The following is a 144,179-nucleotide window of genomic DNA, read 5'->3' on the forward strand; positions in this document are numbered from 1 at the left end:
CTCCCATTTCCGAACCGATGTAGTTGATGAGGTCGCAGGTTTGCGCCCCGAGGGGGATCAATTGTGCAGGAAGACCTCCGTCACATAAGCACACCCACAACACCAGTGAAGGTCACTCCATCACACTGGTTTTCCTTTTGGGAAGTGGACCGACCGTATGCTGCATACGCTCAGGATTTCCACCTACTTTCCACAATACTCCTCCTATCCAGGATGCCCCACAATCCTCTAGCCTGGCGACTCCACCCAAAGATTTTGACTCCGCACATAGTCTGGCGAAACCCTCCTAGCTCGGTTCGCTCACGGTTCTGCCAATCAGCAAACAGTTGAGAGTGATGATGCAGAACTCACCCGCGGAGTCTGTTACTGATTGGTTAAGGCAACACTATTCACACGTTTGTCTTGTTAATTGTATGCTTTTGCGACACTATATCGTAATAGTCATGGTAATAAAGCACAATATGAGTTTTAATTTGAATTCGGAACTCCAATGAATTTAAACTTGCAGAGTAAGATCAGACCATCTCCCACCCTCCATGGAGACTGATTCCTCTTAGCTTTTGCCAGACTGTTTGACGGAGTCAACAGTCTGCTTTCAACGTCATCCATCTCTGGGGTCCCTTAATCCAGGGTCACCTTGTATGGCTCACACAGCTGGGTGTCACGCCGATGGCCTCACAACAAGCCATCCCACTTCTGACACCATATGTAAGGAGGGGGAGTAGAGGCGCCAACTGGTGCCTTGACAGTCCGTCACACCAAAGAGGCAGACTCGTTGGAGTGGCACTCAGAGTGCGCCCACCACAACTCCAGGTAAGGTCACGTCACTCCATCACAGATAGGCCTACACTTAATTTATAAAAATGTCCACCGTGAAATTTCTCAGGCTTTGATTAATTCACCTTAATTCTGGCATATAACATATAGGTCCACACATGTGACCATCTCATCTCCTGTAGTAGGCCAGGCAACTGTACCCAAGTTTCTGGTAGGCTGGGAGATGTAAAATATTGCAACAGTGTCTTCAAATTAATAGGGCACGAAAACCTGTGTTTGTCTAACTTCAGAAAGTGGTAAGATTAAAATTAAAATGCACTTTTTTAATTAAATAAGACTCAGTAACGTTTCATTGGCTCAGATAGTATTGTCTAACGAAGAGATGTACAAATGCTCCAGTAGGCCTTATGTCTCATGCATACAATACTCTTGCAAAAATTGTGGACATGCATCGTCAACAACAAGTTGATAATGATAATACAGTTGTGGAATGTGCTACGTGAGCCTACTTGCACTACAGGTCAGTGACTTGTACTCTGGCATAACATTTCCTTACTATGGACAGAGGGGGCGTTGTGAAGGATCGATCAGGAACTGGAATTTCAGTTAGTGAACGAGACAGACACAAACCTGTGTGTTTCAGCTCAACTGCATAGTATAATGTTAACAAGACCACCGATTGAGCGTAGTCTTCATCAAGCTTCAGAGTGTTCCATTTTTAGGTCGGAATGACAGGCAGAATGGAATTCTTTCGAGTGAACAGACGACAGAGATACCGTGTTGATTTCCACACAACGTTGTGACTGGTACCATAAGCTAACAAAGTTGTCAGAGTTAGCTCACACGGCAGAAACAATCGGAAATCGGCTTCAGGCATGTATGGGTTGTAGCAAAACCACTGTATTTTGCTCAACCCTCACTGACAGCTGTGGGCGAGGGAAGGACTCGTTGAGCATCGGAAAAGGTAATGTCATCTGTTTAGATTGCTAACGTGTGCTAGCAAGCTGCGGCGCCAATGCTGTGTGTTTTAATCTAGTTTGTTTTTGAGCTAGCTACCAGCTAGTGTAACAGTTGCTATGTGAATACTAGTCAATGTCCGTGCTTTGAATGAAGTTGTTACAATCATAGATTCTACACGTCCAAGGGCTATGCATTTCCTTTAGCAGACACATAAACCTCATTTTAACTGTTGCATCAACCCGTGTTGATGGTCCAAGAAAGAATGACAAGTTTCGTTAGCCAGGATATGATGTGACGGCTTGCTTTGAAGTTGTAACCACTGGAAATGGGCAGAAAATGGATTCTGGGGCTGAGAGAGCTTTCCTTGTATTATTGGTGGCAGTTCTAAGCTACAAGCCATGGAAGTAATAATGTATTTCACGCCTAGAAGCTATCCTGATGGTACAAACAAACACACGTTTATGTTTCCCGTTAAAACAGCTGTCAATGTTGCATGGGGTCCTTGCATTTGACAGCCCCGCAATTGGAGCAAAGCTGTTGGGTGTATTTATGTATGATTTTTTCTGATGTTTCAGATGAAATCGAGTCATTCTTTTTTTTTTTAAATCATTTGTAGCACTGATGTCAGAGCTTGTGGCAGATACCACTCTTTAGTCTTTAGTGCTCTCTGCTCCCCTCCTTTCGCTTGAAATCTGCTCTGTTCGTTTTCTACTGTTTCCAGCCCGCATGACGTTGCTGCCTGTATGATCGGCTCTCGGAAAGGGTAGTGATGCTCTCACCGCCAAGAAAGGATCTTGTATCTCTAAACCTTATCGAGCAGGGTGGAGGTTACACTAATGCAAAGCAGTGGAGACGACAATCATGCTGGAGAGTGAGTTGCTTTGTCTTACTGTGCTGGGAATGATTGGGTTGTCAGGAAAACTCAATATCTTATACAGATGTTTGTTTACCTTGCTTGATATAGTGACTGATAAATGCTCCAAAAGTTTTCTTGTATTCCTTGCTGCTCAAGTGTATGTGTATACATTTATGGAAAGGGTGTAGGTTTAGCTTGGAAAGCGGTGGAGACATAAATATGGCAAATTGTCTGGTCTATCTCAAAAGTTGTATGGACTGACATCCACACCATCCAAATTGCACTTATGCATGGAGAGGGTATTTGTCATCGTCTCTGAGGCAGTGACACATTTTTTCACACGTGTGGCACATTGATTTGTTCCACCTAGAAATGGAAGCAGTTGTCACGTCTACAGCGAAGCCTGGTTCTCTTCATCGTGGTGCTGCTGTGGATCTGTGGTGTGGCCACCTACCCCTCCCTCATAGACCACCTAAGAGGTACGTATTTGCACCTGCTTTTTCCAGTACTTACTTTCCAATCTGAAAATGCATACAAAACTGTCACTGGCAATCTATATACAGTATGTATTTAAGGCACAATGTACCATGTAGAGTACTTTTATTAATCCTGAGGGAAATTAAGGTGTCTGACAGCTTACATAGATACGAGACATACTGTACGTACTGTATGCTACTGATAATAATAAGTTATATTATATGAACTAATGTCTGGTCCTCTGCTTGTCTCTGCATCGCTCCAGGAGTCTCGAGCAGAGCGCAGCTGGAGGACGAAGGTGATGTCGAGAAAGACGGCGGCGTAAAACCCTTCGCCCCAGAACTGCCAAAGCCGCCCAGGCTCGTCCTGCCAGAGCCGCCCTCCGAGGTCAGTTGGAGCCCACAGACACACAGCTTATGAATGTTGCAGGAGACACTGAGGAAGCCTACATATCGCACTGGCCTTCTTTACCTCCCTCCCATGCACACAGGCACGCACGCACGCACGCACACTCTCACGCGCCCTCACTTCCTCAGGAGGGAGCTGAGACGAGGTCTCTGTGTTACTAATGTAGGCACATCCGTCTCCATCTACCACCACCACCCCGCTCCGGTCCAACTTCTGTCACCTCTGTTTGACTTTCAGAGAAAGGCCCCACACAAGCGCGGCCCGCCGTTGCTCCAGAATCGTCAGCAGAAGAAGGGGAACGCGTCCGCCGTCCTGCAGCCGGCTGGAGAGGGGAAGCCAGAGCCAAAGAATGTAGAGGAGGACGGGAAACCTGTTGTAAGGTGAGAGCGCAGTGAAACAGTGTCTGTCTGTCTGTCTGTCTGTCTGTCTGTCTGTCTGTCTGTCTGTCTGTCTGTTTGGGCTCTGATTAGATTCCGTTGAGTTGGAGAGGTTTCTTACGTATGTCTTTGAGGCTGGATCCGTCTGCTGCCAGAGACGTGTTCCACTGGGAGACATTGAGTTACTTGACACAGATGCGAGATCAGTTCACCGTGAATTTAAACTGTCTTTTGTTGTTGTTGTTGTTGTTGTTGTTTTGAAGGATGCTCAGCTTCCTTGTCGTCAGCTTAAGTTCAGCAATACCCAAATGGCATGAACTGGACAATTCTCAGAAATTGTTGAGCAAAACCCTCTTTTAAAAAAAAAAAAAAAACAGGCCCTGCCGTGGCCAAACGGTAGAGTACTCGTCTGCCATGCGTCTGACCTGGGTTTGATTCCCAGCCCGGGTCCTTTGCCGGCCCTTCCCCGTCTCTCTCTCCCCACTCGCTTCCTGTCACCACCTTCACTGTCCTATTATAAATGAAGTGAAAAAGACCACTGAAAAATGAATAATAAAAAAGAAAAAGAAAAAAAAAGAAAAGAAAAAAATACTAAAGTTTCCTGTTTATGTAGCAGTCCATTGCGAATTGCATTAACAGTTTTTTGCTGTATATGCATCTTATTAGTGATTTAGCCTGCCACGTGGACATTTTTTTCCCATGCTTTGAGTTTGATTTGCCTGCAGAGGAGTAACGTGAAAATGGAAGACTGCACAGCACACTCGAGCAGGTCCATTATGTGCAGCTAAATGTCCTCATCTCCACTGAGCTCCAGTGTCATGGTATGATGTATTGCCCCTTGTCTGGTGGCCTGCGCTCGCTCCCCGAGGCTGTAGACCGCCGCTACTGCTGCTGAGCACAACTGGGTCACAAGTCTTCTTTTTTTCACTCCTCATCAGCGTCATCACACAGCGTCAACCACCAGCCCCAGATATTTAACCCACTTGAGCTGGACAGCCCTCTTGGCTTAGTGTCTTAGATTTGGTCGTTTGTGCCTTTTATTAGATTGGACAGTTGAGAGAGGGCATGGGAATGGTTGTGGAGAGGAGAGATATGGGGTAAGATTGTGAAATGAGCTAGGCTGAATTTGAACCTGGGTCCCCATGGGCAATGTGCTTGTGCGCATATGACTGTGCCATCGTACCCCCATTGGCGCGTGTGTCTTTAAGAGTACAGCTCTGGCCCTACTAAAAGGTAGGGCACTCATCTACTACGCGGCTGACCCGGGTTCGATTCAGGCTCGGGTCCTTTGCTTGCCCTTCCCTGTCCCTCTCTCTCTCCTTCCAGACGTTTTGTAGAGAAAGTGCGCTCAACTCCGAAAAGTTTCTTCCAAGGTCTTTGGGTGCGAGCAAACAGCAAAGTTCATGTGTAGTAAAAAAGCTGCACTCCCGGATCAGTTTCTTGCATGGTAGACAGACAGACGTTTCGGTCTCTCTCTCCCCACTCATTTCCTGTCATTGCCTCACTGTCTTATCGAAAAATATATATGTTAAAAAAAAACAGGGTAGCCCCAAGGTCTAAAAAGTCTAAAAAAAAGTCTTAATTTTTTTATCCCCTTTTTTAGGCCTAAAAAAGGTCTAAAATATCTGTCCCAGGTCTAAAATTTTTAACCAAGGTCTAAAATTTCTTTAGTCTTTTTTCCCCCAACCGGTCTGCTGCGAAATGCAATGTACGAAACGTGACCTTCAAACATGAACATTCCTTTTGGAAAATGTGAACGAGCGTCAAAAGCGCAAGCGACGCTCGTGCATTTCGGTTCTGTTAGCGCGTGAGGCAGCTGGTCAGGGGAGGATTGTTTGTAGGCTATCTAAGAGTGGTTGTTGAGGATATTTGGGTCATCGTGCAAAATTGGACATTTAAACCACGTTGTGCCAAATGCATTGCGTCCTCCCGGAAGACCGAATTGTGTAGATTGATATAGGCCTACCTCTCCACTTCGACTGACAGCCAGCAACAGAAACCGTGCCAAGCGATAAAGTTTGGTGGAGCTCCGTCACTTCTGGCAGAGGTGTTCTCTGCGTCTTACAAACATCACGGACCACCACTATAACTGCCATTATGTTATTTTAACAATGCGCAAATGTCTCGCCAAAACAATGAAACACGTGGCGAAACTAATCATATTAGCTGTAAACAGCGCATCTATCTGTAGTCAACTTGGAAGATTTTTTTTATGAATCATAGAAACATGCTTACAGTTTGAATAAGGGCTCAACGGTGGGCTGAGAGAGGTGCCTGCGCCGTGCGCGCATGCAGGGCTGTGACTTTCTCCATCGACGGGGAGAGTGATTGTCAAACTTTTTTCTTTTTTTTTAAACGTCTAGAAATGCTAATCTCCGCTTAGCGTAACTGCTAACAAGTTATGAACCTGTTAACTTTATGAGGGAGTGCAACATATCTATGTATAAAGTCATCATTGGACTTAATCATAACTTGCCCTGTTCATGTTAGGGGAGAGATGGGAGACTTGGCGACTGTGAGTGCCTGTTCACTGCTCATTTGTTGTACAACAACCTCACCTGAAGTTTGTAGGACTTTATAGCATACAGTAACTCTCAGTAACAGTAACATAATGTTTTAATGTGCAAGGCTTCTGTATTGTCAAAGTAATTTACAATTTGCCTACACATCTTATTTACAGATGTTTTGGCAAGTGTAGACTTGCATGGATGGAAGAAATATCTTCTTTTCAAATGGCACATTTCTTTAGATAGGCTACTATGAAAATATGTCTCATTGTAAGGCTAGGTACTGGTACAGTACCAATGAAATAATTTTATCTATAGCATACCTTCATGGCATATTGGGGCCTACTATGGGTTGACAGTATTTTCAGGTTGGATGTGTTGCCAAATATGCCCCCTAGCTCTGTCTTGTAAAAAATATGCTGCCCCCCCCAGACCAATTTCACTCCAGAATTGCTGGAATATAAGACAATTATGACTTTTTCTTAAATACTTGCCACTATTATTATTTTTGCCATTATAATTATTGTTATCCTTTCGTGACACTAGTGCGGCAACTGGGAATGGGAGCGATGCTGGTCTAAATTTTCATTTTTGTGGTCTAAAATAGGTCTAAAATAGGTCTAAAATTTCATGTGGTCAAACCTGGGGACACCCTGAAAAAAGAACAGCTCACACTTAGTAGTTAGCAGCACCAGTCTGCTTTTGCTATTGTTCTGGGCCCAATGAAAAATTGAGCTTCAAATGTTGTTGTGTTGACAAGGCCTTAGAGTGCCGTATGGTATGAGGGTATAATAAAGTATCGATAAAATGTGTAGTTGTCGGGTTGTGTGGTGGTGGTGGTCTAATTTTTGTTTTTTATTCTGTTCCCATCTGGCAGTTGGCGTGGTGCCATGATTGAAGCGGAGCATGCAACGGAACCTGCTGCGAAGGAGAAGGAGGACAAGGACAAAGCCGAGGGGGAGGCGGTGGAGAACACTAGCCTCCTGGAACCAGGTCAGCCTTGCTTACACTTCACACCTCAACCACACAGGACAACAGGACATGGCAGAACTTGGCAAAAAAAATGTCATGAATGAGCTAGAGGCAGGAGACTGTCGTGTTTTGAGATCATTCTCAGAATTGGAATGGAACATTTAAATATCAACATGGGGACTGAGCTTTTTAGAGAGGAATATTAGAAAGAATCAAGTGTGAAAAAAATTGAATGTTCGGCTCAGTCACCAAAGTGTTAAATATTAATGTAAAATGAAGTATTGAATTTGTGGCTTTGGTATAGTGGTGAGTAATATCGTATTTTGAGGTCGATAGAAATCGGTATGTTCTCTAAGCAGAGCTTGAGTTCCTCAAGGTGTTACTCACCAGACCAAAGTGCTGCATAGAGGTGGCGAGGGGGCAAGGAGTCCTGTCCTTTCATTGATTGGATTTAATTGCGCTATAGATCTGCTCCACACCCCGGGGGCTTGTGTCCTAAGGGATGCTGCATCACTGCTCGCAAGGGTGCTCTACTCTAACCGTGTCAGGCACTTGAAGGATGCGTTGGCCACAGGGCCTCTACTCACAGCAGAATGGTGATTAGCTACTTTGCTTACTGCTTCGGGTAGTAGGATACCAGACCTCTTGAGCTTTATTGTAAGATTTTATTTAATGTATTACCCAATAACACGTTTTATGCTATCCTACAGTAAATCATAATGTCATCCTTCCCACATCTGCTGACTCCAAACATGTAAAATGTTCTCAGTCAGTAGATCTAGTGTACATTTCTGTTCATGGCATGTACAGTAAATGGAATGGTAGGCTCTCTCTTTTTTGGAAGATGAAAGTAAATTATGGCTGAACTTGGCCTGAGCCCTACTTTCAGCCAAAATGGATTCCTATTGTTGGCTGCATGTGCTGTCTGCTTCGCCTGCTGTCTGAAAGTGAAGCTCTTTGGAGGAAACAAAAACATTCCTTAGTTTGCCCTTTTCCCTTCCCTAAAGCAAACGCTGCTACAGTCACACTGTCACGGGATATCACGTCATTGTCCAGCCTGCCAGCTCGTGTGACCTGGGACCTCTTTGTCGTTTTCCCTCGAAATGGCCCACATAACATTAACCCTTGCTTTATTCTTACAAGGAAAGTCAAGTTAACTGTACTTTATTGTCAAACTCTTTTATATAACTGAGGGTTTGTAATTGCGTTACACCAGACTCTATGTGTGCAGTTTAAACTAAACAAATACCTGCACTGTATGTCCTCCGCTTTGGTGTACAGTGCTGCTGTTTTGGTAAGAGAGAGATGTGACGGTGTGATAGAAGCAGGACATTGCATAACATCAGAAGTTCAGACCTTTGGTGGGTTTTAATTGAAGTGCTGTTGAATTAATCAATCCTTTGAACCTGTTGACAACTGTAAAATTAGAACGAGTTTGATTAGAGAGAATCCTGTTGTGCTCATGTAATGGCCTTACGTAAGGGATTACAGCAGCGGAGGTGTGCATTCCACCAAATTAATAAACACTTGGAATTCATTAATTTCCTGATGCGACGTGGAAATCAATGCATGTCTTGCCACCCACATTGAAAGCAGCATTCGATCTGCAGCAGTGTTTCCCGCAGTACATTTTTAAGTCAAGCTGGAGAGGCGGTTTAGCTGTTATATAGACATGTTACTGCTGGTTTGGTTGACTTTATTGTATATTTGTTTGTGAAATATGACATGAAAACAAATTTCATTTGTGAAACGTCTTTAGGGATCACAATTACAATACAAAGCTCTTAAGATCTGCGTCCATCATGTCATTAATATTGCTGTGTTCGCCATTATTATTGAATGCCCTATGTTAACGCATATTATGCATTGCTTTGTTTCAAGCTGTCTTTTGTAGGCCAGTAGAGTGGCTTGTGGTCAAACAACAGGGTTTTCCAGTCCTTCTCATGCGGGTTTGTGTGTTTGCGTGTGTGTGTGTGTGTGTGTGTGTGTGTGCGTGTGTGCGTGTGCGCGTGTGTGCCTGTTTTTCAGAGGCGGTGCGTCTGGAGGCGGTGCGGGAGGCCTTCAGGCATGCCTGGAAGGGCTACAAGGAGTTCGCCTGGGGCCACGACGAGCTGAAGCCGCTGGCCAAGGCCTACGGAGAGTGGTTTGGCCTGGGCCTTACCCTCATCGACGCCCTGGACACCATGTGGATCCTGGAGCTCAAAGAAGGTGAGAAAAAATAAAGTCTGGAACGACACATTCGACACCCTGTAATGAAACACACTGGGTCCTTAAATTTGTCAATGTAAGGTGCTGTTTCCATGTAGCAGGATAATTTTTTTTTAAAAACACATCGGTTTTGGCCTGCCGTTTCCACATAGTTTTAAAATGCAATTATCAAAAATCCGGCTTTAAAATGATCAGATTTAGGGCGTTAACAACTAAACAGGAGAAAAAAGTATCCCACATTTAAAAATACAGTATATCACGAAAGTGAATACACCCCTCACAGTTTTGCAGATGTTTGAGTATATCTTTTCATAGGAAAGCATTACAGAAATGTAACTTTGACACAATGATTAGTGACCTTTTAACAACATATTTAACCGCTTAAATTTCTTGTTCACTCAGAAAAAAACAAAATACAGCCATTAATGTTTGAACATGTACTCACAAAAGTGAGTACACCCCAGATTAAAATCCGGTAGAGAAGGGGCTATGTTGGCTTGAATCGTCTCGAAATGAAACGAAATGAAAAGGGATGACAAGGGAGGTCATCAGTGTGGGTTTCAACCTTTCTTTGCATTGAACTTTTAAATTTTGAGTCTGCATCTGGCTTAAATAGATTGGTGTGAGATTTGAATGCAATCCTATGGAGAATATCATGATCTGCTTCAGTAGTCACAGTGCATGTTGACATGCATGTTTCTTTTAGGTGTATTTCAGATTGCCAATGTTGACAGCATTCATGCATGTTTGTTACTTGTTTACCACCACACATGCTTGACACCATCTAAAGCAAATTTGTTTATCTTGGTCTCAAGAGAGATGAACAGACCAAGGATATGGATCACTGGAACCATGTTGTGTGATCTGAAGAGACCAAGATAAACAAATTTGCTTTAGATGGTGTCAAGCATGTGTGGTGGTAAACAAGTGAGTTGTACAAAAAGGTGTATCCTCTCATAAGCCAAGCATGGTAGTGGGACTGACATGGTTTGGGGATGCATGAATGCTGTCAACATTGGCAATCTGAAATACACCTAAAAGAAACATGCATGTCAACATGCACTGTGACTACTGAAGCAGATCATGATATTCTCCATAGGATTGCATTCAAATCTCACACCAATCTATTTAAGCCAGATGCAGACTCAAAATTTAAAAGTTCAATGCAAAGAAAGGTTGAAACCCACACTGATGACCTCCCTTGTCATCCCTTTTCATTTCGTTTCATTTCAAGACGATTCGAGCCAACATAGCCCCTTCTCTACCGGATTTTAATCTGGGGTGTACTCACTTTTGTGAGTACATGTTCAAACATTAATGGCTGTATTTTGTTTTTTTCTGAGTGAACAAGAAATTTAAGCGGTTAAATATGTTGTTAAAAGGTCACTAATCATTGTGTCAAAGTTACATTTCTGTGATGCTTTCCTATGAAAAGATATACTCAAAAATCTGCAAAACTGTGAGGGGTGTATTCACTTTCGTGATATACTGTATCTGGCTTTGTGGCTTTGAAGTAGTAAAAGATTTGTCTTTAATTGATTTTCTTGAATCCCCTATTAATTTTTTTAAATGCCTCACAAAGGGCTAACACCGTTTTTGTCAGTGTGAGATGTTGGAGATGTTAAGTGCTTCTTCATTTATTATTTCCTCAAGACCTGAAAGAAAGTAACAGAAGATGTTTCCTGTTTTTGAATGAATGGCCAACCTAACGTACCGTAGAAATAGAAAACCCAGAGACAAATGATGGTGCTCGTTTGTGGTGAGGTGAAAGGAGGTTATTTTTTCCCCCACATAAAACCAGCTGTTTCTATTTTCTGCCCTTGGCTGCGGCTCAAACGACTAAGGCACCATACTGTTGTGTTGCCGGGGACCCGGGTTCGATTCATTACCCAACCCTACGCCATCTCTCTCTCTCTCTCTCCCAACCTCTTCCTGGGTGTCTCTTCAGCTGTCCTGTCATAATAAAGGCAAAATGCCCCCCCAAAAAAGCATTTAAAAAGTTGTCCATCTTCTTTTTTTAACTTTTCGTACCCTTATTTGTGTGCAGAGTTTGAAGAGGCGAAGCAGTGGGTAGCGACGGAGCTGTCCTTCAACAAGAAAGTGGACGTGAATCTGTTTGAGAGCACCATCCGCATATTGGGAGGCCTGCTCAGCACCTACCATCTGACAGGGGACCGGCTGTTCCTCGACAAAGCTGTGAGTGAGGAAACTGAGAACACACTTGCTGTCTTTCTCTCTCTCTCTCTCTCTCTCTCGCTCTCACTCACACACCCTCTCTCTCAGACTGTTTCTCAACAAAACTGAGCTCTCGCTCTCTCCCTCTCCCTCTCGCTCTCGCTCTCTCCCTCTCGCTCTCGCTCTCTCTCTCTCTCTCTCTCTCTCTCTCTCTCTCTCTCTCTCTCTCTCTCTCTCTCTGTTTCTCAACAAAGCCTTGACTCAGGAGACTGCTGCCTGCTGTGGGCCATTAATGTTCATCAATACACACACACACACACACACACACACACACACACACACACACACACACACACACACACACACACACACACACACACACACACACACTTCTTTCACTCTCTCACTGTCTCTCTCCCTCTCATACGCACAGTCGCGCACACATACACACACGTACCTACACATCCAGCCATCATCCAAAGCTCTCTCTCACTCTTTCGCGCTCTCACACACACACTCACAGACAGACAAATTTCAGTCACACACACACACACACACACACTTTCTCCTTTCTTTCGTGCACAGACACACATTCACACAAACTCTGCCCATTTCACTCTTTTGCACACACGCATACATCCACACACACACACACACACACACACACACACACACACACACACACACACACACACACACACACACACACACACACACACACACACACACACACACACACACTCTTTCTCACAGTCACAGAGTCACATGTGGTGCGGAGTGAGCTGGGTTTAAATGTTTCATAACAGGCCAAGTGTGGCAGGAGTCAGAGGGAAGATAAGGGCTTAGAGAGCTTACTTGCAGAGCAGCGCGCCGCTCAGGGATCCCGACTCGAGGCCTGCCTTCCTGCCTCAAATCAGGCGTGGAGACAGTACAGTAGGCTACATTGAACATCAGGAGATGGGATGCTGCCTGCCTGGGAGATAGTTACAGTGCCGTTAAAATGTTTTGATTTGAAGCGTAGAGTCGGGACCCGCTCTCTGCAGCCTAGAACTTGGGAGTGTGTGCCATGCGAGTTAGTTTCCAGCCTGTCAACCATCTTTTTCAGAGCTTGCCACTGATGGCTATGACGAGGAAAATGTGCAAAGGAAGCGTGCGTGCGTGCTGTGACGACCCTATACTCATGAACGGCCATCCGGGTACTTTGCTTGTAAATGTGCGTTACGCCCCTTTATGGGTGAACACAAACCGAATGTCTCATTAACTTTCATGCCACATCGGCTTGTCTAAATGAACACATTCCATGCTTCAGCCACGGCTGTTTGGCTCTATTATTTGAACAGCCGGCAACACAACACGTTTTCGGCATGTTGCGCGTGAACAACGCTAGTCTACAGGTCCGTATCTTTCGTTTATTAAAGCCCAACATCACCAATTGACTTGCATGGGTTGTTTTCCCCCACAAATGGGCGTAACGCACATGGAAAACGTCACGCCGTTCATGAGTTTAGGCCCCCTCCTGGTGCTAGCTAGCCAGTGCACGGGCAAGGCTGGTGCCAGGTGTGTTAACTGCAATTATTGGGTGTACCTGGGCGGTGCCTTGCTTAAAAGGTGGAGCTCTGCTCTGGCTCAGTAGGCACTCCTAGGCCGTGTGTGCAAACACGCGACCGGTCTCTCTCCTTACTCCTACTCTCTGTTCTGTCTGTCTCCCCCTTTTATTCCATGTGCCTCCACTCTCCACTCACTGACATGCACTGCATCCATTTAGTCAGTCCATGCCATGCTGCACCACACACTTTTGTGATCATACCCTAGACATTTACGACTTGTAAATAAAAAATTTCTATTTGACCTGTAAATCTGTGAAACCGGTGTTGTCTCAATTTTTATGTTGCGGCTTTTGTCACGAGCCAGGTCGTAACAGTGCGTGTGTGCGTGCGTGTTGGCTAGCAAGTGGATGAATTCTCACACACTGCCCTCATTGCTCAAATTCAGTGGTGTTTGTTAAGGTCTAATTGTCTGTTTAAATTGTGAGGAATAGTGTTTTGGATAGGTATTGCATTACGTTACTCTTTGCTTTTGCTTTGGTACTCAACAAAATTTTGGTGGCAGTAAATTCAACTTAAAATGTATGTCTGAACTCGATGGTTAGAGTGAAAGTAATGCAAACAGAAATAAATAGTATGTTTCAAGAGAATGTGCTGATAAGGAAATTAATGCAGTCTTTCATTCAGCACTTTGGTGAGCTCCTGTTGTGTGTAAAGTTGTCTATATGTAAACAAATGGTCATTGTCAACAATTGTCCTTTTCCTTTCTGCCTCTGTGACACCCGCTCTAGATTGACATTGGAACGAGACTGCTGCCTGCGTTCAACACCCCGTCCAAGATCCCGTACTCGGACGTCAACATCGGGGCTGGAACGGCGCATCCTCCCCGCTGGACGTCCGACAGCACCGTGGCCGAGGTCACCAGCATCCAGCTGGAGTTCAGGGAACTCAGCCATGTCACCAACGACCCGCGATATCAGGTGTGTGTGTGTGTGTGTGTGAGTGTGTGTGTGTGTGTGTGTGTGCGTGTGTGTGTGTGAGTGTGTGCGTGTGTGTGTGTGAGTGTGTGAGTGTGAGTGTGTGTGTGTGTGTGAGTGTGAGTGCAGAGTGTATGTCTTGGTGTTTAACTAGACGTTAAAAAAGGTTAGAATAGAATAGAATGCCTGTAGTTGCAACTGTACACCCATAAACAGTGGAATAATCATGACTATGGGGCTCTGATATCCTGTATAATATATCAGTCAATCAGTATTAACATGGAGCATCGTCATTTAATGTGCTTGAAAAAAAAGAAGAAATAATGGTGATTGGCACATTAGTGCTTCTCTAGTACTTCTCTAATTACTTCTCATACATACACATGAAACATGCATTTGCATACAAAAAAACATAAAGAGAATTGTAGGAGTTTATTTGAAATCACTATTGTATGTTGGCAATGGATATCTGGGACCTTAAATTCATGATCCAGTCAGCATCATACGGAGACAAAATCCACTCAGCCACAGATATTGAGCATATATTCAAGCAAGTGATGTTATTGAATAATGTATGCAATGTACACAATGCAATGTAATGTATTGTGATATGTTGGTAATGCTTGTGTCCAGCTGGTGGCCAATGAGGTGATGAGGCGTGTCCACAAGCTGGAGGGCAAGCAGGACGGCCTGGTGCCCATGTTCATCAACACCAACAACGGGCAGTTCACCCACCTGGGCGTCTTCACGCTGGGGGCCCGCGCAGACAGCTACTACGAGTACCTCCTCAAGCAGTGGATACAGGGCGGCAAGCAGGAGACCGAGTGAGTATAACGGTCTCAAATCACACATATTAGGGCCCGCCCGAGCATTAAAGGTTCGCAGCGTAGGACCCTATTGTGGGTTTTTTGTTTTGCTTTTGTTTGTGTTGCTTTTTCCTTGCTCTTGTTCATGCTTGCTTGGTACATTTTGTGGTGTTTGCCATGTTTCAATTACAGAATAATGTTCTCCTGATACTTGATAATAATGCTGTGTTTATGAAAATTCTTATCCATCCAGATTATATTACCGTTAGTTGAAAAAACGGCGATTGGATTTCCTATATATATATATATATATATATATATACACACACATTTCGTCTGCTTCTTTGTCAGATTTCCTCATTTCTACATCTCAGTCTGCATCAGAATAAGAACTGAGGGATTCTGACACCTGTTAAGACGACAGACAATATGTCTTCAACATACGCAGTTCTGATGTTCTCATGAATGTCTTACTGCGGTGGTCTCCAAATGGCGACCGGTGGGCCAAATCCGGCCCGGGCATGGCAAGCAATTCTGTGAAGGGTAGTGTAACGACCTATTGTCTAGGTTGAATGCTAAGTGTGTGATTAATTGCCAATATGTTCTCGCGTTATGTGTTTTCTCTTCACCTGGTCCTCTGTCTCCAGTGTTGCTTGTATTGTATTGTTCTGTTACTCTGGGATTCTGCATTCTGAGGGGTGGGGGTTAAGGGTTAGAATGTTGCGTGTTCGGATGTTCGGCGCGTCAAGAGTTACCGGTGTAATGTTTGGCTGCGCTGTTTTATGCTCCCGCTGTTGTGGAAGATAAGTGAGAACATAGACGCGTGCTATCTTCGGCCATACAGTCGGGCGATTTGTTTGGCCCTCAGCCTCATTTGTGCCACATTATTTGGCCCTTGGGGAAAATAATTGGAGACCACTGTCTTACTGCATCTCTTCGTACTGTTGGCAAGGCACCCAAAAACAATGAGCACACTGGAACGAGTTGTTTGGACAGAGTGGCAGCTGAGGTAGACAGGTGATTCTTGTATAGATTTCAGTGCTTAAGTCTTTAATCAGACAGTAAGTAAGTTACCTTAAAAGCCAGACAAATACCCAGATCTTGGGGCCTCAGACAACCGTGCCACAGTGCTCAAACGGTAGCAATACTTTTCATTTCCTACATTGCAACATCTCTCCCATTGTCAGTTTACCTCGTCTACCAGCCCAAGACGATGTCACTTCCTTATGCAAAGAAGCGTCTTTCGCAAGCCGCCTCTGTAGCCCTTTTCACATTAATATATACAGCCACACCCTGCTGAGTGGTGTATTTACATCACAAGATCAGCAGAGGGAAGAGTGACAGTTGTGATTACCTCTTAGGTGCACGCTACTTGCCACCTGTCTGTTCTGCTGAGATGCATGTGCTTTGCATAACGGAGCAGGATATAGATTATATACATTACAGGTGCATGTGTCTCTACATTAGGGACATGCACACATCAACTTAGGAGGCTGAATAGTTTAATTTTTATTGAACATCTGGACTTCTGACAGGCGTGTGTGTGTGTGTGTGAGTGTGTGTGTGTGTGTGTGTGTGTGTGTGTGTGTGTGTGTGTGTGTGTGTGTGTGTGTGTGTGTGTGTGTGTGTGTGTGTGTGTGTGTGTGTGTGTGTGTGCGCGTGTGTGTGTGTGTCCTGTGAGAGTGCTGTACAGCGTGTTTATCAGACTGTCTGTCATATTCCTCTCCTGCTTCATCAGTCTGAGTCCTGTAGTGTTTGTCTATTTATAGAAACAGTCCAGTGTATAGCAGCTGCCACCTGCCTCCCTTCTCCTTTGATATGAAAGCTGAAACGGAAACGGCTAGCTGTCAAAATTTGAAAGGCGTGATGATTTATACTTCTTGTTTTGTTGAAGGCATAAATACTTGGGCTATGAACCTACTTCATTTAAGTTTGTTTGTTTTATGTGCATCCAATTTCCTTAGACTTTTTTGCTTTTAGACATGTAATTTATCTAGATACCATCATTACCAAAATGCGAAAAAATTCTCCATTTCCGTAATGATTTCTTGAAGCATAGTGATGACCAAAGAAGCGGTGTCTTATTTTTATGGCCTACCCGTCAAAGCGGCAAAGCACAACTTGGCTAGAATTAGGGTTAGGGCGTGTGTTAACAGGCTACTGGCAGCTCAGTTTGACAGGAAACGGAACAAAATCAATCCGTGAATGATGGTTGGCAGCACCTGTACTTGTTCTTCAGTTGGCAGAAGTGCGTCCGCAATGGGCCTACTTCATGTGACGTCAGACACCTTAGTTCGATTCAATGCTTTAGAAGCAAGTATAATTTTCATTGAGTGGCAAACTGTTTTCTGCCTGAAACCAGTAGTAGTCGTTTCCTTCACTTCAAAACGGAACCTGTGGGAGCACTGCGGTTCAGTGGGTTAGGGCGGCGTGCCATTACCCGAAATGACCCGGGTTCGGTTCCAACTCGAGGTGATTTCCTGACCGACCGACTCAAAAATCAGATTTATTCCATTATGTAAACAGCATGGTGGCGGGTTAGTGTGCACAGTGCCCTTTGTTTAGGGTGCCCTTTGTTCGTTAGCAGGGCATTTTCAGTGCACTGAATATTTCCATGTGAGCACCCTACGCACTGAAACGCAGTGCCCGAAGTGCACAAGTGCGCCATCTCTTTCACCATCTTATGCAAATAGAAGCATTTTTTTTAAATGTCACCTGGAGAGAGACTGATGTGATGAGCTGTTGTGTTGTGTTTTGTTGTGTGGGTAGGCTACTGGAGGACTATCTGCAGGCTATCGAGGGGGTTAAGAAGCACCTGCTGAAGCGCTCCTCACCCTCCGGACTCCTGTTTGTCGGGGAGCTGTCTCACGGACACTTCAGCCCTAAAATGGTTTGTGTGGACTTCACTTCACTACACGCAGCAGTTATGCAGTGTGTTTTTTTTTTTACTGCTAAAATGATGCATAATGTTGGCTTACACTATTTCCTTCCTCCTTGCCTTCCTTCCCTCTTTTCTCTCTCTGTCTCTTTCTTTTTCTTTCTCTGTTTCTCTCTCTCTCTTTATCTCTCTCTCTCTCTGCCTCTGTGTCGGTCTGTCACTCAACTTCCCTGCCCCCCACCCCCTTCTCTCTCTCTCTCTCTCTCTTTCTGCCTCTCTCGACCTCCATGTCCACCACCCGCTTCACTCTCTCTCTCCCTCCTTGGTGTCTCCCTCTTTCCCTTCATATTTCTCTCTCTCTCTCTCTGCCTCTCTGTCTGTCTGTCTCTCTCGACCTCCCTGCCCCCTAACCCCTTCTCTCTCTCCCCCATCCCCCTTTTCTTTCTCTCTCCTCCCCTCCTTGGTCTCTCTCTCTTTCCCTCCATCTTTCTCTCTCTATTACTCTGTCTCTCTCTCTCTTTCTCTCTCTCCCTCTCTCTCTCCATCTCTCTCTCTCTCTCTCTCTCTCCCTCTCTCCCTCCATCTCCCTCCTCCGTCTCTCAGGACCATCTGGTGTGCTTCCTGCCGGGCACGCTGGCGCTGGGCCATCACCACGGGCTGCCGGCGGAGCACCTGGAGCTGGCCAAGCAGCTGATGGAGGGCTGCTACCAGATGTACGCCCAGATGGAGACCGGCCTCAGCCCCGAGATCGTCCACTTCAACATGCACTCAGGCAGCACTCAGGACGTGGAAGTCAAGGCACGGCTAAGTCCCCACACCTACTGTTGCAACTACTGACTGACCTACCTCCTGCATATAGGTTGGCTTGGGTTTAGCTGGCTAGAAATCAAGGCATGGCTTACCCAACCTAACCTACCACACACACTTAGACTTTGGTTTAACTGCTTGAAGTCAAGGCATGGCAAGTCCTCAGAGGTGCTTTGACTACTGACCTACTGCATACGAATTTACTTCTGGTTTAACTAGTACCCGCCGGTAAACTGGTTTTGCAGTTTAAGAGAGAGGTGGGCGTCCTTAGATACATATGAGCTACATGATACATGCAAGAGAAAATCTAAAACGCATACACACAAATACAGTGCCCTCCATAATTATTGGCACCCCTGGTTGAGATGTGTTTTTTAGCTTCCAATTATTTTATTTTTTTTTCTAAATAATATGGGACCTTAATGGAAAAAAAGAGAAAAATCCAACCTTCAATACAAGTGCATTTATTCAGTGGGGAAAAAATCCCACATAAAGAAATAATTATTTGACATCAAATAATGTGTGTCACAATTATTAGCACCCCTGGTGTTAATATTTTGTACAACCCCCTTTTGCCAACAAAACAGCACCTAATCTTCTCCTATAATGTTTCACAAGATGGGAAAAGACAGAAAGAGGGATCTTCAGCCATTCCTCTTTGCAGAATCTCTCTAAATCATCCAGAGACCTGAGTCCTCTCCTCTGTACTCTCCTCTTCAGCTCACCCCACAGGTTCTCAATGGGGTTGAGGTCAGGGGACTGAGATGGCCATGGGAGGAGCTTGATTTTGTGTCTGGTGAACCATTTCTGTGTAGATTTGGCCATATGTTTAGGGTCATTGTCTTGCTGAAAGACCCAGTGACGACCCAGCTTCAGCTTTCGGGCAGAGGGCAACAGATTTTGATTTAAAATGTCCTGGTATTTCAAAGCATTCATGATGCCATGCACCCTAACAAGGTTCCCAGGGCCTTTGGAAGCGAAACAGCCCCACAGCATCACTGACCCACCCCCATACTTCACAGTGGGTATGAGGTGCTTTTCAGCATGCGCATCTTTCGTGGTACGCCAGACCCACTTAGAGTGTTTGTTGCCAAAAAGCTCAATCTTGGTCTCATCTGACCAAAGCACACGGTCCCAGTTGAAGCCCCAATACCGCTTGGCGAACTCCAGACGCTTGCGTTTATGATTGTGAGTGAGGAAAGGTTTTCTCCATGCATGCCTCCCAAACATCTTGTTGGCGTGTAGACAGCGCCTGATGGTTGATTTTGAGACTTTGTGACCCCAGGATGCTACCATTTGGTGTAATTCTGTAACAGTGAGCTTTGGAGATCTTTTGATTTCTCTTACCATCCTCCTCACTGTGCGTGGTGGCAAAATAAACTTGGGTCCTCGTCCAGGCTTGTTTACCACTGTTCCAGTTGTTTTGAACTTCTTAATTATTCCTCTCACAGTGGATATGGGCAGCTGCAGTTGAGTGGCAATCTTCTTGTAGCCTCTGCCTGACCTGTGAAGGTCGACGCACATCTGCCTCACTTGTATGCTGTGTTCCTTTGTCTTTCCCATGTTTAAGAGTGGATAAGAGAAATGGCCTCGGTGTCACGTCATATTTATACCCCAGGGAAACAGGAAGTGATGAATTACTAATTAAATGTTCCTACATACTCTGGTAAACTTTGTAAACTACTGTAGAAATGACAGAAATGCTTCAATTATATTTATTTCCTGGGAATTGTTAAGGGTGCCAATAATTGTGGAACAGGTGATTTAATGAAAAATAATTATTTTTTAGTCAGGGATTTTTTTATTTTCTTACAATTCATTTGAGTTGAAGGCTACATTTTCCTACAATTTTCAGTGTGACAGTATTCTTCTGCAATAAACACTGAATTTATTTTAAGGGGTGCCAGGGGTGCCAATAATTATGGAGGGCACTGTATATAGTACAGGGACAGTGCTGACATACAACAAGCACATACACACACAGTATATACAACTGAACTAAGAGACACAGATTGCCTTGGGGTCTAAACTGTAAACTGTTTAAGCGTTTCCTTTCTTGGACTTGACGTTTGTTCAGACCAAACAACTCGTATTGTTAACATTTTTGCCTCCAAAGCAATATTCCATTAGCAGCCAACTGGCTAGCTAGCACATCCAGTGGTGAGGAAACTCCTGTGCACGGCTGCTGTATATGGAAACCTGAACCCTTGAGGTGTAGGTGTTTCCCTCCAGGGGAATGTGTTTTGGTGTTGCTCAGTCTCATCTTCAGTGCAGGGATGTATTGTGCAGTCAACCTGGTTTTGCCTGTCCAATTCCACTTGGCTACATGGCTGTTTTAAAGCGATACTGTTCCATTTCTGGAAATAAGCTAGTTTTACACCTCCCTTTCAGTTAAATGATGAGTTTTTCTGAGTCTGGCACGGCAAATTCTACCTCCAAGTTAGCAATGATAATTGAATCTTACGGGTCCAGCCAGCAGCTTGCTGGTCCAATAATATTCAATGCTAGTTGCTAGCTTGGAACTAGAAGTAACATCACCAGAATGGATCAACAGGAGAAACGTAAAGACTCAATTATTTAACTCCTGTGGAGGTATATGAGGAGCTTATTTCCAAAAAGGGTACGGTGTCGCTTTAAGAGTTAGACTTAGACTTAGACTTAGACTTATGTTTATTGATCCCACAAGGGGAAACTTAGTGTAACGGCTGTCACCATCTGCGGCGCCCCAAAAACAGCACAATACAGTACATTACATTACATTACAATAAATGTAACAATAAAGTACAGTAACGTACCTAAGAGTTAAATAATTCAATCTCCTGATTGGACTGGACAGGAAAGACTAGGTCATTTGAAATACGTGGCACTTCTGAATCCCGGTTGCCCATCACTGGCCATTGCATGCAGTCATGGCCCTCTATGAATTTGGCCGTTTCAGAGTTCCAGTGTCTGAGTCACTCTGGAAAACTTTTGCACTTTTTTTTGTTTGTTTGTTAGGTTTTTTTTTTTACATTTTCAAATCAGTTGATGGCACGTGACTACAGTAGGTGACTGCTTTGTAATGCTTTAGTTTAGGAGGTATACAGCCGTGGAAAAAATTGAGAGCCCACTTTGAAATGTTCGTTTTTTCTGATTTTACTATGGATAGGTACGTGTTTGGGTAAAATAAACTTTATTATTTCATTCTATAAACTACCAACTACATTTCCTCTGAATTTTGAATGAAACAACAATGTTCAAGTTATTGAAACACATGCCTATACGGTAAGTAGTAAAACCAGAAAAACTGGTCATTTTGAGGTGGTCGTACTGTTGTCTGTTTCTCGCCTCCTCCATGTTATTGGGGTCCGTTTCTCAATTCTTGTCGTTGCTAACCGTCTTAAGACAGTGTTACCGTTCCCTTGGATTTAGTGGTGAGCGTTGCTGTCAAGAGAGAGTTGAGTCGCTCTTACGAAGGACTTTGCTAACGATGATAGATTTGCTAAAGACGCTTTCGAGAAACGGACCCCTGAATAGTGTTGTGCTGTTGTGCTCTCTCCTCAGCTGGCCGACAGACATAACCTCCTGCGTCCGGAGACGGTGGAGAGCCTCTTCTACCTGTACCGCTTCACCAAGGACCGCAAGTACCAGAAGATGGGCTGGGAGATCCTCCAGAGCTTCAACAAGTACACCAGAGTAGGTGTACATAAAGTCCATATGTTTAATACCAGTAATGCTGCTGCTTGTGTTCTGCATGCAGTCTTTTCAGTCAGGGCCCTGGACGAATTTGGTCTTTACCGAGTTCTAGTTTTTTATCTGATTGAATGAAATGGAATGGAAATTGTATTTTCTTCCTGGTCTGCTTCATTTGACTTATTCATTTTTGTCATTTCCCAGCATGTTCATGTCATACAAGTGGATCACTGCTTAGTTTCGCTTCGTAATAGTAATTTTAGAGTTGGTGAGTTAGCTTTAGTTGGTCTGTTTATTAAGCGGGCTTGCAGAGCAAGGCCCGATTCTAGTAATCTCTAAGTCCTGTTTATTTCTTGGTTCTCTTGTGCAGGGCAGTAAAAATAGAAAATGGATCTCCTCCTAGGCCTTTCGAGATAGAGACACCGTTCAAACACTAAAACGACCGGCTCGGCTTGGAGATCATTTCTAGTGATATAGCGTGTCTGTGTCTCTTGTCGTTTTCCCGTTTTTGGCGATTTTGTGCAAGTTTGGGTCCCCATTGAAAACAATGGTAGAACCTTCATGAACCAAGGTTCCGCCACTCTAGAGATTAGAGTGTAGGAGGCTTTTTCGGTCATAAAACATCAACACTTTCACCTCAAGTCAAGTCAAGTAGGTTTTATTGTCAATTTCTTTACATGCACTGGTCATACAAAGAATTTGAAATTACATTTCTTGCTTTCCCATACAGACATAGACTAATCTAGGTAAGGACATAGACAGTATAGACATAGACAGTACTTATACATGGACTTAAGACAGTATGGACATAGACAGTGCTCATACAGACATTTAAAGTGCAAACCTAGAAGTTTAGTTGACGCGTTGTTGGCGAGCTCTATGGGATGTCTACAAATTGTCAAAGTTTCATCTCCCAACTCCCATTACTTTTTAAATGGCAGGTGTGTAAAAACGACAGGGATTTCACATGGGCTTTTCCCATTGCGGCTTGAAGTGCCTTTTTCAAGAGGTCAGCGCATGTCCCACAAGAGGTCCATTTGTGACTGAACCGTTTAACCTATAAACTTCATTCAAGGACTGTTAGAGAGATCAAACATATGACTCCGATCTGTGAGCAGGACATGTGCCAATTCTTTTGAGTTTTTTTACAACGATCATCTAAAGCCCTAGAAACTGTTTTGGATTCTGCCCTCTGCCTTTGGTGCTGTTCATACATACCCGGGTATTTTGATATATGAAGACCTTCCCCTTCGGTTATGCATTTTGTTCACAAACAAACAAAGGTTTTCCTTCTATAAACGAAGCTAAAAAAAACTCAGTGAAAAGTTGAGATTTTTTAAAATCTCCGGTTAGCGTTTTGTATATAAACAGAAAAACAGTCGAGAATCCCAAGAAAGCCGACCTAAAACCTCGGGAAAGTGGGCGTGAAGATTTGGTGACGCAATGTCAGATCGATAATTATCGAGGTTGATCTCTGGCGGAAGTATAGAACAACGAGTTCCCGAGCTTGTGTTTTGTATGACGACACACGCATCATCAGCATGGCGCCCATGCATGGAACTAGCATGTAAACAGTATCATAAATGCTGAAATATCATCTTGTAATCACTATTAACAACACCAGTTGATGTCATTCAATTGCAGATGTACATATGTCAGTAATGCTGGTCTCTGACTGTTTGATTTAGCCTACTTAAGCTAAAATTATATGTCGTGGGTGTGGAGGCTCAGGGTGAGGTGAAAAAAAAGAAAAGAGAACCAAAACAAAACACGCATGAATCCCGATTGTTCCGGGATCCGTGGCGTTCATGTGCCAAACTCCAGAACTCGATTGTCATGTGAGCAGTGTCGTCAGCTGTCTTGAGAGGTCCCGAGTAGAGGATGACATTTTTCGGGAATTCCCGTGGGACACGTGATTCCTGCGGGATACACGTGAAACAGGAGTCAAACATTTATCCATCTCGTGATTGGGACAGGACAGGAATAATATTCCACGGGAGTGGGCAGAAGCGGGAAGGGTTAAATATGATGATTATCGTTCTGAATGTCGGCTATTTCAAACCTTTCATTCACATTTTCGCTCCTTGAGTGCATCATGATTGCGAGAGCTGCGCATTTTCCCTGACTCCTGCGGGAGGTCCTCGCATAGCCTACACTGCCTGTCCGACAATGTCAATGCGTGAATGGGAATGCGCTATAAAAACGGTCCTCAATGTTATTTGAATGTTGAATTCCATGTTGGCAATAATTGAGGAACTTCTGTCCCCGTGGCAAACAGACCAGAGAAAGAACAATAGACTCGCATGGCATCAGTCAAAGCGTGCACGATTGATTTAATCTCATCCTTCTTTGTCGGAGTTGATTTTTGTGTGCTGTGCTAAAACTTCTACAGCTTTTCAAAAAAGGACGCCTGGTTAAAACGTTCAAATAAGGCAGGCAGGAGTTTGCATTGTTGACATGAAACCTCTTGAATCTGATAGTGAAATAGCCACTTGTAGAACTACTGGGTTTGCATGCTCGTAAGACGTTGCCGTTATGGCATTTCCCAATCAACTCCGCAATAACAGGGAATTTAACTGAGGCTAATTTAGCACAGAATGCAATCGTAATCAAAGTAGTCAAGATGTAGTTCTAGTATGAGGAGGATTCAGAAGTAGTGTTCAGTGCGCGTCTGCTGTGAGTGTCAAAAAGCGCAGCCAACAAAGTTTGGGAAGTTCTCTGCTCCGCCTCCCTGCTCTAACTGCACGCCGTTTCACCCCATGTGTTTTAAGTCAAACGCTGTCATGAAACCGTTGGATTAGCTTATAGTATGTTTAGATTTAGTCAGGCTACTAGTTCAGTAGCCTAACCAGTGACCAACATCATGAAGTTGACCTAGGTAAACTCATGCTTACTGAACTAGTAGCATGACTAGTCTTAACTAATCCAACTGGTTTCATTACAATAGCCTACTATTAATTGTAGCATCTGATTTCCTCCCTTTTTTTGTTGCACAGAGAAATGGCATATAGGCTTACTAGGCTATTGATTAGTGCATGAAGATGTAGGTGCCTCCCCTCCTGTAGTAGGCCTATAATAATAATAATAATAATAATAATAATAATAATAATAATAATAATAATAATAATAATAATAATAATAATAATAATAATAATAATAGGGCCTAATAATAAACATGGGGAAAATTTTTTTTTTTTCTATTAGGCTACCCAGGGTTTCTCCAGACCCCCATTAGCTTGTGTATAATTGTATTGGCTATTATTATGGCTACAACTGCTTACTAGGAGGCAAATATGCATACAGGTAACAACATACAAAAAAAAATACAGGAGTGGGACAGGAGTGGGAGTACTTTTGAGCAGGAGCGGGCAGGATTGGGAGTCGTTCCACACAGGACAGGACAGGACAGGATTTATTTTTTTTACTCTGGACCAGGATTGGGCAGGATAGGATTTTTTTTTCTGGGAGCGGGACAGGACAGGAGTGAAAATCCACTCCTGTGTCATGCTCTAGTCCCGAGCTGGTGAAGGCAACAAGAGACTTGAATGGCAGTCTACTTATGCCGCACAGGCTTAACGTATTCATGACAGCATATTTATGCGTTTGCCTTTTGATGGGAACGAAAATATTTTCCCTTAGCGTAGAGAATTTTCGTTTATCAAAATACCCTGGTATGTATAAACAGCACCTTAGAGAACCATATTAACTGCCATACAGTCAATCAGAACAGGTGCATCCAATAAAGGGTTCCATCTCAACGGTCACTTTCTCTCAACATTCTATTCTTAACGAGCACCTGCAACTACCATTCTAGAAGTCTATTGTTCAGCTCTTCAATGCAATGTGATATTGTCTAGCTGGAATGTTTAAGACAGCCAGCTGCTTGGCTCAATGGGAATGCTGCTGGATTAGAGATATGGAGGTTGGGAGTTTGAATCCCACTCGAAGTCATGTTGATTTTCAAAATTATATCATATGCAGTGTTCCTTAGCCAACTTAAAATGCCATGTATGTCATTTAGTATCAATGGCAAATGTGCTGGATTAGAGATATGGAGGTTGGGAGTTCGAATCCTTCTCGGACACATGTTGATTTTCAAAATTATATCATATGCAGTGTTCCTTAACCAAATGAATATACCATGTATGTAATTTAGTATCAATGGCAAAGGTGCTTGATTACAGATATGGATGTTGTGAGTTCGAATCCCACTCTCAGACCCATGTTGATTTTCAAAATTATATCATATGCAGTGTTCCTTAGCCAAGTTAATATACCATGTAAGTAATTTAGTATATCCTCAAAACGCAGATGAATTGTTTGGCCCATAACTTCTGACTGGGTGGATGGATTTTTTTCCAACATTTCTTTTAGCTGTGTTTTCTCAATAGTACTTTGTTTCATCTCTGCCCCAAAAGGCAAGCCCGCTTCCAGCATTTTCTGTGAGAATGCAATCTAGTTTGTTCCATCACTGATAATACACATTTTACACACATTACACATTACATTACTTTTCATTTAGTGGACACTTTTATTCAAAGCGACTTACACTAACAAGGTATAACATTAGTCATTTACAAGGTATTGGTTACAGTCCCTGGCGCAATATGGGGGGATAGGTGCCTTTCTCAAGGGCAACCTATCCATAAAGTGCGATAGGGAGTGGAGGGTGAATCTTTTTTAAGTATTTTTTTTAAGGGGGCTTTTTGGCCTCTGTTATCGGGAAGGGTCGGGAAATGACCCCGGTGGGCAATGTAAGCCCAAATGTGGGGGGCTTAGCGTGCTGCGCCCCCAGAGGGTGGATCTCAACAGTTGTTTTGTGTTGCCTGTGTGTGTAGGTTTCCACGGGGGGCTACACGTCCATCAACAACGTGCGGGACCCCGAGTACCCGAGCCCGCGGGACAAGATGGAGAGCTTCTTCCTGGGAGAGACGCTCAAGTACCTCTACCTGCTCTTCTCCGACGACCCCGAGCTCATCAGCCTGGACAAGTACGTCTTCAACACCGAGGCCCACCCCCTGCCCATATGGACCCAGGCCTCCGAAGGTGCAGCACCCCCTGCTGCGTGATCCATCAAGCCATCCAAAAAGCCAGGAGAAAAATAAAGACCCACAAGGTCTACTTCAATATCTAACCTCATGTTCTCCCCTTGTGCTTGTGGCTTTGTGCTTCATTGACGCCCCGCCTCCGTGGAGAAAACAAGGTTTCCCCGCTGTCAACCTAGGCAGAGCAACTTTTGGGGGGGTTCCCCATTCAATAACCCGATTGCAAATGAGAAACTGACCTTTGAATTGTGCGTTAACGAGATATTGAATAAAATGTAGATTGTCAGTGACGTCTTGCCTCGTATGACGAGGCCACAAGCAAAAGGAGATGACGGGAGGTTAGATATCGAGTGTGTCCCACTTTACTTGTGCACACATCCTCAGACCTCCGATCTCAGGGCTAAGGCTGCTCCGCTGTTTTTTTGCCTGTTTTCTTGCTTTTCGTAGCCTTCCTTGTTTGTTTATTTTTCTTTCTTTCTTTCTTTCTTTCTTTCTTTATTATCTGTATATGTGTGTGTGTGTGGTTTTATTTGTTTGGGTCTTGGACCAATGCCTGTCATGGAGGAAGAGATTCTATCTCAGCTGGGGAGTAACCGCACAAATACACCTAAAGCAACGCGAATGAAGCGACAGAGCGATACGCGCGATTGAAGCGACTACAGTATGTCCGTTACAAGCAGAAGGCAAAGCATTCAAACATTCCCATTGGCTGTGGTCACTGACCTCTATACAGTCATTGGCTGTCGCGGCTGGTCGCCGAACCGCGTCATAGAAAGTTGAAAGGATTTCAACTTCAAACTGTCGCTCTCGTCGCGCAAATCGCCTCTTGTCTCCACAATCGCTTTTGTCGCGCGACTCAATACAAAGTCAATTCCTTCCGTCGCTCGCCTCACTCTTGTCGTGGTAGGTGTATTTGTGCGGTAATTGATTCACTTGCGAAAGTTTACCATACTGTGGTTGCGTGTTTTTTCTGTTGTGTTTTTTCCCCCCCTCCCCATCTTGTCATATCGACAGGTTGTCACAACACATTTTGCGTTTTCTTTTGTAAGAAAAGTAAGGCAGGTTGCATCAGGTTACCTGCTGAGTAAGCGTAACTCCCACACCCACACTCGTATGCCGATCAGAAAATTCAGCCCCATCACGTATTCCAGTTGTGCATTACAGCATTTGAAAACAACCGCGGAAAGCCAAAAGCTATTTTTTGTTGTTGTTGCTGTTGTTGTTTAGGAAAAGAAAGAAAAACTGTGAATCTGAACTTTTTATTATGTACCTGTGAGCACATTTGGGTGTTGTGTGGTGTGCGAGGGAACTGCTGCTATCTCATTTGTGTGGACCTACTTGTGCTCTTCAGTTATTGCCTGGCCATGTTTTTTTTTACCTTATTTTATTTGATCTGTGGTGTAGCAGCCATGTATAGTTTGTTTTTTTTCTTCCCCCAGTACTCACACATTCCTTAATGCAGTCAATTTGATTGTAACAGACCTATTTATTTCTGTAATTATTTACTGGTGAAATGAGGAGTCTTTCGTTTCACGACCTTTACTGCCAATTCTGTGATTGCTTCAAACTCATTGTATGGAGAGAGACTTTTTCTAGAGTCTCTTGTGTGGATCAACTAGTAGTTTTTACTGGTGCCGTTAAGTTGTGTAGACGTATTTCGAACCCATTGTATGTTTTTTTTTTAGATACCATATCCAACCAAGGACTTCCTTATTCTATCATTCGCTCATACCGTTTGTGTTTTCTCAGTACAAAGTACAGGGGATATGTGATTTTGTTCCTTTCAGCGTGTTGAGTTGAAGAATTGGATTTTGTAAACGGGGGGAGGAGGGGTAGCCTAAGTGTACCTCTATGCTAGACATTTAAATTCCAGTATCAAAATTTCTAACTGAAAACTGGAAGGTAATTTCTGGTGTTGAGATGTTTTGCCTAAAGTCCGTTTTTGATTGTTGTTTTTTTTACATGCATACTATTTTGAAGTGGCTTTCTGAAAGGATGTTTAGAAAAAGCAAATCAGGTTTACACATATCGAAACACACATGGGTACTTTGGCAGCCCCAGAGAATGATTCTAAAGATGTTTAATTTATTTTAGATAGTTGTACGGGCTAATGCTACTTAAGTCAGCTTTCACAATTGCCCACGACTGAACTCACAGAGAAACCTGTTACTCTGGTGCCTTTCAAACAGTTTCTAAGCCACAGTGGAATCATACTGTAAATTGCAGATGGGAACCGTTGTTACCTTTTGAGTTGTATGTATATTATGACTGTGTTTAAGATATTGTGATTTACTTGTAGGGTATGTGGAAAGACTAATTTATGCGTAGTTTTTGGTGTAGACATTTTGTGTAGAGGAGTGTGATTCTGAGAGAGAGCGAGAGAGAGTGTACACAAAACCAGGGAGCCCCAAGGCAGCACTGTTATCTGAGAGTGCTACAGTATACTAGTTTGAAACGACCAAGATGAGTAGTCCACATATCACCTCTGTAAATCTTATGGGAGGTTTATGATTCTGTTCATGATTCAAAAACAAAGATCTCCTATTGGATATTATATTTTTGAATGTTGGGAATCACTGTGCTTTTTTTAATAGTCGCTACATCAAGGGAAACAAAAAAAGAAAACGGCACCACCTCAGATACATATCTAAGGGCTTCTTGTCTGACTCCTGAGTTTCTGAATTCAAGATGAGTGAATGTGAGTAACCCGACTCTAGCCAGGTGTATGTTGGTCTGCTCTGCTTCACCGGGGCGCATAGGCGCAAGTGTGGAGCATAGTAGAAATATGGGCCGTCCTAAGAAATGGATACACAGTTAAAAAATTATGTAAAGTAGGCAATTGTTCAAATTTATTTGAAAGTGTAATTGAATTTACAGACATCACTTTAAAGTTAATGTTTTGTTACCACTCAAACAGACAAATGTCTTTTATGGTGAGACCTGAGACAGTCACCGAAAGTGAATGCAACCAGACAGTGGAACATCGTCAGCCGTGTCTTTACCAGAATGGACGTCAGTTTAAGAACAGCTGATGATAAAGCAAACAAAAAAAAGTCTTTTAAAATCTATTACACCTTGAAAATTACACTAATTTTAAAAAAGTTTACAATCTATATTGTGTACCTTTTTGGGACGCCCTGTATAGTCATCAAATGAGAGTCTGATTAGAATGTGAGGCCACCAAGAACAGAATTATCAGTAGTCAGAAACCAAATGTGCCCGAAATGTTTTTTTTTTCCCCTTTCCAAATGATTGCCAGAAAATCCACACGCTAAAAGGACCTAAAGGATGAAACATTTTTGCCTCTGACTGTGACTGACCCACAATGTGATGTCTTGTCAGAGAAATTGTTTCCCCTCGTTATGAATTCATTAATTTGATAACTAATTAACTTTATAACGAGGTTGTCTTAACACCTCTGGGGGAAGATTAAGACGCTGGGTTTTGGTGTCTTGTATTTTTATGTCATGAGCTTTGTATGAAGTTATGTACATACATATCAAATGATTTATGTCAAGAAATGAATAAAAGGTAACTCTTATGAACGTGCTGTCTCTGTGGTACTTGACACCAAGGCTATTCGCTCGTGCTCTTTGGACAAAGTGTGACTACATGCTTCAGGTTTTGCCATTTGGCAGATCTGTGATGACAACTCTTCACTCTACAGACCTCTACTGTCTAACGAGATCACCTGGATCAATTAGTTACAAATGACAGTGAGACAAGAAGATGTACATTACACAGTTGTAAGGTACACACTCATACATAGAGAGAGCGAGAATGTTCTTGATCTTCTACACCTTTACTGCCCTGCAAGTGCAAACATTGAAACTGTCATAAATGCCTTAAAGGCCTTAGTATATGTTGGATTTTGTAGCCTTGACTTGACTTGAAAGCTTTAATGTCCTTAAAGAGGCTATTATTGTCAATGTCTTATTTAAATGTTTTTAGTCAAACTGCACATACCGGTAGTAGGGGAGACTGGGGTAAGATGAGCCACTTTTTACATTTTTCGCCACAGCTAAGCGATGAAGGCGTATTTGGTTAAAATGTTCACATCATACCAAATTTCAAAGTGTCCTGATACTATTAGAGCAAAAACTAATTGATAAACTGTCATGGTTGAAATGATATTGCCTTTTAAAAATATTTTTTCAGGTGGCTCATCTTACGGGGTAAGATGAGCCACTGCTTGGGGTAAATTGAGCCCAGGCAAAAAATCTCTGCTAAACAAGTTTTATTTATTATAACAAATGTAACTAATGAATCTGTGAAATAAAGCAACTAAAACAACATAACTATGCCAAAGAATACATATTGTGGGCCCTTACAGCTTTGTTTGAATACAATGGCGAACAATGCAGAGTGCAATGTAGAAAAAAAGTTAATATTATTGTTTGAATTGGCTGAAACATGCATAAAGTCATTAATCTCAACTCACCTGGGTATGATATGAAAGAAATTATCTGGTTATGCTGAAATATCATAACATGGTGTTCAACCATTATCCCATTAGGATAAGCGGCTCATCTTACCCCATCTCAAAAGGCTCACCTTACCCCATGCCAAAATTATGTAAATAAATGCTCATAAAATTATTATAAAAGTACAAAAATACTTCACATATCACTCATGTAGCAGCTTATTAAGTCACATTTCAGATGAGACCAGAAATTGTTCTAGTTTTGTTTGCTCTAAATCATCAGTGTCTTGAATGAACATGGAATTCACTTAAAGAGCAAAAAAAACAGTAGCCAGAACTGTTGCCAATTAAGGGTTCCAAACTCAACTGGCAAATTTAAATAGGAATGTACAACTGCTGTAGAACACCTCTAGGCAATTTCACATTGACTACGTTTACATGAGACATTTAATTCAGATTTAACTCACTTCAATTCTGAATAAAGCTTAATTCTGCTTTGAAAACATAACACTTCACAATTCGGAATTAAATGAAAGATCAAAGTAAACTCGACAGAACCATTTCATTCTGAATTATTAATTTGGACAATAAACAATTTAAAACTTAAAAAAAAAAAACTAAAGCTTATAAACTTGTTTTGCCATGTTAAGATGACTCTTCTGTCTTGGACAATATGGTACATTTCTGATGGAGTCTAAGTCCATATTGTTGTGACATCCATTTTAAGTGTCAATGAATTTCAGTCTGGTATCCTCATGTTGTGCTTAAAACCCCTGTTTTAAAATAATAATAATAATAATAATAATAATAATAATAATAACAAAAATGTTGATTTTCATGTACTTACAGCATGATTATCCGGCACCTTCACTGCTTTTGCTGTCCATCTAAGTTCCACACAATCTGAGCCATGTGTGAATATCCAGGAGCAAACAAGAATCCATCTCATATCACCTCTTCAGTGTCCTGCTGCTAAATGAGCATCTTCAGGTGAGGTTTTAGAATCATCACCATGGACACATCATACTGTTCTATAATGACATGTAGGTATGTCACAGACAAGTGACCACATTGGAATCCAGTGGTAGCCTAACATGCATCTATCCAAGAGCCCATTACTTTAAGGTGAATCTGGCTTGAGTCCTGTGCTGAGCCTATACTGCAGTGATTTGTCGAATTTGAGATTAGACTTAAGATGTTCTTCATTACACCTACTTGATGTGATGACAAAGCGTCATGGTGCAAATGAGTCCCCTGTCAGAGATATGTCATTATGGCAGTAACCAGTAACCAAGGCTTTGAAGGCATATATCATGTCAGTTTCAATGTTGGCACTTGTAGGGCAGTATAGGTGAAGGATATCAAGAACATTGTCTGTCTGTCTGTGTGTGTGTCTCTGCGTGTGTGTGTGTGTGTGTGTGTGTGTGTGTGTGTGTGTGTGTGTGTGTGTGTGTGTGTCTGTCTGTCTGTGTGTGTGTCTCTGCGTGTGTCTGTGCCTTATGACTGTGTATCTGTGCATTCTGTCTGACTGTCATTTTTTCACTAATTGGTCCAGGTGATCTTGTTAGCCAGTACAGTGGAAGTCAGTTGTTGTACATGTTTGACATATCACACCTTGTTACAGCTATCAGGAACTTGTACAAAGGCAAATTGCAGTGACAACACTGCCCTAGAAAGGCAAAGTGTAGTAACTAAAAGGTGTTAAAGCTGGGCAGAAAAAAAGTTTTTTTTTGCCTTCATGTTAAGATGACTCTTCCGATATATCAGTCCTTCATTTTAGGCTGTACTGAAAGTCCATATTGTTATGGGACAGCCGTTTTAAAAGTTATTCAGTCTTGTGTTCTCATGTTGAAGTTTTTCGTGATCAAATGTTTATTAAATTTTATATTCCAATGGTTACAACAAATAATGCAGAATTACCAAAAACACAGTTGAGTACAGCAAGTAGGATCCCACCCCACCACCCCCCTCCCCTCTCAAATCCCCACCTGCTACAAATCCCTCCACCAATCCCCTAAAAAACCCACACACATCAGCACCAGAAGGTTGCTTGATAGTACAAACAAAACAACAATAACAATAAAAATAAAAACAAAATCAAAAACAAGAACTACCAAAGAAAAATAACCATAGGCACACCCGCCAAGTTGTGCCAATGGGATATACATAACCAACAACAAAGAAAAACATACAAGACAAAGACATACAAAATACAAGGGAGAGATTCATAATAATCTGGAATAAGTACGGCAATTAGACAGTACAGATAAATCATCTAATAATTTGCTTCAGAGAGTCAGCTACAAGAAGCCAGCTGTTTAGAGTCTTTTCAGTAGCTCCATGAACCCGAGCTGTTGATAGTTCTAAATATACCACATCCAAAAACGACAGAATCCACTGTCTGATGCTGAGCACTTGGGGGGGTTTCCACCGTAAAACAATATTTTTTTTAGCAGCTGTCAGGCCAGCTAATACAATGCGCTTCTTCAACCTATCAATATTCAATTCAGACAGGTCATTCAGTAACAACACTGGCACATCAACTGGTACCGTCAGTGATAGTAAATTAGAAAGTGTGGCTGCAACCCTAGACCAAAACTGAGCCACCGGTGGGCAATCCCATATCATATGGAGGAAAGTTCCAGGTACATTTTGTGTACAGAGAGAACATAAGGGAGAGTCTCTTAAACCCATGGCATGTAGCTTGCGAGGTGTGAGATAGGTTCGGTGTATGAAATTAAAATGGATCAATTGATGATTGGGATTACGAGAAGCCTCTTTAATGTTGTCCCAAACATCCTCCCACTCAAATTCGGTATCCAAATTAGGATAGTCAGACCGCCACACTCTATCTAATGGTAGTTCTGTATAAGAAGACTCAAGGATACATTTATATAGTGAAGTTACCAAACCCTTAGTTTTGTTTTGTACAGTGATCCTCCTATATAGGGGGTGGACAGGAAGGGGTTGTTGCCAAGGAACACCATAAGCCTTGAGGGCTGACCTGATCTGCAAATAAAAGAAAAATGATGAACCTGGTAGGTTGAAGGCATTTTTTAGTTCTTGAAAGGATCGCAGAGCAGCATCATTAAAGAGGTCTTTCACATAATGAATGCCAGTATTTCTCCAATAAGAAGAGGAGATAGGTCTTCCACCAATCAGCAAACCATTGTTGTTGAAGAGAGGGGAAAAAGTGTGCCATTTGAAGGACATTTTACATTCAGATTCCACTAGACGCCATGTACGAAGAACATTGGATACTATAGGGCCAAAGCGTAAAGAAGCTTGTTTGTTAGAGATGTTGGAAAAAAGTGCATCTTCCAGACTCAATGGTTTCACTATATTGTTTTCTAAATCACGCCAAGATACAGGTGTATCTGCATCACGCCAAACCAAAAGTGGGCGAAGGACAAAAGACCAAAAATAATACTTGAAATTGGGGACTGCTAAACCACCATCCTCCCTATTCCTTTGTAAAGTGGAAAGTTTAAGACGTGGGCGCTTTTTATTCCAAATGAACTTGGAAATATCAGAATGAAGAGTTTTCCAATAAGTTGTAGGCGGGCATAAGGGTACCATAGAACTAATAAAATTAATTCTCGGTAAAATATTCATTTTAACCATGGCAATACGTGCTTGAAGAGAAGAAGGGAGAGAGATCCATCTGTCATATCAGATTTAATATTTTTATATATTTCAGAAAAATTGTGAGATGTGATACGGCTCAACGACGGGAAAATTTGGACGCCAAGGTATTGGAAGTGTTGGACCACAGGGATATCAGTGGGAAAAGGCAGCTCTCTCGCAGCATTGTTGAGGGGCAATAATGCTGATTTGGACCAGTTAATCTTAAATCCAGAAAGAGCACCAAACTGGTCACAGGCTACTAAAAGGTTAGGTATAGATTGCATTGGATTTTCCATAAAGAGTAGTATGTCATCTGCAAATAAAGAAACTTTATGATAACTATTGTGGATGGAGATAGGTTCAATGGTGGCTGTCTGTCCTGATCATCTGCGCTAGAGGTTCAAGGGACAGGGCAAAAAGCGACGGACTCAAGGGGCAGCCTTGACGAGATGACCTGGAGATAGGGAATGGTGTAGAATAAATATGTCCAGTCAACACTTGCGCTGTAGGGTTAGAGTACAAGACCTGGGACCATATGAATGAAATTAGTACCAAAACCCATATGCTCCAAAACAGACCATAGGAAGGTCCATTCTGTGCGGTCAAAGGCCTTCATTGCATCTAAAGACAACACGGCCACAGGTGTTTCCAAACTAGACGCAGCATCAATTACATGTAGAAGCCGCCTAACATTGTCTGAAGCCAGTCTGGACTTAATAAATCCAGTCTGATCACAATGGATTAGGAAAGGCATGTATTGTTGAATACGTCTGGCAAGTAGTTTAGCATATATTTTGAGATCTGAGTTTAATAAACTAAGAGGTCTGTAGCTAGCACAGTCTGTAGGGTCCTTATCTTTCTTCAACAGCAATGATATTAATGCAGTATTAACGTCTCGAGAGAAAGAACCACTTTCAATTGAAGCTGTAATCATCTCCAGAAGCAAAGGGCCTAACATTCCCCAGAATGTCAAATAGAATTCAGGAGGTATCCCATCTGTCCCTGGGGATTTGTTCGTTTGCATGGAGGCAACTGCTTCCTGTAATTCGTCGAGTGTTAAGGGCTGGTCAAGCCTCAAAGCATCTTCTGTAGCTAATTGTGGTAAATCAAGTTGCCTGAGAAAGTCCTTACATTTCTCCTGGTCTGATTGAACCTCTGATTTATATAAACTGGAATAAAAATCCTGAAATAGCTGATTTATATGTTTAGGGTTTGTAGTAATGTTGCCACTTGCTGATTTAATAGCTGGAATGTCCGCAAAGCGGTCGTTTGACCTGATTCTCATTGCTAGTAAATGACTAGGCCTTGAACCATGAAAATAATATCGTTGCCTGGTTCTGTGTATCAAGAATTCAGATTGTTGTTTCAAAATATTGTTTATTTCTTTCTTAATAATACTATGTTGGGTTTCCACCTGCTCAGAGTAATTATTTTGCAAAATGATATTAAGCTTAGATAATTCTGTTTCTAGTGATTGCAGTTTAGTAGACTTAGCTTTTCGCAAATTGGAGCTGAATCTTATAGAATTACTTCTGATAAATCCCTTCACCAGATCCATAAAATTCTAGAATCTTGAACTGACCCAATATTGAAGGAAAGGAATTCCTCTAACTCAATGATAAATTGGGTTTTGTATTCCTCATTCCTCAACAATGAGGAATTAAAGCGCCACCTTGTGGCCCTCTTCGTCATGGAGCTAAGAGTAGTATGACATAAGACCCCTTTGTGGTCAGACAGGGCAACAGGAAGTAATACTGCAGAATGTACCGTTTCAAATAGTTGTGGGGAAGAAAAAAGAAAATCAATTCTTGACGAGGTTTTATGTCTGTATGAGAAAAATGAGAAGTCCTTAAGAGCAGGGTTAATCGATCGCCATATGTCTATAAGACTTAAATTTGACACTAGAGCTTGTAGGGCAGCAGTAGCTTGCACTTGGTCCCCAGAATCATTTGGGTGAGAACGGTCAAAATGTGCATCTAAAACAGCATTCATGTCTGCCCCGACCAATATATAACAATCATTCAATTCAAGCATTTTTTGCATTAAGTGATCAAAAAAGCACTTATCATATTTGTTAGGAGCATACACAGACATGAGAGCAATTGTCTTTCCATATAAATCTACTTTAACCATTACTACTCTACCCTCCCCATCTGCCCACATGTCCAACACTTTGAGTGGGAGACTGCGTCTCGCCACCACTGCCACCCCTCTAGTCTTTGTGTGGTACGATGAGGAAGCAACAACGTGATAGAATTTATTTGCTAAGCGTTTGGAGTCTTTTTCAAGTAAATGAGTCTCCTGTAATAGTGCAATATCAATTTTCTTGCGACGAAGCATCGCCAAAACACTTGTACGCTTATGTGGAATATTCAGACCATCACAATTCCACACAAAAATCGTCAGCTCACCCATTATCATCCCAATAAAGTCTCAAATGAAAGCAAAATAATGTTAATGATGATATTACCAGACCTTGGCGACTATCTCCCGGCAGTATATTCGTGGAAAAATACACCCCCATTCTATCCTCCCTCCACAAGAGCCTAGGCTCGTGTATCTCCCCCTTAAGACTGAGACCGTGACAGTACAAACACGGGACAAATAACAAAAAAGGAAACAAAAGACACAATATAAAATAAAATTGGCGGGTAAAAACATAAACCTCACTCATATCCGTGATCATGTAGGATATGGGGCAGCATACTTAGGACCCCAACCCCTTAACATCAGCAAACAAAACCGAAACGAGGCTAACATGCCTAGGTTACGTGTAATAATGTCAAGCTAACTGACAGCAATGTGACAAGCATGATAGCACTGGTGCTAGATAGAAGGCTGATTCAGATAAAGTCCAAAAATAGTCCATGACAAAAAAGCAAACTGACAATTCTACATAGTAAGTTAAGTGATTAAACTGAGAACATATGGGCGTGTAGAATATTGCCAGACAAACACGTTTCAGAGCTGCGTCAGAAAAGTCCAGTTATTACATTGTAATTATGCCGTGATTATGAACCAGCGACCGAAGCCGAGAAATAGCTGAACACATACCAGACGAGCATTGGTTACTCTCTCAGGATTCCTCCTGTGTACCTGTAGCATCATCCTGCTGTTCCTCCACCTCCGTGGAAGGTGGCATGATGATGGCTGGCTGCATGTTGACAAAGGATTCAGCATCCGCAGGGGACTCGAAAAACTCCGTCTGCCCTCCAACTTTTACCCTCAGAGTGGCCGGATAGCGGAGGGAGAAAAACACACCTTTAGCCCTTGCCATGTCCATGGCATGTGAAAAAGCATGTCTCCTCTTCAGGGTGTAGTTGCTGTAGTCTGGTGACAAACGAATACTCTTTCCCCCAATGGTAACCGTCTTCTTCTTCCCCGCACGCAAGATACGTTCACAGGTGGTGAAGCGCAGGACATTGAAGATCAAAGTGCGAGGGCCCTGTCGGTTGGCTTCATCTCTCGGTCTAATGCGATGCGCCCGCATGATTTCGAGTGGGCAATCTTTCAGGGAGGGGAACCATTTTGGCAGAGATTGTGTGAGAAAATGCACAGCATTGGATCCTTCTGCCCCCTCAACTAAACCCACTATGCGGACGTTACACCGTCTGCTGCGATCCTCCATTTCAGCTAACTTCCTTTCAAGTTGTTCTAGCACCGACTCGTGCCTGCTAAGCACTGCTTTGTTTTCGGTCACTTTAGACCGTAACTTTCCAATGTCCTTATTCACAGTCCCAATACTCTCTCTCAATGTCACAAGCTCCATCTGTATCGTATCCAGTTTCCCCTCAGTATCTTTACCCATTTCTTGCAGTTGGTTGAAACGGGTGTCGAGGTAGTCGCGTTGCTGTTCGAGGATGGCTTCAATGTCAGCAGCACGCCCTGCTGCAGCAGCCTTAGATTTCGCTGAAGGACCGGTTTTCTTGCTCGACTCAGTCATTTCAACTAAATAGACAATACTAAACTGAAAAATAAACAAAATGGCTCTCGTAACGGTGATTAATATCGAAATATTCAGGTCAGGGTCGAGGAGCGCAAAAACTATGCTGCCATCTTGTCCTGATGATCACGTGACTCCCGTGTTCTCATGTTGAAGTTGAGGTAAAAACCCTACGTTTACTTATATCAAAATGCTGTGTTGATTTGCATGTACTTACAGCATGATGATTATCTGGCACCTTAATCACTTTTGCTGTCCATCCGAGTTTCTCACTATCTGAGCCGTGTGTGAATATCCAGGAGCAACCAAGAATCCAACTGACCTCTTCAGTGTCCTGCTGCTAAATGAGCATCTTTATACTCAGGTGAGGTTTTAGAATCATCACCATGGACACGTCATACTGTTGTAATGACATCATTCTATGTCACAGCCAAGTGACAACATTGGAATCCAGTGGCAGCCTAACATGTGCCTATCCAAGAGCCTATCACCCCAAGGTGTATCTGGCGTGAGTCCTGTGCTGAGCCTATATGGCCGTACAAAGGCCACATGAGCAGTGACCACATGTCTGTAAGTATATGTTGATGTGATCTAATCTGATTTGTTTACTTGACTTCCTCAGTTGAAAAAAAGCTGTCAATGTTATTTGAGCCATTTTTAGCCAGTCTCAATAATAATTAAAAAAAACATATAACATATAAACACATTGATTAAAATCTTTTATTAGAAAAACGTTGACTCACCAAAAAAAATAAGGCTTTAGAGAAGGTGCATTATTTCATTAACAATTACTAACATCCATTCCCTGCATATTCAGCGTAGTTTATAAATCCTGGCTCCGATGCTTCATCCTCATCCTCTCCATGGTGACCCACTGGGAGATGATCTGGGCCTCTAGTTTACGGGCCTGGATCACAGAGTCCGGATCTTCAGGATTGGAAGCCCTGGAAAAAGTAATTTTCGGAGAGTCCATCAATAGCAGTAAGAATGACATTTTTTCAGCAGTTCATTTCTAGACGTTATGCGTGTGGCCATTCGCAAACGTGATTAGAACCTCTGACAAACATTTTCCCATTTTCACATCTCAGCCAAAAAGTTGAAAAATGTTGCGAGGGGTTGTGCAGTGACTTCTCTGCCCTGCGTGACTCACCTCCACCATCATACACTACATATGAGATGATCTCACCGTTAAGATTATTTACAGTAAATCAGATAAATTAGTAGCGTTGACTGATATTATTCACCCCTCCTTTTTCTGTACATACCAGCAAATGAATGTACACCAACATTCAAAATGTAGGCATTTATTGAATAGCTTGAATTGGTACAAAGGTAAGTAGTAAAAAGCCAAAGGTGAAAAAAGGTCTAGCAACCCGTTTCTCAGATTTATTACATTGGAATAGGTGTTTTAATCCCTTTTTACACAAACATGTCTGGTTTATTACATTACACAATTGGAAAGCTCAGTTTCTACCCTTTCCAATGGTTGGTGTATGACAGTTCGGTAACACTTTATTTTGGGGATACATCTATTAGCACTAATACATACAATATTAATGCCTGTGTAAGTAGCTTGTAAGGCATGTACTAAGCAAAATAAGACAGTTGTTACCTTCGCCAAGACAAAGTCGGCGAAGGTTATGTTTTGACCGCTGTGTATTTATTTATTTATTTGTGAATATGTTTGTTTGTATGTACTTCGTATAACTCAGTCAGAACTGAGCCGATTTTTATGAAATTTGGTGGGATGATTGGTCATGACCCAAGGAACAATCGATTAGTTTTTGGGAGTGATTGGGTCAAAGGTCAAAGGTCAAGGTCAAAATGTTTGTTTGTACTTCGTATAACTCAGACAGAACTGAGCCGATTTTTAGGAAATTTAGTGGGATGATTGGTCATGACCCAAGGAACAATCGATTACGTTTTGGGAGTGACTGGGTCAAAGGTCAAAGGTCAAGGTCACGCAAAGGTCAAAAACGTCAATTGAGCCGATTTTTATGAAATTTAGTGGGATGATTGGTCATGACCCAAGGAACAATCCATTACTTTTTGGGAGTGATTGGGTCAAAGGTCAAGGTCACGAAAAGGTCAAAAACGTTTTTCTTTGCCAAGCACTATATGCCAGAACAACGTGTGCATGCTGAATTGAATAAGAGGTCAAGACTGGGCCAAAAATGTAATATTACGATAATCCGGTCCGATTTCAATGAAACTAACACCAAAATGTGTAGAATGTTATGCCCCACATTCTGAAGATGGCCAGAAAAAAATAAGTGGCGTAGGCGAAGGTTTCCGCTCTACCGAGTGCCCATTCTAGTTAGGCATGTATTCGCAAATGTCTTGTTCATGCACAATAAGAGATTTATAACCAATTTAACCTTAGTAAGGACCTAGTAGGCCTTAGCATTTACTTAGTACATGCCTTACAAGGTGAATGCCTGCATACTGTAAGTAACTTGTATGTATTAGTGCTAATAGAAATATCCCTATAATAAAGTGTTACCGACATTTCTTGTGTCTTCAAGTGTGGTCAAAAGCAACCAAGTTGCAATACAACATGTAAGGGATTTATTTAACACATAAATAATAAAACCTCAACAAAATGATAACATACCTCAAGTCCAGATGATGAGCCCCATCAGGTATATTGATTGCAATGAGGGAGGAGCTGAGGGACTTTCTAACCTACAGGGCAACAAGGACATTTCCTTAAAGCTTGTGGTGATGACACACAATTTCATACACATACAGTATTCAATTCAAAGCACTGTCAATTTCAAATTTTCAAACAATTACCCCTCCGTTGGCCCATGGGTCCAGATCCCCGTTAGAAAAGATGATATTGCTGGCCGTGGCTAGATCTGTTGGAGGCACAGAGGAATACCGTTTGTTATTACCCAACAATAAGAGTAATATTGTAATAATGCATGCGCCATTGATATTCAGTACCAGCTTTATTATTAAGATAATAACAAAAACTGTTCATCAACAATATCAATGCTGCTGATCGTTATTTTCAGTCTTGTTTTGTCAGTGCCACACAAAACCCTTTCTATCTTTTAAATCAGAAAACTGGTGATGGGTGACTGATGGATGGATGGTTGGATGGATGGATGGATGGGTGGATGGATGGACGGGGGCATTAAATTCTCACCGTCACCCCAGTATTGCGTCTTGAGCCAGCCGGGTCGCGGCAGCACGGCCCACCTCTTGGCACAGTACTGCTCCCTCTGCTGCTGGGTGAAGGGCATGACGGGGAACATGTCGCTCACGCCGTTGCTCTCGAAGCACATCTCAATCTCAGTGCATGCCTAGCAGAACAGGGCAGGGGGGAAATGGGGAGTTGGTGCATTTCAGTACAAGTGCTTTTCCAGGGTACAGTGCTGGCCAAAAGTATTGGCACCCCTTCAATTCTGTCAGATAATACTCAATTTCTTCTAGAAAATGATTGCAATCACAAATACTTTGTCGTCATTAATATCTTCATTTGTTTGTCTCACAATGAAAAAAACACAAAAGAGAATGAAAAAAAAGTCAAATGAATGATCATTTTACACAAAATTCCAAAAATGGGCCGGACAGAAGTATTGACACCCTCAGCCTAATACTTGGTAGCACAACCTTTAGACAAAATAACTGCGAACAACCACTTCTGATAACCATCAATGAGTTTCCTACAACGCTCTGCTGGAATTTTAGACCATCCTTGAGGTGATTTGAAGGGTGCTTTCTCCACACTGCCATTTTGAGATCTCTCCATAGGTTTTCTATGGGATTCAGGGGTGGACTCCTACATTATGCTGCAAAATTTGTTGATAGTCTTCAGACTTCATAATTCCATGCACATGGTCAAGCAGTCCAGTGCCAGAGGCAGCAAAGCAACCTCAAAACATCAGGGAAACTCTGCCATATTTGACTTTAGGGACCGTGTTCTTTTCTTTGAAGGCCTCATTTTTTCCCCTCCATTCATTTGAGTTGGCAGGGAAAAAATGAGGCCTTCAAAGAAAAGAACACGGATAATTTACAGCACCTTTACCATTGGGCCAAGCAGCTGCCTGTCAAGAGCATTCCAGCAAGACAATATCACATTGCATTGAAGAGCTGAACAATAGACTTCTAGAATTGTAGTGCAGCTGCTCGTTAAGAATAGAATGTTGAGAGAAAGTGACAGTTGAGATGGAATCCTTTATTGACAGCACCTGTTCTGATTGACTGTATGTCTGTATGGCAGTTAATAATGTACTCTAAGGCAGAAGGCAGAATCACAACAGTTTCTAGTTTTTAGATCGCTGTTGTTAAAAAACTAAAAAGACTTGGCACATGTCCTGCTCACAAATTGGAGTCATACGTGTGATCTTTCTAACATTCCTTCAATGAAGTTTATTGGTTAAACTGTTCAGTCACAAATGGACCTCCTGTGGAAGATGTGCTGAACTCTTCAGAAAGGCACTTCAAGAGTCAATGGGAAAAACCATTGGGCCAGCCCAGCACTTTTTACACACCTGCCATTTAAAAAGTAATGGGAGTTGGGACATGATACTTTCACTGTTTGGAGTCATCTCATAGAGCTCGCTAACAATGCGTCAACTAAACTTCTAGGTGAAAGTGTTGATGTTTAATGAACGAAAAAGCCTCCTACACTCTGATCTGTAGAGTGACGTAACACTCTCTCCTGAAGGTTCTACCATTGTTTTCAATGGGGACCCAAATTTGCACAAAATCGCCAAAAACAGAAAAACGACAAGAGACACGGACACACTATATCAGAACAAATAATCTCCAAGCCGAGCCGGTCGTTTTAGTGTTTGAACGGTGTCTCTATCTCGAAAGGCCTAGGAGGAGATCCATTTTCTATTTTTACAGCCCTGAACAAGAGAAGCAACTAAAGCAAGTATAAACTGTACTTAGAGATTACTAGAAGCGGGACTTGCTCCGCAAGCCCGCTTAATAAACACCCACCCACACAGCCATGGACCAATACACACAGCGGCTAAAACCCCGTTCTCACCTGATAGTCCCATGCCATGCTGTCAAAGCCCAGGCCACAGCCCGTGGGGTCCGCACACTCCACATAGAGGCTGTAGATATCCAGACAGCTCAGCGTTCCAGTGGCGTTGTACACAATACCTGCGGACAGTTACACAAGTTAAACAGGGACGCCATGACTGATGAACACATAATGGGAAGAGGACCATGAACGCCAAAAATGAAAGGCGCATTGTGTATGTTTGAGTAGTTCATTTCCACATCTTATACTGCCCGTTCACTAATGTCATCTTTTTCATTGATATTATTAAAACCTTTAAGGTCTTAATATTCAATATGGCTGTGGATTCACACTTTTCCGATGAATAATGCCTCTTGGGCAGTGGAAAATAGGCATAAGTGGATCCTCTCCATATTCATTGCCATTCAAGTCAGAGATCTTTGGCGACAAAATCTTCTCTGGTCAGGCGGATAAATATACATTTTTCACTTGTTAAATATTCATGGAACAGACTAGATTTGTGAATTGGCAGCATCACTTTTTAAATGAAGACACTACTAAAGCTACTCATTGGACTGCCGAAGCACATAAAGATATTGTATAAGAGTAAGACATGGCAAAACAGGCCCTGCAACCAATTCCAACATCCTCAATTGCTGTTTCCCCTTTAGAGATGAGGGATACATTCAAGCTACCCATAAAGGTCTCAAATCTTTTAAATGTAAAAACATTCTGGCTGCATAGCAAAGCCAATTTAAATTTAACACAGATCTTTAACCTATGGGGACATACAGTAACAATGACTATTATGCTAAACATAGGACCATTAAATGACTACAGTGAGCATCCTTGTGTTAGGTCAGCCTTCCCATGTGCTTACCGACAGTGTCTTTCAGGGCAGACATCAGGTCGTTCCCCTTCAACATGGTGTCACAAGCCACCTGTGAATGTGAATGTGAATGTGAATGGGGAGACAGTGACAGATCTGGGTCAGCAAGACTGATGGCAGAGCTGCAATAATGATGTCATATCGGTCAATTTTAGTAGTACCATATGTCATGGTGCTGCAACCACAACTAATGTTTTTTGTTTGTTTGTTTGTTTTTAGTGGATTTAAAAAAAAGCATATTCATTGCAGTAACAACTACACAACTAATTAATTTATGGGCATTAGCTGTGGTTGTACCACCTGGCGTCTACGCCCAAAAGACGTCATTGACCCTTATTCAGGTGATGGCTACTTGAAAACTTGTGAGATAGTAAACATGTTCTCATCCAAGTTCTCTAACAAATTTGGCTTTTAGAAGCTGTAACTGCCTTCTGTTAGCAGTCATTATTGAAAATATTTCCAAAATTGACACATTATAGATACTTCTTATGGCGACAATAAGGCTGTTCATATTCTCAAGTAGACCATGTCCAATTCATTAAGCAGATGATGGACATGGTTACTGTCTGATGTACATTACTACAGTGTTTCCCAACCTTTTTTGTCTCGCGTACCCCCGAAGCCTCTTCGTTGTGCCATGAGTACCCCCTAATTCATGTTCTATATCGCTTTCTCTGTTCTGATGTGACTGCTCCATACATTTGTTATAATAATTAAACATTTCCAAGTACCCCCTGCAGTGTGCTTGCGTACCCCTAGTGGTACACGTACCCCTGGTTGGGAAACACTGCATTACTACATTACATTACACTCGGCCAACATTTTTTATCCAAATCACCAGTTACTATAGTGTGCTACAGTCCCTGGAGATTAGATGCTTTGCTCAAAGGCAATTGGCATTTACATACAGTAGCCTACTACTGCAGGATGGAGCAGGATGGTAAATGCAGTTCCTATCTCTTGTGGCTGTATTGCCATTAGTGTTGTGATGTTCATGAATGACTGAATGAATAGATTATTTTTAACTGTTCCTAGATGTGAACGATGGGAATGGAATCCCAGTTGCAAGCCACTCTTTTCCATTTTTTCCATTTGTTTTGAGAATATGACTTTAATTTGGGGAAAAACATAACAGGGAGTGACAGAACCAGTCTTTAGAAGGAGGAGAATCAGTTGTTGTTTGGGATTTTTTTTTTTAAATCTTACACTGAATAAATAATTTAACACCGTTCAAAAGAGCCAGTTTGATTCGGATCCAGTTGAAGAGCCATAAATCCCCATCTCTGATGCAATGCTTGTTGGTTGTTATTACAATTAGTCATTGCAACAAGCCCGAGTCTAAAAGCTCAATTTAATTAAAGGCTTTTGTAAAAAAAATAATTATAATCGCTAGCGAAAACGTAGTTTTTCTTTCTGTGTTTCTTGTTACCCAGTTTCCTTCTGAGCTCTTGCCAGTGAATTATGTGACATCAGTACTAGGAGGATACATCTGCAAGGTTGCCTCAGATAAGACAGAGCAGTTGTTCTCTGCACTGACCTGTGTGACCCCTGTGATTTTCCTCTCCTGTGTGCCTCACGAAAAACGGCCGTAGTGGAAAGGAGAGACGGAGAGACCGAAGACGCCAAGCGAGGAACATATTTTCCAGGCTTCTCAATCTCTCTCTCCTTTCGCAAAAGTCAATTGTAAACGTGATCTGATTGTTGTGGTCTCGTTGTGTATTCATGAGTTTTCTTAACACTTTTCAAAGAAGAAGAAGAAGAGTGCCTTGGATATCTACTACACTAGTGGCTCTCAACCTTTTTTGAACAAACGCCCCCTGGACCTCATCCTAAGCATGTCAACGCCCCCCTTGACTTCATCATAAGCCTGCCAACGCCCCCCTTAGTATTAAAGAAATCAAATGGACTAATGCTCCCAATGAGAACTTAGCCCCGCCCCCTTTCAACTGTATCACGTTCAGTTCAGTTCAGTTATGGTTTATTTGAGTTGGGACAAATACACATCATGTAGTAGGCTGTACAACAACCTAACAGATAAGTATCATAGCATTTGTAGCCATAGGCTAATTTCCAATGCCTGTCCCTAGAAGGGCTTTTAAAGTAAAATATAAAAAACTGTTTTTAATGTTGTTTTAAAATACAACCTATCCGTTCATCCAAGCCATTCATTTAATCTAAGAAGACAGGCAATATACATACACATACCTAATCCAATATTAATGTACAGTCACTCGTTCATTCATCCACTAATTAATCACTAATTATCCTTCTCAACGCCCACCTAGGCCTTCAAAAATGCCCCCAAGGGGGCTGTGCTACCCCCGTTGAGAAACACTATACTACACCCACCTTGACGGGGAATGCGGGCATGCTGCTGATGAACTCTGTCTTGTAGGGGTAGTCCAACATGGCCATGAGGGTGAAGGCGTTACGCAGCAGACCATTCAGCTGGTGCACGTCTGCTGCAGATGACGGAGTCTTGCACAAGCTGAACTCAGACTTGATCTGAGCAAAATCTGCCAAGTGACAAGACATGCATAGCAACATCACTTGTATGTTAACTCACACTTTGATGTACATCACTAGATGACAGTCTTGTACAAGCAGAGCTCAGACTGGAATGATCTAAGCATAGTATTAAAGTGGTAAGAAATGCACAACAACGTCACGTAATGTTATCGAAACTTTGCAGATGCACCGTTCTGTCTATCGTGTTCTTACTGATAGTGTGGGAAAGGCCAAGAGAGATCACATTTTACTGCAAACAAATTAGAACATGTAACAGCCTCATGTGTTTACTAGTAGGAGGTCATAACAAGATCTATAAGAGGTGAGGTTAATGGTAATGTGCACATCATATGAATTTCACAACACATCATCTTAGAGAATGCGGAACCTGTTTCACATGTGAATTACTACTTAAATCAATGTGGTATAAAGTAAGCTTAAATGAATACACATCAAATATCATCTGTAAGTACCTTCTTTCTCAGCCAGAGCCTGAAGCTTCTGGAAGGCTCCTTTCACCGCCTCCCGACAGGCAGGCTTATAATTCTCAAAGTCCTACACACACACACACGCACACACACACACGCACGCACACAATCTTCAATCCTCAACTAACTTAAACAGCAATCTTCAAACTGATACAGGTTGTTTGAATGTGTAGGCCTATATATAATTTGGCCAAGGTAGCAAGGCTAGCAGCATACAATATGTTAAGGTGTGCAAATGTGATGTGGATGTGTGTGGTGTAGTGTAAAAAAAGATCTTACAGCAGTGACGTCACGGAAGAACTGTGCAGGGTCCCCCATGCCTGCGGTGGATAGAATGGGGGCACTCGCTGCCAGAGCTCCCGCTACAATGTTGGGGTACCTCACCCTCATGTACACACTCAGCATTCCACCATAACTGTGGAGGAAAAAGCAACACCATAACTGTCGAGGAAAAAGCAACATTCTTCGACCTCATGTCCGTGAAAAGTTGTTGCTGCTGCGGGTGGTTCTACAAGTTATTTAATTAGGTTTAGGGGGCAATTGCTTTTTCACACAGGCTCATGCAGGTTTGGGTGGTATTTTTTCTCTTAACAAGTAAAATAACCACAGAAAATCTGCCTTTTATTTTTACCTGGGTTATCATTGTTTAATATTTAAAATATGTTTGATGTTCTGAAAAGGTTGGAGTGTGGAAAAAAGAAAAAAGAAAAAAAAAAATCAGTGAGGGGTATGTACTTTTGCACAGAGCAGTGTTGCCAGATGTGTCTGACCAAATCCCGCCCAAAAGTGTCTCAAAAACCGCCAAAATGCGCTAAATTCCGCCCAATTTCAACAAATTACATTGACTTCTATGGACCCAAAACGCCTTAAAAAACCGCCAAATGGCCAATATTTCACGTTTTTGCCCGCCGACGCTCATCCCAAGTAGCCCAATTGGGCGGGCACCCGCCCAATCTGGCAACACTGGACAAGAGTAGTCATCGACTAGAAATAACAATCCAGGTGCACTCTTGTGGAGACATATCAATTCAATCATTTCTTTTTTTCTGCTGGATGAAATTATTGAGTGTGATATTTCATCCACTTCTGTTATAAGACGAAGTGTTTTTGCTGAGCGCTATTCTTTTGTTACAACAAACGTCAAATGCAAGGCTGCCTCTCCCGCTCCCCCTTACCTTCCTCCGAACACGATGACAGGGCATGCCTGGGCTCTCAGCTCCTTCTTCAGCTCGGTGATGAGCACGGCGTAGTCTGCCATAGCCTGCTCGATAGTCAGCAGCCCCACCTCGGGAATGTGGAAGGAATCCTGGCCAAACGGAAGGGATTTGCCATAGTACCTCTACAAGAGACATACAGTAAAGACAAAGTACATTATCAGCCCATGTGAAGGGTAATGACACAAACAATTTGTTTAGAGTGTGATAGGCAAAGATGATAGACATAGTTTGACAAAGAAAAATGTATTAAGTGCTCCACTTACGTAAGCACTAAGTAGGCTACTTGTTTTTTCCTCTTACTTCCACTATTTCATAACTATTTATAATTAATTTAATACTAAGTGAAGTGAAAGTGAAAGCCCATTGGGAAACTCCAACTCCTATTGTCATTGTGACACAGCACACAACAGCACACAAGTGAACACTGCACACAACGAAATTGCATGTATGCCTCAACCGTGCAAGGGGGCAGCCCTCAACGGTGCCCAGCGGGACGGTACCATGCTCAGGGTACCTCAGTCATGGAGGAGGATGGGGGAGAGCACTGGTTAATTACTCCCCCCAGCAACCTGGCGGGTCAGGAGTCGAACCGGCAACCTTTGGGCTACAAGTCTGAAACCCTAACCGCTTACTCAGGACTGCCCTTACACTCCTATTCATTTTATGCAATGAATTAAGTAGTTTATGAAAAGTAAAGCCTGGGGGTAAGTTAGCCTGGAGGCCATGGTTAACCTGTTTAAGTTAACCTGTCTACTCCACTCCCCCAGTCCAGTACTTTATCTCTGGGGATAGGGTTGGATGAAAAGTCCTATAGTGCCAAATTCATTGAATATACTGTAGATAGTAAATTACCACTAGTCACCTAGTGCAATTCTCTAGTCAAAGTTACAGTGGTAGTTTACTATCTATATTCAGAGTTAAATCACAAATTATGCAGGTGTCATCAGACGGTCACGTCTCGTGGCATTACATTGAAACTGCATCACACCCAGTTTATGACTGGGGAATTTAACTAAGAAGGAGCTATGCAGGGGTGCTGTCTGCTGTGGCGCAACGTGCTAAGACAGTGTACCATGTGCGGGCGACCCGGGTTTGAGTCTGGCCAGGGTTCCCGACCCTGCCCCACCCTCTCCCACTTACTTCCAGTCATCTCTTCACTGTCCCATCTACATTAAAGGCATAAAAAAGTCCCCCAAAAAAGCATAAAAGGAGCTATGCAACATGATGAAAAAGTAAGCTTATACAGCACAGTACAGAACACCCTGTAATCAAAGTTTACAGACTTTTTCCATGTCACAGTCACAAGTCAAATGTATGACTATGAGCAGTCACATGACATGTGACATATTCTTACATGTTCAGCGAATACCACCAAGGCCTTTTCCTGTGCTGCCAACTCTGTTATGAAACCAGAGTTTAGGGCAAACTCCCAAATGTCACCCTCATTGCCAGCGTAGAAGAAGATGGGTCCATAGCCTCTCTTCCAGTACTGATCTGAAAACAGATGTAGGAAGCTCATGGCAGTTATTGATTAAATGAAATCATGTATTTTTAATTGAAATAATGTTTTAGAAAATAAAAATAGAGCAGCAGATTTATATGAGATGAGGCTTAGCTCACCTGAGATCAGATATCTTTGAAGGTATGTCCCATTCCCCATTGAGTTGTAGTTGAAATGGTCCATAAGTTGAGGAAAATATTTCTCTTTGAACTCTGGTTTGAGATATTTGGACTCCCCCTTGTGGGAAAAGAAGAAGGACACAACTTAAGTTCACAAACGAATTTGTGAAACAATGGGCATATTTACATCATGCAAAGATAATAGGCCTACGTCTATTCCACATATGTAAAAGCCTATAGCTTACTAAAGCATTGTTTTCAGTGATGTCTTGAGCATTGGTGTGGGGTTGTAGATCAAACAAAGTGACACAATGTCACAATCTTCACACGACTCATTTAACCTTATTGCTATCACCATGGGAAATGAGTCTGACATTCTTACCTGTAGCATCTTGGGAGACCAATGAGCCTCACAAAGACATATGATAGTTGCAATAATCCACGCTCGGACCATTTTGCAGATTTGATAGCTCAGCCACAGCTGTGCTTCAGCCCAGACTGTCTTTTAAAAGAAGAAGTAAACACGTTCTGTCACGTGAGCGTTGTCACATGATCCAGTTTCGGCTAAATCTATCTATGAGAGTGCAGGAGAACAATCCCTGAACTGCTTTTTTTCAGTAAAATAAACGTGTCACTGGCTTTCTGTACAATACATTCAGGTAACCTACAAACAAAACACTTCTTTACAGCCGTTCTTTCTGTGTTTTTGCGACAGTAGTGGCATAATTCGGCATTCGGCACAAGTCAAATTCCCAGGTGCAACAGCAGAGGGTGCTGTGTGACAATTTCCAATATTTGACAGACCTTCATAGAAAAACAGCCTGCTGCTATAGTAATAAATATCTACCTCATTTTGGTGGTGAATACATGTGTGTTTTTGAATTTTACTTAAGCAGATTTACATTTTGAACTGCATAGTAATCTGGCAAAATCTAGCAATTTGAAATAATTTTCCTACAGAATTTAAACAAGCAAGAAATTGCCTAGTGGGTTTACTTCAACATTGTTGGAACTAAAGATATGGTGATATGATGGGAAGGAGCAAGTATTCTGAGAGGGGTCTAGTCATTATAGGGTATTCTCAGAAATAAGCCACCGGCGTGCACTGCCCTGCTTTCTAACACATGGTGGCAGTAGCGGCAGGTTTTTGTGAAGGTGAACTGTCTAATAGTTTACACAATCAGTGGTGCATGGCCTGCACATTTGAAATACACTTGCTGAACTGATTTAGAAAGGTAACAGCACAACTGGCACTTAGATATGACCAATTGAATTTTACAGAAAACCTTTCATTTTCTAGTTTTGTTCTGCACTGCAGGAAGTCAAAGTCAGAGTTTACTAGATCAAGATTTACAGTATTGGGGGGGGGGCAGTCTGTTTCCTGTGCTTTGTCTTCTGAAACAGACATTGAAGGCCTAGTATTATCCACCTACGCAAGGACAGTAGCTAAACACTATTATCTCCTGGGACATGGCTTTAGTGTCTCTCATTGTATTTTCTAGAGGTACATTTAAATATTTATTTTAAAAAAAGATCTAATGGGGCAGAACTTAACCTACATCACAAAGTGGTCTACTCAATCTGTGTTCCATGGTAGTGCTTTATCTATGAATCATTGCATTGCATATTCGGCTATTTTATTTGGTCCTCATACCTAGAATTATGCAAGACTCCACCACACCCCCCACATGCACACTGCATTCCACTTTGCTTTACATTTAACGTGCACTTTTATCAGTTACTTCAGATTCAGCACACATCACTACACAGGCATCAATGTACAGGACCTTGCATCTGATGAGCCATGTGTGGTCTTTTAATAAGAGAAATTTGCTGCTTTCAAAGATTGAGACGAAAAGGCCTGAGCGCAGAGCCTATGTTATAACCTTACTGTCACCAAAATTGTAATGGCTGTCTTAATCTCTTACTTACGGCTCTCTGTACTGTCATAGCAATGTTGTTGTGATGTAGTTGAGTATTTTCAGCAAATAGTGAATAGGCCCGCTGGCGACCCCATCTGCAGTAAGAGGCTACGATGCTCTGATACTAAACCAGGTCAATGACAGCATAAGGGTGGCATGCTGCCTTGTCCAGGAACTAGAACTACAGTATTCAGCATCGCAGCATGAAGATCCCGCTCATCCAGATGCTAGGTCTGTCAGATCCTGAAGAAGGGTGCACTATATGCATTCATTGATTCATCTTCATTTGAATGTAGTTCAATTTATAGCAGACCTGACTCTTTTGACCTGAATCTCCTGTTCTTTTTTCTGAGGGGACCAGAGATGTGTTTCTTTCTTTAAACAACAAAATATAAAACCAGAAACAAGCGTATAATCAAAGCCTCACAGTACACACAGGGCTGTACATGATTGCATGTAATGTTCAGCATTATACAAGAGCTGAAGGAAACCACAGACCCCAAAGAGGAGTGTGCCGTCCTCTGTTCTTTTGCAAGCCTCGCTGTGAAAAAACGGCAGTGAACGTTGGTTTCTCTTTCACAATATAAGCATGTTTTAAAGGGATTTAAACAGCCTGTATTGGGTGTGCTTATGATGGACATCTGACGTGGTGCTCAGTTGACAATCTGCAACTTCATTCTCTACAGTGTCAGCCTGATGCTATAGAGCAGGGGTGTCAAACTCGGGACCGGGGGCCAAATCTGGCCCATTGAGTCATTTATTTGGCCCGCGAGATCATTTCAAATGTGTATAACAGTTGGCCCACATAGACCATTAATATAGTGTAATAATTCTTCAACATGAAATTTGTGTCTCACAGGAATATGAGTAGATCCAGGCCAGTGAAACCGCTCACATTCATATGCAAAAGAATATGTGAAGGCACATTTGATCTATAATGAAAAGAAGTTAGTGGAATTTAAATATTAAGCGTGTGCATTCACTTCTCTTTTTAAATAAATCTTGGGTTTGGACGGAGACTTTGCTCCAGATTTTAATTTTGGCCCTTGGTCAATTTGAGTTCGACACCCCTGCTGTAGAGTATGAAGTTGCTTTGCATAATTTTAAAATCGCTCTTAGTGCACAGCAAATAAAAGAGCCGAAGACAGGTTTTAATTTACAAATATTTGTCTTTTTTATTTCACAAATAATAGTAGATCAGCATATTCCCTCCTACTATCTCAAAAAAATGAGACATTTTGTTTAAAAGCCTGCCAGTTTTAAAATCAATGGTGTGAAAGCATTGTCGGGATCGACATTTAACTTCTCCACTGACTGCTGAAGACAGACCGTTATAATAACTCATTGGACAAACTTGATCATAGGAGACTGGAATGAATGAAAAACACCTGAGACAAACACTCTCCAAACACACCCAGAAACACTGCATGGTTGCAACAATGGGTTCGTTTGTGATGAAGCAGTGATGCTTTTGCGAGGCAATTCTAACCAGAATGCATCAAACTGGCAGAGTGCATAGCAAAAGCATCACTGCTTCATCACAAACAAACCCAAATGACACGACTGGCCACTCTCAATGTGTGCATGTTACACAGTAACCTGCCTCACTTGAAATCAGACCGTTTTGTTCGGTTTTGATCAAACGAATGTGCAAAGCCAAAAAGATACAGATTATTTCTCTACAGATGGAAGGGTGGAATTCAAACCAGCAACTAACAGTACAAGTTTTCTGATTAAGTCATTGGATGACTTTTTGATTTACGTAAAAGTGACCCTTTTTTGTACAGTATATATATTGTGTAATAGAGTGAATTTCATTGTCAGTTATTCATGGTCATACATGAAATCAAAGAAAAAAACAAACAAACACATTGTTATATTATATGCATGACAAAGTGTTGCAGCGACTACGGTCATCGCAAATGGGATTCATTACTGATGGAGTCCTTTTTACCATTATATTTCCACCACAATTAAAAGATTTTGAGCAGTGGAAACCATAAAGGCGTGTACGCTATTTTCAGGTAATTCCTGTTGTGTTTGATCACTGGTAAATATGCTACTGTCTTTAAAACAAATTCAATGGCATTCGGCTTTCAAACACACAACAGAAACAGAAACAGAATTTACTTCCAACAGTCATTCATCCAGATAGTCATTCTAAAAATAAAGGACAATATATAAGAAAAATGCCTCTCAACTGTTCTGTTTAAAGATCACACATAATAAACAAAGGAAAAAAACTACGAACCGGAAAACAAAAGCAAAAAAACAAACAAAAAAATCAAATCAAATCAGTGCATAGCAGTTCATTAAGGTGGTACACAACAGCACACTCCACAAATGCATGTAACAGTACGATGTGTGTCAGTCTAGACTACAGGACCAGAAGCCCACTGTTTGCACACGGTCTCATTCTCCAGTACCACACAGTCTAAATGTCTATTTGACATTCCATGATGTACTGGCACTAATCTCTCATTCATTTTTTAAAATACAAGACAAAAAAAGGGGAAATTAATTGTATATGGTTCGAAGAGTAGTAGAGTAACAGAAACACATGGTGTTTCTTCTTGGGCCTATTTTTTTTTTAAAGTAGAATCATTTACTAGAACTTTCAGTGGTCCAAAGAAACCATTTTGTGAATGTATAGAGCCTGAATGTGTAGGGTCTTCACTGTTTTCTGCGACTTTGCAACATATTTTAAAAGCCTTAGTCAACCGTGAGCAAATAGTCACAACAACCAGAGCAGGTGTCAATGTAAAAGTAAGCCCCAAATGACGTTTGATTAGCTACTCAGGGGACAGGTCAGCATGTTCCCACACTGCCAGACATGATTCTGAAAAAGACATAGCAAACGGAAGGCACAGCAGCCCACGCCACTTCAGCAGTTGTGTCTATATGAGCACCAGTCACAATAACACTGCATGTTTGAAATGAGGTCCAGGTGTCCCCCTCACCATCCCACAACCACAAACTGGTGAGGTGTGTTTCAGGCAGGCAGGGTCAGACTGGCTAAGAGCATTTTCAGCAGGACAATTACAGTTAGCCATCTGCACATTTACAAGGGAATTTTAAAAAGTATCCATAAAAGGTGAAGTGATCACCGAGGGTCAGCATAGTCTGATTTTCACAGTATAGTCAAAACTGATAGTATGACTTTTAAACTTTTAAGAATAAATGTATCTGTATGTATAACAAGGCTAACAATAAGCAGGAAGTCTATGAGTGTATGATATAGAAGTATTGGTAATAGTGTTAGTAGTAATAGTCATGCTACAGTCAGTCTATTGGGTCTGCCTGATACACACATTACAATTGTTCTAAATGATGGATGGCTAGGCTATTTGAGAAAAGAAAAGGAAACAAATCTGGCAAATGGCTTTGTTGTCCCTCTTAAAAAAAAAAAAGGTTCAACATGTGAGCAAAAAAGGGAGACACTATAAACTTCTCACACACACATGGTGATAAACCAGCACCTTTTCGACTAGAAATCTCACCCAACCCTACTCGAAACTTTGACTTTGACTTTTACACAAACGACACAACAGCATAAATACATTTCAAAAAGACTAAATGTTTGGTTATGTTGAGAGCAGCACTTTATCAACAAAAAAAAGTCTCAACCTGGGACATATGTGCCTGAACTCAACAGGCATCACACAGAACGTCTACATGGAGACATGGAATTGACACTGAGGTAAAAAAAAAGAAAAGAAAAGAAAGGAAAGCGGGGAAACATTGAGAAAATAAAATAATGGAACTGTATATAAAACCATACTGCTGATACAGGCTCATATTTGGTCTTGAGGATTCACAACCAGTTGCTGCCTACTTGTGTGTAGAAAAATAAAACTTCACTATGTTTTTGCATGCAAAGACCTTTTGTAGCAATTTTAGGGGTTGGAGTACGCACTGCGTAAGTAGACAATTACATTTAAATAGCGACATAGAAATGGTGCCAAAACTATGATTGGCAAGCTCGTGTAGACATGGGGAATGGTCTCAAATCAACCAATACCCCTTTACCGGAAATATCAAGCCCAACTCTTTTAGACACGAGGCTTACAGTAACTTACTCCTCTGCCTGTTACTCCTGTCTACCACAAATCTACTTTGATTCTAGTGGGAGAGAGAGAGAGAGAGAGAGAGAGAGAGAGAGAGAGAGAGAGAGAGAGAGAGAGAGAGAGAGAGAGAGAGAGAGAAAGGGGAATTGCACCAAGTAAAATGAGTTTGAATCAAGGAGAAGCTGCTTTTTTTGCAATAATGTTGTACTCCATTGGGAAGAAATCACAAAGTCATTGAGCTCTCACTGCTCCGTTAGATGAGAACTGACGCTAGGACACACTGATCCTCAGTCCCGACAAGTTTCCACCTAAAATACAGTGTGGTCAAGGATATCAGCCCCGTCATCTCATTTCTGCAACAGTATGACAGATGAGGCCAGATGAGACTCTCAGACGGCAGAGGCGGCAAGGCAAATGTTCGGAAAGGCGAGAAGATGAGACGAGGCGAGACGAGATGAGATGAGAAGGAGCTTAACCTTGGGCATAGTGTGTGTGCGCACATCGCAGAGGAGGTACGGCGCAGTACGTATGACTTAAGTACTTCTGCATAATTCTTTCACCATTGTTACAAAGTTCTAAGGTCCCTTCAGAACAAGCCAGGAGTATCTCCAACCACTGTGGAGGCAGAGGCAGAGAGAAAGAGAGAGAGAGAGGCAGAGAGAGAGAGGCAGAGAGAGAGAGAGAGAGAGAGAGAGAGAGAGAGAGAGAGAGAGAGAGAGAGAGAGAGAGTCCTGGCTCTAACTCCTAAGGGACTGAGATGAAGAGGACTGATCATCCATGAACTTCCTTGGAGCCCTTTCGGAGAGGTTACCGGGGTCAGTTCATAAAGGGGATGGGGAGGGAGTTATTTGGGGAGATGAGGTGAGGTGAGATTGGCTTCTTCACCCTATCCAAAGACTTAGGCTGTAAAAATCAACTCGTCTGGACTTTTTTTAAATGTGCTAAAAGTAGTAGTTGCTTGCAGCTGGACACTTTGGATATTGACCTGGATGAATGAGACTTCTTCACTCAGGTTTGGAGTAGATAAGGGGGGAGGATGGATAGTGTGTGGTGTGTGGGTGGGTGGGTGGTTGGGGCGTGGTGCTAGCCGGCGAGCTGGATCTGGCCAGAGTACATGGTGAGGAGCAGCATGATAGCGAAGCCGGTCAGCAGGCCGGCGTTCTGGATGGCGAAGGTGAGGAAGCGCCCGCTGCCCCCGGCCTCCTCCTCCTCGCGACTCACCTCGTTCATCTCCGGGAACTAGGAAAGGAAAAATGGAGAGAGAGAGGGAGATGGATGAGAGGCAGAACTGAGAATATAGTAGGCTTCAGGGAAAGATGTATCAGGTCACAAGTTATCACCACGGTTGTCGGTGTGCTCTGACTGTTTCGTCAAAGAGCCAAGGCTCTTTAATATGTCAGTCAGTGCCCCGGGTTTGATACTCCAGAGGCCTGTACCGGGTGGATGCAGTGACGAATTAAGCTAATGCTATTTGGTAGTACTTAGTAGTAGTACTAACCCCTGGGGACCCGGGTTCGAGACCGGCCCCCATCTCTCCTTCCCCACTCTCTTGTAGTCATAACCATCACTTTCCAACCAATAAAGGCCCTAAGACTACATTGTGCCATTACCTGGCGGCGTCTACTCACCATGTCGGCCAGTGCGATGTAGAGGAACATGCCGCCGGCCAGGGCGAAGATCCAGTTGGGGGAGAAGCGGCTGCCGGCCAGGATCCCGAAGCCCATGCCCAGGTAGCAGCAGCACGCCGACAGGAAGTTGAAGAAGAGCGCCTGCTGGATGCTCATGCCCGCGTTCAGCAGGATCACAAAGTCGCCTGCAGACGTTGGGGAGACAAAGATCGACAATGAGAAGAATCTGTGCTGAAAGTTGACAACTGGGAGGGCTGTTGTGGCACAGTGCGTTGACACACGGTTACATGCCTTGGCCATGGGGATCCACTGGATCATTTCTCAACCTACCCCGCTCTCTCTCTCTCTCCCACTCACTTCCTGTCTCTTCTTTGGAGTTAAATACACTCAAGCATTTCCTCCAGGTGATGATGGATTTGATCCATCATTCATCTTGTCTGTGATGGTGCAGAAATATTGAAATCTGAGCAAACAAGCACGGTGCTCATGCACACTGAACAGTGACATTGCATTCTGGTTAGAAATTTGCCATGTGCGCATGCATACATCTAATCGGACTCTCTACACACATTCACTTGTTTAGAAATGAATCTGACTTTCACGAGAGTGGAAGGAGTGCATGGAGTTAGGCCTGTCACGATAACAAATTTTGCTGGACGATAAATTGGCCAAGAAATGATTGCGCTAAACGATAATATTGTCTTCTCTGTCATTTTTAAAAAATATAATGACAATGGGATAGAAATGCAAATACACCGACCCTTTCTAATTTTGAAAGCATCGCAGCAGGGGGTGCTAGATAGAGGGGTAGATAGAGAGATAGAGAAGGAGACAGACTGAAAATTAAAAGTACACCAACGTTTAAGCATCATTGCGCTGAGTGAAATGTGCCTATCAATATTCAGTCTAAAAGAGAGTGACGAAGAAAACAAAGAAGCATGCAATAAATTATTGTGGCAAATTGTTATCATGCTTGTAAAAACTTATTGTACGATATTTTGACTTATTGAATATTGTGTCAGCCCTACATGGAGTTTGACAAAATGCAGCCAGATGGCGCAAGTCAGGTTAGCATCACCCAACAATCAGCTTGGTTTTGATTGTTTCTGCTCCCAATGATATGATCCACAATTATTATAGTTGAACTGTCTACTCCACTATCCATCAATGGTAACTATCTATGAATAAATAAATTGAGAACTGTAATACAAATGTACTGTAATTTTTTTAAAGAAAAGATTGCCCAAAATCATCAATGCATAAGAGCTGCTTTTTTAGCAGTGCTTGCTTACAGCCCCCGTGTCTCTGTCTCAGTCTGCGAGTCTGTAAGTCTTTCATTATTCTGTGACTATTACAGGCTACCGTGCCTGAGTCAAAACCTAAAATAGCAGGGGACAAGAGCTCCCGGAGAAGGTACTGCTCACTCTCCAATTACTTTGGAGGACATTCTTACTGCAAGAAAAACAATCCATACTTTAGTACAAGTCAGATGTCGCATGCAGATTCAAAATGGAGTTTGCTTGTCGCCATTGTTCTTCTCTGTGTCTGTCATGACCTAAGATTAAGTAATAAATCCATGTGGTGCATGGTGAAACACTTTCTTAAAAAGCCCACACACAAGCATTGCATCCAAGTGGCTGTGGTACAACACTTTAATCTGAAACAGACACACAGCCTCCCCTTCTGTGGTCATTGTTTCATTTAGGGCAGGGTGTCAAACATACGGCCCGCGGGCCGCATCCGGCCCGCCAGAGGGTTCCATCCGGAACCGCCAGAGGGACCCAATGGTCCCTCTGTTACACTGTATATATGTAATAAAGTGCACATCACACTTCTATTATAAATAGTGAATTTGTACTGTAACAGGCATTTGATAAAGCTCATATATTATAGACCTCATATATAGAGATAAAATGTTAATACTTCTTATTCGTATTGTATTTGTATTGGTTCCTTTTAAGCTCAAACTGGAAACGGGATGTTAGAATGCGTGAAAATGCAGGAAATTACATATAAGAAATACAAAATTTTCTGGGGGAAAACCCCCATACCCCCTGCCAAAATGAACTGTCCCATATTTAATTAATTGACGGTTGCCAATGAATGAATGAAGTCAAGGAAATTTTGCATAGGATTATCAGTATTGCATTGCTTTGTACATATTCAACACACTTAAAACGTGATAGTACTGAACACTAATCCTCTGCTTTACGTTTTTTTTTTTTTCGCGATGATGTTAGTAATGCGGCCCACTTGAGGTCCACATGGGTTGTATGCGGCCCCCGGACCAAAATGAGTTGGACACCCCTGATTTAGGGGCACTGAATACTGAATCACTCATCTCTCCATCACACACACGAGGGGATTTAGTATTGCCACTGGGGCCCACAGGCACTCTCGTGGTGACCTCTATATAATTAGTTCATGAGGGGATCTCTTCACATAGTATGGTGTGAGTGTGTGAGTGAGAGTGTGAATGAGTGAGAGAGAGAGAGAGAGAGAGAGAGAGAGAGAGAGAGAGAGAGAGAGAGAGTGAGAGAGAGAGACATTCATTCATTGTGCGTTACACTGAGCCACACATCTTCCCTCTCTCTCAAACACACATAGTTGTGGTCTACCCTCTCCCATCTAGACAAACCAGTCAAGTGGCAAACAGTTTTCTGATGGGGACTTGGTCTATTACTGTAGGGTATACTAGGAAGTTGGTTCAGTAGTAAACCAGGTTAATTTAACCTTGTGGTAGAGGTAAACAATCTTAATACAAGAGCCTGGACCCTAGCCTGATAAACCAGACTAAATGTTGATGTCTAATTTAGTCTGGCCTCGATTCACAATACATTCGAAGATTGTTGATGAGAACAACCTTCCCTCAAAACCCTGCCCGCTTTGATTCAAAACACATATTTGTGTTGTAATTGGTTTGCCAGATTCATGGCATTCTGGCTTCATTCAATCATTATGCGAGGCCAGACCCACCTGTAGACAAAACATTTGCCGTCCAGCGGGTGGCGCTGGTTCACCAGGCTACCTGGACCCCTCAATTTCTTAACTAAATGATGTCTGTAGGTGTATACCATTAGCAGGTTTACCACTCCTTGTTGGTTAACTAAAGCCGGGCTCAAACTACACGACTATCGGCCCGATTCTCGGCTGAAAACCCCTCTTACGACAATCGGTGGAACGTTACCTCCCAGGACCATCGCAAGCGATTGTTGGGAAAGATTTCCTCGTTGTGTGATACGCTCCAAGATAGAACTTTGGCAGCTCAAAGAGTCGTCGTTCGCAAATCGTAGAAATCAAACTGTCTTTGATATTTGCAACTGAAAATAGAATGTCGGGCATTGTCTCGGTGGTTGCAAGCAGGGATAACATTGACAGTTGCGATTCTCCTCTAGTGTGCGGTGCACCCCGACATCAAAATCGGACACACAATCGGGAGTCGTGTAGTTTGAGCCTGGCTTAAGCCGGCTTTATCACTTAACCATGTTTTTAGCATAACCACCTGCTCTGTGCATGATCACCCATCCTGAGACACAAAATGTCAGCAACCCTGTCCAATCACAACGCAAGTCTTTCCCCACCCATTTGGGGGCAGGCTTGGCTGAACAACAGCACGGCTGCGCGACGGCGGAGTTAGCAGAATGGCTAAGAGCTAGGGCTAACAAACAGCAGTCATTTGATTGGTTATAATGTTGGCCAAGGCACCACAGAGTTAGGTGGACCCAGGTTCGAGTAATCACTGCAAAAACCAAAAAAAATAAAATCCTTTTTTTTGGTTCTTTAAGTTTAAAAAAAACACATCTAGTCAATCTTAATTTAAGAAAAAATGTACCTAATAACTAGTACTTTTGAACAAGAACTTTTACCAAAGAGGTTGGATATATAATAAGAGGAATCGAAACACGCCCACTCAATGCAAAAGCGTGTGCTCAAAATTTTGTCTACTAAGGGGGCGTTGTCCCTCCTTCTTCTCTTTTCGTGGTGTTTGCACAAGACGTGCGCTACCGCCATCTACAGCGCTAAGGGGACTCCATTTATTCTCTACCTCAAGACTCCAAAGGTCTCCTAATCGAAGGTCTCCTAAAGGGGCGCTCATCCGACGTAAAGTCGATACCGGAAAATAACCCGCCTGCTTCATCTCACTCTCATATACGATTCTCTGCTTTTACACTATTTTGACATTTACCAGTGTGGCATGTAATTTTTTCTTGGTTGTCCAGCTGTCTCCCTCCCCTACTCCCTTTTTTGCCGAAAGACCAAAAAGCCCACAGGGGAAAAAAATATATATCTTTTTAAAAATGATGTATTGATCTTACCGAGCTCATGGGGGAACTCCTCACAGAGGATGGCCACGGAGGTGCTGATGCCCTGGAAGATGGAGGAGGAAAAGGAGGCGCCGATGGCCAGGCCGTCGATGAAGTTGTGCAGGCCGTCGCTCAGCGTGATCATCCAGGCCAGCGTGCCGATGTCCGAGTAGGCCGTGCCCTTCAGCCAGTAGCAGCCCCCACGCCCGTGTCCCGCGCCACCGCCCCCACCACCACCTCCTCCTGTGCTCTGGGCGTCCTTCAGGGCAGAGACAGGAGACACAAGGGGAGGTATAGTAAGGTCAAAGAGTTTATAAGGGTCAAATCTTTCTCTAAGCCATTAGGTAGGCACTTCTTACCAACCATCTCAAAAACATTCATATAGGGTACAAACCCTGGGTGTCCTTTAACCCATTGACGCCTACGGCACCTGTAAAAAGGGGTGCTGAATGCCTGAACCCTTTTTAAGAAAAGCTGCCCTCAGCCTATAAAAACCTAAATATCTCAGCTTCTGAAGCACATAAAAATATGCCCTAAGTTGCATTTAAACGCTAAGACCCCCATCTTTCATTAGAATTTGTTCATTCATCTCAAACAAACAGAGATTTTTAATAAAGTTGTCTCAAATCTCATGAGCCTGAATGTTGCGTAACGCAGCTCCAGGCGCCAGGGCCAATGTTGCGCAACGCAACATCAGGCATCAATGGGTTAAAGTAAAAGACACAGGTCATCGTCAAGGAGTCAAAGGTCAAACCTAGGTACGTCTCATAAGTTATAACCCAATTTAAAAAAGTAGATGTAATTTAATGATGTACTCTGGTATGACCTTTACTATAGATAGGGGTAAAATAAGGTCAAGGGTTAGGGGTCAAATCTCTCAGTAGGCACCATTATATAGACCCCATTTCTATTCCATTTGAAAAACTAGAATGAATACTATATATAACTTTTTGAAAAGGCATGAAATCACCAAAGAACATCCTGAACTCTCAAACTGTGTTTTCCCCCTTCATTTTAATGAGAGAAACTGTATTAGATTTATTAAAAACATGTCACATCTTTTAATTTTAATTTACAACATAGAAAAAATAAACTGAATAAACTTAACTAAATTATGTGCCGTGCAATTCAGCAGTACACCCTTGGTTGCTAGCAAAACTGTTTCAAGTGTGTGGTGGTGAACTAGTAGTAGCAGCAGATGCTGGCGGGATAAGCATGACGGGGGTGGGGGAGAGATCACCACCCTAAGCTCCTCTGATGGTAAGCCCACAACTCCCAAACTGCTTGGCCTGCATCATCCCCTCAACAGCTCTCAGACCTGCACTACGAATACCTCTTTTCCACTGCCGCTTTTCTGGTAGGCCTACAGCTCCACATAGTGTGATTCGGCCACCACTTTTTGCTTTTCGAATAGGCGCGCCACACCTCAATCGTAAAGCAAAAAGTGTCGGCCGAGTCGCGCTGTGTCGAGCTGTCGGCCTACCAGAAAACCGGCAGTGAAAAAGAGGCATTATAGTGCTCACCAGAAGTTGGTACACCCCGTTTGAAAAGGAACATTTTTAAACAATATTTCAATAAAGGTAAACAATATACCTTTAACCATTATACATTTTTTGGAAATATCTTTTGTATTTACTGAATTATTACTCCATTACTCATATAGTCATTTATGCCAAGCACTGCAGCTACAGCCTTGCCCTGAAGAAGGCCATTTGGATGAATGTGTTATCAATTTTAAAGTGTTGGTCTTAACTAATAAAAATATCTTTATACTACATACAGGAGTGGCTCGGACCTCCTAGTATTAAAATACTCCTTCCTCTCCTAAACAATATCCGCTCTGTTCTACACTAGCGCGACAAGGATCTAGACCATTTCTAAATGTTCCTCAAAGAGATGCTGTGATCATCATTGAGGGTTGTGGGCGTGTTCTGAATGGTCATGACAAGAAGCCTGGCTCTTTGCTGTAGCGGCCAGAGTCCCAATTTGGTACCCCAGAAAGTCCTGTTTGAGTCTCGGCGGGGAAACTCTACTTCCCCTTCGCTGCACTCAACTTCAAGTATTAGTTTGGTGTCATCACCATCAGAGTCCAACTATAATCTTTGACATACTTAGAAACACCAGCACAATACCGAGGTAAGCTAGCAGGCTACGTGACAGTCAGCTCGTGAAGCTCTGTTACTAAGTCACAAATACAACCAGTCAATCTCTAACCAACACAAATCCAAACACTTTAGATACTAAGTATGTCATACAGGTAGCTAAAGAGTACCTAGGGAAATGTGTGTACGTGCTCGTTGTCCAATCTTATGTCCAATTATACAAAACTGAAAGGGGAAAGAATACCACAAACAAAAGAGATCACCACCCTCATCTCCTGCTGAGGGAAAAGCAGGGGAGCATCTCCATGTTTGATTGGGGTCAAACAGGGGTTTCGCTATATTCATTAGCCTATTTATTTATTCATTCATACATCAAATCCCGTCTGCACCTTCCTGGGCATGGTGCCAGGACGCCATCTGCTGAGTGCCAGGTCTGACTGGCGCCCTCGCCACGCCTGCAGTGTCTGGACGTAGCGTTGCTTATTTTACCACGCGTGACCCCGATGAACTCGCTGACCTCTACCTTGTCGTCACGTTTTGAGTTTTTAAAAAAAAAAACCTCAAGCAACCCAAACTTTTTGCTCTAATTTTTGACATCAATACATCAGATAAGATGTATCACATCACAATACAACTGGCTGGTGTGTTCAGGCCCCAAGCTTGAACTTCCGGGAACTGGAAAGTTGGTTCGTGGCAGGAATCGAAAAATATGTGTATGACAGCAAGTTCATCCAGGTAACTAAATGGTCTCATACGGAAAAGTTCAGAGCCAAATATGAACGCGGGTGGTTCGCAGGTAAGCATTTTAGTTCAAAACGCAACTGGTGCGGGAGTGGGCACCCGCACCATTCTGGTCGGCCTGAAAACAGTATCTGTGATGAAGACTAAATGTCTTCAAACTCCGACCGCCAGAAGTCTGGTTTCCGACAGCCAGAAGTCTGGAGTGTATTTCAAGAAACCATAGTTGCTAACTACATTATAATGCAATTTTCCATTGGCCGTACACTTTCTAGAAATGCATCCCTACAGCCAGAAGCCTGCTTGTCTAAGCAAGTTCTTTTGACCAAGATGAATGAATGTATGAATGAGACCTGTCCCAGACTCCTCACTCACCTGCAGCGCGGGACGCGTGCCGAGCATCTTGTCGTCCTCACCGATCCCCTTGAGCTCGCCGTCCACACGGGAGAGAGACAGGCTACCGCCCGCCTCGCCGTTCTGCTGCAGCTTCTCCGTCAGGCCGTCCTCCATGTCCCCGTTAGACGTGTAGCGCTCCACCGGGTAGTGGCTGTGCCCATGCCCACTGTGGTCATGGCCGTGGCCCTGAGAGGGTGGGGGGGGACAGAGAGAGAAGCAGACAGAGAGAAATACAGAGAATAGAGGAAGAGAGAACGGGGAAAATAATTATCAAAAAAAAATGGAGCAATAAATTTAAAGCAGAGGGGGGAGGATTATTTACAGGGGGAAGGCTTCTTTACAGGATGACTATAAAAAATAAAATAATTAAAAATAGACAGTTGAGATATTACACAATTTAAGACATGGCATACTGAAGAAGGAGAAAAATCTTGCTTCAGATATTTAAAGCCAGCCGTATACTTAATAATCTGTGTCAACTGTATGGCCAGATAGGAAAAAAAGACAATTCGTCATGGATGAAATAAAAATGGATGGAAAGTGTGGAAAATATGAGTCATGGTTCAAAATAGCCATGTGGAAAGAATCCAATATGACTTGCATTGCTATGTCTAACTTTATTCTATTTCTTATTTCCCAGAAACAATACTTGGCTGAGACTGAGAAGATTGAGACTGAGAACATGCTCCCTCTGTAGTTTCACATAATAACTTCAAAAACACACATGCACACAGACACACACGTGGTGACCCTTCCCTTGTGTGCGCCCTTTAACCCTGCAGTACTGCCACATGCACACGTGAACTGCAGCACATGTGTGCACACACACACACACACACACACACACACACACACACACACACACACACACACACACACACACACACACACACACACACACACACACACACACACACACACACACACCTACAGGTGACACCCAGGTACACGCCACTGAGAAAACAACTCGGGCATCAGGCAAACAATACTACGCCGTGACGCACAAAAGCCAAGCCCAAAGCTTCGTACACACAAACACAAAAGGAATGTGTGCTACCGTTGAGCATCTTAAACACGGACATGCAGACGACGCAGTCTTGCTGATTCTGTCAGGGGATGGCCTCGCCCTCCGCCCTGACAAACAGGCCCAACTAGCCCTGCCTATCCCCAGGGGAGAAATTGCGTGTGAAGACTTAACGCTAGCATGCGTTTCTCATCTCCCTTTTTCACCAGTGTGCCATAAATGACACAGTGTGGAACTCATCATGCTGGAACAAAGCTGACACCCCGGGCACATATCCAAAGATGAATACACCATCTCACTACATACATACATCCAGGGTGCGATTTGTTGGAAAACCAGAAGGGGGGATATGTTTCAGATTCTAAGCAACATCAATGGAATTACATTGAACTGTGATAAAATCATGTAGAAAAAGTGGCGATATCAAGACCAGAAGGGGGGACAATCCCCCCCATCCCCCCCTACAAATCGCACCCTGCATCCATCCATTCTGAGCCTAGGACACTGCGTCAACTTCAAGCATCACTGATAACAAAATACATTTTAAAAAGATTGGACGGCACTACTAGCCTCTGTTTCCTTTCTTTTCTAGTGTATATTGCTTTTGGAATGATCACCCAGTTCCTTTTGCTTCAAAATAGTTGAGCATGTTATATGATGTTAAGTTTATAATAAAATCAATAAATAATATAAAAGTGGCATGTCAGTTGATGCTCACCCCGCTCTTTGGCTTCAGGATCATCTTCAAAATCTTCTCGGTGAAGAAAAAGAGGTAAAAGCCTCCAAAGACAACAGCCGATTTGGACACGTAATAATCCACCAAGGGGTCAAATCCAAAGGCCTGCAAAATCAATACAGAACATGGAGGAGGTCACAGGTGGGAAAGGCATTTCATAACAGTCACGCAGCTTCACATCTACTGTATGGCAAACAATCAACTATGAATCTCTAACTAAGTAACAGATACAGTCAATCTCTAACTGGTACAGATTCTGTAGTTTGATACCATAAGTGTGTGTTAAGGTTACCTCAGGTACCAGAGGCAGGTTAAACAATAAATGTGTGTTAAAGGGAATTCTGAGCAGGGGTGCATTTCTTGGAAGCGTCGATGCCAACCATGTCAGCAACTTTGTAGGTTGTCAATGGAACACTGCATTCAGACCTAGTAAGTTGCTAAGTGGTTGGCCACCATGATTTTGAGAAACGGGAATCCTGGAGCCCGTTTCTCAGAAGCATAGTTGCTAACCAGTAAGCAACTTACTAGGTTTCCAATGGGAAACTGCGTTGCAACCAAGTAAGTTGCTAACATAATTAACAATGAAGCTGTCTGGAAACACATCCCTGTAATACTGGATGTTTGTGTTTACTTCATTTATATTTACATGTTAGAAAGGGCTCAGAAAGAGTGTAGTCACATGCACCTCCCTCCCATGTTAACAGACAGAAGGGCCGGTGCCTCAGTGCTTCCCTAGATACCAGCTATTTACAGCACAATCCTCCATGGGCCAATTTCACCAGATCTCTGAAAATCACCACCTCTTTGATTTTCATGTTCGATTGAAAGCAAACTCTGATTGTGGAGAGTGGGTGAAAAGAAAAATAGAATTTCAGACAGATTTCGCAGAGGATTTTTTTTTGAGAGAGAGAGAGAGCGCGAGTGAGGGAATATTTTTTTCCCCCCTCTCTCGGCAGGTTTTTCAAGAGAGTCGCTGAGGCTCTGAGGGAACCCACCCCACCCCCAGTGTTGCCAGATGTGTGATCAAATCCCGTCCAAAAGGTGCTCAATCCCAAGCAGCCCAATTGGGTGAGTAACCGCCCAATCTGGCAACACTGTCCACCCCAACAACCCCCCTCAACCGGCCTGCTGTTCCCTTATTCACATCCCCACCCACCCCATGCTACCTCTGGGATGAGCTGGAAGAGGGCGTTGGAGTAGAGCGTGCCAATGGCCAGGGCTATGAAGTAGAGCAGCAGGCGCTTGTAAAAGGTTTTCCTCATAAAGGGCACCACGCTGGCCCCCACCAGCGAACACAGCGAGATGAGAGTCACGCACAGGAAGCCATAACCCCACACTGGTGCCAGCACCACCCAGAGAGAGAGAGAGAGAGAGAGAGAGAGAGAGAGAGAGAGAGAGAGAGAGAGAGAGAGAGAGAGAGAGAGAGAGAGAGAGAGAGAGAGAGAAAAGAAACGAGGAAAAAATTAGGAAGAGATGATGTATTGATATTTTCTTTAAAAAAATTGATGAAAAAGAAATAGGAAAAATTGTCTCTGTGTGAGACAATTAAAAAAACAATGATGTCAAATCACCCTTTGATTACAATGAAAGACATGCTTTGAAAATAATTTCAGGACTTCATTCACATTCCACTTTTCTTTTGGTGATGAGGGAGAGAGACAGTGATGATTATCAAATCAAACCAGTGATTGACTGATTGAAACAAAACACACAAGCCCTGATTGATGAGTGTCACTCAATCTCAACCAAAGACAAATGTGAAAAGATGAGAAATGTGAGTGAGCTCCCATTGAGGCACCAGTGGATATGGCATCCAGAGACCACAGAAATACTCCCACATCCCTCACCCACAGGAACAGAAACTTCTACACACATCTCCCACTCAGAACAAAGCGTACATTGAAAAAAAAAGGCCAAACCCAAAAAAAGAAGACCTGCAAGGAAGAGACACCTTTATATAAAATTAAAAAAAAGAAAAAGTACCGCCTTGATGACAAAAAAAGAGAAGAGATTAGAGGAAAGGCTGTGTAGCTAGAACAAAAACCCATTTCGTCATTCGGTATGGGAAAAAAAGACTGATGGGTCATTAGGATGAAGTGAAACCACAGGTCTGGCACCTATAGTATATACTAGTACACAGACATTTCAGAATGATCCCCATTCATCAAAATACCGGGTCCTGGGTCGGTCTCTCATCAATGAAGTGGTGAAGGAAAATGATTTTCCTGCCTCTAATCAATGATGAAACAGCCACCCTGAGAAGGTAATGATAATCCCACCATGGTAAAAACAATGGTCAACAATCAATCATTCAACAGCAGACTTGATAAAAAAAGTTAACTATGTGAAAGCACCAATCATCGGATGGGTTATGGACAAGCCTTTGAGAACCATCACAAGAAATGTTTCTCGTCGCTATACTATGAAGAGATTCAGTATCTCTAGACCTACAATAGTCAATTTTAACTGATTGACATAATAGGACTTGGGATGAGTTCTAACTTGCCTTGCAATCAGATCAATTTCTACAGTGGTATCTCAGTAGTTGAGAGCAGAAGTCTCACACCCAAATTCATTCAACAGCAGAGCAGTTATGTCTTTGAAAAGGCTTTTAAAAAAATCTACTTTGCTCATTGTAGACTTCCATGTCAGGGTGGGAGCCATCATGACCACTCACCCACAGCAGTGTTGCTGTATTCACCATCAAAAATTCCCTACAGGTGATTAGGTACGCCTGGCTGAGCGTGGCTTACTAATAGCTCATTGATAGCCATCTCCTCCCCCCCTCCCCCGCATGACACTCAACCATGTGAGTGAGTGGTAAACCACAATGAGGATGTGACTGTAGGCAGGTGCGTAAGACGATGCCCTGAGAGGCTACACTACACTGACAGTTCCCACGTGTAAGTTCCTGTTCTCGGGGCACTGACGACTTCCTCCCTGAACAACCGCGACACAGTCCCCCCAGTGCCTAGTCTACACGGGAAGCTGGAAGTTTCAGAGGAGCGCCACTGTAATTAACAAGTAAACAACAAAAGAGCAGTCACTTGGCGGGAGCAGGAAAAAAATAAGCAAAAGGGGATTTTTGTGCCACGGGTCGTATAGGGAAGAGAGATCTTTAGAAGAAACAATTACAAGAGATACACTGTGCCCCACTGAGGTGAATGGGGGAACAGAGAGTCATGAGGTGCGCTTTGAAGGAAAGGGTGGAAAACAATTGGCACACACACAAAAAAAGAAAATCAGTGTGGGGCTGGATTCAGTGGAGCGAGAGACAGAGGCTTTGAGGAGGCATCTGGAACTCAGCTACCCCATTAGCTGGGGAGGAGGAGGAGGAGGAGGAGGAAGATCAGTACTGGTGAGATTGATAGATCAGACGACGGCCCCTTTTACCCAGGAGGAATAGAGAGAGAGACAGAAGGGTTGTTAATCACACATGCAGATGAAGAAATGTCAATGACAAATCCACCGAGGGACATCCAACTCCTGAGGAGCAAAAAAAAAGGAAGAAAGGAAATTTGACAAAGAGGGAGTGAGACAAAGAATGGTACTGCCTTGACCCTGGGGAAAGAGAGAGGGAAAGGAAGATGGAGAGAGATGGTAGAGAAAGGGTGATACACAGGACTCAAGTGTGAACAATCACTAGACTTGAAGTGGCAAGAGTTGAACATACATTTGGCCTGATTTGCACACACACAAGATACATAAAACTTGATAGGAGTCCCTCAATCGCATGGTGATACAACCATTCAACGACAACCATACCAAAACGTGACATACTGCAGCAGAAACATGGTGTAAAAAGCATAGGTAAAGGCCTTTTAACTGCACCTCTGACATTTGGCCCAATATGCGCACACACACACACACGCGCACACACACACCACTTAAGTTATCGAGCCGGTCAATTCGGGTGCACCTCTGGAAGCAGCTGGAAGACAGCGGTGGAGTAGAGGGTCCCGATGGAGAGGGCAATGAAGAAGACCAGCACCCTGTGCATGAAGCGCGTCTTCATCAGCGGCACCACAAACACGCCCGTCAGGGAGAAGGCACTAACCAGCGTCACACTCAGCACAGAGAAGCCCCACACTGACACACACACACACACACACACACACACACACACACACACACACACACACACACACACACACACACACACACACACACACACACACACACACACACACACACACACACACACACACACACACACACACACACAGTTAACACATTCATACTCACAAGCACATGCACTACTCAGCAGCACGCTGATATACTACAAAATAAACATGCGTATACATGCACATCTACACATTGGCACATGTTAACACATCCATACATACATACTATAAGCATGTTAAGCTGCAGCAGCTAATGCAGCACACTGATATTATACAAAATGAACATGCACACACATGCACATCTACACATTGGCGAATGTTAACACATCCATACTCTAAGCATGTTAAGAAGCAGCAGCTACTGTAAAAGCATTGGCAGTTAAAAAGCGTTAAGGGTGGGCATTAAAAGCAATAATTGTCCTCTAGTTGTTCCAAAATGTGTGTGCGAACGCACACCTCATCCTCGTCACACCCTGTTGAGAAAGAAAAGAAACGCCAGCTCTCCCAATCTGTGTATGGAGATTCTCATTCATCAGGTCAGGGTATGCAGAGCTTTCATCTGTGAGGAGTGAGGAGTGAAAAAACAATGTCAGCATGACAGAAGCCGTCCAGTTGCTAACGTCGAAGCTCTGGACCCTTTCGGTTGAGGACAAAAGCAGCTGTTCCAGATTGTCTTACTCTGCAGCGGACGGGGAGCGCAGGCACTCGTTATGTCATTTCCAGTCCATCAATGTGACCTGTGGTCAGATGTAATGACAAACTGATAGTACGGTTTAAACTGAGCCGCCCGGCTGCCTTTGTTTCTTTCCTGGAAGACCCGGAGAGTCGCGACTGCACGTGCTACTGCTCACCTCTCCCCTGCTTGAGGACAAGAAGAGACGAGTGCTCATTAACTCCACTCCCATTTAACACATTACGCTCGCGGTTTCATCAAGTACCTAGAAAGGCAAAAGGTGAGGAGTGGGTTGGGTACACACACACACACACACACACACACACACACACACACTAGATAACAAAGAAGAGGGAAAAGGGGAGCATAGGAGGAATGCATAACTCGCTTTAAATATTGAAAGAGAAGAAACATAACCAGAGAGGCAATGGGTATATAGGTCTGTGAATATAAAACAAAAACAAACAACAACAAAAAAACACTTTAAAAATACAGTAGAGGCACACAATAATTAAAAGAAGCCTGTAGATAATGAGAACCTAGGGAGACGTTTGAAGGTCTGGCGGTTACACAATGCTGGAGAGAAAGAGAGGCAGTGAGGTGGATTCAATAGGCCGGGAGCTACCTACACCCCTCAGGATGTTTTTTGCTATGTTTTTTTCACTATGATTTCCTGTTAACCTATACCCTGGGCCATAACGAGTTGATAGGGACAACTCCCAACTCGGCCCCGTTTGGTGTCAGGGCCCAAAAAAACAACTTTTAAGGAAAATCTGCAGGCGAAATTATGTAGCTGCAAATATTAAGGTACTGCAACTGCAAAAATGGTCCTAGAACCCTGTAAATTTACATGGGTCATCCTGTCACATAGGGGAACCAACCTGAAAAATGTTTCAGGGTTTGGGGTTTTTCCTCTGTGAAATATCATCTTCAACATATCCAAAAAGCTCAAAAAATACTTTTCCGCCTGACAAATTGTCATCATATTTGATCATTTTCAACTATGTTTGAATATGTTTTGGTCCCTCAAATGTAAATAAAAAACTGCCTAACTTCCTGAGCTTCAATTTAAGTCCAAGAGGACCTTTCTAGCTAGAGTACAACAGCTGCTATGTCCAAAGTTATTCACTATGGCCTATCCGAAAATAGTCTACTGGCAATAGTCTGCTGGCATTCTACAGGCATTCAGACACTTTCAGGCATAACCATTTCATATGGGACTATGAACATCAATTTCACATATGTTTGACCTTGAGTTGAAAATTGCTATGAATGAAAGTATGATGTGAATAGCATCAAAAGTAGCTAATGTTACCACCTATTGGTGGACTGTGAACAGGATGCCACACATGGTACTATTACACAAAAGGAATTCATCAAATGAGAAGTAAAACAGTAGTGTAGAATGTGAATAAGAACTTTTAAACATCATTTAATAATTATCATTATCATCATCCTCCTCTTCCTCATCTTCATCCGCATTTGTATGGATTTCATCAGTGTCATCTGTGTCCTCCTCTGCTAATACATCAATGAGAGCTTTTGGGATTACATCACCCTCAAACCGTAGTGGTTCAAGCTTCCCAGTATCTGTGTTTATGTGAAACCCATGGTCAAGTGGACTTGGGATACCTGGGTAATGCTCATGGGCCCTACCCCCTAACTCTGACACCATACTCCATCTCAACAATTGGTGTTTATTTTTGCACAAAAAAACACCAACAACAAAGCAAAATACATGAACCACATGATCAAAGGTGCTGAGAATGTGCAGTTTCCTCCTCCAGGCCAATGTGCTCTCATTCAGGATGGAAACTCCTCATCATACCTGCATCAGCTGAAACAATATTTAGCACAGACACATACATGAACTTTCTTCATGACTGTCTTCTTGGGGAGGACCCCCACACCCCCTACCACCCAGTCTGCCAAGTGTCCCACAGTGGTTCCCAATATGTGGGCCATTGCCCCTTCCATGGTGGTGACCCACTGGCGTTCCCTCATACCAAAAAAATTTAGAAAACGCCCTGAGTGTCTCTTCTTGTTACACCTATATTTTTTTCTTGCCATGGCGGGTACAAAGCAAAGTATACTGGGTGATCATTGATGTTGCGTGGTGAGCATGTGTGTTGTTGCGCTTCCCATGACCATCATCCTGATATGGGCAAACTCACTAGTAGGCTATCATCATCACCTATTTAAAGGTGCTGAAAAACTGAAAAAATGGTGCTTGGAAGTGCTTGAAAAGTGCTTGAATTTGTTCATGAAAAGGGTGTGGGAACCCTGGATGAAAACAAGAAGGCATTCATTAATTTATAACTGGATCACTGGAGCTCCCAAGATACTGTATAATAAAAAATGCCCTCCTAAGGCCTGTCATTTTCATAGAGGCTGGTCTACAGGGTAGAATCTGCTCAAACCATGACAAAACAGAAGTTAGGGTGATTGCATGCAGTACATCCAGACTAAAATGCCTCACATCAGGACCGTTAGAGTCGGAGCAAAAGACTCAGACTTTTTCTTCATTCTCCTGTATTATGCCAAGTCCTCAACTGTCAACATAATCTTTGCCATGGGTGATAGATTAATTGACATCAACCTACTGGCTAAAGATTATTCCCAGGAACACATTGCCGCTCTTCTGATCCTGCATGCCTGCTGACTGCACGTCAGCATTCAAAAGCAAAGGAAAGGTGAAACCAATGAAGATATTGAAACAAACATCAACATTCATTTAAGTCTTTGCAGAAGTAGGAAACTGATCCTCAGTTCCAACAGCTCCTCAATGGTGTTGAGCAGTTCAGCTGCTGCCTGCATGGATTTAGTCACCGAGTGAAAAGCATTGATGAAGCCAAAGAAGATCTCTGGGTCAAACCGCCAGGTTCGTCAGGGTCTCTCAATTGACTCAAGGAACAATCTCAAACAATTCCCACCGTGCAAGAGGGTCCTCAACTGTGCTTTCCCCGGTGCTATTCACCCTGTAAACCACTGACTTCAACAACAACTCGGAGAGCTGCCATATGCAAAAGTTCTGAGATGTTACCACCATTGTTGGATGCATTAAAGATGGACAGGAGGGGAAGTACTGAGGCCTGGAGGAGAACTTTGTCAGATGGTGCAGAATCAACCAGCTGCCGCTGAACACAACCAAAACCAAATAAATGGTGGTTGACTTCAGGCGAAACACCCCACCCCTGGTGCCTGTCTCTATCAAGGGGGAGACAGTGGAGACAGTCTGCACATGCAAGTACCTGGGTGTACACCTGGAGAATAAACTGGACTGGTCTGCTAACTCACAAGCACGGTACAAGAAAGGCCAGAGGAGGTTCTATCAGTCTGCCATGGCCAGTATGCTCCCATGCTGTGGCATGCTGGGGTGGTAGCATTAGGAGGAGAGATGCTGGACGCCTTGACAGGCTGGTGAGGAAAGCTGAGTCTTTTATAGGCACAGAACTGGAGGCTCTCACTATCACAGCTGAGAAGAGGACACTAAGCAGACTCAACTCTATAATGGACAACCACCCCCTGCACCCCCTGTACCCAGTCTTTGACAACTAGAGAAGCCTCTTCAGTTACAGATTTCGCCCCATATTCTGAAGCACAGACAGGGTACGGAGATCCTTTGTCCCTCCAGCTATTCTACACCACACAGAAGGACACACAGAAATCCTCGCAGGTGACTGGACCGCATAAACCAACCCCCACACCTGCACACTATCTGTATGCCTCCTGTGCTTCTACCTGGACTCCTATCCTTCGTCTGGGTGTGACCCCCTCCAACAATCAAGAAAAACGTTTCTGCGCTACGAATCTACACTCTGCACTGAGGTATTATCCAATGCAGCCATACAGGACAATTACATTCTGTATGCTCAAACGTGTGTGTGTGTGTGTGTGTGTGTGTGTGTGTGTGTGTGTGTGTGTGTGTGTGTGTGTGTGTGTGTGTGTGTGTGTGTGACTGTGAGTGGAGCGACATGGTGTGAAACTTGTGATACCGATTCCCCCATCACTTTCAATGGATACTATGGATACTTGAGTCTGGCTCTCTTACTTGGACCATGCACAGTGACTTATGACACTCCTGGACGATTTTTTGTACAGTTGATCTTGGGCTGCTCTGTGCCACTCAGCTAAGGCACATGTGATAAATCACCAGTACACTTTCACTTTTTTGGACACTTTGTTTTTTGTTTTTTTTGCTGCTCTGTGCCACTTAGCTAAGGATGGAGCATATGATAAATCACTGTTACACTGATATACTTATCACCAGGGCTCTAAATTAACTTTTTCCACCACCAGCCAATTTGGCTAGTGGACATTTTTTCTTACCAGCCAAACAGAAGTTCAACTAGCCATTTTTTTTTTTAAATCTCGCCAAAATAAACTATGCATTAGGCTAGTTATTTGTTTAAATTATGGTCATTTTGTTCAACTATTTCTTCAACACAGATACACTATAGGCCTGCATAGGCTAGGCCTAGGCTACTATATGCCTACATAATAAGCATATTATATTATACTATGTATTTTTTCATTATTTTTTAACTTCTGCTTTATTTTTACTTTCATTACTTAGGCCTAATCAATTTGATTAGTTTTTGTTCAATTCCTCTGGAAACAGCTGAAACACATCACACAAGCCACTCACATAACAGACCTTTAAGTAAGGGTTAACGTTCGGCGAGAAGGTCGCTACCGTGGAATAGCAGCACGACAGAGAGAATATTTAGACCCCGACGCGGAGCGGCGCAAAACAAAACAGTGCCGTTGTGAAACACAGCTAGGCAACAGCTAGGTAGCCAGGACAACAGGTGTTGTCTATCACAGCAGCTGATTAGAGTCTTGTTGAAAAGTCGCTTTAGCAGTGAAAAGTCTTGTTGCCATTGACAGCGGTCTGTTATAGACCAACCCGTCCTTTATCGAAAAATAACAGACGTGCGAACGTTGGGGAGCCCCGTTGAAATGAACGGAGCATTCGACCGATGACGTCACAACCATATAATAACATACAATAACCAAGCACACAGCCAAACACTTCAAAACCTCACATACGCACACCCCAAGGAAGGAGAAGAGATGAAAGGAAAAGGAGAGGAGAGAGGAGGAGCGCAACAAAATGACAAGAAGCCTAGTTTAACTAAAAGTAAATAATATCTCGGGAATCTTCGCGTCCTTTGTTACTTCCACAGCTTCGTCGTTGGCTGCTTTTTTTTCTTTCCGATGGCGTGGGCTTTCCAACTTAGTTGCGCCAGGACTCGGAACATTTCAGAAGACAACTGAACTGACAGCTACGGTCACACTACTCTGACAGTCAGCTCTCCTCCTCTGCACTTGTCGCTATTTCGTTCCACAACCACTCATTTTTTAACGTCACTATTATTACGGTTACAATTACTACTAGCATTCACCAACACACAGAACCTTGCTCTAACCCCCGCCACATTCTCATCACTCGCACAAAACATAGCCTACAGAACAGAAGTAGCTCTATGCATAATCTGCGTTAGTCCTCCTGTCATTGAAACGGTCAGGGCCTCGCTGCTTCAAAAATGCAGCCTGTTACAGCAAGGTTCATATGGTAATAATAGCAGTAGTGACGTTAAAAAAGGTTGTAGCGAAAGCGACGAGAGCTTAGGAGGAATGCTGCCTGTCAGAATAGTGTGAGCGCAGGCAGCGAAGCTGACAGAAGGCTGGTCGTCTGAAATGTTTTCAATCCTGGCGCGCGCAACAGCATGGAGTTGCCGCTCGCTGCACTGGAAAGCCCACGGTGGGAGACTACGTCGTGACGCTAGTGTCCATGGGTAATGTAGGAAATCTCGCCGTCTAACGTTAGTCAGAGCAGCGGTTTACCGTTCATAATTTACTGTACTCCGGCGCTACTAGCCAAATTGGCGGGTAGGTATTTTTTTCTACTAGCCAAAATGAATTTTCACCCGTGTTTGGCGTGTTGGCGTGTGTTAATTTAGAGCCCTGCTTATCACTAACCACAGTTGTGTGTGTGTGTGTGTGTGTGTGTGTGTGTGTGTGTGTGTGTGTGTGTGTGTGTGTGAGAGAGAGAGATATCTGCCTGTGCCTGTGTGAATGGGAGAGAGAGTGAGTGAGGAAGTGAGATATGCCTATGACTGAATGTATGTATGTATGTAAGAGTGAGCTATATGGTTAATATATGTGTATCGATGTCTGTAATGTCTTGTGTGTGTAATGTCTTTTTGTATTGATGTAAATATGCACCTTAATTTCCCCCTGGGATTAAAAATTATAATCTACTTTCAAGTGAGCATCTGGAAGAGGGCCCATGAGCATTACCCAGAGATCCCAAGTCCACTTGACCATGGGTTTCACATAAACACGTATACTGGGAAGCTTGAACCACTTTGGTTTGAGGGTGATGTAATTCCAAAAACTCTCATTGATGTCTTGGCAGAGGAGGACACCGATGAACATAACATGTCTGATGAAATCCATACAAATGTGAATGAAGATGAGGAAGAGGATGATGATGATAATGAGGTTTATTAAATGATGATTAAAAGTTCTTATTCACATTCTACACTACTGTTTTACCATACAAACAATTCAAAACTTCTCATTTGATGAATCCATGTTGTGTAATATTACCATGTGTGGCATCCTGTTCACAGTCCACCAATAGGTGGTAACATTAGCTACTTTTGATGCTATTCACATCATACTTTCATTCATAGCAATTTTCAACTCAAGGTCAAACATATGTGAAATTAATGTTCATAGTCCCATATGACATGGTTATGCCTGAAAGTGTCTGAATGCCTGTAGAATGCCAGCAGACTATTGCCAGTAGACTATTTTCGGATAGGCCATAGTGAATAACTTTGGACATAGCAGCTGTTGTACTCTAGCTAGAAAGGTCCTCTTGGACTTAAATTGAAGCTCAGGACGTTAGGCAGTTTAGGCAAAACATATTCAAACATAGTTGAAAATGATCAAATATGATGACAATTTGTCAGGCGGAAAAGTATTTTTTGAGCTTTTTGGATATGTTGAAGATGATATTTCACAGAGGAAAAACCCCAAGCCCTGAAACATTTTTCAGGTTGGTTCCCCTATGTGACAGGATGACCCATGTAAATTTACAGGGTTCTAGGACCATTTTTGCAGTTGCAGTACCTTAATATTTGCAGCTACATAATTTCGCCTGCAGATTTTCCTTAAAAGTTGTTTTTTTGGGCCCTGACACCAAACGGGGCCGAGTTGGGAGTTGTCCTTATCAACTCGTTATGGCCCAGGGTATAGGCTAACAGGAAATCATAGTGAAAAAAACATAGCAAAAAACATCCTGAGGGGTGTAGCTGGCTCCCGGCCTACAATAACATATTTCTCAGCAATCAGGGGGAGAGTGCGTCTTTGCAAGGGGGTGGAGGCTGGATTTCAAGAACACGGAGGACAGCAGGACACTACTGTACCCGCAACACCACCGGCACTGCAGCCAGTACAGGGTGACATTGCGACAAACATCCCGCCTTTCACATTCACTCAGCCTTGTTAGAGAGAGAGAGAGAGAGAGAGGATGAGAGAGAGAGAGAGAGAGAGAGAGAGAGAGAGAGAGCATGATAAGGGGGGCAGAGAGAGAGAGAGAGAGAGAGAGAGAGAGAGAGAGAGAGAGAGAGAGAGAATGGAACATTGGTAAAGGGGACAGCGAGAGAGCGAGAGCGAGAGAGAGACAGAGAGATGAGCTAGCTAGCTCTGCAGTGCCAAAGGCAGGTACAGTCCTCTTGTTAGAGCCTAATGAAAGAACTGCAAAAGGAACACCTGACATAATCAACATTTAGACCAGACATCTTCACCAAGGGAGAAAAAAAACACAAATCACAGCCTAACAGGAAACAAACAGGACAAGTCAGAGGTTACATACAAGAACATACCGGTAATAATAACTTGACTTTTCAAAAGGAAAAGTTCACTTAGCATACAGTATTCGTGTTTGCAGCTAAATGACAAAACGGCATTGAAACGCCCACAAACTTGGGTGATGAGACTGAAGGTTATGTGACTTGGAAGACAAAACACAGATGATTCATTATTTTTGTCCTTGGCTGCCATTTCATACAGAAGAAAACACAATCTGCCAATGCACAGTGTGTACGTCTGCCAACTACTTTGGCCTATAGAGTATAGTTTGTCTAGTAGTCACACAGCAGCCAAAACGTCCATTCACTAAAATAAGATAAATTGAAAGGACAGTGGCTGTTAAAATAAACATATTCCACAATGAAGATGAAGTACACAAGTCTGAATCTATTATGACTAACTCAACAACTAGAGGACATCCATTATGTGGGAAAGATATGAAGTTTGGTCTGGAAAAAAGAACATTTCCGGTTGTACACATGGAAGAAACACGTGGACAAAGGTGCTTCCACCAACTACTTAGGTCTAGTGTATAGTTTGTCTAGTCCACACAGGAGTCAAATCATTCTTTCACAAAAAAAGATAAAAGAGCAGTGGCTGTGTTAAAATAAACACAGCCCAACAGGCATTAAGTCTGAATCTATATTATGACTAACTAGGCAACTTCCCAGGATTATGTGGGAAAGAGATCAAGCTTGGTCTGGAATAGAACATTAAACATTTCTCATGATGATCAAAATCAAAGTGGCATGAAGAGGAGAGAGTTAATGTGTTCATCGTTGTCCGTTAACGGCTCAACCTCTCGTATAACTTCTCCGTTTCCAAAGAGCCGTGGACATCGCTGGCCTCAGTGAACCCAGCGTGAACTGTAAAATGCAGTGTTTGGACAGTCATTCAAAACCGCTCCAGCGTTCCCTTCACACAGCTGGAGAGCAGCCTTAGTGGTTATGGAACCCTCTGTGGCTCTCTTGCCATTACATTATTATTATTATTGTAGTAGTAGTATTATCTCTTAACATTTTTATGAGATGAAGGGTGAATCTCATTACATAGTAGACTGAAGTCTAGCCAGGGCATCTGCCTTTACAGCCACCAACATCTCCCACAGGAGCTTTATATGCTGCAGGCCACTTTGGCCAAAAAAAATCCCCATTGTCAACCAAATAAAAACTGACTTGTAAGCCATTTAAACTCAACAAGGACATTGGCTACAGGTGCTTTTATTAAATAAGCAATTCAATTGACCTTGATTCAATCACCCACCCTTTGGGTCAACGTCCAATGTTTGGTTTCAAACATACTAAATAAATGTGACTTAGGGGTGCTGTTACGCAGCGACACACGTGACCATATATACGGGGCAACACTGCCCAGGTTCGCGTCCAGCCTGAATTCTTTCCCAACCCTACCCCATCTCTCTATCTCTCTCATATCCTGAAAACACAAAAAAGTCCATGAAAGCTACCTTAAAAATAAGATAAGAAACGTAATTTCAATTTCCTTGTATGACCTGTGCATGAGAAAAAACTGTCAATAAAAGCTGACTTGACTTGACTTGAGATAACCAAATAAGTGTGCCTTGAGAGCTTTGGGCAAGGCGGTGAGGTGCGGTGTTGTGTTGTGTTGTGTTGTGTTGTGTTGTGTTGTGTTGTGTTGTGTTGTGTTGTGTTGTGTTGTACCTTCGCCGGGTGTGGGTCGGCTGCTGGGCTCGGCGTCGGCCGGCGTCTCCTGACTGGCGGTGCAGCTGCGCTGGTCCAGCTGCTGCAGCATGGTGGGGCACAGCTCCTGCAGCCCCCGGCCGTCCACACGAGACGCCTCGCTCATGCTGTGCACCGCCAGCGTGTCCGCTGACAAACACTGTTTGGTTTTAGAGGGAGGGGGGGGAGGGAGAGAGAGATAGAGAGATAGAGAGATAGAGAGAGAGAGAGAGAGAGAGAGAGAGAGAGAGAGAGAGAGAGAGAGGGGAGAGAGAGGAGAGAGAGAGAAAGAAAGAAAGAAAGAAAGAAAGAAAGAAAGAAAGAAAGAAAGAAAGAAAGAAAGAAAGAAAGAAAGAAAGAAATGGAGCAGCAAGAGAAAACACAAGCAAGCAAAAAAGAAAGAAAGAGAAAGAAAGAAGGCCTTTCAGAACTGATGGCATTGATGGCAGATCTTCATATCCCCAACAGACACAAAGAAAGAACATCATTACTCATGCTAAATTAATCATCCCCACTTGCTTGTCAGTTGAAAACGTTGGCCCATTACAAAAAAACATCTGTAGCCTTTCTTTAATAATCAAGCTGCTGACACAGTGATGAACTTCATAACAACACCAGTACAGTCAAAAAATACAGACAGCAGGGTTTTGATAATCAACTTGAACGCAAAGATGCAACTAAAGTCAGGTTGTGCAGGGCAAAACACTCATCTGTAGCCAAGCGTAGACTACCGTAACACATGGAGACTTATCGGGGGCGATGACAAGAGGGAGTGGAGAACGTTCTAGAACACCTCCTCATCTATTCCAGGGTTACACTCCAGAGGCAGCATGCAGATAGATGCCCCCTTGCAAAGTGACACATGCCAGCCAGCCAAAAAAGAGGCATTACAGATAGCACTGCACTGCCCGAAATAACAAACAGCAGCCCCATTTCTTGAGCGCTAAATGCCAGAGCATTCTAAGAAGCTGGGAGAGAAACATTTCTAGGTTTCTGTAGGTTGTCAGCAGGACTCTAATGCCTCTTTTCCACTGCAGGTTTTGTGGTAGGCCTACAGCTCGACACAACGAGACTCGGCCGCCACTTTATGCTTTACGATTGAGCCGTCTTGTGCCTACTTGAAAAGCAAAAAGTGGCGGCCGAGTTGCGCTGTGTCGAGCTGTAGGCCTACCACAAAACCTGCAGGGGAAAAGAGGCATAAAATAACTTTTTTGATCAACTGTCAAAATGGCTAGAAGACGTTAGTCTTAGTAGCCAAACACACACTCAAGTAAGTTTTATTTCCTACCAGCCTAACTTTTTCACCTAAACCTTAACAATTTTCAACAGTATCTGGCTGGTTGGCAGGTGTTAATTTAGAGCCCTGATTTTAAGAATCAATGCATGAGTATGGTAATCACAGCTGATTTTTTGGCAAAAACAAAATAAAATCCTTAGAGGCTTTGATTGGCACCTTTGAAGTCAGGAATATTTGTCGCACATGCTAATTTGGATTCCATCACAGCACACCATCATGCCACCTCAGGTACTTTAAAATCTCAACCTCTAAACGGATTTAAAAAACACCTTCAGAAATGACGCGGCAGTTGGATAAGCGTTCAGAACGAATCCAAATTAAACCAATACAGTCTTCAGCATCAGTCCCAGCTGGGACACACAGTGGTGCGTCTCTGCACGTGTGTGTGTGTGTGTGTGTGTGTGTGTGTGTGTGTGTGTGTGTGTGTGTGTGTGTGTGTGTGTGTGTGTGTGTGTGTGTGTGTGTGTGTGTGTGTGTAAACAAGCAACCTAGCCAGAGAGATGGTGGGCGGTGGGTGACAGGCAGGCAGCAGTGGACATACAGCATGACTCACCCTGGAGGAGTTGGTGCGTGGCGGGGGCTGCTGCTGCTGCGGTGTGTCCGTAGTGCTGTTCTCACCCTGGGCGGCCTGGCTCAGCTTGGCCATGAGCGCCCGCAGCTGGGGCACCGAGATGGTGGCGTTGTCCCCATACCGCGCCAACAGGTCCTGCAGAGCTGAGAGCTGGCTGCTACCGCCGTCGCCGCTGCCGCTGCCACTGCCATCACCTGACGATGCCACCCCACCGCAGCCCAGCAGCAGAAACACACACAACAGGGCCAGGGGAGCCTGGGTCACTGTCAGCTGGACGCCGCCATCACCAGGCCTCTGGACCATGACTCCACGCGGCACTGCCTGGACAAAGATGGAGGACATGGAATTGAAAGAAAAGAATAGAACTTACAATATTTTGGTCATACTAGTAAAGTTTATTACTTAGTAAATATTCATGAAAAGATAAAATTTGGCAAAAGGCAGCACAACTTTAATCTGCAGCATAGCGGACAAGGTGCACACAGCCCAAAGTATGAAAGTATGAGTTCCAAATAAAAACTAAAAACTATGCTGTGAGGTTAAAGTAACAGGAAGTATATGCTAATCATCAAATAAACTCTTCCAATAAACGTTAATTTCCACAGCTTCATCAACTTGAAAAGCTATGGAGGACAATGGAAAAAGGGAAGTTAAAGCAAGAGAAAGAATTTCTTTCTACCTTAAATTGATGCTTGCAAAATCATTTCAGCCGTTCAAATTGATAACCAGTGATGGAAGGCAGACAGAAAAATGAAGGGCCTGTGTGCGTTAGAAGTGGAATGGTGCTTTCTGATTGGCTGATGAGGTTGGAAATTGCATGTGGCTGACTAACTCTGAAGCATCTCTCAAAAAAAGTTGAATCACCATTTGATAATAAAAGTGCTTATAAAGGGTAACTATGACAACTCCGGAGTGGTTTTTTTTTCATGAGCTTGAGTGAAGTCGCAAATAAACCGTTTGCCATTTCACCATCATCCCAACAAAGCACTGATCTACTTTATTTCCGCAGTTCATCCATATACAACTCCACCATGACTATACTTCTCCTCATGTCTATGCAGATTCTCATTCCCATTCTTAACCTCAGTCATCTCCATGGTACCGGTCACCTGGTTGGCCGTTATTCCCTTTGACTTTAGACAGGCCAACAGTTACCCACCCTCACTCACCTCACCTTCGCTGGCTGAACGAACGGGAACACAGAACAAAGGGCTCACAGGCAGGGGCAGTAGACAGCGCAGACATAGAAATCAAGGAGCCCACCACAGAGCATCGCACAGCAACAGACCCCCTTTCACACATGCCAAGCAGAGGGGGGAATGAAGGGGAGGGAAAAAATGCCACAGAGACAGACTGTGCCTATGTAGAAGATGGAAGTTGGCTGGGGTAGGGGGGGCGACGAGAGCAGAGTAAACCAAAGGACTCAAGCTGTCTATTCATTAAAGCAAGCACTCACTCACCTCAGCCAACCTATGCTGGTCTGTATGGAAACTCCTCAGGTGGGCTCAAGAGCAGTCCGGCAGCCAAGGAGGAGGAGGAGGTGGAGGAGAAGGACGAGGACTGAAGACTGGGCAACGTGAGCGGGAAAGACGCTTCAACGGTCAAACACTTCAGAGCCACGTCAACTGTGGAGGGGAAAACAAGGAGACGTTTCAGGATAGCTGGAAACTTACCAGACAACAATGCCCCACTGTCAAAACAAAATACAGAACACCAATTTAACATGAGCAGCACCACATCATACTGTAAGATGTGTATGACATTGTATAAGATTACTTGTCAGTTGTACAACCACTGCTGCTTATGGCGCTATTCCATGAAGCATAGTCAGCTCCAATTCAGGTTCACCTGTCCTAAAAAAAGATTCAGTCTTCAGCTTACACTCTTTGCTGGGTCTAACAGCTCCTTGAGGCTGTTGTTGCAGTCTCTGAAAGTACTGTAAACTGACCCCCTTTAGCGCATCAATCTTTTATAGCGCGACCTCTAGATGGGTGTGTGACTTCACACCGCACAAATGATTACCAACTATTCCTGGAAAGAAAACAAAAGTCAACAAAAATCTTAAGAGTGAGGTTAGTCATTTAGTAGGCTAGATGTGTTTAACAAAAACATAACACTGGCCATGTACGTGTAATGTTAATGGTTTTATACTTTTGGGAGGGAATTATAAGAACTGTGGCAGGGTTGTCCAAGGCTACACATCCTTCCCTAAATGTTGAGACAGCCCTTCACTACATCTAGCCAATGAGAAGAGGCAGTGGGGACAAGTCAAACGTCATCCTCCTGTCCTTGCCTCCGGCCTCCTGGCGTAATGCTGGACATCATTGGTGATCAAGGGTTTTACATTTATTCAAAGGCCATTGTCTCATACATTCAACAGGGGTGTTGAACGAGGGAAAAAGCCCACCAAAAGACACCGCCTCTGGTTGACAGCGGGGGAAACATTTTCTCCACAAAGACAGGACAACACCTAGGCAAAAGGTCAAGGACCAAAGGACAGGACAGGGCAGGACAGGAAGAAGTGGTTTGACTTGCAACACAGTGAAGCAGTTCAGCGAGGAACAGCTTCTCTACATTACCTCAATGAATAGGATGTGGGTGAGGCCTAACACATGTCCATGCCAGTTATACGATTAATGATAATTGTCTACTTTCGTTACACAGGTAACTGTGTGACGACAATGAATTGTTGATTGCCAGGTCAACAGAGCCCCCAGTGTGGCAGTTCATTATGAATTGGAGAGCGCTTTGTCAACGCAATGCCATTATTTTGGCAAATTGAATTTTCTTGTAGACCTAGTGGTGACAAGAGCGTGTGACCTGGAAGACAATTTGGATTTAAACCTCTGGCATCTGCTTGACAGAGAATGCTTTAAGCTAGCACATAACACATGGAATGTGGTGGGGGCAAAATGCAGAAAATAATAAGTCAACTTTCTGGTCCTACAGGGTCAAACAACAATCCCTCCACAGATATGGCATATCTAGCAATGAGCTTAACCTACTCACGCTGATCTCTGTGGACCACTCAAGACTTCATTTTATCTTATCTCTCAACACTCCCTTTCCGAGAGAGAAAGAATCTGTCTTACAATGCCGTTCATCACCAGTTCATTATCATACATGCAATCTTTCCAGACATACAACACGCAAGGAAATAATTCTCTAAAAACTTTCCCCCCTAATCATCACTTTTTCATGCTGAGCAGGCAGAATGGCCTATAGGCTAGACATTACGACAGCATTCATCCTGTCAACAAAAAAAACAAAACTCTACAGCAAATACAAACAACCTTCACCAAGAAAATGACACTGTGCAAAGATTTACAAGGACTTCTGAGCTTGTTTTCACGCCTTCAGAGGAGAGGAAAAGATGGAGATGAGATTTCTTCGCTCTGACAAGGCCAAGTCCTCCAAGACAGACAAGGTGGTAACACTACTGGCACCAAGTCGAGGGGAAAGGGATGGGGGTGGGCGCCGCGGGGAGTGGGAGGGGGTTGGAGGGTCATAATTTGCTGACAAACAGAAAGCACTTGCCAACAGGAAACACACTTGCTCTGCTAACTACCTGCTGGCAGCATCAGCATAAAGGGATGAAACCATAGCCTATATCCAAGAGCTGGGAAACTAACAACACAGCACTCTGACCATCCTTCAAATCACCTTCAGTCCCATTTCCCTCAGGTTGAGTGGAGGTGAGGTGCACATAGAAAGTGTATTCAAGTTAGGGATAGATAGAAGGATCATCATAACAGAAAAATGCAGGCTACTTCAGAAAGCAAATATTTTCTGGTGTCCTCATTTGTTTATAAGTGATGCTGCGAGATTGACAGCCAATGCAATTATAGCAGAGGCAGCTTGTCATCGTTTCATCAAACGTACAGGTACTTCTGACCCTTATTGCAACATGTTCCACCAAATACCTGTTGTTACCAGTTTGTCATCAAAGTAGATACAGTGTTGTTACAGGACATTGTAACATGCATTTCAGATGCATTCACATTCTCAAAATGCAAAACATGGGCCTACAGCTGATGCTATTATGGCACAACTGAATTTATCCAACATAACTTCTGCCGGTTGGAGGTTTGGTGATTATTAGCCTAGCTAATTAGGCAACTAACTGAACACCACGAACGCAGGAAATCACACAGTGCAGATAGAAACATAATTGAGCCTCGGCAATGCATTTTAGCGGTTTGTCATGTTGGTAAAGCAGACCTACCACATGCCTAAAAGAATACGGAAATCAAAACAAACATGCCGGTAGCACACAGGCTTCCAAGGATGATGCATTCTTCAGATTTTTGTTTGAGGGCAGTCTTCTGCAATGGTTTTATTTCTCCATCGGCTAGTAGCTCTTACAGTCGGTGTCACAGCACCCACGAAACTATTCACAGCTAAGCGAGGACGGGCGCTAATCAACTAAACTATGTATTGTTTTAAAAGGGTACAGTCAGTGCCGTCCACCATCACCAAGGAACAATTACTTTCTAACTCAAAATTAATTACGACAGGCTAACATAAGCTAGCTGACAAAGTTACTGTAGTCGTACAGTCGTTATTTGGAGCTAGCCACATCTATCGTTACCTTAAGATTAGCTTAACATGCTGACACTACGTTGCCATTAGGATGTCCATGCTGTGATTTGAAGATTATAATATAAATAGTCGGGCTAGACACATTATTTGACTATCACTTCTATAATTGTGGATGCAAAACATTGCCACCTAGGTGACCACAGGAGGATCAGCTACGCTGCTACGCAGCTAGCATCAAAGCCAACCTTTTAAAATTGTCCACATGGGCTGTGCGGTTCTGTAGCCTACTCACCCAACACATGGACCTCTTGAATTCCGTCTGTTTGATTAATAGTAACAGGCAGCCGTGAAAACCCTTCAAGTATCAGTGTGCCACGACGTCTGAACAAGAGATATCACATTTAACAGAGGCGACAAGTCATTGAGCATGAGCAGCATTCATGAATGCTCGCCTCCGTGATTTCATCCATTCAGAATCAACGGACGTGTCCACAACGTGGAAGTGGGTCCGCCCATCCAGGAAGACACAGGGAAAGGTGTGCATTGAAAACTGTAGAATGGATTGATCACAGACCTGTATACAGGTCTGTGGGATTGATGAGCCCACAGCCCTAGGTCTGTGAGTGAGCCTTTTAATCAGCTGCTATTCAACTTTCACACGAATTAAGATGCATAGAAAAACGCAGACAACTACCCTACCTACTACATCGAGGTAATGTCTGTTAATAACTGGAAAAAAAAACAGTAGGGCAGGCAGGCACATGCAGCTCGCGTGCCTAAATATTTACAGATTTTCCTTTTGCCATAATGGTCCTGGGCAGAAAGGACTCCACCGATTGCAGGACAGTTATAAGGTGCCTTTGATGGGGGTGAATATGGGTGGCACATGCCATCATTGTCCAGGAGCAACCACAGATTGTATAAGAGCAACTTGCATCACCGTCCTCCTTTCGGTGATTATTGCGCATCCAGAAGCATACTAACCCCAACGCCGCACACCATGCCTTCCTCAGTCTCTCACCGGGCAGACTGACACTGACCACAACCTGTTATTTTCTACTCTCCTGTCTGACAAACTGTCTGTTTCATTGAGGTCGTCTCTGCTCCAGGTCAGTAGGCTGCACACTCCCTGCAGCAAGCACCTTGCACCAGGAGTGGAAGAAGTTGAAGAAGCACCAGAGAAACCAAACAATTAGAGGCAATTGCACAGGGCCCCTGGGCAAACGTTTAAGGGGCCCCACCACCAATATTGGAGGGCCCTAGGCCCAGGGCAAATGGCCTGCTTGCCCCAGCGTCAGACAGCACTGCGTTCACTAAGATATGCATTATGCAGTGCGCCCCGTGTAGGCAATACCTGGGCATCCTTCTCTCCTTCATTCGCCTGGTGGGTTACTGTAGGCCAAGGCAAAACCCCTTTAATGAAGAATACTTCAAGGTTCTTACACATTTTCACCTGTGATTTCCATGACTTTTCTCTTCTTCAAATTTCCATGATGAAGAGTATTTAAGCTTGAGGTGACCAACAAAAGATTGTTAATACTGAAAGACTTTAGATTGGATTAACCTGTAAAATTATGGTACTGACTGAAACAACATCTTTTGCCACCAAACGAGACAGTTCCTGGCAATTATTTTATTACAGCACAGGCACATCTTCGGGACAATTGCTACGTGTACATGATGTTTTTGAATCGGATCTAATAGATCGGATTTAAGTAGATCGGATTAAGAGTTATTTTGCGACGTGTATACATGGCAATTTCACTTAAATGCGATTAAAAGTCTGGGGAAAATAAAGCATTGCGATTGGACTGAGGACGCACGTGCTGAGTGAGCCAAATAAGGGGTGGGGGCGTGGTCGCCAAACCTCCGGGGAACTACTGGGACACAAGCTTATCTTCAGCCCGAAAATGAATTCCCTCAGTGGACTCAAGGCTGGTAAAATCCCCTTTGGGTCTGGTTCTTTCAAATGCTAGTTAGCACCCTCCTAGCTTAGAAAAACGAACTGGTGAAAGGGTGATGTGGAGTAACTTTGTTGTGCTTAATTACTTCGTGGGGCACTTTTACATCAATATATGGAAGCCACAACATTTATAGTCGCTTAGGGACTTTAAATTAAGCAAAACTTTCATGTGAAAATCAACAGGAAGTGCCGCCATCTTTTTCTCACTGACAAAGAGCACGGGCAGGCACGGGCTCTTGGCGCCATCGTGTGGTCAACGAGCATGCGTGGAACGACCGGATTTATTGTAATTCTGATTAAAAGGTTACATGACAGAGGAACGTGTTTAATCGGATTTAAAAGAGGAATAAACCACCCACTTTAATCGGACTTAAGTTTAAATCGGAATAAACTTAAATCCTGTTCGGTAAGTGTTTACATGATGTTTTTAAAGTGGAATTAAGTTTTAATGAGATTTAAAGTGAGTTAAATCGGATTTAAATGCCTCATGTAAACGTACCAATTGAGCATTTTCCATAGCCTTTCCAGGACTGCAGAAATGTTTTTTTTTTTATTCCAAATCTTTCCCAGGCTTTTTATGATTGTAGGGAATGGTTACTTGTTAAGTTTGCGTCATGAGCTACCTCACTGATCATACCTTATTGGTGCTCCTGGGCACTGTGCCATTGGCCCTTATAGATAATCTGTTTTAATGTGGGCACAATCCCTGGTGCCGAACAAAAAAAGTTTTTTTTTTTAAAGGTATGCACACGCCATATGATTTTTTATTTTCAGTTATTCTTTCTGCTCATTCCTTAATTGATGCCATCCCATTAATAAACAGGGGAAAAAATTAAAAGGGAAAATCCTTAGGATAGCCTACTTGTGCCATCGGCCTTCATGGGTAATCTGGCCATGACAGTTGGGGTTGAGTGTGGACACACTACTCGGCACATTCAAGGGTCTGACGTGTCACCACAGGCATTGGATCTTATTTTCAGAATCATTTACATTACACCTCCCGAACCCCTTTGGTTCCCTTGAGGGAAATTAGATTTTGTTATACAACCAATCACACATGTAAACAGGAGGCAGTCATGACAACCCCACCTGTGGTAGCAGTGTTTTGGGGAGTTACGACTACAATGTACCTTATTAGAGAGGGTAGATGTAGCTCAGTAGTACTGTGTGTTTGGACCCAATAAATGTACAAGCTGCTGTGGGCTCCATCTACAACATCCTCAATAACAGCTCTGCACCTTCCAGCTAAAGAATGATGCGTAGCCTCAAGTTATTAAACCCTTTTATTTGCTTCGCAGTCATTTAATCAGGGCCGCTGACAGCTTTGGGACAAAGTTATCTGAATACATACAATGTAATGAGGATGTCATTCTGTGCACTCGTCTCTCCCTGGGCCGGGCACAACTTGCCCGTTTGTTCCCCTATCGAATTTCCTGCCCTTAATACTTGCATTGTGCAGTAACACTTTGTGCATTCAGTAATTGCACAAAAAAGATTTGAACATCTCTACACTTTAATATTCAATTTCACAAGCAAATAACATGCCAACATGTCTTTGCCTGCTCGTTTCAAGGATCAATTATAGAGTTCAGTACACAGTTCACAAACGGAAAGGAATCATTGCAGCAATCCAGACAACGTTCTCCCCTAGGTGTAGAAATACTGCCATCTAGTGGCCAAACCTTTTCACATACACATTTTCCTTTGGCCTGTAATAAGGGATTGTCAAATCATTTATTTAAACCTGAACATGGCCAACACTGAACAGGAAATGACAAAGGAGAAAGAAATAAAACAAATAAAAAAATAAACCTCAAATCTCAAAGTTGAATTAACATTGCTTTAACATAATTTTGTTATCAGACAACACAAACTCACATGCAAAAACTAACACTAAAACTTCAACTAAAACACGCAAGCGCTCACAGGAAATAGAGCTTGTCAGCAAGGTTAATGTCAGGCTCAGAGTGCAGCGACTGGCCAGTCAGGAAGGCGAGCTTGTGGGCATACTTGCAGGGCGCAGGGACACGGATGGTGCCGGGCCAATTCCAGTACAGGTGGCACATCTTGAAAGTCAGCCTGTGAGGAAAGACAAAAGATCAGTCACATCACCACAACTTTCTCCATTTCCAACACTCTTCTAGCGCATTCAGGCCGACTGAGAACCGTGCCGGTGCCCGTTCCCGCACCTAACCACGAACGCCACAGATTTCAACGTTCGCTAAATGAAAAGTGGCTTTGCAATGCAAACTGCAAAATACTAGGTTTTCGAACCATAACGACATTAGGGCTTTTTCTACTAGCCCTGTTAGAACGGGGCTGCGCACTGCTGGGGCGTGGTTTCGTTTTCTTTTTGCATTTACTCCACCCATACACACCCATCAGGGTGAAACAGGAGCGATTTTAGAATCGCGAAAGACGTGGTTTGAGGCTTGCGGAGCTTAGTTCTACTAAGGATACGTAGGATTTATCGTCATGTGCAAACATCTATCCCCACCCACACTTCAAAAATCAACATGGCTTTTCTACCTTCAGTTTTTACAGTAGACTAGACAATAGGAAATTGGTCAAGCAATTATCATGTTCTTTAAAGTAACTCCAATCTGGCCAAGGAGTTGTCAAGGAATTGGTTTTTTTTGGTGCTGCTGGCATTCATCGACCGATTGAAAAACAAACAAACAAACAAAAAAAAATCATGAAGCTCCACGCCTCCTCGCGCTTTCACGGGAGAAATTCAGTAGGCTATGAACACGCACCATGCAAAAAAAGTCTTCACAATGCACAATGCACAATCTGTTGGCTAGCATTAAATTCATTCCTTTTCATTGCACATCTTTTCATACGCGAGGTCTCTGTAGGACAGTGCTTTTGTTCTGTGTTAAAAAACTTTAGGTATTTTTTTTCTGGCCGTGTGGTTTACGGATTGCTTCCTCATTCGCGAGCCTCTACAAATCACGACTGTCTTTATGCTTTTAATAACAGACCTGCAAACTCGTCAAAGAAAAAAAGGTGACAGTGTACAGCGGGGGTTCTATTTCTATTCACGTGAATGACCTAATCGGCCGGGAAAAAGGTGACTGTCACCAAAAGGTGACGAGTTTGCAGGTATGAATAAGTATGGCAGCAGAGCATGAAAACTGCAATGGATTGTAAGAAGTTTGATAAATCAATTGGATGCGCTGCAACAGAAGGGAAATGGGGCGACCAGTATGCAACTGAATATGCCGACAAGAGGACAGAGCGCATTAAAAGCGTGCACGCTGTGAAAGTATGGTAAACATCTCACCGAAAGTAGCCTAGTTTTGGATGACGGAATGTCTGCTATCCAATTATTTGCTTCCGAATTGCAAATGCACTTTGGCAATATGCAACGGAGGGAATTATAGTAGGCTATACAGTTACCACGGCTAAAATACAGTCCAACCTCAATATCCAATTGCCTACAATCACAAGACTAATGGGTAATGAGTAACTGGTATCGTTTTGAGGAGGACTCCTTTGCCCGTGTTATTTACCATGGCGTGAAAGCCTGGTCATTAGGCTATTCACGTGCCCACTCAGGGCGACTGCGACTGCTCACCTAAACTGTACCTACGGTACCGAACTCTGCTAGATGGAAACGCGGGCCAAACCAGTACCGTTAGCCCCCCGCCGACTCTCATGAATATTTATAAAGCCCGCACCGGAACGCGGAACCCTATGGAAAAGAGACTATTGTAGCCGTCAGCAGGTTCATCCGGGTAACAGTCATAAGCGGAAAAAGTTCAGAGCCCGGTATGAACACAGACGGTTCGCAGATAAGCACTTTAATGCCGAACGTAACCGGTGTGGGCACGGCACCGGCTCCGTTCTGGTCGGCCTGAAAGCCCTATTTGTGGCTTAGTCATCTGAGCTCTGAATATCTCGACTGCCTGTCAGACATGACCATTCATCAGGCTTTCAAAACCACTGAGTAGAGACAGCAGTCCGTCCTAACACCAGAGCAAGCTTCCATTAAAAGTCTTTAGTGACATTTTAGACAAGGGCCCTTCATCAGACATTTTGGTTTTGGTTGGCTTTCATGCTTCGGTCCAGGGCCTTGACTTAAGCTGCATGTGAGTGTTGTAGTCAAAACGACACAAAATCATTGAGATATTTTGTATAAGATAAAATCAGTTTATGTAACACACACTGGTGTTTCTACAATTAACACAGGTTACTCAGCATTTTCATTTCACATTTCTGGGTAAGTAGATTCAGGTACCTCTGCAAGTGGTCAGGAGTGAGGTTGGCGGTGTTGTACAGAGAGATGTAGTGAGTAGGAAGTCCGCAGCCTTGGCGAATGCTGTGTGCCATCAGGTAGAAATCCATCCTGCACACATAGAGAACACATGGAGGTTAACAAAGCTGCAGCCCAGTTTACAACACAAAAGAGACGGTGCACTTCCTGATGAAGGAGTCAAGCCGAAACAATCTTAACGTGTTTTAATCATTAAGTGAAGAAAAACTCAGTGCTCAGGAATTGTTGAAAATATCTTGAAGTTGCTCTTTGGTGTGGGGGAAAAAACAGTGCCTCATCAAAAAGGGAGTCCATGGCAGTCTTTTTTTAATCCAAAAATGTTAAAAAGCCTTTATTCAAACATGGCTTTTTTTAAAAGATAAAAACATGACAGCAGAAACCAATTATACTTCGTTTTAATCATACTTTGCCCATAGAATAAAAGTACGTTGAGCTTACGGAAGATGAGATTGGCATCTTACTACTTTTTAAAATGGATTAAGCATGTCACCAAAGAGCATCCCTGTAAAGAACAAGTTCCAGGTAGCACTCCAATTGGACTGAATTCTCTTGAAAGCTGCCGCAGCCCACGTCAAGTGGCCCTGAAGAATGAAGTGTATACAATGTGGTCAGTCAGACCTTGCTTGCTACAAAGTGGCAGTACACACTTGCAGGAAATGTGGTACCCTTTTGAGCCAGCCAGTGTTCTTTCAATAACAATGAATGCACAGCAGTGAACCGCTAGAAAGGTTTCTAGAAAAAAAACTTGCTCTTGCCAGTGATATGGTGTGGAAATTTTAACATGTGCGTACCATGTGAGCTGTATATACGAAATACAAAAGTACAGCAGTCACCAGAATTAGTTTGAGTCAAGAGGCAACAATGCATAGAGCCAAAAATGTTCAATACAAATAGCTATGAGAATACTATCCCAAGTATTCCAAAAGTCAATGGTCCCTGCTATAAGGGAGAGATGCTGAGCGCTCTTCTTTGTTGGATAGTATACTCCAATATGCTGGTGCTCTTAAGTTAAACGACAAAGTCCATTCTTCAAAACGTATTGGCAGTTGGGCCTACTTCAGGCGACTCTTGCATATAGAGACAAGGAGTAGTACCGGTATAATCTTTTATAATTTAATAACCCTTTATTTTAAACTGGGGTACATATCTAAAAACGACAACCGGTTTCAACTACACCGACCGGGTCTTCATCAGGATCATTTCACTTGAAACATAGCTTTCCATATCGTATTCAGATTTGTATCAACTGCTGGCATTCCATGATGACAAATAGTCTCACCGCGAGTTTCTTTGAACAGCATTACGGTGTAGACTTTGAGATAGGCATGCCTCAGGCACCGCGCAAATGCCGTCGTCCTACCTAGTGCCTCTTTAATATAAACGGTTGTGTTGGCAGGCTTATGATGAAGACAAGGGGGCATTTTTTTTTTTTTAAAGGTTGAAAACCACTGCTCTACAGAGACCAAGGGCCACGTTCAGCTTCCCCACTCCACCATTTGTCTGGGGTTCCCACCAAGTTTTGATCAATGACAAAATTTCGGAATCTTTTTTATGACTTTTTTCACAACTCGTGGCAACATAAGCTTTCTTTTCAAACTAAATATGCTGTTAACCCTTTCCACTCACCCTATAGCATGATGTTCTAGTTATTGCATTGCTTTTGCATTTATTGTACAATAAAGGAACATCCATTTGGATAATAATCTTAATACTCTGATGACAACTTAATAGAAGCCTGTAGGAACATTAGAACTGCACACAAAAAAATCAAAGATTTTTCCATAACTCCCAGGCATGGAACATGACATTTACGATTTCCATGACAGTGGCGAGCCTATAGACCGCTTTCACGTCCCCTGACAACCGTATAAAAGCTCCATGCATCACGACCAGAGCGCAGGGTTCCCTCAGGACGGATATTTGTCCGTCGGACGCACAATTTGGACATACACAGCGACACGCAATTAATTTCACAGATAATATGATAATGTAACTTTAAGGTTGAATTGAGTTGTAATAAATTAGTAATACAGCAACTTAGTGTTAGGGAAGAGAGTACGCCCGCTATTCAAGTCAGTGAGTACGTCCAAAGACGATCTAGAGATGACTGCTTACTGGCGTCATAAGAGCATAGTATGGCATGGTCGCAAGGGGAGTCACTTTCTTCTTCTGCGGGTAGCACTGGCAACATGGTTAAGTGCAATGCCACTACCGCCAGGGCTGGAGTGTGGAACAGGTCATAGGACAACGTGAATTTGTGTCAGATGTCCTTAATTAACCCATGCAATTAATGTCTTTGGGTACATCCAAAGGTTTTGACCCGGGCTTGGGTAACTAAGTTGTGACTGAAAATCACCAGCTGTCCCGCTAGTAGGAATCTGAAACCACACCCTTGTCAAATTTCGCAAGCCCAGCACGTGCATCCTCTGTCGAAATGCTTTCTGATCCCCCAAACGTTAATTCGGAATTAAAGTGCGATGTAAACTCACATCGTTATCTCGAATTAATCGATCAATAGTCTCTGTCTTACTGCCAAAATGAGTGTGCTTGGAATAAATGGGTTCTCCACAGGATTTGACATTGACTTTTTTTTGCTCACCGACCACTGTGGCTAGTGGATTTACCGAGCCACTGGCCGTTAAGTCTTTCTGTTAGCCAGAGTTTTGTTGCCAGTTTCTTTTGTCTTTGGAATATTCTTGCATACAAACAATTGATGCAGCTACTGTGATTTGACACACCAAAGAACAAACTACCTGTCAAAGTGGCTAGTGAGACTGAAATTGTTACTTCTCAGAGCCTACCAGTAATTTTACCAGCATTTGGCCGGTTGGCTGGTGCCAATGTCAAGCCTAGGTTCTCCATAAGAAATCCCTTTTTGCAGATATAATGTAGTCTGCCACAACGCTGATTTTTAGTACATATTTTCTGTCTGATACAGATTTTAGAGTTTTAGGTTTTTTTAAATATCAGTAATGTGATGGGCTATCCCATGCGAACAGCCTTTGTTCCTGTGCTGTGCAGCTTACACACAGCATCAATGAACTTATAACAACCTCCACAGTCTAAATGGCAGAATTTGTTAGAATGTTCACACAAGATTAGAATGTTCACAGTACTTGAATATTAAAGCGCCAGTCCAACAAAAGATGGCAACCTGGCCAAACACTGTGGGCAACTTCGCTGACGTGTGTGCGTTTGTGCTCATGTATGTGTGGATAGTATGTATTACCTATACATCAATAGGTGGGAAAACTTTGAGAAATTCAATCGTCATGTCTAGACGGGGCAGGGGAAAAGTAGGCTATATCACAAACAAAACCGTGAAAAAAACAGGTTCAAGACAAAAATCCAGGACAAATATTTTTTTTCCAGGACATTTAGTGAATTCCAGGACATTTCCAGGACTGGAAAACAAATCTCTAAATTTCCAGGTTTTCCAGGACGTGTGGGAACCCTGCAGAGCGGCTTGAAGAACTGTAAACAGCACAAAAAATTGTCCAGCTCTAATGTTTACAAATGGGCTGCCCTCTGAGATCGGAGTTGGGTTGTCCTCAGAGTTCATCCCTGATGATGGTTGTCAGGGCAGGGCAGGTGAAAGCGGTCTACGTATTTGTATTCTATTCACTAACCTCCTTTCTATACATCCCATTTCAATTTAACTCATTGAGTGCCAGCCATTTTCAAATTCAGAACCTTCCAGTGCCAGGCTTTTTTCAACATTTGAGTGTTTTTTCAAGAGCCATAAAAATTTCAATTCTTTGTCCATGTGAACAACAAACATACCAGATCAACGTGTTAGGCCCCACCCCCCATATAAAAACCGCAATTGACTTCATATCAAGTCTTTGGCACTGTGCCATACATTCTGAAAAGGCGCGTTTTCAAGTCCATGGCGCTCAAAGAGCTACGGCAGAAAAAGAAAAGAAAAAAACTAAACATAAACCCCTCTCACCAATCTCTGCTGGTGACTGTGTGGTCCAGCACAGTGCCGGGGGGAGGGGGCCCGATGCGTTCCCCAGAGAACGAGTACAGGGTGGTGCTGACCCGCTTCTGAACCACGATAAAGACCAGCTTGGGCTCATAGTTCTCGTACGTCTCAAAGCACTTGAGAATCTGCGGGATCTCGAAATGCTCCACGGTCTTCATCTGACCCTCGGAGACGCCGTCCCGATAGATCACAATCTTGTCAGGAAAGCTGCGGTTTAGCTGTTGATAAATCAAATTATAATCATTATCTTTAAAACAATAATGACATTGGGAGTTCTTGTCAACAGGCAGAGATGGAGAGAGGGAGAGAGCATTTCTTGGCAGAGATAAATGACACAGATGAAGAGGATTAAGAGGCTAAGCCTTGTTGAACATAAACACCCACCTCATGATATTTCTGGAGAGCTGCCAGCAGGCAAGCCCTGAAGCCGATGATGATCTCCTCATTTGGCATCTGGAAGATCACTCGTGAATACCACCTGGTCAGCGTGCTGGAAAACAAGAGCCCACCACCAGTCAAGTGGATGAATCGCTTCATGTTTTGGCAATTAAGCCCCGCTCAGAGAGGGCTCACGAAAGATTTTATCTCTCAAGACAGGGTTCCCACTCCAATTCAGATATAAAATTCCATGATTTTCCATGACTTTCCAGACCCAAGAAACAGAATTTCCATGACCACATCCGGAAAAAGAAATGAAGTGAAAAAGTTTTTGAAAGTGTGAAAACTTGAAGATTACTTTCACACCTAGATCCGACACCGAGCCACCGCCAGACTTCAGTGGACATTTTGGAATGTTGCAAATTACAACGCGAAACCAAACCGTCTCTGGTGAAGCGATGCAGTACAACCAGTAAGAAACAATGTTTAACACCAAACAAAAAAGTTTATGCTTTTACACAACTGCTGTTTTGTTCCATACGTACCTGTTGAGACTGGCCACGAATCCCATGACAGATCGGCACTTCTTACTGGTATCGTGGTGGACGTCAACGCCAATCACCATCAGTTGTTTCTAGGAAAAAAGAGGACACGACCACATGCTGTTGATATGAGGCTTTTTTAAGCTTCATTACTTAGAAATCACCAATTGACTTGTGAGGCTTCACAAAAACCCTCCAATTCATATTTTCTCTGCAAAAAAAGCAAAGCATTTTCTCATTTTCTGCTCAGTCAATGACCTCTTTTCCCCACACTCTAACCCTGCTGATAAGTGACATGCTCACCAATGGGACATTGACAGACCACAGCTCTCCTCCCAGTTTGCAGTTGATCTGTAGCAAGATTTTTTGAGCGACACTCCGGAGTTTTTGAGGCTGAGAGATGGTCCTCATATTGATGGCCTTTGGTAAATGAAGAAACAGAGCAGCAGTGCTATTAATACTATATAATACTACGTCATGGTTTGTGAGTCTCAGAGTGAAATATTTTGTGAAATAATTTAATTTAAATTGTCAATATATTATTGCAGAAAAACAAAAATATCATTAGTGACTGCATTCAAATGGTTTATGTAAACAAGACTAAACTTGTGAAGTTAGTATTTGTCGGTATCTATGTCGCTGCCTCACCTGAGAAGGCACTGGGCTCTGTACGCAGCACTGTTTCTTTATGGCATTGTAGAGGTCGTCCTTGTTGCCGGTTATGATGCAGATCACCATCTGCACATTGGGCTAAAATAACAGAAAGGAAGCAATGACAAATAATGATCATGGAGGAAAAGAGACTGTAACCAATACCATGCAACATCTGTAAAGCTACATTCACACACATCACTAATTAGTTACTTGATGTGAGAGAAGTCAATGCTTATACTGTATGTTCCAGCCAGAGGTGTGGACCAGGGCTTGACGTTAACTATTTTGCTCACCAACCACTGTGGCTAGTGGTTTACCAGAGTCACTAGCCATTTAGCCTTGTTTCTGCTAGCCAGAGTTTGTGTTTTTCCTGTAATTGATGCAAGTACTGACATTTGTCACACCAGAATACGTTTCCTGTCAGAGTGGCTAGTGAAACTGAAATTGTTACTAGCCACAGACAAGTTTTACCAGCATTTAAGCGGTAGGCAGATGCCACTGGCAAGCCCTGGAATGGACAGCCAAGGGGTGTGGCAGCCCGATCTCCAAAAATTCCGTGCTCCTGTTAAGGACACGAAATCCGTGTCAAGGAGCACGGATTTGGTAAACTGATCTATGCAAGTAGCATATTCTTTTTTAAATATTCATTTGTAGACACTAGAGCATTCTTGACTCACATCGCTGGTGAGCTGTGACTGAATGTTTTTGATGTAAGACTCTGTGCGATCGTCTCTGAGCTCCACCCGGGTGGGTTTGGAGAGCCTCAGGCCCATGGGCGACGCCACCTTGGCGAAGGTGTTCACCAGCTCCTCTACGTGGTCCGCGGCACGGCGGGGGTAGAAGATGGCCCAGCAGGTCAGAGGAACCTGCCACAAATGGACACAGCATTCAGGGTTACAGACAGAAGTTGTCACGAGCAAAAGTTTCTCAGAAATAATCAGATTTGGCAAATCAAGATTCTGTCGTTTTTTATTTAACAGTTTTGAAACAATAAATATTTCTTTGGCAAAACATTGTGTTGTTGGCTGGACAAATGACATGCTTTTTGTCATTACGCTGATAATACATGGACTTGGATAGGTCACACTCTGGTTAACTTAGCTCTTTTGCCATATAGTGGGGAGTATGGATGAAGAAAATATAACTGACAAAAATGCATCCACTACTCTGCAGGCTCAGGACTAATGGAAGCCCACCTCAGTGAGCCCTTGAGGTATATTAGAGATCACCCCATCACCCATAGTACAGCTGCTACAGAATAAAGCCCCGTGTACACCAAGCGCGAATTACGCGACCTGAGCGGCAGAAGTCATTATTTCTCTATGGAGCTAAGGCGAATAAAGCTACCAGAGCGTAGCGAACTGAGCGACCAGAGTGAATTTTCACAATTTAACTCAAGCTAATCGTGAAGCGAATTGCTATGACACGGTTTGGCGAAAACCAACTGTAACGTTCATATTGACGAATGTCCCAGGCTGTCAAGACAGAGCCGTTATGTGATTAGCTGAATCAAACATGTCAATGCCGCGTCCAGAGCGAATAAAGCGAATTCATGGCAAAACTTCTTCAACCACCCGGGTCGTGTAGATGGTGCCTGGTGTACACGGGGCATAAGCCCTCCAGTAGCAATGACCCAACATAGCCTTTGAAGGACTAGTGATCATCCTAATAGGCAACTGACACTTACCACACGTGGATAGACGAATAATGTGATGTATAATGTGGATAGAATCGATACAACAGCTGAATACTCCCACTGAACGGTATAGACCACAAACGGCGAAAGGTGAAACCTCTCAACATTTGTTCAGGAGAAGTAACCAACTGAAGCTTTTGTTTGAGGTATGTAGACATTCCAGTCGGTTGATGCCAAACCACATCATAGCTGATTACCATGAAGGTAATAGAATTTGACGCCCAAAACAAAGCCTGGCCCAAAAAATTGCTTTGCTGCTTATCGTGCTATACTCTTTTGGCAGTTTTTGCCGCATTCAGTGTGTTTTTCTAGTGAAGCCAAGCTCTTGAACAAGTTAAGTGCTGGATGCCCTTGAGGTGCCTTGAGAGGAGGTCTTCTATCTAATGCAGCGCAGCAGTGCAAGCTGGAATCTCTTCTGCGGTACGTCATGTGCGGTGATCCTCCAGCGTATACTCACACCACTGATGCAGGCCTCTCGGGTCACGTCTCTGGACCAGCTCGCGTCGTGGGCCGGCTGGATAGAGGATCTCTGCAGACAGATGGTCTCCTGAGGCAAGGTCCTTGCCTGGGTCTAGCGGTCACACACACACACACACACACACACACACACACACACACACCATGACTGAGTAGATTTATTCTGACATTTTTCCAGGTAACTGCTCTGTACAGCTCCTTTGCTACATCTTCCTGACACTTCAATCGATAGTCGACCTTTACACAATATTCAGACCCTTCACGGAGGAGGATTCTCAGGTAAAAATGAGCATCAACTTTAGAAAAGGGGGAAAAAACGTTTGAAAATAACCAACAGCCACATACCAATCATTGTCATAAACTATTCAAATCAATTCAAAATTAGCCACGTTTTACACAAGAGCCATCTTGAAAATGCCAAAGAAACACACCTTAACTGTAAATAAATCACAAGATTAACAGCAAAGACATATCTTTTGGAAATAAGCAGCCAAAGACCTAGTGGGACACCTAGTGTGTAACGTGTGACACATTGTGTAAGGCACCCATACCATACACCTGGGGACTCAGGTTTGAGTGTGACCCTGGTCATTTCCCAGCCATACCCTGACTCTCTATCCCACCACTCTCCTGTTGCATCCTCAGTCTGTCCAATCACAGCAAAAGCACTTGAAGCCAAAAAATACATGGATAAATGAAAAGCCACATCATTTCTAACCATGAGTATGTCGGTGGTGACTTGCAGGCCCCAGCGTGAGAGCTCCTTCTGGGCGTCTGGGATGGTGTTCATCTTCTGGAGGAGCTGCTTGAGCGACTGTGAGTGCTGCTCTCCTCCCACGTTGATGTGCTGCGTCAGATCCTGGCAACACACACACACACAGGATTCAAAACAGAATGGTTAATCACATCATCTGAAGCAAAGCAGTCTGCAGACAAATAGGATTTAATTGATTTACTTGAGTCTGGGGGATAGTGTAAATCAAGGGAATCCTAGAAAGCTTTCTGACAGTACAAACAGAAAAATCTGAATAACAAATTCTGAAGGCACACCCCATCGCGTAATTACGCCAATTAGTAGGAATCCGTCCGTACAGTTTTGGATTCACAAAGTGATTATATTTATATCGGCCCCCTTTGTGATAGCATTTTAAGGCATTTAGGCATTTGCGGATCTAGGTAAAACCACTGTTACTATTTACATACAATAGCTACCTAACAACCAACAAAAAGGAACCAGTGCAGGTAAAATGGTAAAAAAAAAGGTAGACAAAGGAAGCCAAGGAATATTATTTAGGACGAGACAGTTAAGTGGTCACTAATACAAACCTTCATGACATGGAAGTCCTTCCTCATCTTGTCTGGAATCCCCGTCATAAAGGCCAACTCAGGCAGCAGGAGAATCTCTCCTGTTATAACCTACAAACATATTACACACACACACACACATACACGCTTAAAGCCTTGTATGCTAAATAACAAGAGAACATCAGATCTCACATGAGTTGACCGCTCCTATGACTGAGCTGCGACGCATCAGACAGTGAAGGCTACAGAGACCTGCACCCTGCTTCTAGCTATTGCAACCACAGGGTGGCACTGTTTCTACAGAGAAAGAAAACGAACCATCAGCCCCAGCCAAACAGTCTACCAAAAGGAAGTAGCATGTTCTGCAGGTCTCTGAGCAGGCAAACAAAACAAAAAAAACAGGTGCACAGTGCATGATTGAACAAATCAGTTAAGTCCACCAGACTCGAAAAAGTGAGCTAATTACTCAAGTCAGATGGTGCACTTGCTCCCGCTGCTAGACATGCAAAAGCCCCTCAGGCCAGAGGTGACCATCAAGGGCTCCACGCTCGGTCACAGGCAGGCTGTTCCAAGAAGCATTTAGGTTTACAACGTTAATGCAATCCCAAGCGAACAATGTAAGTGAAGTGGATCAGGCAGAGGACATTTAGGGAAATGTATGACCTTTCCTCGTGGCTTTGACCTCTCCTTGGGCCGATGCATGAGGAGAGGCTGGTCCTTTTCCTTGATGGTTATCCCGTAGTTCTTGCTACACAACGAAAAAGTAGAAGGGGATAGAAAGGGGTGTGTTAGGGTTTGCATGAAAATGTAGACTTTAGATTGTTTATTTTCTAAACGTATGCTGCCCATCTTTCATGTATGTTTTTACCAAGTTATAAACTAATATTTGAAAACCTGACCAAAGACTAGAAGCTGTGCAGCCAAAGGTGTCTATAACTAGTAGCTGAAGAAAAGTAAGAAAAGTGTACATTTCCAAGTCTTCAAAATTGATGGTGGTGGTAAATATGTATGAAAACATTTGTGAATGGGCTGCATACATTGTGAAAAAAACCAAAAACAAAAGAAAACCATATACTCTAATTAGAAACAGACAAAAAGAGAACAAGGTGGAAAGACGGTGTTAACCTGTAGTAGTCCACAAATGTAGTCTGGGTCCCATCCTCCAAGGTGAAGGTGTCTCTGGGAGACTTGGACCACACGATGTCGTCGATGCGATAGGTGCGGTTGTTGTATCTCGTGATGACTATGGTGCCCACCAGCTCTTTGGTGCACACCTCCTGGAAGCTCTCTCTGCTCTGCTGATGAATAGCATGCCTTGGAAAACAAACAAAGAGTGTAAGGTGTGTGCACATCCACATTCGACACCTTACAAAGACCTTGCTGGTCGAAACGTGCCATTTTTTTTTCACATTTAATCACCACAAGGGAGCTTTTGCTGTGTGCGAATATTTCTTCTTTTTTTCCAAAACAAACAAAGAAACCAATACACAACAGAAATACTGGTTTGCATTTTGCCATCATGCATCAAGCTTATACAGTACAGGCCAAAAGTTTGGACACACCTTCTCATCCAATGTGTTCTTTATTTTCACGATTTATTTACATCATACATTTTCTCTGCAGGTATAACATTGAGTGAATTCATATAGAATTGTGTGGTTGTCAATACATTAGTTAGGAAAGAAATCCAACTGAGTTATCTTGACAAGGCACACCTGTGAAGTGAAACTATTTCAGATGACTGCGTCACTAAGGTCATTGACCACGAATGGTTTTGTGGCACTATCAAAAACGCAGAGGGTGGTTACAATTGAGGAATCTAATTTCTTTTTTAAAGAATGATTCAGCTCTTTCACAATTCATTTTTAATTACACGAGTTTATGTGTTCACCATGGTTTTGCTGACTTACACAAGAATCAACGATGCATTGTAAATTGCCAAGAAAATAAAATGCACTGAATGAGATGGTGGGTCTTAACTTTTCTCCTCTACTGCATCATCTGTTCATCCAGAAATAATCCTACACCCTCCTCTCAAACCGGTTTATTTATTTATTAGGATGAAACTGTGGGGCTTTTTCCAGCAGTAGTTTTCAGAGTTTCCTAGCAGAGCACATCTGGGTAACCTTAAATTAGTTTGTCACCATCATAAGGACCAGTCTGTCTCCTTCAGTTTAGGCCTGTATAAAGACATCAGGGAGTGAACAAAGTGGAGCTGTGCTCTTTTATCTTGAATGGGACATCTGTTGTCATTTGTTTTGAAAGCAGCTGGAGAAGGCAATCACGATCACTGATTTGCTGAAATCCCAATAGGAAGTCAACAGGGTTAAAAGCCCAGAAGGCTGACTCAGGAGGGGGCTAAATGATTCATGAAAGCATATGCAAATACACATACATGCAAGCACTCATTAGCATGCATTTAGACTTGTATGATTCAACAGCATTTCCACCCCCTGTTTATGCCCTTTTGATGAGGTGGCCTCACTAAACATGCCGAAGCAAACAACAAACAGGAAAGGGGGGGAAATCTGCTGAACCCTTTGTATGGTTGGTTCAGCACCACAAGCAATTTTTTAATCGCTTGAACTCACATGACATCGAGAACAGAGTCATTCCGCAGCACTTTGTGGGTCACATCCACCGACAGGTACAGGCCTCCGTCGGTACGCTTGAAACTCGTGGCGTAGCCCGGCCACACCTGGAGTCTGCAACAAAAACATGACCCTCCGGGGTCAACAACTGCGGATTTCTGCTAAACTTTGTGCGGAACTGAGAAAGAAGGGTGACAAAACGATCACATACCTGTGTTTTCCAAGAACAACTGCACAGGTGGGGTCAAAATGGTTTCGCCCGACCAATTTCAAACCCAAGATACTCATTACCCTTGACAGAAGACAGAACAGTGAGAATGTTTGTGGTGGATAATCGGTCACTTCTGCTGAAAAAGGCTTTTTTTTTGGAAGATTCCAAGAACATCTTCACAACTTTAAAATGCTTTCATGGATTCTCAAAGGGGAGCCGGTCTTTTGCTCAAGGCAACCACCAGTACATATGCTCAATCAGCTTCACGGGTAGAAGAAAAAGAAGAAGTTAGCCAACTGCAGACAGTAACACATTGGAATGCGAGTTAAACAAAACAAAAAAAACACTGAAGTTGCCTTGAAGTCAAGTTGTCCGTGAATACCGTCAATGAGTACTCATCTGCACTGAGGTAGAAAACATGAAAATCAGTCGGCACATTGTGCCAAGACCACCTGCCTCACCTTCTAAGCACAACATTGTAAAAGGGCAGACAGAGATCAGAGTTGGGAGGGATTATCTTGGTCATCTGAATCTTTATGTCGATCTCCTGGTTGTCTGTCTTCCGCTCGCTTTTCAGATGCACCACCTGCGAAACAGTGACCAAAAATGACCAGAGGATTACATTTTTTCTTTGAAACAAAAAAGACATGAATTTACAACACGACTGATTGAGCATTTGTTAGGGCAAAAAAAAATTGCTGCCACAAAAAGAATTGTTTAATAATAAAAATCAGTCTGACCTCCTCAAGGCGAACAGGCAGGTAGAGAATTGAACCATCGAATGCGGTCACTTCCCCTGTGGTGGGACGGTGCTCCTTCATCATGCCGAATCTCATCCCGATGGACTCCACATTTGGGCTGTAAGGGCGCAGCATGGACGTCATTACACAGGCCTACTAGAGTTCTATTCACCTTATTACCCGTTTGAAGGTTTGCCATACTCTCACTGCATTTCCAGTCTGATAGTTCCGGTTAGGCTGCCCATAACCCTTCCGAATGATTTAGCAAGCACCAGAAACCGCTACCTAAAATTAGTGATGGTGCCAGCCTTGTAAACTATGGATTATAAGGTGGAATAAATTGAAGTTAAAAAGGGTAACAAACATTTATCTTATTGAACATTTAAAAACAAAGAAGGAGGACTCACGTGAAAGTAACATGATACTGGTACACCGCCTCGTTCTTGCAGATCACGGGGATGCTATTGGCACCAACAGTTAAAGAGCTGCCCTTTGTGCCGGCCTTTTGCAATGGCTCCCTGGAAATGCAAAGTCAAACTGTATTAATCGCAATTCAAAGGGAAGAGTTCACTGCACATTTGCTAGATTTTTCATGCATTATTAGAGTGAACAGAGTGTTTTGCTCTGGTATTAAATGAATAGTCAAGCAAGAGAACATTTAACTTTTTTCTTTTGGCTTGTTAAGCAGTCCTGCTTTTACCAACACCTAGAATTTGTGCATGGATTCTTAAAACTTTTTGTATTGATACCAAGTGAACTCAACAACACTGTGCACTGAGATTGAGTTATTTCTAGGCAGATAAACTCACCGTGTACCCTCCATCTTCAGGGGGCCTTTTGGTGAGGAGCTTTCTGGCTGCACGGTAGGCTCTTTGGGTGGCGACCCAGTCAAGGGTGGCGCGAGGCCGGCAGCAATGGCTGCTGGTCCTGGGGGTAGTGTGGGTACAGGCGCAGGCACAGGTGAGGGCACGGGTACAGGCATGGGCGACGAGGCGGGCCCCCTCCCCATGGCCAGGGGTGGGACTGTTGCTCGACCCGCTCCAACGAGTCCTCTCCCCAGCCAGCTAAAACATATATTTGTTCATTTCGGTGATGAATTTGTGTACAAATGCATTCAAGCCTTTCACAAATCCTTCACGCGTCTGGATTAAACACACTGCCCTTTTCTTCATGGTTGCGTGCTCCATTCTGTCTGCTTACGTTTCAGGGGAAAAACATCAATAACGCTATGTATATCCACAATGGGGGCTTAATATGTTCACAGCATGGAAATGTTTGGCTTTCTGTTGGTAATGTCAGAATTGTATGTCTGTGTGGGTATTAATCAAACAAGTCGAGCCTGAACTGACAGGCTTGTGGCACTGGTATTTGATGATGTAGCTCAGTTTTTCATTTTCATTTTTGTTGAAACTTTACTTCCATCTACAAGGCTGGAAAACACAGTCCTGTGTGTCTGAACTACTAAGCTTACTACAAACAGCATGAACTACTAAGTTACTACAGCTACTCCACTGGTGGGTGCCACTGTGCTGTGCATACCTGCTGCCGCGGCCCATCTCATCTCTCCCAGGTCCATCTCCTCTGCCACCAGCCACACCTGCACCCACCAGGGGCAGGATAGGCTCCACTCCCAAATCTCCTGCTCCTCTGCTCACTACAACACCCACACACACATTACAAAGGGGTATGGGATACCATTAGCATCTTGCATTATATTTCAGTACGTTTTGCAACTTTCTTAAAATCTAAACAGACATTTGTGCCGCCAAAGTATGTATGATTCATTTCCAACCTTACAGGCAAAGTGTGGTGAATTATTCAACTTCTGCAAATGTTCAAGAAAAGACATTCTGCTCTTGCGCTCTGCAAACTATAACAACACATAAGCATTGCAATTTGCTGAGGCTGTGCGCAGCAGAGCAATTATGCTAACATGCTGGCAAGCAACCTCAGTCTAAGATTACAAAACAGGCTACATTTCAGGAATAGCTGTGAACTGACCCAAAACTACCTCACCAACAAAAAAGAAAAAAAAACAGACCCCATGATGCACACTGATTTTCCACTCACCCCCAGGCATCATTCCTCTTCCCCATGCTCCTCTGGCGGACTCGAGGCCCATGCCTCTGAACATGGACACCAGGGACGAGCCGTGAATAGCCGAGACCACCTTACATTTAACACCAGGGTTAACAGGGAGCAGTAACATTAAATCACATGACATTAGGCATATCAATTTTATCCAGAGCAACTTACAAGGGGACATGCAGTATTAAGTGTGGGGGAATACAGAGGACTTTATACAGCAGTTAATACTACAAAAGAATACAAAGTATAGCAAGATATGGGGCACGTGCACAGTATGCAGGTATGACAGAATTATTGCACAAGCTTATTGGTGAGTGTGGTTAGTTTTGTTATGCACTAAAGCTTCCTCGTAAGAAAAAATCTGTTGAAACTTCACTCTGTACCTGTTCCTGGTCTTTCTTGGCGGCATCTTCTTCTTGGGGCGACGGTGCAGCCTCTGGTTGAGCGGGGTGGGCCAGGGGAGGTGTTGGGACACTTGACACGGCAGGCAGTGGTATCCCTCTGCCAGGGCCAATGGGCGGTGGAGCTGCTGGAGGGAAAAGGCCGCGCGCACGACCCAACAAGCCTTCATCTGAGGGCATCGGCAGGCCCTGGAAAGCCAAGCCTCTTCCAATGCCACCTGGCGCCAAGAGCTCGAAGCCCCTGCCTCTGCCAAAGGCTGCATCGCCTGTCGGCAGGAGGAAACTGCGGCCGCGGCCAATGAGCGATTCCTCTGGAGAGGTGGCTCCAGGTTGTCCAGGGAGTTGTGGTTTACTCGGATCCATGCCTTTGGTGGCCTTCGTTTAGGCTACCTTAGAAAAGATAGCATGATGGCTTATGGCTATGGCTAACTACCGGTATGCACGTGGGTCTCACATACAGATTCAAGGGATGGACTGGACTATTGCTAATCTGATAAATTAGTTAGCTAACAGCGACCTTACAAACCGGACATGTGTTTCCCAGGCAGCAAATACTCCGACAGGGAGGCCAGTTATTTAATCCTAAACTACACAGCATAACAAACACTTAATGTACTGTACGCGTCATATAAACTAGTTGTAGTTAATTTAATGTAGTGTATTTAATGTTAATGACCAAATACAGGTGAATACTTATTCGCTAACTTGGCTTAGCTTCCCCTGAAAAGATCACCATTCACAAAAGGAACATGCTAAATAACCAACATCCACAAGCCCGCAGTGACCTCAACCAAGGTGGAAAAACACTAAACCACATGTATTGTATTGCAACCTCCTTTTAATTCGAAAGCCAATTAATTTTTTACGAGAGCAGTTTCCCATTACAAACAAATGGCTACCCAAACTACACGTGTTTGTGGTGATCATGCTCTGGTATGGAACGTTAGCTTGCGACAGAATGTCTGGAATATTGGCTTCCAAATCGATTAATTTTGTAAACATCATGCACCATTGTATATACTTCTCAAAATTAAGAACAGGAAATGTGAAGGTAAATGTCGTTACCCGAATGCGTCGCCGTTGTGAACCTGAAGGTCTGATAAGGACGGAGTCTGACGGTCAACAGGTGGACGATTCTGGAAATTGTGGCTGTGAGAGTGTTGCAGCAGCTCTAGTCTTTCAACAAGCTGCGCGCGAGATGCATGGTCAAAGGCAACGTTCCAAATGTGCATAGTTCTAGTGGTGAAATAGTGACAGTGAAATGTTGAATTTGTTATCTAATGCACACATTTTGTACACATTTCCACAGCTACTTCAGGGGGGGGATCCTATAGAATTGTGGCTGAGGTAGAAAACCACTAAATCCATTGAAAACTTAAATTATAGGCCTGCAAATGGTCTCTGCTGCTCTGGCTGCACAGTATTAGCTGTTTTAAAAATTGTACAATTATGGCTCTGTGCATTCTGGTACATGGTCGTCCACAGGATTAACTAGGCCTAGCTCAGAGAATCTGTAGCCTAACGTGTTTCTCAACAGGGGTGCCGCGGGCCGCCCTCAGGGGTGCCGCGGAAACGTGGCTGATAAGTAAATTATGTAATAATATTATAATACATATTTGTCTAAATTGATAAGTTAATGCTAGTCAGTGGAATCTTTCATCTGCCATTTACGCACAATAAAGTATAGGTCCCCCCAGTGAGCTGCAACTTCGAACGTAGGTAAATGTGTTACTTTTCAAAGCTTGTATGGTATCGGATGCGATGCCATGTTATGGCTTGTTGGTTTGGGGTGCCTTTACATTTTTCATGAATTGAAAGGGTGCCTCGCTTTAAAAAGGTTGAGAAACACTGGCCTAACCAATGAGAAGGGTCAGAGACTGTCAGATGGTGATACTTTCTCCTAAATCAAAGTTCTGGCCTACTGCAGCTGGAGGTTGAAAAATGGATCACAATCGAGCTGGCAAGTAAAACTTGAATATGTTTTCCTCATTGTATATTTTTCCCATGAAATATTAATTTTATGTTGAATTCAAATAAAAAAAAAAACTAATTTGAGTATAACATACTGAGTCAGCAGTAGGCCTATTCATGAGACCCAATCCATAGGCTACACAGTTCAAAATATTATGCCCTGGTGGGGAAAAAATGATCACCCAACTTGACCTCTTACATAATTACCACCATAGTCAACAGGAAATGTGTCTGACTAGACTCATGGCAGAAGATTTTGACCTAGTTTTGAATGTAATATTAATATTTCAGGGGGGAAATTAAACAACGGGAAAAAATGTTGGGCCTACTTCAGGCAACTCTAACTTGTAGTGTGTATTCTTAAACTTAAAAACTCTTTATTTTAAACTGGGGCACATTTCTAAAAACGCCTTTTTAGATATGTACCCCAGTTTAAAATAAAGGATTATTAACTTTAAAAATACTTCGACCAACTACTCCTTGTCTCTATGCTAGAGTTGCCTGAAGTTGGCCCATCATCCACCAAGTTTTGAGGAATGGACTTTGTCTTTTAACTTCAAGAGCACAGGCATATTGGAGTTTACCTATTCAACAAAGAAGAGCACTCAGCATGTCTGTCTCAAGCAGTAAAAAAATGTATTGTCAGTCATTTTGTCAGTTCCATTGAATTCTGTTAATTATTCACTTGCCCGTGATCGCCAACTAGCTGCAGTACACAGATCCTGGCCATATAGAGCTTGAAAGTCCTGCCCCTTAGTTCCGCATTTCACGGGACCTAAGCTGACATCTAACAACATGGTAGCGAGTAAATATCCTCTGATTTCAGCCACTATATGCGCTGGGCTACAAATATGCTGTTTAAGAGGCTAGATATAGATTACTCATGCAGAAGTATCAATATTTTGTCCCGAGGCCGTCTGCATGAAAGATGTGAAGAAACACACCCTTCTAAAAAGTATGGGGGTTCGTACGAAAAATTAAACAAAAATATCAAAAACAACATAATGTGGAGCTCGTGGCACAACTCGAAGGGGATCAAAATGTCATTTTAATACCGCCATTGGATTACATTACAATTTTCCGTTAAAAACGCCGTTGAGGTCCCATGAAATCGGGGGAAATGACGTCACTTTCAAGCTCTATAATTAGAATATCATGAAAAATCATGTCACTGACCCTTACTCATTGGTCAGATTCTCTATTGCCATCTAGGTGGAATGGCACACTTTTGATGTAGGGTCCGGCTGCGTCCTACAAGACGGGGGCGTGTATTTTCCTATTGCATTTTTAAGGGAACAAGAGGTGCCAATGGAGTCGTCTCGTATATTACACATTCTCTAGCCTTGTCTATGAAGACAGAGGTCAAAGGTCAGAAGTTAAAGTTTGTGTAAAGAGAGCCTTCAAGCTTAGTGTATTCTTAGTCAAGGCAATATGACTAAAAACAAGCTGCAGACTTCAACTCTATGCACAGAGGGACGTCTTTGTGTACAAGTAAGGCCTATTTGTTAGTGACCTGGCCTATTTTAAAAAGTTTTGCCACTTGCTTCCAAGAGCAGACAATGGCACAGACCAGCCATGAAGTCTCTTACTGAATCTCAATTTTTTGTTTGCCACTATTTTCAGCATATTTTTTTTTAAGCTGCATGAGAAATCACCATGCCAACCCATTGCCCAGAATCAATTGGAGTTATTAAGATATGCAACAAAACGACAATCAGTGTTTCCCACAGAAATTTTGGAAACTATGGGGGCAGCCGGGGTTTATTTTGTCCGGGGGGGGGTAGTTCTCACGCGGGCCTTTTGGGTGGGGGGGGGTGGTGTTTGTATTCTGGCAGCGTAAATGCAAGACGGCAAAACAATGACTACAGTATGACAGTGGCGCATGGAGAAACCAAGTCAAATTTAAGGATGTCAGTATGAAAATTTAAGACCACCATTTATTAATCACCATTATTATGAACAAAATGTTTTTAGTAGGCTACTATGGCCGTATCTTTTCAGTGTGTTTTTAAAGTGTGTTGAATAGCCTATCTTTACACAGCAATGCAGCACTGATAGTATGCAGAGATAATTTCAGTCATACACAAGTCATAAACAACTGAAAACAATTTCAAAATGATAAACATTTGGTATATAAAAGGCACATAGGCCCTATTTCTAAAATATGATGAAGCATTATCATGCCTTCAGTGGTATAGGCTACAAATTAAAAAGGGCTCAGAAATTCACCATTTGTTATGGGTAAATAGTAGGCTACTATGAGAGAGAGAGAGAGAGAGAGAGAGAGAGAGAGAGAGAGAGAGAGAGAGAGAGAGAGCAATGAGATAACTCATTGGATTGGTTAACACCCCTGTTAAGAGTGACTTCTTCTATGAAGGTTTTTTTTTTCAGCTCTCTGGGGCAGTAGCACAGCAAAGGCTTTCTATTGTGAGTTTGGCCAATCGTTTTGTCCACAACTGAAGCAAGAAACAGCACAAATTGAAGTGAATTCCATACATGTCAACAACAAACATTTCCTTTACACGCGGCATGCGATGTAAACGCAGTTAGCGATGATGCATGCGACTAGCGATTTGGACGAAGATCCTCACATATCGGCGTGTCATAACGCATCGTTGCGCACATGTTCTGTCAATGTTACATGTGTGCACACATGAATCAACTGTAATACCCTTACGGTCACTTCCTAATGCTTTCCCCTCATTCTGTTACCGTGGGACTACTTATCTAACCAATACAGAGTCTGTAGGATGTATTTACTCCAGGAGGAAAATGCGAAGGAAATTCAAAATCGTAATTCAAATCGTTTTTAACAAAAACGGATATCGTTTAAAAAAAAAAAAAAAAAAGTATTTTTTTTTTTTACATTTTCGTAAACTATGGCGGCCAAATTTAAACTATGGCGGGCCGCCATAGTTTCCTCAATGTATGGGAAACACTGACAATAGTCAATGAACAGCAACACAAGAATTCCACATGAGAAAAGTGCATGTTAATTATTGTGAAACACGTACTGTATAGGCCACTACAGCAAAGGAATGCAAAGCAAGGGACACATAGGCCTATTAAAGCTTATATATTGAAGCTTCTTCCTTTGATAACTTCATCCTTTCATTAGGTAGTTATCATTGTAAAACATGCTGTGAGTAGTAACCACAGGCATAGTGTAAGATGATGTAGGCCTACGTTTTTAAAATAATTGCATTTTCTCTCCTCAGCTGCTGTAAACATGCACCCCCTGAGCGCCTTTTCAAATTCACAGCAATGGTTCTTGTCTGAATGAGTCATGCAAGGTAACTCATGCCCCAGCAAAAGCAAGAAATTTCAAAAAGCATGCCTCCAGAGACACATGATGGTATTTTCTGATATTAATCAAAATGTGTCACACAGAAGTGACAAGTGATACGCTGGGTTCAGCTGAGGTGCTCTGTTGTGTATTGTACTTCATTTCTCTTGGGTAGCACCTTTAAAAGAGGGTCATAAGATAGACTATAGTATACCATTGTACGTCAGTATAATATAATAACAAAGACACCCGCACTTCACACTTCTGGTGTACAGTTTTCATGTGTTGTTGGCATGTTGACAGTGTTTACATGTGTATCACTGTGTATGGATATAAAATGTGTTGGTTTTTTTTAATATATTTTAGGGGGCTTTTTGCCTTTATTTTGAGACAGGACTGTGAAGACATGACAGGAAGTGAGTGGGGAGAGAGAGCCGGGCAAGGGACGGCAAAGAACCCGGTCTGGGAATCGAACTTGGGTCAGCTGCATAGCACATACAGTAAGTACCCGTACCGTTAACGCACGGTCCAGTTTTATGTTGTTTGTGAGGTGACAACCTCCCTTATCTCCAAGACCAATTTCTACCTTGAGGAAACAAAAGAATACTCATAACCTAATTTTACAAAGCCGGTAAGTGAATAAGGTGTTGTATATATTTTAAAGCCACACCAGGTTTACTTTTGACTACATTGGATTGGCATATAGCCTACCGCCTGCAGCATGGTTATGATCAGCCCAGCCCTCTGTGATTTTGGATCGGATGTCACTCTTCCCACTGCCACAATGCATGTCAAAGTTTTAAGTAAATTGCATCAGACGTGTTTATTATGTGTAAGCAGTGACACAGTTTGTTCATTTTCTGCTAAAAGCTGTTTTTAAGAGCTTGCGTCATCAGAATTGTTGGGCTGCTTTGTAGTTACATGATACAGTAGACCAGTGTTTCTCAAACTTTTTCTGACCGAGGACCACTTTTGACAGTCAACTGAATTGACAGTTGACCGGTGCTAATTTCGATGCAGATCCTTTATTTTTTAATTCATATTTACAAGCCTGTCTTATTGTGGTGAAAATATGACATGTCATGAATATAGCCTACTTCTAGCTTGTCTTTGGACAAGTAGCAATCCCCTCGCGGACCACCTGAGCTCTGTCGCGGACCACTAGTGGTCCCCGGACCACACTTTGAGAATCACTGCAGTAGACCTATGTTGTATTTGGCCATTTGTAAACCCATAGGACTGTTTGCTATGTTCCACTTAAGGGAATAAATCCTTAGCATTAAACAGAATACATGAAATCTGCAGTGGGAAACAACTCTACCAGGCTGTTGTACTGAGGAAAGTTTTGTGGAGAATTTTCATTAAAAGATCCCGGAGGGCAACTATCTATCGCACCCAAGAAACTCTTGCTTTTCCTGCAGGCCCCATATGCCAACCCGATTGCATATGGATTTTGATTTTCCAATATTATGAAAGAAATTACCCTGGCAAGTCGGACAATAACCTGAAAAGTGTTAAAAAAAAAAAAAAAAGTGAAAGGTGTACCATTAGCAGGGGTGTCGTTCAGGGGGGTAAGGTTTAACTGAGTCCCAGGGTACCATGTATACAGGGGGCCCACACACTGTCCGATTTATGAAGATGTATGGCTGGGGGGGGGTGGGGGGGGTCATTGGAGCTTATTGTACATAGGGCCCAAAGTTTGCTGCCACGACCCTGACTGCGGAACCAACGGCTGGTGTTCAAACCGGCTCAACCTGTTCGATTGCACATATGCCCATTACAGATGTGACATCACCACCAATGATACAGACAGAAAAAAATTATACTGATAGAGCATTGAGATTCAAGGACGAGATTTGGGTCCTTTTGGTTCATGTCCAATGGAGCAGTCCCAGACCATGCGAAAGTCTTTTCTACCACTATGCATGGGTTTAATTTACTAGGCTATAAAATTTGATTTATTTCAATATAATTCCAGGACATGGACCGAGGTGTTCAGAAATTCTGCACTGGGGTTGGTTGTGCTGTGCATCGTGCCGCATCATATACAGGGCGGGCAACTTTGCCCATGGAGACAGGGGTTCGAATGCGGCCTGGGTCATTTTCCAACCCTTCCCCATCTCTCTTTCCCATTGTCCTCATCTTCACTGTCATGTCTGAATAAAGACCAAAACGACCAAAACAAATTTGAATGGCAAAAATAACTAATTTCTGCTTTATTGCACAAGGTATGCACTGTTATGCAAAGATTCTTATTGTGAAAAGACTTAATAGCACTTTCTCTGTTCTGACTTTTTTTAGGCCTATCGCTCCCAAATTTGGCTTCAGCTTTAGACATCGAAGGAATTCTTCACGAAAGGCAAATTTTTCACTTATTTCTGTAAATTTGTTATAGTCTCTTTGGTCAAACTACACTATTTGACAATTATATATATTAAAAAAAAAAAACATCTACCACATTGTGTCAGGCACGGCGCCAGAAAATCAGCTTTGGATGGGCCAGAATATTTTTGGGTGGCACTTCATTAGGCCTATAACATCACGTCCTCATAACAAAACGTCTGATTTTTACTCGAATATTATATGTGCGTATATTCAGTGTTTCCTCATTGTGAAGATTCTCGGATGAAGTTATGGCGGCGGGGGTAGGGTAGCCCATTCATTAATTTCCTCCCTCAGTCTCGTCGCATTGTCCCATCACCAAATATTGTTATTGCCCCCAAACCCCACATTTCTTTTGCAAACATGCATAGGCCTGTATGAAGATGACAATGATTAAGATCCACGCTGTGTTACTTATGTCACTTGTTTTAGGAGCTCGAAAATGCGGGTGAGACAAATGGCACTTCTCCAGTGCTTGCGCCATATAATTCTTAAAATTCGCATTACCGCTTGACACTTCCAAAAACAACGCGGAAGAAACTTAAGATAAAAAATTGAATGATATCACAAATACAAAATAATGCATTGGAAGTAGAGCCCACGTCTGCTAAGAGAAGAGAGGTCAGGAGAAAGTTTGGAGCGGTTCTTTGTAAAGAGGGAGGTCTCGGAGCGCGGAGTGGCTCCCGTGCGAGGAAAGAAGAGAGGCGGGCGGGGCGCATGTTGCGAACAGGGCTATGCTGGGTCAGGTGCTGCCTGTGATATCCCAAGCACCCGGCTCATGTAGGCTATGCATGCAAGAGGATGTCATTTCAACCGCAACAATGCGACGACCAGAGCACACAATCACACGTTGAACCACTCAAACACATAGCCTATGCACGCACACAACTGTTGCAGGCAGCACATTATTCCATAACCAGACACAGTTTAGCCACAGTCCATGTAGGCTGCTACCAAGCGCACCTTGAAAAATCTGAACTCTGTTTCGACAATTAAGCCATGGACATATGCTGTTGCTTTAGTCCTCTAGAGAAGAAAGAAAACCTATTTGTGTGGTGGGATAGCCGATCCATGGCCACAGTAAAATACAACCCGTGAAGACAATATTAAAATATCAGCTTCACAACGGCAATAACATAGGCTAGTTAAGATCAACAACTTAGCATGTCAAACGTGCACCTTATGTGATCACGACGAGGGTCAAACGTATTGCCAACAGACGAGGACAGCCGTCCCATGCTATGCATATGAAGCCAATAGAAACTTATAATAGGCTAGTCCTAGTTTGTAATCAAAGTAAATTGTTCCTTTACAACAAGTTGCCGCGGCGGGCATGAGGAATTAGCTTTCCTACCAGTCTCGACAGCTATCCATTCCATGATTTCTCGTCAGTCCAGATGCGCATACTCCTTGATGTTTTAAGTTTGCAACTGTTTTTAAAGACATTGACTTCAGTGATTTTATTTTATGTCATCATTGCCTACGGTTCGGCACTCGGCATGTTCGAGTGCATGTCTGGCTCTCTAGCATTATGCTATAGAATCTGACATGACATTGTAGGCCTATCAATTGTTTCGGGATGAGCGCGCTGCGTAGCAGCAGAAAGTTGTCAACATAGCCATAGGCTGCGGGGACGGATTAATGGTTCATGTCAGGAGCATCAAAAGCAAAGCAAAACAAACGTTTTATTTCCTCTTCAGTTTTCCAGTTTTTTCGTACACTAGTAGAATATATAATACATATTGAATATATTGTTTTCCTTCAGTGAAAGATTTTAGGTTCTGGACAAAAAATGGGCGGACCCAGGACCAAATTGGGTGGGCCCAGGTCCACCCTGGCCCACCCATGACGCCGTGCCAGCATTGTGTTATAAACGCAGCTTTCCTGCTTTCCTATTTATTTACTGAGAACACCGCGTGATGCATGCCTTTCCCTGTTCGTACGGTGCTCCGGACGTCACAACTGAAGCTGCCACAAGCGCACACGGTGCCTTTAGACCGCTCTGAGCACGGGAGAGTGTTCTCGTGCCATATTCTGATGCTGCACCAACAACAGAAACTCTTCTCACTTTTTTCTGTCGAGAACGAATGTCTACGCTGCCAGAGTAAACCATGCGTTCCAGAGCTGGTTGGCGAGGTGTCCCTTCCAACTCTATCGAAGGGTCCTTGTCGTAATGTTGAATTTTTCAGGTGTAGTTCTCACTTTTAAAAGCAAGGAGAATGCATCAGAAGTTCTTAGGAACACCGTACACGCAAACTACAACGCGGCCACCACAACGGGAAACCTCTCCATTATGCAGAACAAATCGTGCGGGGAGGAATTACACGACTTTGGCACCGTGGAGAAAATTGTCATTGGAACGCTACTGGCGGTCATCACAGCAGTTACGGTGATGGGGAATACCCTGGTTGTGATCGCCGTTTGCGTGGTGAAGAAACTACGCCAACCGTCCAACTATTTGTTGGTGTCTTTGGCTGTTGCGGATCTCTCGGTTGCGCTTGTAGTTATGCCCTTTGTGATTGTGACAGACCTCACGGGAGGGAAGTGGCTCTTTGGAGAGGTGTTCTGCAACATATTCATCGGAATGGATGTTATGTGCTGTACAGCCTCCATAATGACGTTGTGTGTGATCAGCGTGGACCGGTGAGTCTGACTTGCACCGTCCGTTGTATAGCTTGGTGATGTTCTCATGTAGGATGAAAGTGCCATTGCCAAACGCAAAATTGTCACAATATAACAGAGCAGAGCGTCTACATTATGGTTTACAACGGGAGTTTAATCATTTCATAATAATGCAAAGTGAGTTTAAAAAAACGTGTGCGTAAAAGGCAACCTCACCAACGAGCTGCGCAGGTGGATATATTGGTTAGTGTTGAATCTGCTGATGAAAGTTATAGTTCAGTTCACCCATTGTAATTCAAGATATGACTTTATAACATGCTGAATTCGGTCAGACAATGACCCACTGATTTGAGGTACATTGTCATCTCTGCTCATAATGTTTTGACAACATGTTCATCCTGGTTTGAGTAGATATGTGGGATAAACTGTATCAGCACTAAGATCCTGTCATGGCGTGTAATTTCGAGCCTATAAAGACGCAATCTTGTCTGTCTGTGCCAGTCAAGCTGAAAAAGAGTAAATTCAAGTGATTAATCACAATGTTCAGATGTCTCCATAATGAAGACGAACCTTGATCACGGTTGCCATGATTAGATTATCTTTTCTCCCGTCTTCCTCCCCCCAACGCCTCATTAGCAGAATTCATTTTGCGCTAAACGGATGGCTTCCACAAAGTCAGACGGATGTGAAAACACTGAAAAAACACGGACACTGAGACTGAAAGCAGTTTCATACAAAGGGCAAGCATGGGGAATTCTGCCTCTGACATCCATAGCATTTAAATGTGGGCCTGTTCAATAGCGGTAGCAGCTGTCAATTCTAACTCCACTCCTCTAAAGGATCCTTTCATTGTGGATCTGTCATTAACGCGCGCACGACGCACGCACACACACGCTTGCACATACACACAACTCTCTCTCTCTCTCTCTCTCTCTCTCTCTCTCTCTCTCTCTCTCTCTCTCTCTCTCTCTCTCTCTCTCTCTCTCTCTGTTCACTGTCATGTCTTTCTCTCCTCTCGCTCCAACAGAGAATTGCAAACTTACACTTGCATTTTTAGTTGTTACTTGTATCAAACGGCTCATTTGTTTGATCAGTCATAATTATGTTGACAAGCACACTGAATAGAGATATGACAATAAGAATGTAAGCATTTTTAGTAGTTTGTTACCAGAATTTATGCTGCCCATTCACAAATGTTACCTTTTTCACGAAAGGCCTACTTACCACCCCTATCAAATAAGTAGGCTATTCATTATGACTGGGAAAATTGCATTTTTCATACATGAAAAGGTGGATCTTCTCCATTGCCACCATTTTGAATTTCCAGAAAAATGACACTGTGCTTTGGTCATAGGCTACTAGTAAATATTTGTTTATTATTTAGTAAATATTCATAAAGATAAAACTTGGCAATAGACAGGACAGTTTCAATGAGCAATAGTTGCAACACCTGCTCTGGCCACATGTGATGCTCGGAATGCATGGTAGCATGGCTTTTTCTGAACGGGGAAATAGGGGCGCTCCACCCTCATACCTCTGCGGTTGCACCCTCATACTTTTTTTTTTTTTTAATATAAATTACTTTTTTGAGTGCCACTAGTAAATTACCCCCTTCACCCCCGCAACCTGCCATGATGCTCCCTCATGCCAACAATTCCTAGAAAAAGCCTGTAGTATACAATTTAAATAGATTGGACCAGTGACATTTACAGGCACTGGTTGCGTTCACGGTTAGGACCAACATCTAATATTGAATGCAGAATTTTGACAATGTTACACTCTCACACCATGCGTTGAAATGTTTTTTTTTTAAATAGCTTCTGTTGCTATGCACACAGTCAAGAACATTGTCATGAAGTGTACGTACAGTATGTTTCACACACCACTGCCTCATCGATTGTTTGCGGTAAATACATTGTTCCCATGTAGGCCTAACCTTTATGGCTGACTTACCAGAGCAACCATGTAAAACATAACCTTGCCTTGAGATGAGGCGCTGCATTCAAAGTCAACACACAGCTGCTGGTTCCCAGGCTTGGCAAGGTATACTGTACATTTGCACGGCTGAAAGCTGTTAAAACACCTCACCTCACCTACCTCCAATACCTTCCTCTCTGTAAGGTTCTTCTTTGTCCATCTGACTGAGAGTGCAAGGAATTAAAACTTTAATCTTGTGGCCACACAATGCATTGGAAAGTGAAAGCCCACTGAAGTTCTCCAAATGAGTTCACCTCACCTCGCTTCAAGTGGAAGACAAACAGAGGACCTCTCAGGTCCGATGCAGAAGTGCTCGGAACAATCCCCGAGCTTGAAAGGACCTTTTACATAAAGGGGGGCCTCGACTCAAGAGGACATTCTCCTCCGCTTACTTTCGGCTCCTGACAAAGATGAATATTTAACTACAGCTCTTAGAGAAGAGGGCTTTGAGTGAGATTTTTCGAGAGGAGTTTGCAGGAAAGTGCAGATAGCTGTCTGGGTGTCTTCTCCTACTGAAGGCCCAAATATATCGTTGTGTTACAAAAGAGTGAAAGGAAGAATGGAATAATCTTCAAGCTACTTTTAGGTTCAAGCTGGTCCCTTACCTTGATGTAACATGGTACACTGTTTTTTTGTACACCTCACCATCTCATAAAGTTTGGATATCTTTCTATGTCTGCTTGTGCAGATTACTTGTTCCCAAATTATCAGATTATATATATTCTTTTTTTTAAGTGTCAAGGTTAGAATGTCAGAGAGATGGATGAGGCATTGTAATAGTACGTGCGTAACTCAGCAGTGTTTTCTGAGCATTTGTTAATCGATTTTAATTATCATGATCGGAAGGAATAGGTTGTGCTGATTCATATGAATAATGAAGGCTGTAAAGCAATTTTAGATATTGCAATGGGACATAGTTAGGCTAGTAGAAGTATAGTAAAGTAGTAGTAGTAGTATTGTCCTCATGGGGCAATTGTGTTTGCGCTGGCACCAGACATAAGACACAGACAGCAAGAAACAGGAACATTTAAAAAAAATAAAAAAAACTGAATATTAATCACACCAGCACTGTCCCCTTGCACGGGTAAGGCATAAATGCAATTTCATTGTGTGCAGTGTTCCCCTGTCTGTTGTGCTGTGCCACACTGACAATGGGAGTTGGGAGTCGTTGGGCTTTCACTTCACACCCTACACACCAAGGCAGTAAAAAAAGTAGTATAAAACATCTGTAGCATCCGTTTGTCAACATTAAAAACAATTGGTTTCTTTAAAAAAGTAGGCTACATTCTTCAGAGTGGAAAGTGTTTGCAATCGAAGTGGCTGCTTTAACTATAGAGCTGGAGGAAACCCTGCTCTGTTCTGGTGGGAATAATGGAATCCCATTAGTTAGACCACAGCAGTTCATAAACAAAGACGATGCCTATACCCAACTCTTTCATACACAGAATTAATGATGATTATTATTATTATGATGATGATTATCTAATGAGTTATCACAGCTGGATGGGCGGACACAGGGTCGCTGACAGCTTTGGCTGGGCCCGGGACAAAGCCATCTGAAAGGGCCCCCTCACCCAATACAATGTAATGAAAACCCAATTTTGAGGCCCCTCTGTTCCTGGGCCCGGGACAACTCCCCCCCCCCCCCCCTGTCGGCTCCCCTGGGCGGACATACTGTGATAGCCTGTAGCCTAAAAAATTGCAGTAAAAGAAAGAACGTCCTATAAAAATAGTCTGCTGGGGTTTACTGTAAATAGACCACAGTAAAATGACATATCTGAGAGCAACTCTGCTGAAGGCCTGAGTGTAAACAAACATTGCAAGTCAGGCGGTCCCCTCGGAGACCCCTCAGAGTGTCTGGGTCAGGGCCCGTGTGCTGAACCGTGTCATTGTGTGTCACCATGAAAAGTGTGCTGTTACAGTGACACCGTGGCCCTTTTGTATTTTAGCACCAGACGGACCGTTCAAAAGAGTTCACTCTGTCGTAAAGCGCACCTGGGATTTGGGCGACATGGAGGGATGGCGGGGGGAAGAGAGAGAGAGAGAGAGAGAGAGAGAGAGAGAGAGAGAGAGAGAGAGAGAGAGAGAGAGAGAGAGAGAGAGAGAGAGAGAGACCAGGCAGGCTAGCCTGCTAGTTCTGGAATGAGACAATGACTTACGAGCTCATAGAAAACTTTTTTTCTCCTATACTGCATGGGATTCGTGTTAACATTTAGCAAAACTTAGTAGCTCTTGTTTGTGGTCAGCCTCAGCCGGTCCTCGAAACTTGCTTAGTGTGGCCCAATGGAGGGCGGACCCAGTTTTCTCAACCATGCTAAAATTTGGTCTGGGAGTGATCTTGTTCTGAGCCAATGACTTAGTTAAAACTGTCTATATTGTTGTAATTTTCCTTCAGCAATGGCAAGTACAGTAGTTACTGTCTTTGGCAGAGGCGTATCTCGCCACCAGTATAGGCAGGCAGCCGCTTGGGGGCCCCATGCCTATAGATGGTGACTATCAACTAAGACTTTAACAGTAGTGGCAATTTGTTGTCAATGTTCATTCTTTTGAGTTTTCGCTTGGGGCCCTGTCTTACCCAAGAATCGCCTCTGGTCTTTGGCCATGGCTCTAGTAGATTTGTCTGTCATGGAGAGCTAGAGAAACGTTCCACTTCTCTAAACATGCTGAGTGTAGTTATCACAGGCCTGTGGAGGACAGAAATGCCTTTCTCCCTGTGAAAAGTTATGTGTGGTGCATGCTCTATAGGAGCCAATGATTTATGAACTCAAAGAAAGTATTCGATTTTGTTGTGATTTTCCTCCAGAGCTATGACTTGTATTAATTACCAAAGTAGTTATTAAAATTAAAGTAGTTATTAAGATGAAAATTCCAAGGCACTTTCTTTCCCGGCATAGTTCAACAGTTTTAATAATTAAGCTGGAGATCAATTGATCAAATAAAAACAGCCAACACATTTCAACTTGGCTGGCTTTCATCAGGGCACAGTCAAACTGGCCGAAACACATGCCAAAACATGTTGGTTATTATTTTTATTTGATCAAATGTGATCTGTCTCATCCAAGACATTTCAGAACTACTGTGTGCCCTGGTGAGGGCCAACCAAGGCTAATGTTGGCTGTTTTATTTATACGATATAAGATCTAGATGTGTTTTTTTTTACTTTTCTGGGAGAGTGCCCTTGCATTTCTTTCTTGGAAGAGCATGTCCAAAAATATACTATTTGGATTAACGTCAAAGCCCTCCAAACCCTTGTTTCCTTGACTTTGGGCGCTCAGAGCTCCAGTAGATTTGTCTGTCATCATGGAGAACTATGAAGAGACTATCCACTCCTCTCAACATGCCCTATTGCAGTTCAGTAGCTCTAACCACTGAAATGATTTTGGAAATATAATTTTAAGGGTGGAACACCTGGTTGCCTAAATGTAGGGAATTAGCAATGCATAAGGCTGGAGAGATGTAGTGTTGCCCGAAACAAGAAAAGAAAACACAATTTGTGAAATCTGTGCAATAGGAAGCAGAACATTGTGGAATAATTGTCGTTGAGAGATATTTAGTTAGATAGCCTGTATTTGTGAAGATACTCTGTGAACATGAAGTAAAACCACTTAGCCCAAGACCTAAGCGTGTTTTTTTTTCTGTTGAAGATGAATTGAACACAGATTTTACACTATAAATATCTTGCTCAGAAAAATGGCATCTATGTGATAATGGAAAAAGGTCAAGTGGAATCATGCATTGTGTTATTGTTTATTTCACAATTTGTAGTATCTAAAAGAAGATCAGTTTTGTCATCCATCAAAGTGAAGTACAAACACAAAGCAAGAACACATTTGTTTGATAATATGTTCACAATGTCATTTTTATTCACCATCTTTGCAATTAAAAAGTACATTGAAACTTGAAACTTGCCCTCGGGCCTCAGGAGGCTGCCCGTGTCCAAGCTTTAGGCCTACAGCTCTAGTAGTTCTCCGCATTCCAAACTTGTATTGATTTGTGAGTTTGGCTTCCACCTGGAACTGCTCCTGCTGCCTCACCCTGGAGGCAGCAGCGTGGACATTTGTCTTCATATTTTAGATGGTTTACTTGTCTCGCGTTATGGACTCAATAGGGTCAGAAGGCTCCGGAGGAAGTCGCCTGTTGTTGCGGCAATTACAGGTCCCCGCGGACATGTTTACTGCCCTGAGAAAAAGCGAGAGCTGTGTGTATACGGTCGGGTCAGGGCAGGGTGAGCCTGTGATGTTGATCGGAAGCCATGGTATACTATTGTTGTGAACAACATAACATAACATGCCAGACAGTTGCGAGACTTAGTGTATTGGGAGTGGGCTGATGTATGTGATGTGGTGCGGTGGCATAACAACTTGAGGCAAATTTATGTGCTTTTGAGGGACCCCTGACCTTGTCCTTGAATCGCTGGGTTCACTGGAGTTACTGCTTCAGTTGAGAGATGTAAAGGTTTATTTATGGTAACATGGCAATATAGTGCGTTGTTGCTCGTTAAAAGATATCCTATATACAAAGTGTGTGTTTGTGTGTGTGTGTGTGTGTGTGTGTGTGTGTGTGTGTGTGTGTGTGTGTGTGTGTGTGTGTGTGTGTGTGTGTGTGTGTGTGTGTGTGTGTGTGTTTACGTGCGTGCGTGCGTGTGGGCGTGTGTGTGTGCGTACGTGCATGCGTGTGGGCGTGTGCGTGCGTGTGTGTGCGCGCACGCACGTACTTAACCTTACTAGTAGGCCATGTTGTTTAAAATTCAAAATTTAGACATGGCAGATGTTTAAAATGATGATGCTCGGATATTTAACAAGGATATTTAAATGTGTAAACAACCACAAAAAATATTTGCAGTAGGTGTGTATTTTATTTGTAAGCTTTTTAAAATGACTTATGTTACTTACGTCACTTATGTTATTATTATTTTGTGTTATTCTTCACTGTGTCAACAACATGTGTATGAGAGAGAGAGAGAGAGAGAGAGAGAGAGAGAGAGAGACAGAGAAACAGACAGACAGACAGACAGACAGACAGACAGACAGACAGACAGAGGGAAAGAGTGAGACATTAGACCCTCTTGCTGTCTAACATATCTTGTCATTCATTTTCCTTCCCCTGCCAGCATTTCCCTCAAGCAAGTATTAACCTACATCAGTTTTAATCCTTCCTCAAAATTGCACACGCTTAGCTAGACAGACAGACAAACACACACACACACACACACACACACACACACACACACACACACACACACACACACACACACACACACACACACACACACACAATGACGTACAATGTAATGGCCTTTAAATCTTTGCTAAATATACTTGCATTGTAGTAAAATTGTTTGAACTGTGGGAAACAAAGCATTTTATTTTTTCCACTTTTCCCCACACAGACACTCAGACAAAGATTAGTTGTACATGGGGACTAATGGTTCAATTTCGGCTCTCCAAGTTCTGAGGCATTTTTGCTTCTCAAGGATCTTGGTAATAATCCGTTTCTGCTGTCCTGGCTTTGGCTAATTATCATTGACTTTCAAATCTCGTACCGAGATGTTGGTCTGACCAAGAAGATAACAAATAATGTTTCCCCTGGTTAACCTGCCTCCCTCGGCTTGCTACTGGAGGAGGCCAGAAAAGGCTGTGCCGAAGTTGAAACCAAAAATTTTCTCAGTCCCAATAGAACGCCTCTGCATAAACCACGTCACTGCCTTGAACACGCCTCTATCCAGGGTCGTTGGAGCTGCTCAAATTTGATTGCTGCCTGACAAAGTGGATGGGGTTCCCGATTTTTCCGGAGCTCAGATATTTGTATTGCTCCTGGCCTGTTGCGTTGCTTCCAGGGCATAGCCCAGCTACTGTTGGCCCACACATACACATGTACGAGGCTCATCACCATATGATCCTTTCCTGCAGACATGACATTTAGCTTCCCGGCTTTCTGCGCTTGTCAAATCCAATTTCATGCCATTTTTCAAACGTTTTATTCCACATCGTTTTGGGGGCTGCGTTGCTCAGTTGGCTAAGGTGCCGTACCACATGTGGACAAGAGTTAAAATCCCAGGGATTCCCGAAGTTTTTGAGGTCATGATTGCCACCCCCCCCATCTCTCCCACATGTTTCCTGTACAACCCTCTACCCTCCATTATTCCCCAAATGGCAAAATGGCCTTTTCATTAATCCACGTGTTGTGTTTATTTACAAAGCTAAATAGTTTCTCAGCAAAAATACACCCGCAGGTCTCTTCTCAGTGGGAGTCGCATGCAGCATACGTAATATAAGCCACTGCATTTTGAAATGACATTTGCCTGCAGCTCGGAGGATTGTTTGAGGAGGATGTTATTGAGTTCCGTGAGCTGTGGGAAAATGTCTCTTGTCAGTCGGGCGCTGATGTACTGTGCGTCGCTCTGCCACGGATGCTCGCATTGTAAATTTGGTGGAGCTCAGATTGGCCCCAGATGTTGCAGCACCCAGCCTTGTTTGTTTGTGTCCTCATCTTCACCTCGAACTGTGTTTGGCGGCCTGCGTCATTGGGGTTCAAGATGTCTACACTATACACATGTATGCGCATACTGAGGGATAAACCAACCGTGCATGATCAAAAGTGTTTAGTGGTCGTCTGCTCTTCTGTCAGACTTTCCGTATAAAAAGTTCAATTTCCCAGTCATAATGAATACTTAGAATTTGATGGTGGTGCAAAGTATTCATGAAAAAGGTAACATTTGTGAATGGGCATCATGAATTCTGGAAATAAACTACTAAAATATTACATATATATATGCTTATATATATTATATATACAGTGGACCTTTAAANGAATATGCCATTTTTGTCATTTATTTTGAAAATGCATGCCCATTCACAACTTGGATAAACTAACATCTACTGCACTGACAAAGTAAAGAAAAGTATGGAAGTATGAAGAATATAGATTTCTGCCATTTTGAACAAGTATACTCAGAACTAGAAGGCGGTGATAAATAGAAACGGTAACACTTGTGAATGGGAACAATAAATTATGGATATAACTACTAAGACAAACTCTTAAACTACTTTTAAGTAATATTGATATTTATCAATTGGCATAAATATTCTGTCAGTATATGACATGGCCTGTATGTAGCAGGATAGCCGAAGAAATTGATTGTCTATGACCAGTTAATTTTGCAACTAATGTCAGGGTCAGGGACACACACGTGTCACACACATGGAAAGGGCAGAAAGAGACCTTTCCAATGGTACCACACACTCACCCATACACAAAAGCTATGTAAATAAAAACGTAAATGTGTATGCAAAAATTGAGATTAAAAAATATATTATTTTCTCTAAAAATTAGGGAGGTCCGGACCTCCCTTACCTCATATGTGGCTATAGCCATGGGCAACTGGGCAAATCGTCCTCTTGTAGCTTGAAGCTGTTCCGTCAGATTTTCAACTTTAGCTGACGCTTTCATCCATAGCGACTTACAGTTATTATTTTTCAGGGTATCGGTTACAGACTAGTCCCTGGAGCATTGTGGGGTTTGGTGTCTTGCTCAAGGGCACTTCAGCCATGGATGGAAGTGTTAGGGCAAGGTCAGGTGGGATTCGTACCTACAACCCCCAGATTGAAAGACCAACTCTCTAACCACTAGGCCAAGGCTGCCCCAACTTCCCCGTTCTTAATTTGTCTTCGAGATACAAGAAGATGTCCAGTTGCCTTCAACTCAACTTCTTTAGTTAAGATGACCATGTATAATAAGGATCCTCAGGCATGGCTGCAACCATGCATGCACTTTGTTGCATGGCTGATTTTTAAACTTGTACCATTTCTGTTCTCGAATCACTTTCCTTTGAATTATTAAAAGCAACACTGGCATCACTAGTATATCCCGATGGGCCGGATATGTGCATCAGCGGCAGGGGTTGGGGAGGCACATGTCTGGGCTATTGGCTGGGGGAAAAAAGGGGTCACTTGAAGGTCGTCCATAACGAATGGAGCAAATCGGGCCACAAACAATGTCAGATGTTCCGAGGTCAAACTTGGGTGGCTACCTACCTCTATGTCTGTATTCCTGACATGTTTTTTTTGTCTTTCGGGGTTTAGTTGGGAGCCACTGGCTTAAATACAGTAAATGGAGAAGGCATTTTGACAGTGTTCATAACAGCAGACACTGTACATCTATGTGAATACTTAATGTTTCCCATTTGGATTCTTTCACAGAGGCTGGTTTTCCTTTCAAACTGTCCATGTTCAAGCAGTAAGATAAACAGATCCTCAAATTCAGTTTGATGTATGAAGAATATTTTTAATTTTCTGGGACTTGCGGGCATGCAATGATACAAACACAAATTAGTAGCGAAATGAATGTATGGCCATATCCCTTGATAAAGATTAAGCATTCTGTGTGGATTTGAATTAATTTTAGAATGCATTTACCCCGGGGAATTTATTTTACAGCCAGTTACACAGACAAATGGCAGACAGATGGCTGTGTGTGTGTGTGTGTGTGTGTGTGTGTGTGTGTGTGTGTGTGTGTGTGTGTGTGTGTGTGTGTGTGTGTGTGTGTGTGTCTGTATGTGTGTGTGTGTGTGTGTGTGTGTGTGTGTGTGTGCGCGTGCGCGCGCGCGTGTGTGTGTGTGTGAGTGAGCCTGTGCTTATGTGTGTGTGTGCGCGCACATCTGTGTCTACTCTGCGCGCATCTGTGTGTGCATGACACGTGTGTCTGCTAGTGTTTGTGAATGTTTGTGTGTGTACATTAAACTATGGTTGTTATACAGCATGGATGTAAAACTTAACTACTGTCCCGATCACCCATCACTGTGTGGTTTTAGCACATGTAAGCCACTGTCAGCTCAACTCATAATTTATATAGTTGTAATGTGTTCACACCCCATAGATCCTGGTCCTTTTTTAACTTGCTGGTCTGATTTGTCATTTCTTCTGTGTGCTTACTCGCATGATTGTGATTGGACTATGAGTTGGCTGTAGTTGTCAGCCTTCACTTTGTGTTGTCTCATTTGACGCTGAAACGGATTTGACGTGAACGTCAGTTATTATCATCGCTCTGTAGCCGTACTGTAATGGAATGGCTGCTCGGGCTGCGCGGGTATATAGCCCTCCAGTTGGCCCAACAAACACAAAAAGAGAGATGAATGAGTTGAGTGAGAGAGCAATGGACTACTGGAGGGAGGGAGAGAGAGGGAGAGAGAGAGAGAGAGAGAGAGAGAGAGAGAGAGAGAGAGAGAGAGAGAGAGAGAGAGAGAGAGAGAAAGGGAGGGAGGGAGGGAGGGAGGGAGAGAGAGAGATCCTATTAAATGGCGCTGGACGGGTTGCCAGCTGGCGGCATAATCCAGACTGTCAGGTTTCAACGGAGTGAAAAATCTTTTCAGTGGTGACATCCTGTTGCCTTTGGAGATGGTGCTCTTCTCTTGACCTTATTATAACATGTCTGATTACAGCATCCTTCTGTGTAATCTGAAGTCGGATGTTAAAGGGCGGCAGAGGAAGACTGGGTTGTCTTGAGGGCATGGGGGGTGCCAAGCAGTTGCGCGTGTTATCAGCTGGCCATTTGCTGCTGCTAATTACAATACTCAACCAGGAACATTGCTACTGCTCATACGGCTATGCTACTACTACTACTACTACTACTACTACGACTAACAACAACAACAACAACAACAACAACAACAACAAAATAATAACAATCATAGGTGTACACAGATAAGGACTGCTGAAGCACCTGCCTCTTTGCCCTATTGAACAAAAAATGCCCTTTTAAAAGGTATTTTTTAAAGAATTCTTTCCACCACAATGTGCTTTGGTCCATATTGATATGATATGATTAAAAACATGTGATAATAATGCATTTTATAATGCCTAGTAAGGCAGTCAGATGTTGAACATGTGCTCCACCAGCACACATTGAGCACCTGCCCCTCAAAATGTGCACGCGACTAATAATAATAATAATAATAATAATACTAATAATAATAATTATAATAATAACAATAACAATAATAATAATAATAATAATAATAATAATATATTGTGATTATTATTATTTCATTATTAATTTATCATTATTATTCATTCAGATGTGTTACACACCTCATATGAAGGGTGTTGATCAAAGTGCTTGAGCAGTTTGGCAAATGATCACAGGACAGACAAAGCATCGCTGTGCGCAAGTCCAGTAATGCTCGGAAAATCCGTAGTGCTTAATACGTGATTGGTGGTTTAAATATGACAGACAAGAGGATTCTAGCCTTTATTTACATAGGACAGTTGAAGAGATGACAGGAAGTAAGTGGGAGAGAGAGAGACAGGAGCAGGGTTGGGAAACGACCCTGGCTGGACTCGAACCCTGGTCGCCCACATATGGTACAGTTTGTTAACGCGCTGCTCCACAGCACCCCCATGACCCTGTGAAAGTTGAGAAAACTTAAGCTGCCATACCGCCTGGCTCCTAGTGAACTCCTAGTCTCACCTACCTGTCTAAATAGGTGTGCCATCTCACCTCCTGACTAAATAGGTGTGCCCTCTCACCTACCTGGCTAAATACAGATGGCAATTATAATGAACTGGTTCAGTGAATTTGCTTAAGCAAATATTTGTCGGTTTACTCTCCAAACTCAGGATGCGCACCAACGTGCTTGAGTGCTTGAGGTGTTGTTCCTTCCCAACACGTACTCCTGCAACAGGAAGTTGATTGCACATTTTACCGGTAGCCTATTGCACTAACTCAAAACACATACACACACACACACACACTGCACTGACTCAAAAGCACACACACACACACACACACACACACACACACACACACACACACACACACACACACACACACACACACACACACACACACACACACACACACACACACACACACACACACACACACATTACTGCTGCTTCATGTGTGTTACTTGAATGACAGTACTGGAAAACAAGTTACCATAAACATACACACAACACACTTCTTAGCTCTGATTCAAACTGGCTTATTTATCTCTATGCGCCAATACTACTACCACTTCAGAATGTCATATTAGGACAATGTAATTATTGCACATTACAAATTGCTTACTATATATTTATTAATATAACACTGTGTGGTCCGGTTCTCAATTCTGATTGGCTGATAGCCATGGTAAATCGGCGTAAACCCACACCATTCCAAATGAATGAGTCTGTGCGCGTCTAGTAAGTTAGACCCGGCACATCTACGTTGGTAATGAGAATATGTTGCAGTTGGTGTAGGGAGTCTGCAAGAAGAGCACATCTTCGCACCATCTGTGGGTGGGTATCACTGTGATTGCAAAGACATTTCATTCCTGCGGTGTTTATTGCCCCTTCCTGAGGTTTTATAGTGAATTGTGTGTCTAGCAACGTGAGTAGTGGTTGCCGCTTCGCGTCGTGCCCCACTCCCCTTACACGTTGTAAATCGAGCACAACTCACGGCCTCTCGTGGCTTATTGCTTAATTATTTCACATTGCTACTATCATTATGTCAGAATCGTCACAATAATACATAACTGAACAATACCTCTTTTTAATATATGTTCTATGTATGTCTTCTGTTGCCCAGTCTTGCACTTTATAGGTCTGTGTATTGTATAGGTACTCTAGGTGTAATGTACGTATGTGTACTGTATATGTCTAATTGTTCACATCTGAAGTCTACGTCTAGTCGGCATGGGAAAGTAAGAAACGTAATTTCAATTCTTTGTATGACCAGCAGCACATGTAAAGAAATTGACAATGAAGTCGACTTGACTTGACTTGACTTGAACTGGTTGGCTGTCTGGTTGGCTGCTGTTTTCAGTGATTTACGATGGGCTATTTTTAGAAATCCCTTTTTTTTAAAAAGAATAGACGGAAGGCAACACTGACAGCCCATACAATAGAAGCAAACAGGCTGCTGAGGACAGCAAAATAAATAAATATCCCATTTCAGAGCTAAAGGGAGATGCGATTATAATTTCCTCAGAAACATAAAAAAGTCATTGTCTACGGAATATATTATTCCTTTACCGTTTCTCCATTCATGGCCATGCATATGTTTGAGGCAGTGGTTTGTGCAGTCAGCACTTCTTGGAAGCTGAGAAAGAAAGGGAGGCCCACTCTTTGTTGTCGTGCTGTGGAGTGTACTTCAGACAGAGCTGAGAGCAGCAGCTCAGAGTAGCAATGATAGTGAATGGGGCCTGGGAAATGCATACTACTTTGCTCTCACAGACTCTATGAAGTTATGAACGCACCCTCTGCCTTTTATGGTCGATTTATTATGCAACACTTTCAAGCCATTCTTGGGAGAGCTTTGAGAGAACTTTTTTTTAATATCTGTGCTCAGAAATACTATACAACGGTCATTTCACTGCGACTTTCAGTCTTAGACCTTTGGGTCAGGTTATAGTTTTTCAGTGATGCTACTGTGTCAGGTCCAATAAACCTGCTGCCAACTGAGGAGTGAGGAAAAAATGACCTTGGCTGTAGCTCAAACGGCACCATACTGCACTTTTTAACCTGGGCCCCGGGTTTGATTCCTCCAAGGTCCCATTCGGTCCCCTATATCTCTCTCCCACTCAATTCCTGTCACACTATTGAACTGTCTTGAACTGTGAATGAAGACCTTAAAACAAACATATCTTTAAGTTATCCAGAAAACAGCAAATCACCCCACTCCCGGTTTTCTGGATTACTTACAGTATGTGTGTGCTTCACCAGCACCTGGTTCAGTGGCTTTCTTTACGCCTTTGGAGAACTCTTCAGCTATAGCCTATAGTGGCCGACAAGCTGGCTGTGACCATGCAGCCAATTCACAACCGACTGCACAGAAGAGAAGGTCAGACTGGCCTCGCTCATCATCACGCATCTTTCAGTGCAGGCTTCGTTGCACAGGCCTGAGTGAGAAGCGAGAAGAGTGTAGCTATGCGCCATATCCCCACGATCTCAGGGGAGCTCCCGCTCGAGAGGAAGCTCCATTGGAGCATTAATAGACCTCACCTGTGTCAAGGGTCATGATTGCAGGATGATCTACAGTACAAGCAACTGGTGGTGCCATAGGTTGGGGCCGTTGACAGCTTTGTCCGGGCTGGGAGATAAAACCATCCGAACCCCCCCCCCCCCCCCCCCACGCAACTTGATACATACAATGTAATAGGGACCTAATTCAGGGCCCCCCTTCTCCCTGGGCCCGGAAAAACTCACCCCTTTGTCCCCCGCCCCCTGTCGGCTTCCTTTGGTGGGTGGGTTAGTGTGTGACAGAAGAGGAGCAGCTTGTTGTGTATGCAGCTTCATGCTTTGGGGACTTCTCTGGAGGAGTGGAGGAGCAGTGTTGGTTGGGGACATTGAGGTTTAGGTGGAGTGGGGTGGGGGTGGTGTGGGGATGGTCAACAGTGGTGGTCACAGGTCCCCAGGGCGAAACACTGATAGGGCCCTATGTGCAACCTGCCAAGGTCATAATAGGACCCCCACCACCAGGTAGCCTTGTTCACCTAGTGACGTCAGACAAGTTCTGTTTTCGAACTGAAGCAGGAAAAATGACTACCAATTTCCTTCGAAAAACAGTGAGGTTTATGTTTATGTTTAATGAAAGTTGTGTGAAGTCACGTGAAAAAGACTAAATACTGGAGGGTCCTGGGCCCAGGGGCAAATGCCCCCCTTTAGCTCCGTCCCTGGTGGCTGAGGTTTTCTCTCCACCAACCTGAACCACTTAAGGATGACTCACACTCTTGAGTTTATGTGAAGTGAGGAAGGAGGATGGAGATGCCGCTCAACACTACTCCTCCTCCCCCTCCCTCACCCACGGCAGCTCTTAACCGTAAGCAGCACCACCGGGAGAGGATAAAGAAAGGCAGCGCAGAGTGCCTTCATGGATATTAATAGATATTATGAGAGGTGATATTCTAAATATATACTCTAACGTGTGTATACGGACTAATTTGAAGCCTAGATGCGTCCATTAGATCAGTGATTCTTAAACTGTGTGCCTGGGCCCACTGGTGGGCCTTGAAGGTATTCCAAGTGGGCGATTTTCAAAAAATCCAAATAATATTTTCCACATGGTTACTTATCTGAGCTGTATCATTATTTGAATCAGACAAGAGCCCTTGACATTTTTGAAAATTTCAAGTGGGCCCCAAGTTGGAATAGGTTGGGAACCTCTGCATTAGATACACACTAGCAGTCAAGCTGTGCTGCAGTGCTCACTAGCATTTAGCCTACTAGTGCTCCGCTGTCCAGAGACAGGCACTTTTGCGCAGTGCACACCATACAGTCTAAATATTTCACAGTGTTTTGGATACATGGCCTCTGGGTGACGGAGATCCACTAAAGGCCCGGTAGCCATTGGCAAGAGGCTGAGTGGTAGCTTGGTGCTTTTCACTTAAGCACAAGTTCCTCCTCTCGTCCTCCTCCTGCTGCTGGTGCTGCTGTCTAGTAGTCAACATAAAAATAGATTTTCCATTAGGCCTGATGGGAAAATGTGCCATCAACACCACTATCACGGTCCACAGGGAAAGCACGAGAGTGTCTCGTCTTTTGACACATCCCACGGTTGCGAGTAATCCATAGAATAACAAAACCGAAGGGGCTGATTGTCAAGTATTCAATATGGGGATGTTATGGCTCGATCCTCATGACCTTTAAAAATCTACGATGCATTTTATTTTTGAGTATTCAGCAGGTAGTCAAATGTGATCCATATACAAAGCGATTGTAGAAAAGACCGTTTTCAGTGGGGAAAACATCTGCATGAATGACATGTCTTTTTGCGTCCAAAAAGTCTCTTGGATGACACGAGACGTAAGAAAGGATTGCTGTTCTTAGAAGTGTCATTTCAAGATGTGAGGAAGAATATTATGTAACATGTACTTAGCATGATAGTTGCATGTGGTTGTGCGCTGTCTGCATGTCAAGAGTTGCTTTTATTATGTTTGCATGAGGTAACATGTGACTACTTTATTTCAAACAGAACACTGCATCATGATGGCTAAAGGCTTACCTCTATAGATTTAGTGGAATATTACATCTAGCATCTCCATGTCCTATTGTTTTCAAGTTCTTTCATCAGTTTGTCTCACAAACTTGCTTCTTGCCATATTTAAATCCTACGCGACAGGTTGTACATCTTATACAAACCTTTCGTATTTCACCTGATCATGCAGATAGCTGTTACAACTTCAATGGCACAAGCTAACGACGTGATTAAAGGCTAAAACCACAGGGAGCGTGTCTATGTTCCCACAGCTCATTGGTCCCACAGCCCATTGGTCCCACATCACTAAGACTTTTAACATAATTTTTTAGGCCCATTGGTCCCACAGCCCATTGGTCCCACAGCTTATTCCTGCTGCTCATGTTCTCACATTTCTAAGAATCTATTCGAATTTAGGCCCTATGTCCCATGGCGGGGAGGCATGTTCTCTTAGGTTACTCGGAAATGTGGGAGCATGGAGTTGTGGAACATAGTGCCTATATTTGAATAATTTCTTTAACATGGAGCAGCAAGAATAAGCCGTGGGACCAATGGGCTGTGGGACCAATGGGCTGTGAGAACATAACGGCTGACCCCAAACCACAGAGTCATCAACTTAATCAAAAATGCATCCATAGAATTATTATTTAGTGTTATTGTGAAATGAAATGAAATCTGAAATGTAATCTGACCTGACCTGAAATTATATAATAAGGGTGTTGTGATCATGAGTACATGGAAAGACTCATTTAGTCCTTATATTTCTGTTTATGGAAAGACCCACTGCTATTAAATTTTGATTTGTGCCTGTATTTTTTTCAGTTAGTGATACCTTGTGATATGACGGAGCCATAGCCATTAAATATTGCATAATCACTGGATTTTGATGGTCTGTATTGCTTTTGTAGACAGTATTTTGACTCCAACTACTGCAGTTGTTAAAATTTCAGTGGCAGGCAGTTGATAATGTCACAGTTTTTTCATCAGAGAAATGGGAAACAGGCGCTGTGTAAAAAAAGTAGTGACAGCCAGACGGGAGAGACAGATGTGTTCTCATTTACGGAAAAAAGACAGCAGGTTTTTTTTTCTTTCCTCTTTTAAAAAAAAAAATCCCTGACTCTTCCGCCCCCATGAAGTCTCCCACAGTGACAACAAAGTGATATCTGAGAGGGTTGCTGTTGACAAATGGCTGACAAGGCCAACGCTGCATGTGACTCTCTGCTCAGTCTGATGTACGGACCCCTGACGAGCACACCATGATACAGTACATGGCTTTGCACTGGACAGAAGAGGTCAGTGGGGAAACAGCAGGCCACCTACCCCTCTAGGATTCAGACAGTCAGCAGATTGGCTCTTAGATGAGAAGGGATGATTTGGTCTCTTATTAAAAACACACTATGCAAGCTATTAGTTGTTCTTCCTCTCACAGGGCTCGTCATACAGGTCTGGATTTAGTCTTTCCTTTCAAGTCCTTATATTGCCAAACAACAGACTTAAAAGTCAAAGAGGTCACTTTACATATGGCGACTAGTGCTACCATAGTGAAAGCGTAAACACACAGAGAAAGAGTCATTCCAATGTCACTTGAAATCACTGTTGTCTCACTGACTCTGACATGAGGCAAAAGCACATACATCATATGCATATTTAACAGTTAGAGTGTCAGCAAGCAAGCCGGAGTTACCTCACGAAGCCAAATTGCAGTGTGTGTGTGTGTATGTGTGTGTGTGTGTGTGTGTGTGTGTGTGCCCGCACTCATTTTTACTGTATGCTAAGACCGCTGGGGTTACCGAGAGAACATTCATAAATGAGTCATTTCACCATCTGTCAACTTACGATGATTCATTTATCTTGAAAATGCCACAGTACATAGTATCTTTACGTCTCAGAGCTTGGGAAAGCCAGGTTTAAAAAACTATGTTTATGGTTTAGGTTAGCATACACAGTCATGTATCATGCCTATTCTATTCCTCTGTAACATCTGGAGTCAGAAAATCCACCCAAAGAGCCTGGAGGCATGACAAAAGTGATAGCGTCTTGTTCGGCTCATCTGGACCAGATATTCCGGGAATTTGAACCCCTCATCACCTCTTGACATTTTCTCAAAGTCTTTTTTTGTTCTCAGAAGGCCAAGACTCAACAAGTCATGTCATGTTTTCCCCTTTTTTTCCTTCTTCCCCCTCCCCCTCTTCCCCCTCTTTGTCACAGATACCTGGGCATCACTCGACCCCTGACCTACCCGGCCCGGCAGAACGGCCAGCTGATGGCCAAGATGATCCTGGGCGTGTGGCTGGTGTCCGCCTCCATCACCATCCCGCCCTTCTGCGGCTGGGCCAAGAACGTGCACACTGAGGACGTGTGCCTGATCAGCCAGGACCTCAGCTACACCGTCTACTCCACGGCGGTGGCCTTCTACATCCCCATGCTGGTCATGCTGGTCATGTACTACAAGATCTTCAAGGCGGCGCGCAAGAGCGGCCTCAAGCACCGCTCCATCGAGTTCTCGCGCCGGGCGGGCGACGAGCTGATCCCCACGGTGGCGGCGTCGGGCGGCGGCGGCGGCAGCGAACCGGCGCTGAAGATGCAAGGGCTGAAGGCGGCAGCCTCGGGCAGCGGCGTGGTGGAGGAGTGCGCGGCGCTCTCCCGGCTCCTCTCGTGCAAGCGGCAGAACATCTCCATCTTCAAGCGCGAGCAGAAGGCGGCCACCACGCTGGGCGTGATCGTGGGCGTCTTCAGCATCTGCTGGCTGCCCTTCTTCACGCTGACCACCGTGCGGCCGTTCGTCTGCGGCGTGCAGTGCAGCTGCGTGCCCATCTGGCTGGAGCGCACGCTGCTCTGGCTGGGCTACGCCAACTCCCTCATGAACCCCTTCATCTACGCCTTCTTCAACCGCGACCTGCGCTCCACCTACCGGGACCTGCTGCGCTGCCGCTACCGCAACATCAACCGCCGCCTGTCGGCCGTGGGCGTGCACGAGGCCCTGCGGGTATAAAGGTGGAGGAACGCTGATCTTTGGACGGCGGTGAAGAATTACTGTTCCTCAAGGTATAGGTGAGAAGCGCTGATATTTGTAACGTTGAGAAACGCTGTTCGCTATGGTGAAGAATTACCGTTTCCGCGGTATAGGTGAGAAACACCAATCTTTGTGCGGTAAAGAATAGGCCTTTTTTCACATGGCGTCAGACACTTTCCATTCAGTGCATGTAAAGCAGGTATGAGTGGGTGGGGGTTGGGTCATTTCATTCAATGTGCACAAGGCTCTAATAATAAAGACACTACACTACACTACAGCCAGGTTTGGACTGGGAGTGAAAAACGGGTTCACCAGGTATTGAGAGACAATGAAGCCTGTGACAACATTTTTCAGTCATCTAATAAGAGCTAAGCTGACCTCAACACCCAAGAATGCTTTATTTACATCTGACTGTTTGGGATAGGCCAGCTGTAGCAGAATGAGCACTGACACATTTGAGGACAGGGTCTGGCCAAAATCATCCACAGTCCACCGGGCAAATACCCTGTATGCCCTATGGCCAATCCAGCCATGACTAAAGGCGTGAGGCAGAATAGCCCAGTGGTGCGCTTCAGGCTCTTGGAAACGGGAGGGTTTTATTTTTTTCATTTTATTGTTTTGATTTTTTTCCCCTCCCCTCCCCCTCCTCACTCAGTCAAAACCGTCAGAGGTGAGCAGTCGATACGGCTCGGCACTCGGGGGATTGTGTAACTGTGGATGAAAAGGTAAAGTGGAGCTGATTGGTATTGGAAGAGTGGGAGGCGGACGGGCGACGGGCGCAGCGCGGACCTCTGAGCGGAACAACGCAGGGCAACAGGGGCAGGAACGATCACCTCTGTGTCCCCGTGACTCACTTGGGCTATTTTTGGAGGGCTGCGCAACCAGAAGTTGTCTTTGATGGCCTATTGGAAATGACAGGGCTTTGTGGCATATGCTCTACCACACAAACACACACTGACAAACACAAACACGCAGACACACAGACACAGACACAGACACAGACACAAACACACGCACACACATATATACAGTACACACACACACCCATGCAAACACGCACACGCACACACACACACACACACATCCACGCACACACACACAAGCACACACACACGCACGCACACGCACGCACACACACGCACACGCACGCACACGCACGCACACACACACACACACACACACACACACACACACACACACACACACACACACACACACACACACACACACACACACACACACACACACACACACACACACACACGCTGATCCTGACTCCTCGCCAAATGAGCATCAACTGTAAATACAAAGAAGTTCAGGTGCAGGTCATTTGCCAAACTCTCAAAGGTGTTGAAGTCACACCCAAGGTGTTGATGTTAAATCAAGTTGCTGTGCACATACTGTACCAACCAAAATGTATTTGCAGAAAAGTGACAGTGAGCGGTATTGATTTCTTTTTGTATAGTGTGTATATATATTTTTCAAAAAACACGTGTACGTATGTTGTATAATTGCACTTGATGCTATGTACAAAATGTCTGCAATTACATCAGATGTCTGTAGCCTTTCATTGTAACACACACATCTATAATACCTTTGATATCATGATATCAGGAACATGCTGTTGGTTCAGTACGTATTGTTATTTACATTTGTATAATTGTAAAATTTGTATTCAGTAAATGAGTTTATTTCATAATATTCATAATATCTTTATTTCATGATGGCCTGTGTTATCGTTTTGTCATTGTATGCCGCTATCATTTAAGGACTGGAACAAAGTTTGTCTTCATAATTAGTCATCATCAAATCGTTTTTTTTGTGGGTCTACAAAAATGTCTCCTTATTTCCAAAAAAAAAAGATGCAAATGGTTTTCACTAATATATTCAGATGAAGTCAGCAAGTCAAGAGATTTACATTTTATGTTTCATATTTATATTCCCTAGGCAGAAAATTCCCCCCTCGCAAAACGGGAACATCAAAATAGATTTGCATGACGGGCTTATATCACCACCAATTTCAAAACATCACCAATCAAACAATATTTTTTACGTGCTGGGATTTGGATGGTGAGAGGATATTTGAGGTTATTTGAGAGAGAGAGAGAGAGAGAGAGAGAGAGAGAGAGAGAGAGAGAGAGGGGTGGTGTGTGTCTGCCAAGGTATTGCTCCCTGTTCAGCATAGTTATGGTGCTTTATATTGCATGTTGATTTTCATTGGCCCTTATGTCATACGTGGTAACACGTTTATGACCCGCGCCGCGAAGTTTACAGCACACGGTTAGAGTATGGCTGTAAAAGTGGCTATTTTTTACGACTGGAACAGGTGCTGCCAGCTAGTGTTATGGCATTATGGCAGGAAGTGGGCATACATGATATTTGTTTTAATCTTTCAACCCAGCTGTAACCTTCATGTCTCTCTGTCTGTTCTGAGTACATGCTTTGTTTTCAATGACTTAACAACCGAGTTCAAAAGAATGCTGTTTTTTGACTATCTACCTCTTATCTTTTCTTTAAAAGAATACATTACAATACAATGAACACAAAACGTTTTATTGTGTTTTTTTGCCATCTTGTTTTTATGCATTTCTCGAAACCAGAGTTGCTAACTACTTTAGCTACTTTGCTGTTTCCAATGCAATTTCCCATCGGCAACTACCCAAGCTGCTAACTGGCTAACAACTATGCTTTTGAGAAACACACCCCAGATGTACAATGGATCCTGTGCCACTGAATAATTAGAATCTTACAAGCAAGACTGGCGTTTAGAGTTGATTCTCTCTTTCTCTCTCTCCCACACACACACACACACACACATTCACACGGCGTACACACACACACACACACACACACACACACACACACACACACACACACACACACACACACACACACACACACACACACACACACACACACACAGTGATATATGCTGCGTGCGACTGTTTGTGACGCACAGTAGCCTATAATCACGGCAGATGATAATAAATTGTCATGCTAATTAGAGGGCCTTGTGCGTCACACATACGTCATCAAAAATTGTCGAAAAAAACAAGAAGCTCGGATAAACACCAAACCATTGCAAAACTTTCCAGTAAAACCTTGAATCTTTGGTACCCATTTCTTTGAAGGGTTTCCTCCTGACGATAAGATGATGGTGCGCCTAAACTATCTAAAGCCACACAGGAAAAACACAGGCCTTAGCTAGCATCTCTTAAAACGGAGCTGTGCAGCAGCACACATACTTTATTCAGAAATTGAATGCCAGCTGTCTAGTCCTGGTTTCATTCAGCCTTAGGGACAGTGGAATGGAGCTTGTGCACCAAGACAAAGTGAAGAGGCTGGTTGAAAGAAAAACTGTGTGTGTCTGTGTGTGTGTGTGTGTGTGTGTGTGTGTGTGTGTGTGTGTGTGTGTGTGTGTGTGTGTGTGTGTGTGTGTGTGTGTGTGTGTGTGTGTGTGTGTGTGTGTGTGTGCCCGTGTTCATATGACGTCTGTGTGCGCGTGTGTGGCACAGAATGCTCAAAGGGAAAGACACACTCTACTCTACCCATCTCTCGCCTCCGCCTTCTCCACCCGCCCCCTACTCTCCCCCAAATGGAAATATAATCACAACATGAGCATGCTGACATGTCCTATTCATTCCGAGACAAGCGCAATACCCCCCAGAGGAGCCGCCTGTCCTCTCCGTGTATCCTCTTCTGTCACTGGCTATTATGCTGGGAGGGATGAGTTTTAGGACGCGCCCCCGCCCCGATCCAACCCCCCCTACTCCCCTACTCCCCTGTTCGACCCTTCCAACTTTT

At 43.2% G+C, this 144,179-nt stretch overlaps 5 protein-coding genes across 8 annotated transcripts; 2 read left to right on the forward strand and 3 right to left on the reverse strand.

The window, feature by feature from the left end:
- The first annotated feature begins 1,358 nt into the window (after positions 1-1,358).
- Positions 1,359-30,991, forward strand: man1b1b (mannosidase, alpha, class 1B, member 1b). Its single transcript, XM_063195162.1, has 14 exons — positions 1,359-1,741; positions 2,459-2,608; positions 2,964-3,072; positions 3,336-3,457; positions 3,716-3,858; positions 7,240-7,355; positions 9,363-9,542; positions 11,590-11,738; positions 14,053-14,241; positions 14,872-15,062; positions 17,814-17,934; positions 18,526-18,720; positions 22,273-22,404; positions 27,240-30,991. Exons 2-14 carry the CDS (start codon positions 2,507-2,509, stop codon positions 27,468-27,470), a joined length of 1,980 nt encoding a protein of 659 aa, XP_063051232.1. The 5' UTR covers positions 1,359-1,741; positions 2,459-2,506; the 3' UTR covers positions 27,471-30,991.
- A 9,150-nt stretch (positions 30,992-40,141) lies between these two features.
- Positions 40,142-51,813, reverse strand: dpp7 (dipeptidyl-peptidase 7). The gene is made up of 13 exons (XM_063194418.1): positions 51,531-51,813; positions 51,149-51,266; positions 50,883-51,022; positions 49,487-49,650; positions 48,591-48,726; positions 48,297-48,378; positions 47,665-47,831; positions 45,307-45,367; positions 44,448-44,566; positions 42,594-42,750; positions 42,236-42,300; positions 42,054-42,124; positions 40,142-40,383 (listed from the first exon to the last, which is right to left on the reverse strand). Exons 1-13 carry the CDS (start codon positions 51,600-51,602, stop codon positions 40,263-40,265), a joined length of 1,473 nt encoding a protein of 490 aa, XP_063050488.1. The 5' UTR covers positions 51,603-51,813; the 3' UTR covers positions 40,142-40,262.
- A 2,412-nt stretch (positions 51,814-54,225) lies between these two features.
- slc39a14 (solute carrier family 39 member 14) lies at positions 54,226-89,291 on the reverse strand. 3 transcript variants are annotated; one of them, XM_063195167.1, is made up of 10 exons: positions 89,149-89,291; positions 85,775-85,939; positions 84,297-84,635; positions 82,429-82,606; positions 69,232-69,401; positions 68,048-68,170; positions 66,285-66,491; positions 63,082-63,328; positions 58,766-58,950; positions 54,226-58,376 (listed from the first exon to the last, which is right to left on the reverse strand). In XM_063195167.1, the coding sequence occupies exons 3-10, from the start codon at positions 84,615-84,617 to the stop codon at positions 58,221-58,223; spliced, it is 1,587 nt and encodes a 528-aa protein (XP_063051237.1). In that variant the 5' UTR covers positions 84,618-84,635; positions 85,775-85,939; positions 89,149-89,291; the 3' UTR covers positions 54,226-58,220. The 3 variants fall into 3 exon arrangements, with proteins under 3 accessions (XP_063051237.1, XP_063051235.1, XP_063051236.1); XM_063195165.1 differs by having other exon boundaries at positions 84,285-84,635; XM_063195166.1 differs by lacking the exon at positions 69,232-69,401 and adding an exon at positions 71,985-72,154 and having other exon boundaries at positions 84,285-84,635.
- Positions 89,292-92,084: 2,793 nt separating this feature from the next.
- On the reverse strand, positions 92,085-111,351 carry piwil2 (piwi-like RNA-mediated gene silencing 2). 2 transcript variants are annotated; one of them, XM_063195163.1, is made up of 23 exons: positions 111,235-111,351; positions 110,152-110,555; positions 109,751-109,850; positions 109,220-109,334; positions 108,490-108,744; positions 108,088-108,198; positions 107,681-107,798; positions 107,402-107,526; positions 106,941-107,021; positions 106,730-106,843; positions 105,264-105,452; positions 104,802-104,886; positions 104,160-104,249; positions 103,552-103,692; positions 102,814-102,927; positions 101,338-101,526; positions 100,655-100,756; positions 100,310-100,426; positions 100,010-100,098; positions 99,471-99,576; positions 99,051-99,304; positions 95,063-95,170; positions 92,085-92,898 (listed from the first exon to the last, which is right to left on the reverse strand). In XM_063195163.1, the coding sequence occupies exons 2-23, from the start codon at positions 110,530-110,532 to the stop codon at positions 92,742-92,744; spliced, it is 3,141 nt and encodes a 1,046-aa protein (XP_063051233.1). In that variant the 5' UTR covers positions 110,533-110,555; positions 111,235-111,351; the 3' UTR covers positions 92,085-92,741. The 2 variants fall into 2 exon arrangements, with proteins under 2 accessions (XP_063051233.1, XP_063051234.1); XM_063195164.1 differs by having other exon boundaries at positions 110,152-110,559; positions 111,235-111,345.
- An 8,430-nt stretch (positions 111,352-119,781) lies between these two features.
- On the forward strand, positions 119,782-141,390 carry htr7c (5-hydroxytryptamine (serotonin) receptor 7c). The gene is made up of 2 exons (XM_063194419.1): positions 119,782-120,451; positions 139,571-141,390. Exons 1-2 carry the CDS (start codon positions 119,982-119,984, stop codon positions 140,352-140,354), a joined length of 1,254 nt encoding a protein of 417 aa, XP_063050489.1. The 5' UTR covers positions 119,782-119,981; the 3' UTR covers positions 140,355-141,390.
- Positions 141,391-144,179: the final 2,789 nt, after the last annotated feature.

This window comes from Engraulis encrasicolus, chromosome 3 (assembly GCF_034702125.1).
Source record: "Engraulis encrasicolus isolate BLACKSEA-1 chromosome 3, IST_EnEncr_1.0, whole genome shotgun sequence".
Lineage (NCBI taxonomy): Eukaryota > Metazoa > Chordata > Actinopteri > Clupeiformes > Engraulidae > Engraulis > Engraulis encrasicolus.

Bases quoted from the DNA above. Each gene is read 5' to 3' on its own strand.
- man1b1b (XM_063195162.1), top strand. From the start codon at position 2,507: ATGCTCTCACCGCCAAGAAAGGATCTTGTATCTCTAAACCTTATCGAG. The intron at 7,356-9,362 runs GTCAGCCTTGCT...CCTGTTTTTCAG, and splicing joins CACTAGCCTCCTGGAACCAG to AGGCGGTGCGTCTGGAGGCG. The intron at 14,242-14,871 runs GTGTGTGTGTGT...GCTTGTGTCCAG, and splicing joins CCAACGACCCGCGATATCAG to CTGGTGGCCAATGAGGTGAT.
- dpp7 (XM_063194418.1), bottom strand. From the start codon at position 51,602: ATGGTCCGAGCGTGGATTATTGCAACTATCATATGTCTTTGTGAGGCT. The intron at 49,651-50,882 runs GTAAGAATATGT...TGTCTCTTGTAG, and splicing joins TGGTGGTATTCGCTGAACAT to AGGTACTATGGCAAATCCCT. The intron at 40,384-42,053 runs GTATGTTATCAT...TACTTTTTCCAG, and splicing joins GCTCATCATCTGGACTTGAG to GGCTTCCAATCCTGAAGATC.
- slc39a14 (XM_063195165.1), bottom strand. From the start codon at position 84,617: ATGGTCCAGAGGCCTGGTGATGGCGGCGTCCAGCTGACAGTGACCCAG. The intron at 69,402-82,428 runs GTACAACACAAC...TGCTGGCACCAG, and splicing joins CCGACCCACACCCGGCGAAG to TGTGGGGTTATGGCTTCCTG. The intron at 68,171-69,231 runs GTAGCATGGGGT...TTGATTTTGCAG, and splicing joins TCTTCCAGCTCATCCCAGAG to GCCTTTGGATTTGACCCCTT.
- piwil2 (XM_063195163.1), bottom strand. From the start codon at position 110,532: ATGGATCCGAGTAAACCACAACTCCCTGGACAACCTGGAGCCACCTCT. The intron at 108,745-109,219 runs GTATGCACAGCA...TATATGTTTTAG, and splicing joins GAGATGGGCCGCGGCAGCAG to CTGGCTGGGGAGAGGACTCG. The intron at 104,887-105,263 runs GTTAACACCGTC...TTCGTTGTGTAG, and splicing joins ACATTTGTGGACTACTACAG to CAAGAACTACGGGATAACCA.
- htr7c (XM_063194419.1), top strand. From the start codon at position 119,982: ATGTTGAATTTTTCAGGTGTAGTTCTCACTTTTAAAAGCAAGGAGAAT. The intron at 120,452-139,570 runs GTGAGTCTGACT...TCTTTGTCACAG, and splicing joins TGTGTGATCAGCGTGGACCG to ATACCTGGGCATCACTCGAC.